Source organism: Rana temporaria, chromosome 2 (assembly GCF_905171775.1).
Source record: "Rana temporaria chromosome 2, aRanTem1.1, whole genome shotgun sequence".
NCBI lineage: Eukaryota > Metazoa > Chordata > Amphibia > Anura > Ranidae > Rana > Rana temporaria.
In genome coordinates this window covers 78055701-78199879 of record NC_053490.1, presented here as the reverse complement: position 1 = coordinate 78199879, position 144179 = coordinate 78055701, and the positions used below count along the sequence as shown (strand labels likewise).

At 44.7% G+C, this 144179-nt stretch overlaps 1 protein-coding gene across 1 annotated transcript; it reads left to right on the top strand.

Annotated features, from left to right (window-relative positions):
• The first annotated feature begins 44102 nt into the window (after positions 1 to 44102).
• Positions 44103 to 138523, top strand: KL (klotho). Its single transcript, XM_040340425.1, has 5 exons — positions 44103 to 44917; positions 106372 to 106888; positions 125134 to 125402; positions 128588 to 129698; positions 137691 to 138523. Exons 1-5 carry the CDS (start codon positions 44201 to 44203, stop codon positions 138026 to 138028), a joined length of 2952 nt encoding a protein of 983 aa, XP_040196359.1. The 5' UTR covers positions 44103 to 44200; the 3' UTR covers positions 138029 to 138523.
• Positions 138524 to 144179: the final 5656 nt, after the last annotated feature.

The window sequence follows — 144179 nt, the reverse complement described above, 5'->3', positions numbered from 1 at the left end:
ATCCAATCAAAGCCGGGACTCCGTGGAGAGAAGGACTGTGGGGACGTGCCTACGGAAATTCGGGCTTCAGGTAAGTAAAACGGGGGGGGGGGGAGCGGGCTGGGGGGCTGGACACTGCAAGCTGTTTTTTTACCTCAATGAATAGGATGCATTAAGGTGAAAAAACACGTATGTTTACAACCCCTTTAAGTCTTAACATGCAGAATGACCAGTTATGCAGATACCGACTTTAGTGAAGTCAACAGAATGGCCCGCCCTCTGTTGTCCTCTACTTCTTGCCATTGGTCCATTATTGTGATAGGCAACCTAACTGACCAATAGCAAGGTGATGGAAGTGACAGGCCAGGGATTCATTTCAGAAGTTGAGGGAATGCATGAAAGTATATTAAAGTATGTGCCTCTTTTTATAAGTATATAAATAGAACTTCCTTTTCATACATTTTGTGGAATGAATAATAAAAAAAACATGAATGCAGGTTTCCTAACCACCTGAATTGATAAATGCATTATTATTAGGAAAAAAATGCATAAATGGATGGAAAATAGACCTACCATAGTCAGCAATGTCACAGAATCCACAGCAGTTCAAAGTTTCAAAACCTAATTCATGTAGAGCTTACATGACTTAATTGTTTTTTTATATCACATAAACTATATTACCAGAATGGAAAAAAGTAATAAACATTAACCATTAACTAAAATTGCTCACTTTATATGCAAAAAAGAAATACATTTATGTAATAATTTTACAGTTTCTGGCAAAGATCCTGAAGGAAAGAAATGTAGGAGATAACTATTACTGTTTGATCTAATGGATGATGTGTGTGGTAATTAGTCTCTGTAGGGCCTAATTTTGTATGTATTAAAGTGTATGTTGTTCACCCCAACCTTATTTTTTTTTTTTAGTTTTCGATACAGTAGGAAAGGATTAGAACCTCGGTCAAATTTTTCATGCCAGACAGGGCTTCAATAAAGAGATCTTTTGCCAAGGTGACTACAGTGTGACCAGACAAATGTTGAGGAAAAATCTCCATGAGTAACACACATTTTATTTTTAAATAGGGGAAGGCTAGAACCCCTGTCAGATTTATTAATTTTTTTATTTAATTTCTGTCTGTGCCTTGTACAAGATTTTGGGCCAGATCCACGAAGCGATGCGCTTCTTTCCGTCTGGCGTAGTGTATCTCTGATACACTACGCCGCCGTAACTTACAGCGTACTTTCTGTATCCTGAAAGAATTTGCGCCGTAAGTTACGGCAGCGTAGTGAAACTTTGGCAGCGTAAGGGCGCGCAACTCAAATGTATGAGATGGGGGCGTGTTTTATGTTAATACATCTTGACCTGATGTAAATGACATCAGGGCATGCGCCGTCCGTGGGGGTATCCCAGTGCGCATGCTTGAAATTAACCCGCAACAAGCCAATGCTTACGACGTGAACGTCATTCTACTCAAAGCCCTATTCGCGAACGACTTACGCAAACAACGTAAACTTTTCAAATTTCGACGCGGGAACGACGGCCATACTTAACATAGGATACGCCTCATATAGCAGGGGTAACTATACGGGTACGTCCGACACGGAAGTCGGATCTAGCCCAGCTTCAGGCGTATCTCGTTTTGTGGATACAAAACAAAGATATGCCGGAGCAAAATAGAAGTTACGCGGCGTATCAATAGATACGCCGTCGTAACTTCTTTGTGTATCTGCCCCCCAGAATTGTTTACTTTTCCTGCTCTATCCAAAACGAAAAAAAAAACAAACAAAAAAACAATCGTAGCTGGACATTTACCTTAGACTCTGTTTCAGGTCATGGGCTTAGTCAGGAAGTCTACAGCGGGAGAAGTGCTGTTGGATAGAGTTGTCTGCTTGGTTAGTTTACAGACAGATTAGGCAACGTAAATCCCTTCACACCGACAGTACGCAAATATGCGTTCATGGCTTGAATGGATTATACCGGGGTGATGCCTGCTACACACAGTGACAAAATTTACTGAAAAAAAGCTTTTTATAACTGGTGCGATAAACCAGTGCCCCCCCCCAAAACGACAGATTGAAGCGGGGTGTTATATAAAAATATACTTTCATAATAGTGTATTTGGGTACTGCCTGTAATGGGCGGCACTTGTACCACCAGCCACAGAATACAAAGTTGTTTGCTGTCGGGTGAAAGCCTGTCGGCTAATTTTTGGGGCAGGTGATGTAACTTAATACTTCTGGTAGGTCAGTGTCCATGTTGTGGGACTATTTGTGCACAGCTAGTAAGTATTTTGTGCCTGCAAATATGACCTGCAGGTTTTTAATGTTCGCCTGCCATTAAATCAATGGGGCCCGCCAAGAACTTGCGGTTCGCAAACATTTGAGAAAGTTTGCGGTTAACGTTCGCGAACCGCCCCGTCAGATGTTCATCCATCACTACTTGTGACAGCAATCAAATTGATCAGATTTTTTTTTTTCTTTAAAGGGACAATGTCAAAAAAGAAATAAGAATTTTATTTATTTTTTTAAAAGCACCCCATCCCTGCAAACTCGCGCAGCAAAGAAAATGCATACGTAAGTCGAGCCCGCAAATGTAAACGGTGTTAAAATCACACATGTGAGGTATCGTCACAATCGTCAGAGTGAGAGCAATAGTTGTAGCAAAAGACCTCCTCTGAAACTCTAACCTGGTAACCGTTAAAAAAAATTTAAAACGTTGCCTATGGAGATATGTTTGATGATGATGAGCAAAACCATAAATCATCAAAGGAAACAATTAAGTTGTGATGTGAATCAAATCAATCACTATAATAAGACCTACCATAAACCATAATGGTGTCCCTGAATGGTAGTTTGGAAATGTGGTCACCCTAGTGCCATGGCCCCCCCCCCAAGCATGTGAAATCACAGTGCGGGTGTGCAACTTGAAGGGAAATCGCATTGGCCAAAAAGACCATGCAATTTCCCTGCGGGTCCAGTCCTGTGCTTTTACATGCATGTGGGTTCCATTCAGAATGCATAGCACTCCCATGCATGTGAAATCGCAATGCGGTTGGCCAAAAAGACCATGCGATTTCACTGCAGGTCCAGACCCATGCTTTTACATGCATATGGGTGCCTGCATGGCACCCCCCACTCATGTGAAATCGCAGTGCGGTTGTGCAACCTGCAGGGAAATGGCATGGCCTAAAAAAAAAATGTCACTGTGGGTCTAGACCTACGCTTTTAAATGCATGTGGGTGCCATTCAGAATGCATGGCACCCCTGCCATGCATTATTCTATGGAATGGCGCAGATTAAGGATTCTATTAGCAATTAATATGAGAGCTTGTGATCGTTTCTGGAGTCAGGGTGGCACATGCACTCCCTGCCCAGTCATGCCCATAAGACTTTAGCCAGCATTGTATGTATTTGTATTCATTGTATGTATTTCTATTCATTGTATTGTATTGTGGTGTTGTTGTATTATTTTGTTATTGTTATATTACTGTATTGAATCCCTGTTGGAAGGGTTTCCGTATATGGGCATCTGCTGGGTGGAGCTCACACCCTGTGAGCTCACTTCCTATGGAGGAGGTCACATGTTGTGACATCACTTCCTGCTGGGTCTTTAATAAAACTGCCTGTGAGGGCGTCGGCAGACCAATCATGACTGGGAGCTAGACTGAGAACAATTGGTAAGGTCTCTTGACTTGAATGGATGGGCAGAGAATGGATGGTGAGTGAACTTATTTAGCTTTAAGATGGCTTATTTCATTAAGACGAATTCTGTGCTTTTTAGCACAGGGCAGAATGGCGGTATGCTCTGCATACAGCCCATTTTGCCACCACACCCCCCACACATGTGAAATTGCAGAACGGGTGTGCGACCTGCGGGGAAATCACATGGTTAAAAAGACTGACCTAAAAAAAAAATACTAAGCTGACATAAAAAGCACATAACATAGAAGACAATGCAAAAACTTTCTTATGCACAACAATACAGGAAATAGTATTGGAAGTCCTTATTTTCAAATGTAATTGAAATTGGCATATTATACATTTTCAATGGCTTCCATTTGTCCCAGAACCTGTCCAGTTGTCATGAAAAATGTGGCAAGCTCATGCCAGATATGGGTGCCAATTGTACTCCCATGGCTCCCGCTCTATTGAGCCCTCTGAATAGGGTGCATTAAGGCATCTTTAAAGCAAACACTATTCCGCTACCTTACAAAATTGTGCAAGGTGCACGCTGCTTTCACTGCAAATATAACGTTCTGCATATTAAGATTGATGGCCCTGTGCAAAAAACAACATTTTTTTAAAAGCAAACCAAAGGCAAGTGAGAGTGGTGCGCCATTCATTGGCCAGGCCTGCTCAAGGCAGGGGGCAGGACAGATTATATTGGCTGGTTGACTTAATGGATGACTTCTCCAAAAGAATTGAGGATAGCCCAAGCATTTTATTTCTGAAAAGCTTGAACGAGCTTGTAATGCAAGTCCCCCAATCTAGCCAAGTGGAAAGGCTTAGAGCAATGCTGATCACTGTTTCATCATTCATTCCCAAAATCACACCCTCCCAACCCCAACCCGTCCCATCAATGAGTCATTACAGTACAAGTCCTCCTTTTGCTAAACCTCATCGCTATGCTCCATCATCGTCATACACATTCACACCACCACCTGCTCCCTACACTAATTACACACATTACCCACCCAACTCTTATCCCCCTCCTCCATCCTCATATTGCTTACCTCAGTGTGATGATGAGCCTTTCCATCGCAGGAATACTGTTCCGAAAATAGGTGTCTTCAAGTTGGATGGTTTGCGCTTGTGGACAGCAATCTTTAAGTCTGACTGCAGATTTTCTATTGGATTGAGGTCTGGGTTATGACGAGGCCATTCCAACACATTTACATGTTTCCCCTTAAACCACTCAAGTGTTGCTTTAGCAGTGTGTTTGGGGTCATTGTCCTGCTGGAAGGTGAACCTCTATCATAACCTCAAATCACACACAGGGTGGTACAGGAATATCCCTGTATTTAGCACCATCCATCTTTCCCTCAACTCTGACCAGTTTCCCAGTCCCGACTGCTTAAAAACATCCCCACAGCATGATGTGCCACCACCATGTTTCACTGTGGGGGATGGTGTTCTTTGTGTGATGTGATGTGTTGGGTTTGCGCCAGACATAGCGTTTTCTTTGATGGCCAAAAGTTACATTTTAGTCTCATCAGAACAGAGCACCTTCCTCCATACATTTTGGGAGTCTCCCACATTCCTTTTCGCAAACTCAAAATGTGACATTTTTTTTTTTTGCTGAAAGTAATGGCTTTCTTCTGGCCACTCTGCCATAAAGCCCATTTCTATGGAGCATACGGCTTATTGTTGTCCTATGTACAGATACTCCAGTCTCTGCTGTGGAACTCTGCAGCTCCTCCAGGGTTACCGTAGGTCTCTATGCTGCCTCTCTGATTAATGCCCTCCTTGCCTGGTCTGAGTTTTGGTGCGCGGCCATCTCTTGCCAGGTTTGCTGTTGTGCCATGTTCTTCTCATTTGGTTATGATAGATTTGATGGTGCTCCTAGGGATCATCAAAGATTTGGATTTTTTTTATAACCTAACCCTGACTTGTACTTCTCAACAATATTGCCCCTTACTTGTTTGGAGAGTTCCTTGGTCTTCATGGCAGTGTTTGGTTCGAGTGGTGCCTCTTGCTTAGGTGTTGCAGCCTCTGGGGCCTTTCAAAAAGGCCCCAGAGGTGTGTGTGTGTGTGTGTGTATATGTAATGACAGATCATGTGACACTTAAATTGCACACAGGTGGACATCATTTAACTAATTATGTGACTTCTGAAGGTAATTGGTTGCACCAGAGCTTTTTATGGGCTTCATAACACACATACATACACACATGCCAATTATCATTTTTTTATTTCTGAAAAATAGTTTTATGTATATATTTTTCTAATTTTACTTCACCAACTTAGACTATTGTGTTCTGATCCATTACATAATTTAGATTAAAAAACATTTAACTAAAGGCTGTAATAGGTAAGAAACCAAGGGGGGGGGGGGATACTTTTGCAAGGCACTGTATATATAAATTTACAGAAACAAAGCACAACAAAGAACTGCTGTTGAGCAGGTTCTCTTGTCCTCAAAGATATAGCCATCCCTCTCCCTCACATAGTTCTGGAGAACACAGGTTGCCTTTATGATATGTGGTGTTCTCTGGAGTCATCTTCATGGATATCTGCAATTCATGCCATTTGTTTACAAAGATCCCAGAGATTAGCTCAACTATTCTACATGCACAGCAGAGCCTAGAGTTCATTAATATTTTTAACTGGCTGAGTCCCTGTTGCAAAAAAGGCTGCATTAAATGTTTGTCTAGGCCGAAAATCCTCATTCACCACAAAAGCAAACGGGTATGCTGGCTCCTGTGGGCCTGTGGGCAGGGCCGGCGCTACCACTAGGCAGATTAGGCAGTCGCCTAGAGCGCACTGCCGCCTAGAGCGCAGCCACGGCCGCTGGCTTAACTACACTCTACTGGGAGGAGAGGTTGCCTGGAGCATGTCAATGTGCCTCATCCTCTACCCGGCTGTCAAGCACTATGTGTGTGGCTGCGCGGCAATCAGCAGCACCCTTGGGGAGGCGTGGGCGGCTGGGCATCCATCGCTATAATGGCAGTGAACAGCGAGGGGCCAGCCGACTCGAGCGCAGATAAGCCCGGGATTCGGGAGAAGAGCGCCACCGTGGCACCGCCTCCTCCTTGACCTCGTCCCCTGACCCCGCCTCCCCAGGAGACAAGCGGGCACAGCGTACCCCATGCTGCCTTCCAGAGCATGGACTGCTCCAAGTTCCTCTACATGCTCTGATGTGAGGACTGGAGCTGACAGGCTCGCCGCTCACTGGGGGCACAGAGGACGGGCAGGACTCAGGCTGCTGAGCCTGCTGGAGCCACTGGAATTGGACGGATCGTGCAGGAGACTGACATCATTGCATGGAAGGTACTGTCTGTCGTCAAACACACCTGCAGACAGAGACTGGGACAGAGGTGTCTCAAGCCCCCTCCCCTCTTTCTAAGCCCCCCTCTCAGTCCTCCCCTCTCAATCAGCCCCCTCCCTATACCCTCAGCCATCCCTATACTCTCAGCCTCCCTATACCCTCAGCCCTCCCTATACTCTCAGCCCTCCCTATACTCTCAGCCTCCCTATACCCTCAGCCATCCCTATACCCTCAGCCATCCCTATACCCTCAGCCATCCCTATACCCTCAGCCATCCCTATACCCTCAGCCATCCCTATACCCTCAGCTCTCCCTATACCCTCAGCCCTCCCTATACTCTCAGCCCTCCCTATACTCTCAGCCTCCCTATACCCTCAGCCATCCTTATACTCTCAGCCCTCCCTATACCCTCAGCCCTCCCTATACTCTCAGCCCTCCCTATACCCTCAGCCATCCCTATACCCTCAGCCCTCCCTATACCCTCAGCCATCCCTATACTCTCAGCCTCCCTATACCCTCAGCCATCCCTATACTCTCAGCCTCCCTATACCCTCAGCCATCCCTATACTCTCAGCCCTCCCTATACCCTCAGCCCTCCCTATACTCTCAGCCTCCCTATACCCTCAGCCATCCCTATACTCTCAGCCTCCCTATACCCTCAGCCATCCCTATACTCTCAGCCCTCCCTATACCCTCAGCCCTCCCTATACCCTCATCCCTCCCTATACCCTCAGCCATCCCTATACCCTCAGCCCTCCCTATACCCTCAGCCCTCCCTATACCCTCAGCCCTCCCTATACCCTCAGCCCTCCCTATACCCTCAGCCATCCCTATAACATCAGCCCTCCCTATACCCTCAGCCATCCCTATACCCTCAGCCCACCCTATACCCTCAGCCATCCCTATACTCTCAGCCCTCCCTATACTCTCAGCCCTCCCTATACCCTCAGCCCTCCCTATACCCTCAGCCCTCCCTATACCCTCAGCCATCCGTATACCCTCAGCCATCCGTATACCCTCAGCAATCCCTATACTCTCAGCCGCCCCCTGTCTTTTAGCCATCCCCCTCTCTCAGCCCTCCCTATTTTCTCAACCCCCCTCTCTCTCTCTAAGCCTCTCCCTTTTCTCCTAGCCCTCCCTATTCTCTCAGCCCCCTCCCTATTCTCTCAGCCCCCCATTAGCCCACCTGTCTATCAACCCACCCATCTCTATCAGCCCCCCTCTCTTAGCCCTCCCTCCATTTTTAGCACTCCCTCTCTCAGCCCCCACTCTCCTAACACTCCCTCTCTCTCAGCCCCCCTCTTCCTCTCTCTCAGCCCCCCTCTCCCTCAGCTCCCCTCTCCCTCTATCTCAGCCCCCTCTCCCTCCTACCTCTCTCTCAGCCCTCCCTCCTACCTCTCAGCCCTCTCTCCTACCTACCTCTCTCTCAGCCCTCCCTCCCTCCTACCTCTCTCTCTCAGCCCTCCCTCCTACCTCCCCCTACCTACCTCTCTCTCTCTCTCAGCCCTCCCTCCTCTCTCAGCCCTCCCTCCTACCTACCTCTCTCATGCCCCCATCTCTCTCAGCCCCCTCTCTTAGCTCTCCCTCCTCTCTTAGCCTTCCCTTCATTCTTAGCCAGCCCTCCCTCTCTCAGCCCCCACTCTCTCAACCCCTCTTCTCTCAAAGCCTCCCTCTCTTACAGCCGCCCTCTCAGTCCCCCTCTCTCTTAGCCCCCCTCTCCCCTCCTCCCCAATTAGCTGGTCGTGCCTAGGGCACAAAATTGGCTAGCACTGGCCCTTTTTAGGTAGGTCAGTGTATGTGTCAAGTCACATGTGTTACAAGGGCAAAGGGGGTGGAGTCAGGGGCAGAGCCAAAGTGGGGGCGGCAAAATTAGGTTTCGCCTAGGGTGTCAAAAATCCTTGCACCAGCCCTGCCTGTGGGCTAAACAAAAAAATCTAACCAGTTCTTCCCTCCATGCTATATAGTGTAAATGGACAAATATCTTGCTGCAGACAGTTATTTTGTTCTGACAGCTGGCCCCACTGGCTGTCAAAATACCTCAGCATCTGTTTTTCAGTCGAAGGAGGTTGGGTGGGAAATGGCTGTAGGGGCAATCTTTAAGCGCATTTAAAATGTCAGCAGGAACTGGCCAAAACTCACATGTGTATGGCCAGCATTAGTGCACTATACAGGACAGAGAGAATTAAAACTGTCAGCTGTGTTGTAATGAATGATTGTGGCTGGAGAAGACCGCTTTCTTTCACAAAAACACAAGCTGACAACCGCACAAGCCGACTACTACACTTGTTTAAGAGAGATTAGTGCAGTAGCTTGGGTGTGCTGTTGTCAGCTTGCGCTTTTGTGAATTAACACATTTTTCTCCAGCCACAATCATTCATAACAAGACAGGCTGATACTTACCACTCTCCATTGGCGGCAGCAGGTCTGGGTCTGCACTAAGAAGCAATGAGAGATGACTAGGCAGAGGGCTTCACAGGAGAGCTGATTGTCCCATCTGGCAACTTAGGAGGCGGGGTGGGGGACGGTAGTTGTGAAGGCTTGGTTTGCCCTGTCTGTCATGCCCCCTGTCCTCCTTTGCTGATAGCCAAGCCAGAACTCCGTCTTCGTTGCTTAGTGTTGTCAGATAGTAGTGGCAAGAGGCAGGGACAAGTGCTATGTAAACAGGGTGAGGATTTACAAACCTGTTTAGTCTGCTAGTGAGACTTCTTCAAGAAAAAATGGTTAAAAAGGCTGAAAAGGAGAAACTACTGATGTTTGTGTAGAGACAGATCTTTCATCCTATGTTGAAATAAAGCCAGCAACCATTCCAACAATAAAGCAGTGACTCATGAAGTCCACTGTGAATTGTTAACCAACATAATGTTATGGAAAGTACATTTGCATTATTCTGATTTATATCATTTTCATCATCCATGGGGGCATGAGGTTTTGTGCCAATGACTAATTGTTTGCCCTTGATGTAACTGTGCAGAATAAAAGCATTGTGCTGTTCTAATAATGCCTACAAAGTTATAAACAAATCACTTTACTCTGTGACTCACTTTTATGTCAGTTCTGTTTTGTTAAGATGTGGCTTTCATTTTGCTCTCTGTCCCCTGTGCAGTATTCAGTAGACTGGAGGAGTGAAATTGATATTGTGGTGGAGGCGCTAAAACAAAGCAAACTGAATTTTTACAAGCATCAGCTGTATGTAATCTATGTGAGCTTAAAGGCTTTTTAAACCTTACTACCTGCACCTTGTGTTCTTCACCTGCATAATATCGTATATATATATATATTGATCATGTAGTTTCATGGTGTCATTTGTTGCCCAGTACGTACATTCTATAGTATAGTAAATCTTCACATCCCGGTGTCAGAAGTTTCTGTTTGTGTTCAAACCCTATCTCGATCCACCGATGTTGCATGAGAGCCTCGGCTGTCCAGGACTCTCCTTTCTCATTGGCTGAAACAGCAGCGGGTGCGGTTGGTCCCGCTGCTGTCAATCAAAGTCAGTGAGCCAATAAAAAAAGAGGGGGCAGGGCTGAGCCGCGGCTCTGTGTCTGAGAAACGACTCCATGTCTGATAAAGGGGTCCTAGGTGGCTCAGAAACACTGCAATCTGCTGTAACGATGTGATAGCAGATTAAAGCTTCGGACCCACTCTGGAGATCGTTGGTGTGCTGGTGACATTCTTTTGCTCCATGTCTGAATGGACACAGGGCAGCGGCTCATCTCAGGTGCCCCCGAAGCAAGCTGCTTGCTTTGAGGGCACTTGGCAGGAGGGAGTGGCCAGGAGCGCCAGAGGGACCTGAGAAGAGGAGGATCTGGGCTGCTCTGTGAAAAAACACTGCACAGAGCAGGTAACTAACATGTTTGCTATTTTTAAACAAGACTTTAATATCGATTTAAAGTGGAGCTCCACCAAAGAGGGGAAGCTCTGCTTGTTTGCATCCTCTGTCACATTGGGCACATTTTTGGGGGAGGGGGAAGCGGGTACCCGGTTTTGACACTTCTGGGTAAGATTCCGAATCCGATCTATAACATTTCTGGCCCCTCCTCCCCCCTCCCGCTGCTTTCTGGGACAAACACAGGTCTCAGAAGACGGTGAGACCATTCAGAAAGCGCAATTCGTGCATGTGCAGTAGGAAAAAGGCTGTTTCCCTTACTATAGATGCCGGCGCTTGCACCCAAAGCTGAATGAAGATTCGGCATGGGGTGCCGACAGTGCGGGATTCCTGAACAGGTAAGTGTCCTTATGTTAAACGTCAGTAGCTACAGTATTTACTATATACTGTAGCTGCTGACTTTAATTTTTTTCTGAAGGAGCCTGGAGATGTGCTTTATCAGATTAGCTTGGATGCTGCATGACCCAGAACAAGAAGATGCTTGTCCCTTTAGCGAATAGGGACAATCTAGAGAAATTAATTCATGGATAGAGGGAATTGCGATCAACCATGTGATCCCACCATTACAAGGTAGGGAAAACAAATGACATTGGGAATATAACTAAACCAATACTTGGTTAAACAACAAAAACATTTGAAAGTGCGTTTACTCCAGTACATCCTGTCCACATAGTGGGCTTGGGTCATTGCTAAGAGTAGAAATTTAATGCCCCGTACACACGATCCGAATATCGTACGACTTTTTCGCTTAATAGTCGCAGGTAGAAATTAAATAGGTTATTAAAGTCACGAAGATACTCGTACGACAGAAAAAAATAAAAATTAATTTAGAAGTGATGTCTTGAGTTGTAATGTATTTGTATTGTATTTTCAGACGACAACTGTACTGACTAAACGAAAATCGTAGGATCTGGTACCGTACGAGAATTTTTTTCGTGCATGTCCGATAAAATAATATCGGATGAACTGTTATGATCGGCTCTCGAAAGCTCTGTTCTAACAATCCGATTATCGTAGGATTCTTCCTCTAATGACATTTTTCATACGATATGCAAAATAGTGATGAGCGCAACCTCTAAATACTTACTAAAATATAAGGGTCACTGCTAAATACAACAGTGTGTGTACCAATTAAAGTGCAAATGTGCAACTAAACCATGATGGATTCCATGGAATAATGTGTAACAAACTCCAAATATCAAAGAAAGATAATGGAGTATAGGTAAACAAACCAATAATAACTAAAGAAACAATAGTGGACAACAAATATGAATATATATATGTATATATATATATATATATATATATATATATATATATATATATATATATATAAATAATAAATAAGTACAAAGTGCTAGTGCTGATGAGAAATCAAATAATAACTTCATGTGCTCCAGATATTCAGCATACTCCAAATGATGGTCCTCTTAATGAGTGGACTCACAGAGCGCTTACCTCAATACCAGAGATCATGTGCCTTGTATAGCTACAGAACGGCTTGCTGCAGAAATGTTGTCCTTAGTGTGCAGCTTCCTGATGCTCTTACTATTATCAGTCACCAGAGAGAGGGAAAAAGAAAAGCTCTCATTGTGAAGTAGTAAAAACAAGAAGATTTAATGAATAAAACAAATGGGTGCTTACAAGCAGGATAAAAAACCAAGCAGGGATAAAAACCGTGATACCAACGGACTCCACGTCACTTCCGGTCACATGCAGTATTCCTGATGCGTTGCGTCACCTCACGTGACTTCATCAGAGGAATCTGATTGGATGTGTGAGTTTTCTTTTTATCTACTCAAATCGGAAGTGAATCGGTGGCCATTTTGGAAGAAAATTTGTCTCCAACAGTAGCGGCGGCCATTTTAATTGTGGGATATACCTAAATGGAACAGCCATGTTTATGGAGCCAATGTCTCCACTATACACGGCGGACATTTTCTAGGTGGAAATTAAATTGACTACATTCGTCATAATAATGACGAGTTACAGGCATTCATGCAACAGCTTGAATAAATGTGAACATTGCAGACAACTTGACGGGTCCAAACTGTCATATTGTCCAGGGCGGGCAAATGATAATGTATGGATGAATATGTATAGAGACTGTGGACCGAAAATGGCATGTGTCTGGAATAGAATGACAATATATAGCTCAGCCATAAGCAAGGTCACGCAGACATAGGACAAGCTATCCTAAAAAGTGAATACAATAATAAAATAAAATGAATAAAATATATAATAAGAAACTGATTAGATAAAAAATTACTCAAAAAACAGTTCAGATCAAACTCTACATTTAAACCATCCGGCACAAGGGTATGGAGGTAATGGATCCAGTGGGATTCTTTCTGGCTGATGGATCTAACCAGATGAGCCCCCCTCCATGGTTTATTATGTTTATCAATCCCCCAAAAAGATTAATGTTTAGGGTCTTTATTATGGACTTCTGCAAAATGCCTACTAACATTATGTTTGGGGAAACCATTAATGATGTTTTTAACATGTTCCTTGATGCGAACCATCAAAGGTATTTTGGTTCTCCCCACATATTGTAGATTGCAGGTACATTGTAAAACATACACAACACCTGCAGTGTGGCAAGAGTTACTCCCTTTTACTATAATTGTTCATACGATATTCGGATCGTGTGTACGGGCCATAGGGATGGAGAAGATCAAAAACATTTTAGTTTCCCCTCTTTCTGTTAATTAAATATCAGAATAGAGTAGGAGGACCAGCAGGACAAAATCAGCAAGCTTCCCACAGTTCTCTTCTAGCATAGGTTTCACATGGGCTTTCCAATCGAGTGCACCTGTTTGTTTTTCAGGTGGACCTGATCGGAAGCTTCATACAAGTCAATAGGCAGGCGGATGTACAATAAATGGACATGCTTCATTTTTATATCTGTCAACCTCTGAGTCCGTCCTGGTCCAGAAACAAAAGTAGAAAAAAAAACGACATTCTTTTCTACTTTTCTGCACCTAAATGTCACAGGGCAGGGGTAACCTGATGTAAATGGATGCAAGACCATTTACATTGGACCACCCATAGAGCCATAACTGTTTCGCCAAAGTCTGATGTTAAAATACAGGAAATAAATTAACAGGTATGGATTCAACAACAAAACAACCTCTCTTATTATGGACTTTACTGGTACCAAAATTAGACGGTCACATCCAGTGTGAAAAATCAACATTTTTTATGACAAAATATCAATAACAATGTTTAAAAACATTAGAAATTATACTCAATTCTGATATAGGCCATCTTTTTGAACTACAATAACAGTCTCTGCTCTATGATCCCAGAGGTCAGCACATTTTGCAACAACCAGCTTCTTTAGGACCTCTTTACTTTGGTAGCAAAGAAATGAAGTACGGTACTCAAAAGATAAAATATACATAAGCAATACAGTATTTCAAACATAGAGTTTTATAAACAAATTTACTGAGCATGTCTATTGCTGCACCTACGCATCACAGTAGGAGTATAGCCGTATAGCTTCCAGATGGAGACAGGATTTCAGCATACAATTATAACATGGGTATATAGGAAGTTCAAATTGGGTTTGCCGTCACCAAGGACATGTAAACAATTGGGCCATCCGACCGGATGGCATAAAGAATTGACATCTGTCCTGGTCAGCTTGGATTAAGCAAGGGATCTGTTCACAGCCATGTGAAAATAGCCTATAGGTAACTTTGTGTTTGGTATTAGTTATATTTGAGGCTGCTTGGATCTTATCTTTTTAATGGGTAAATTATATACCAATTTACAATGGTTGACTAATAAAATGTACAACCATTATTATTCAAGTTAATTGCCTTTGACGCTTTATATACGTATGTACAGTATGTTGGTTATTTATGGTTTGGTGTTATGTTTGCAATCCCATGCATCTAACTCTATATGTACTTTATCCTAAATTAGCTAAACCCTATTGGTTTTACAACATCTCTACCTGTCTTGATATGATGATAGGATAAGCCACTGTGTTACCACTGTCAGTGGTATACTTGGCCTGTACCGCTGCTTGAAAGGGTAGTAAAAGGAATTAATTTTTTTTTCACTGTAAAATACTATGCTATGTTAAATTTAGAGGGGGTCAGAGAGTTAGTTAACTCTGACTATGTTGATTTGTCCAAAATTGGGTCTCTGTCTCAGCGTTGGCTGTGCTGCGGGTCCATTCTGTTGTTTCTGGGGTGATGATCTCACCCCAGGTCGACAGGTGGCAGCAGTGGAGTCAGTGGAGTCAATGATTGGGTGCTCTTGCCCAGTAGCCTATCAGGAGGGTTTGGTCTGGCTGTGCATGCTGGGAGAGAGTATTTATGAGGCAGACATCATCTTCCTGGGTCTCTCCTCGTGTGGCTCCCACCTTTAGGGTAGCCACTTCACGCCGCCCCTGCAAATGGCCTTCCAGGCCGGGGTACGCGTGCAATGCAAGGATCCTGGCTTCGGGACCACGTTGGCCGGGAGCAATTGATCTGCCGCTTAGGGACTCAGTAATCGACTGGGTCCCACCTAAGGAGGTCCGGGGCCATTTGTCCGATTGGAGGAGGCTGTACGGTGGAGAGTCTGCCTGAGGAGTACCAAGAGAGGCTGGTGTTCCGATAGGGGCCTGACCATCCATCGGGGACCAGGGGAACCAGACACTGAAAGGCTGGATGTTGGCCACCTGTCAGTCGGTACCCTAATTCAAAACTACCTGAAGGAGATCCAGGTGCCAAGTCTGCACGTGGGAGTGCGACACGGATACATCACCCCCTCTTTGCTCCCTACGGGTCCATATCTGATGCTCCCTGTTGGACACTAAGCCTATAAGCTATCCAACAATTGGAGCTACAACAGATTCCGGGACTCGCTTTAGAGACTCTAGATGGAGTACCCGCTGTCCATCCTTAATTATCGTCTCTCAACAAATCGTGCATGAGCCAAAAGTTTTATTACCTTCATATATAACAGTGTTTTAAAGTGCCTACCACATGCCTAATTGGCTGTTTAGGTAACACAATTTATTACTAACGGTCTGATCCACACATTGCGGCGGAGACCTGTTTAACCTTTTTTTTTGCTCCTGATGAAGCGGCCTGTATGCGAAACATGTCGAGTTAAAGCAAGATCTACCATTCCGCATATCAAATCCAGTCCTAAGGATTAAAAAGTCTATGTATACCCTTTGGTGCTATATGTTCTCATTGATGAGCATATGTGCATAAGTATAAGCTTTTATGTAATATTTCCTATAATGTGTACTGAGATAATATGCTGATATTGTATTGTTTTGTTCACAAAGTTCTGTATACCATTTTCTTCGTATACCCCTTTTTTATAAATAAATATTTATAGATTTTCTACAGTATTTACTTGTACCGTCAAAAGTCCATTCTATTAGCCCAGATTAATTTCCAGTTTCATATTATCGGGACGTTGGTACACTTTAACAGTTGCATTCACAGTATTTGGTTGCCCTGTGTTTTATGCATTTTTCTTTGGCAAGGTCCACTTAAATAACAACTAGATGTATTGTCATACTTTCATCATGCTTGGTCTCAGCTACATCAAACTAAAATAGCGAACAAGAATAATCGGGAAGCAGCAAGACAGAAGCAAAGCGGTTAGCTGAATCCATCACGCAAAATGGCATGCCTAACTAATACTAGGTGTAACTAAATACACAATAGATGGGGAACCTTGGCATCAAAATAGCTAGGCACCCTCCCCTAGGTACAAAGAATATAATAAATAATAAACTCCCACTGTTGGGGATTTATATGCAGCAAAAAAATAAACAAAAAGTACCAATAAAAATACCTGTTTATTAATACATTAAATTATTACATTATAAAAAACAAATTTTTATCAGCCACCATCCAATCAAGAGGGCTACATTTACTTTATATCTGGATTTCTGAAAAAAGATAGGTGGATTGACGTGTTTCACTTGAAAGGAGCTTCTTCAGGATCCACTTTCTTGTCTTCAATGTCAAGTATAGTATCTGACAAAACTTATGCAAAGTATGAATAATTAACACTCCCCTAAAGAGAATAACATAGAAAGCAAAACCTTTCTAAAATCTATATAGCAGCGGGTAGGAGCAGGCATGCTGTATGTTTGTGTCCTGTAGCTCTGAATGGCCATTTAAAAGATACACATTAATGACGCTAACTCGGATCAGCTTCTGTGCTTTGTGTGGAAGGCGTCAGGATCAGCTAGGTACTTAAGAAGCACTAACTACATGAAAATGATAGAGACTTTAAATTATTAAATACACACATTCGAAAACACACATAGAAAAAAATATTTAGGGTACTATACACTTTAATCTTTGGGTTAAGAAATGAAGGAGTCAACAAATATCAATCTTTACATTGTGGATAGAGTTTATAGAGAAGGAATAGCAGCCAGCTGGGAGAAGAGGGGGTGACAGAGGTTCTGGTAGTGAGGGGGCAACTTAATACTTCACACACCTCACTTACTGGTCTCCATGTTGGAGCCCGCAGCAGTAAAGAACCCTCTTAGGGACCAGGTCTGGGAGTTATGGTTTGCAAGACCTTGTGAAGTGAAGTATGGTGGTGGCTTCCCTCTTTGCCTGTGTGCGGAACACAGTAATGGTATTGTAAAGTGAGTCAAGACAAGCAGGTGGAGGAGGTGACTATTTGATGCCACTTTCTCAAAATAACTTTTGGTCATGTGTCGGGACAGGTAGGCACAGAGTATTTCACCAGCTGAAGAGAGACACAGTCATTCTGAAGACATGTGTGGGGCTCTGAAGTGTAATATGGCCTATGGTCTGTCTAGTCTCACACCCCCACCCAATGATATTCACCTTGCCAGCTCCTCCTCTACTCATTTTTTCACTGCAGCTGACAATATCCAGTGCATCTTTGTTTAGGGAATTATGGGAAAATGCTGTGACAGAGGAAGTGATGTCACTGCTCATTCCAGCATCCAACATCAGCTGACCTTGGGGATATCAATACTGGTTGTGATGGGAAAAGGTATGGAGCAGGAGTGCTGTCAAGATGAGTATCAATGGTTCCTGAAAAAGGGCCTATTTGTAAGCCAATGTGACTTTGCTGCTAATGTGGGAAATTAGGGAACATTTTTGTAAATTGGTAATTAAATTGCAGCTTGTAAATAAGTAAGGAGCCATCAGTACAGTTCACTTGTGGTGAAAAGTTATAGCATTAGTTTCCTATACCTAGTGTTTCTCCTGAGGCCGGCATTATTTCACAAACAGAAACTATTTTATGACTAGTAAAGTACAAGGTAAAATTAAGTAAAAGGAAAGCTACATTTACTTCTCATTTTCCATCTCCTTGCCATTCAGGTATTTGCACGTGATCATTAAATTTGAACTCGTTAACCTACAGTAAATAAAGCCACCATTTGTTCCAGACATCTAAAAATAAAATGATTATCTCATGAGAAAATCTAAAGTTGGAGGTTTAGTACTTTTAAGCAAAAGAAAGAGGTGAAACGGTTCACATTTGTGGACACTGAGAGCCTTTATGTTTGACCTATAGGAAAAGGTAGGTGGATCAGGTCACGTTATACAGAACTTGGTACATTTGTAAGTAGCTATTTCAAATAATATCACACTGATGGGTAAAGACACTGATAAATAACATATATTATTACAATGAACTTGTAGTATTTTCCATTGAAACAGCATTTAGTAATTTCAGCTGGTTCCAAAAAAGATCTTATAGTTGGGTATGTTTGTAGGAATGTAATTTATAGGTTTGCATGTAATGAACCAACAATGGGCTTTATTTAAAAAAATATCTGAAGGCATACAGAGGGCCAGATCCACGTACAGCGGCGCATCTCTCCGCCGGGCGCAGCGTATCTAAGATACACTACGCCGCCGTAACTTTTTTTTTCGAATCCTCAAAGAATTTGCGCCGTAAGTTACGGCAGCGTAGTGTATCTTTGGCGGCGTAAAGGCGCGGCATTCAAATCTCTGTGATGGGGGCGTGTTTTATGTAAATACGTTGTGACCTGACGTAAACAACATTTTTTTTGACTGCGCATGCGCCGTCCGTAGGGGTATCCCAGTGCGCATGCTCGAAATTAACCCGGAACAAGACAATGCTCACGACGGTGACGGTGACGAATCCCTATTCGCGAACAACTTACGCAAACAACGTAAAAAATTCAAAATGCGAGGCGGGAACGACGGCCATACTTAACATTGAGTACGCCACCATATAGTAACTTTAACTATACCCCGGAAAAAGCCGAACGCAAACGACGTAAAAAAATGCGCCGGCCGGACGTACGTTCGTGGATCGCCGTAACTAGCTAATTTGCATACTCGGAAATTCGCGGAATTCGATGGAAACGCCACCTAGCGGCCGCCAAAAAATTGCATGTAAGATCCGACGGCGTACTAAGACGTACGCCTGTCGGATCGATCCGAGATGCCGTCGTATCTTGTTTTGTAGATACAAAACAAAGATACGACGCGCAAAATTTGAAATTACGCGGCGTATCAGGAGATACGCCGGCGTAATTCTTTTGTGGATCTGCCCCAGAGTCTGTGTTGGCAAATCCAGATTCAGATTCAGCTGTAGTTGCTATTTACATTTTGGAACTCAGGATCATTATTATCTAGATTTAGCAATACCATGGTAAATGATATATAATCCAGTGGTTGCCACTGCATACATATCAGAGAGAAAAATGGGCCCAGGTGCACAGCAAAACCTGTATTACATATAATCCAAAAGAGAGAGTGCCACTCTGGTCTTGAGAGGTGAACGCACAGTGAAGATCTTATTTCCATGGTAAAAGATATTTGGAGAGTGAAAGTATAATTTTGATTGGTTATGGTGGGTCAATGCAGACAGTTTCAATTTGAGACACAATGACAAATAAGGCTGAAGACGGGTTCATGTTATACATAGGAAGGTCCCTTTCTCAGGATACCACACCAATCTTTTGCAGGACCTTGTTGGAACACGAACATCACTTAAGGACATAATGAGCCATCTATATCACTATCTACCATTTAATTATGCAGTGTTTGGACCCTTGTTTCCGAGCTCTCAGGAATTCTCCAGTCAAATGTTTTGCTGCCAAGCTATCATGCCGATCCAGTGTCTTCAGTAATTTCAGATTTTCTAACTGGGATCAGGTATGCAGATATGACTTGCCAGGTTGGTGAATTAGGAAGCATTTAAAGAAAAAAAATATCCAATCAACCTGCATTTTCAGAAGAAAGTCCCAATGGGCAATGGCAGGTTTAATTTTTCAGTGAACCCAGATTACCTTTACATGCTCATCTTTGCTCCTTAGCATGTGAACATTTCCAAAGAAGTCTGAACAAAGGCTCAACTTCCATGATGCAATGGGAGTTTTCACGGGTTTGTAAGAGTTCTTCTTTATTATAGTAGGGATGTGGTTAAAGAAAATTACAGATTTTGACAACACAGATGTAGCTACTCTCCTTGGGCTTTCATTCGTTTTTAGCATAGGGACCAAGCAAATGTTAATGTATGTAGCGCTGCCCTTTTGAGGGTCGCAAGATAAATCAATACCCCTCTGGTTGCCCTGACTCTGTGAGTCCTCTGACACCCTGGGTTTAAACAATTTTCCTTTAAATTTACCGCAGCAATAAGGAAATGCACCAAAATTAGTTAAATCAGGAATAGTTTACTCAATGAGATGAATGGGGAAAGAATCAAAGAACAAACTTAAATTTAACCCCCAAAAAGTTGTCTTACAAAGGATATTATTGGTAGAAAAATAACTATCACCTTTTATAATTCAAACATTCAACAGTGAACATTATATTTCCTATACCCAAATAAGTGCATATAATGTCTATGTGAGTGGGCTACAGGAGAGCAGAGGAATGACTCTTATGAGTGTCAGACCCCTCTCTACTGCTCCTTCACATAAAAATAGGAATATGATAGATAAACAAATACAACTTCAGCAAACAGTAATGCCACGTACACACGATCGGTTCATCTGATGAAAACGGACCGATGGATTTTTTCATCAGATATCCGATGAAGCTGACTTTCATCAGTCTTGCCTACACACCATCAGTTAAAAATCCGATCGTGTCCAACGCGGTGACGTAAAACACAACGACGTGCAGAGAAAAATGAAGTTCAATGCTTCGATGGATTTCCCCACAGACGATCGTTTTTTTAACCATCAGAAAATTTTAAAACAGGTTCTATTTTTTTTCACCGATGGGAAAAAAAACATGGGGCCCACACACGATCGGTTCGTCCGATGAAAACGGTCCATCGCACCGGTTTCATCAGACGAACCAATCGTGTGTACAGGGCATAACTGTAGCACAATTCAACTCTTGCAGAGAGTTCTTGGTGAAATGCAACTTTAACAGCTTCAGCCAACAATTCCCCCGAAGTGGGGAGGGAAGTAAAAGTAGTCTAGTGTTGCTGTATGGCAATCCGGTTAATCTTCAGCTAGCTCTCAGGTGTTTAATTGCATGCCAAGAATATTGTTTGATAAAGCAGAATAGCTGCTCCAATCGATAATGAATAACCAGTAGACAATATTCATATCCAAATCAGCACTGTGATCACAGTGATCACTGACTTAAAGATGTAAAACTCTGTGGAACTACAAGCAACAGCAGAACAATTGATGGCACAGATGCTTGTGTATAGTGTCTATGATATGCTGGAGGGCAGAAAACAATTATGTCTATACACAGTGTCTATCAGACTGGGCTTTTGCCCGCTCACCACACTGGAACAGAGGAGATTGATGATGATGATAAGAATGATGATGACGATGATCTCTCAGGAATGTGGCTTAAGGGATGACCTCCGGCCTCCGACGCACCGCGGCTCACACGAATCCAATATCCCTGCTGGGTAAATGGAACAGGAGCGGCCTCCAGGCCGCTGCCGGACAGTGAAGGGGAACTGTCCGCAGGTGTCCTTCCAGATATTTGCTGGGTAAATCCACCAGAGCAGGCTACAAAACAGCTTCATCTCACCCTGTAACAGATTCTCTGCATGCAGATCCACGCCGGTCCCAAGAGAGCGTGCCAGGCCCCAAGCCTGTTCTCGTATAGTCCCTCCCAGCGCTCTGCTCTTCTCCATCAGCCAGCTGGTAGTTTTAGTTATAGTTTCACATAATTGAGCCAGAGATGAATCCTATCTGTATGGACTACAAGTCCCAAGATGATTTGCTCTGTCTTGTCTCTGATTTAGAAAGTAACAGGACATACCACACTGGAACACTAGAGGGAAACGGCTTCATCTGAAACAATACTACACAGCATCTTCTGATTGCAGGAATAAACAGATATCCATCTCCTGGCTACATCTATACATAGCAATAATAGTACAGTAATTTACAGACTGCTTTGTAGTAAACTGACCTGGACACAGATACCCATTCACATACCTCCCAACTTTCTAAAATGAGAATAAGGGACACCTAATACCTAATTGTGTGTAGGCAAAAGACACACTCATGCCGCGCCCTAATTACGCTAATTGGGAAGAATTATTATGTGAAAAAGGACTGGTCAAATCTACAAGTGTTTTTTCTCACCACTACGTTTCCTTTATTCTGGCCTTTTAAAATACCAAATGCAAACATTTACTGTAGAACTAGGATAAAAAGTTTAGCATAGTATAACAATTTTGGTAGGTAAATAATGCTTTATTTTAATAAGAAGGTCTATATATCAGATCAAAAAGAGGGACAACTGAGAATGAAAGAAGGACAGAAGGATATGAATAAGGGGCAGTTGGACGCTATGAACTAATTTAGCTTCTGAAATGTTTCTATCAATGATATCAAGATTCTAAATAATAAAACACAGTAGAATAACTGTATTAGGTAATGTGTATTAGTTCATAAGAGATGAGTAGTTATTGATATTTTTAGCAGATTTATTGGACAATGTTTCAGATTTATGGCTTTCTGAAATATTGTAAAAGTTATTCTCTTAGTTAGTTAGCATCACTGATAGGTCTGTAATAAAAGCCATATGACCATCAATTCTGGTGTCTACGACCATGGGCACCAGAACAATAATACTTTTCTCTAAAAAGAGCAGAAATAACAGCCTCTAATCGCTTCCTATAGCCTGTAATGAGTGCCTGGATTCTGGATGAATGTATTTTGGATCATTCCTCCTTACAAAACATCTCCAGTTCAGTAGATTTGATGGTTGCCGAGCATGGACAGCCCGCTTCAAATCACCTCCCAGATGTTCAATGATATTCAGGTCTGGGGCCTCAGATGGCCATTCCAGAACATTGTACTTGTTCCTCTGCATAAATGCCCGACTAGATTTTGAGCAGTGTTTTGGGTCGTTGTCTTGTTGAAATATCCAGCCCCGGCATAACTTCAACTTTGTGATTGATTCCTCAATATTATTCCCAAGAATCTGCTGATATTGAGTGAAATCCATGCGACCCTTAACTTTAACCAGATTCCCTGTACCGGCACTGGCCACACAGCCCCACAGCATGATGGAACCTCCACCAAATTTTACTGTGGGTAGCAATGTTTTTCTTGGAATGCTGTGTTCTTTTGCCGCCATTCATAACGCCCCTTGTTATAACCAAATAACTCAATCTTTGTTTCATCAGTCCACAGCACCTTAATCCAAAATGAAGCTGGCTTGTCCAAATGTGCGTTTGCATACCTCAAGCGACTCAGTTTGTGGCATGTGTGCAGAAAAAACGTATTTCGCATCACTCTCCCATACAGCTTCTCCCTGTGCAAAGTGCGCTGAATTGTTGAAGGTTGCACAGTGACACCATCTGCAGCAAGTTGATGTTGTAGGTCTTTGGAGGTGGTCCGTGGGCTGTTTTTGACCGTTCTCACCGTCCTTCGCCTTCGCCTCTCCAATATTTTATGTGCCTACCACTTCTGGCCTTAACAAGAACTGTGCCTGTGGTCTTCCATTTCCTCACTGTGTTCCTCACAGTGGACACTGACCCCTTATATTTCTGCGATAACTTTTTGTAGCCTTCCCCTAAACCAGAGATATGCAATTAGCGGACCTCCAACTGTTGCAGAACTACAAGTCACATGAGGCATAGCAAGAATCTGACAGCCACAAGCATGACACCCAGAGGCAGAGGCACAATGGGACTTGTAGTTTTGCAACAGCTGGAGGTTAATTACATATCCCTGCCCTAAACCATAATGTAGAACGATCTTTTTTTTTAGGTCATTTGAGAGTTGTTTTGAGGCCCCCATTTTGCCACTCTTCAAAGGAGAGTCACAGAGAACAATAACTTGCAATTGGTCACCTTAAATACCTTTTTTTCATGATTGGATGCACCTGTCTATGAAGTTCAAGGCTTAATGAGCTCACCAAACCAATTGTGTGTTCCAATTAAAAAGTGCTAAGTAGTTACAGGTATTCAAATCAACAAAATTACAAGGGTGCCCAAATTTATGCACCTGTCTAATTTCGTTTTGATGCATATTGCGCATTTTCTGTTAATCCAATAAACCTCATTTCACTACTGAAAAATTACTGTGTCCTTAAGTTATTCGATGGATCAAAATGAAATTGCTGATCCAAACACCCAAATATTTATAAATGATAATCTTGGAAATTGTCAGGGGTTCCTAAACTTTTGCATACGACTGTATATCTTTGCTTTTCGTATAATCTGTTTTAACCCTTCATTGTAGTTTCAGTGCTTGAGGAGTCTTCATGCCAGGCAGATATTTAACCACTTAAGCCCCAGACCGTTTGGCTGGTTAAAGACCGGGCCACTTTTTGCGATTCGACACTGCGTCGATTTAACTGACAATTGCGCGGTCGTGCGATGTGGCTCCCAAGCAAAATTGACGTCTTTTTTTCCCACAATTAGAGCTTTCTTTTGGTGGTATTTGATCACCTCTGCGGTTTTTATTTTTTGCGCTATAAACAAAAATAGAGCAACAATTTTGAAAAAAATTCTATATTTTTAACTTTTTGCTATAATAAATATCCCCCAAAAATATATAAAAAAACATTTTTTTCCCTCAGTTTAGGCCGATACGTATGCTTCTACATATTTTTGGTAAAAAAAATCGCAATAAGCTTTTATTGATTGGTTTGTGCAAAAGTAATAGCGTCTACAAAATTGGGGATAGTTTTATGGCATTTTTATCAATAATCTTTTTTTTACTAGTAATGGCGGCGATTATCGATTTTTATCGTGACTGTGACATTATGGCGGACACATCAGACACTTTTGACACCATTTTGGGACCATTGTCATTTTTACAGCTATCAGTGCTATAAAAATGCACTGATTACTGTAAAAATAACAATGGCAGGGGTTAACCTGTAGGGGGCGCTGAAGCAGTTAAGTGTGTCCTCGGGAGTGCTTGTAACTTTTAGGGGGCGTGGCTTGCTGTGACACATCACTGATCGTTGTTCCCGATGACAGGGAACACGATCAGTGACAGTGCCACCTAGGCAGAACGGGGAGATGTTGTGTTTACACTAACATCTCCCCATTCTTCAGCTCTGTGACCCGATCGCGGGACACCGGCGGCGATCGTGTCTGCGGGGCCCAGCGGGAGCGGTCACGGCAGGGTTACGAGTGCGACCACACGGCTTGCAAATTAAAGGGGACAAACCTGTACGCCCATTTGCGCAGCCGTGCCATTCTGTCGCCGTACATCGTCATGCGCCGGTCGGGAAGTGGTTAATCAACCCATACTTTAGCTTAAGGTCTCTACAAGTGTTATTTTCTCTTCTATATCATTGGTACATTCAAATTTGCAGAATCTCGGCATACCACAATTTGTTTTAAGCTACACGACATCATACATCAGTTTCATAATCACAATATGAACACATACCATACAAATCCTCACCAGTTGCGTTTGATTTATGTGGGTTCTTGTATGAACTAATAAAAATATTTACCTGCCTTTCCTTACATTTGTCTGCATTCAAAAAGCCATGTTAAGGGAAGCATTTTCACATCTTTCATTTATAAATTACTTTCTACTTTATTTAATAAAAGTAAATAAATGCTTGTTGCTGTTTGCCTTGTTCTCAATAGCAGCCTCATCTATTATCTGCAGTGCTTCACTGAGACAGGCTACTAATGTAATTTCTGTTGGAGAGGCGTGATTGATTTTCAATTGGTTTTACCATTTACAAACTGTTACTTGCATGTTGCTTGATATCTATGGAGTTACATGGATTATGTGGATGGGGGAAGAATCAGAAGCTCAGACAATTTTAATTTTTTTCTTGCATTTACACAAAGGAGAGCCATTCACTCTGTTCTGGCCGTTGTCATTGAAATGAAGGTAAGGGAAAATCTAAATTGTTACCAGAACAAGAATAGGAGGAGAAATCTCCCACTGGAGGCACTTCTTCCATGACAAATGTCTAAAAGGGGATTTTTTCACGTTGTAGAGCTTTCCTCTTATTTCCTGTTGTGCTTACAAGACAGGAAGTAAAGCAAATCTTCCAATGGAGGCACACCATAGATCAGAATAAAAACGAATCTAACCATGTAAACACACAACTACATTTTACAATCTATTAAAGAACTGTATAGAAATCTTAACGTATATTTCCACATTTGAAGTTGCATTTGGGAAAACCCCTCTATATTTTTGTCATGTGTTTCTGTTCACACAGCATACCAAAAAAAAAACAATTCTTACCATTTACATTTTTCTGTGAAGAAGGTGTCTTGGCTGACTATGAATGTTGTTCAGCTAGCTCAGTGTGATCTGTCGAAATAGCTGGGCTGGGGAAAGTCAACTTCTCATTAACATACAATAGAAAAGCTCAGCTCGCAAACATTCAGGCCCAGATTCTCAAAGAAGATACAACGGCGTATCTCCAGATACGCCATCGTATCTCTGAGTCTAAGCCGTCGTATCTATGCGCCTGATTCTTAGAATCAGTTACACATAGATTTGTATTAGATCCGACCAGCGTAAGTCTCTTACACCGTCGGATCTTAACTGCATATTTACGCTGGCCTCTAGGGGCGTGTACGCTGATTTACGCCTAGAAATATGTAAATCAGCTAGATACGCAAATTCACGAACGTACGCCCGGCCGACGCAGTACAGATACGCCGTTTGCGTTAGGCTTTTCCCGGCATAAAGTTACCCCTGCTATATGAGGCGTACATGCGGCGTACCAATGTTAAGTATGGACGTCGTTCCCGCGTCGAATTTTGAAAATGTTATGTCGTTTGCGTAAGTCGTTCGCGAATGGGGCTGGGCGCCATTTACATTCACGTCGAAAGCATTGGCTTCTTGCGGGTTAATTCGGAGCATGCGCACTGGGATACTTTCACGGACGGCGCATGCGCTGTTCGTAAAAAGCGTAATTTACGTGGGGTCACATAAAATTAACATAACACACGCCCACATCTACCACATTTGAATTAGGCGGGCTTACGCCGGCCTATTTACGCTACGCCGCCGCAACTTTCTTTTGAGAATACGACACTTGCCTGTAAAAGTTGCGGAGGCGTAACGTAAATAGGATACGTTACGCCCGCACAAATATACGCCGCTGTACGTGAATCTGGGCCTCAGTCTTTTGTTAAGACTTAAGCCTGGTACATACTAATAGTATTTTTGTTCGGCCCAGCGGGTTAAACGAAAAAAACTGACAGCTTTAGATGTTAGTACAATGATCTCCCCTGGTGAACTATTGTTTTTCTCACAAGGGCACGGCCCCTCGCCAGAACCCTCAGGTCAGCTCTCTCAGCCATTGGCTGAGAGTTAGATCAGGAGCCGGTTATCAGACCTTTTTTTGGCCATGACCCTTTGACAGAAGCCGGCCGAATGGCTGCTGTATACACGGGCCGAATGTCTCCTGGTTTCTATTGAACTGGCCAATGTCGCCCGACATTCGGCCTGTGTGTGTACTAGGCAATACAGTGTTCAAATCTGGTACAATGGATGAGATATCTGCCCCCACTCAGGATTAATTATGGTAAACACACCTTTCCAGCCCCTTTCATAACAAAGAGAACTAAGCAGAATTTTGCCTTGCTGGAAGTTGCCTTGATGTAAGCTTTACATTTTTTAAATATTTTTTTTTGCAGTGTGAAGGGGACATATAACAAATATAAAGCAGGTAAGATCCCAATTTGACGGCAAAAGTGGAAATACCCTTTACGGCTTGCTTCGCACTATTTGCAGTATTATGAGCACAGATATCTGAATTGTGTTTAAGTGATCTGCTTAAACTTTGCATTACTTGTGACAAATGTGTGAGGATCAGGCCATGTTGGGCTTCCCTAGGAGGTTGTAACGTTTTCTAATTATCAGAAGAAATAGAACAGAAAGTTTCCGTGGAGGAAATGGAGTATGCATGTAGCTGTGTATGTATTAATAACAAAAAACATTTTGGAGAGAAGATTATAGTGGGTTGTCATAGGATGGAGATACAGTATGTTTGGACAGGCAGTTATTTCACCTGTTGCTCTTGGTGATACCCCTGTTTAATCTGTGTCCAGGTACCCTTAACTACTCTGTTGGGTAGAATTATACCAAGTCAGTACAATAAAAAATAGTTGATTTCAGCAAATCCATTCTGCTCATAATTAGGGGGAGTTGAAACTGAGATTTACTTTGCAGGCCAGATATTTACAATGCAACTGACATACAGGAACTAGTCTATTAAACTCTTTATTCGCTCACTAGGAGAGCATGGACGCCTTTTCAGAGCATATTTTCTCTTCTCCTTGCTCAAAGATAGTCCAAAGATGTCACATGCTGAGTAGAAAAAAATAAATGACCACTTAACCAAACAGAAGTCTGTTCATTCTCTCCTTTTCCCGTGTGCCGAAATCAAATCAGTGACATTGGCAGCTTTTAAAACTAATCACATATGGCATTAATTGCACTGCTTGTTCTGCACAAAAAGGAAACTGTTTACTTAAATGGATCTATGATAAAGAAGGCATGTACAAACAATTTTTTCACCAAACATCTTAACTTTGTATAAATAGATAAATAAATAAATAATTAGTGCTGGTAGTAAGGGGGTTTCAGATGGATTAGATAGACTTTGTGCTGGTGGTAGGTGAATCTAGGGTAGATGTTATAACAGAGGCCTGCAAATAGGCATTAATAGCTGTCAAAGTTAGCACAGGAGAATAAGGGTGAAGATTTGGGATATTTATGCTATTTAAGGTAGGGTGACCAGACATCCCCAGTTTCAGGGGACAGTCCCCTGATTGAGGACACTGTCCCCGGACCAAGTCTGTCCCTGGTTTTGTCTCCAGATTGGATTTAATAGGGGGCGGGGCAATTTCAAAGACAGTCAGTGCAAAATTAAAATAAAAAAAATGTAATTACACACCCCCGCTCCGCCGTGCCTACTAGCATAGGGGGGTTGTATTTTCCCATTAGCTGTGCCCCTTTCTGATGATCATGTGCTGGTCGGAGCGGAGGGAATATTTCTTCAGTTTCGGGTGCATGCCTATTCAGCTTCGCTCGCATGTTCTTCTACCTTGGCTCAAATCAAAAATGGTCCAAAATTGCACCCCGGCCCTTTTAGCCCAAAAATGTTCCAAAATTGTCCACTAGTCCTTTTAGCTCAAAAATGGTCCAAAATCGCACTACCGGCCCTTTTAGCCCAAAAATGGTCCAAAATTACAACCCGCTTCTTTTTGCTCACCTGCCGATCTCCTTGCCTTCCCTGGCGGAGTGATCTTCCTCCGCTCCCCATCCAGTAGTAGCCGGAGCCCAAAGAATAAGACTTGAGAGGCTGTGAGGCGGGCGGTGACGGGCAGAGAGTCGCTGATTGTTGCCATTACTAGTAAAGAAAAAATATGTCCCCGGATTTCATTTTAAAAATCTGGTCACCTTAATTTAAGGATACCCCAACAGAAATCAGCATTTTTCAAATATATAGTAGGAAGTTGCAGACTAATGGGGATAGAATGTGTACTGGTAGTAAGGGAGCTGTCGGTGGATGGCATAGACTTTGTCCTGATAGTAAGGAAGCTGCAAGAATATGGGATATTATTTGCACTGATGGTAAGGGTGATGCAGGTAGATGGGATGGACTGTGTGCTGGTAGAAAGGAAGTTGCATGTAGGCAGGTCGAGTTAAATAGTTAAGATGATGTTGCTGTGGGGGCATGGCTGGGATGTGAATCGAAGCAACTGCTTGGTTAGGAAGCGCCTTTGCCATTTTACTTTAAAGCACTGTTTACAGCTCACCCTGTGGCTAGTCCAAGGTCAAGGTAAGTGGAGCCATTGCAGGGAGTGCTCCAGATGCAGAACATGTCAGCCAGGGGAGTCAGAAGAAGCCTCAAAGACCAGTGAGAGGCTGGCCCATGTGCTCCACCCCGCCATCTTGCCTTTCCTGGGCAGCACTCCAGGCAGCACCCTTACCTAATCCACTAAGAGAGAGCTCATCGCCTGGCTCACTAGAAGCAGCACCTTCCTATCCTAATGACCAAGGCACAGAGGCAATCACAAAGCCCATCTTTGATGCTATTGTGGACTGCCAGGTTGTACTGATGGTGAAAATAGATCACCTTGCCACTGAATGTAATCTCATCAGACATGACCTGGATAAAATCCGTGGCCAGTTGACATGTTTTCTTTTAAGATTACCCTGCATTTGGCTCCATCCATCTTCCCATCAACTCTAAACAGCTTCCCTGTCCCTGCTGAAGATCGTATGGGGATGGTTGAAGATAGCTCGGTCTCGCATTCTACACAGCTTCATGACCTCCAGACCATTGTTCCTGCCCTGCAGAGAAGAGTTGATAACACAGAAAACCAGAACAACTTCAGTCATTGGGCTGCCTGAAGGGGCTGAAGATCCCTGCTCGGCTGTGTTCATGGAACAGCTCTTTAAGCAACTCCTGTCTTTGCCTAACATATCTATCACATATGTTATTGAGTGGGCCTATAATGTCCCTATGGGGCTCTGACCTTCAGGGGCCCCACCAAGACAATGTTTTTCTTTGCTTTATGAATCTCCGGGATCGGGATTTTATACTGGCAGAGGCAAGGAAAGATCCAGAGATGGAATATGAGATTGCAAGGATTTTGCTTCACAGAGGTCCTGTGCAGTCTGAGGGAACAGGACCTGCAATATAGCATGCTGTACCCCGGTAGGTTTACGAGCACTTCAGGGTTCTGCAAAAAAAATGTATACTCCTCAGCAAGTAAGTGGCTTGATTTTATTTGATGGGGAGATGAGGCCATATGCACTCCTCTGCTGCTGACACTTAAAGTGATTGTAAAGGTTCGAAAACATGTTATAATTACCTCCGTTGTGCAGCTCGTTTTGCACAGAGTGGCATCGAACCTCGTCTTCTGGGGTCCCTCGGCGGCTGTCTCGGCTCTTCCCCGCATCAGAAAACCCCTCTGGGAAGCACTTTCCCAAGGGGGTTACCTTGTGGGCACGCTACGCTCCAGAGTTCAGCATTTGCATTCATAGACACGAATGCCAGAATCGGCCCTGCCCTCAGGCGCCTGTGTCATTGGATTTGATTGACAGCAGCGGGAACCAATGGCTGCACTGCTATCAAACTATACAATGAAGAGCTGAGAAGCCCGGGCCGAGAAGCCAGCGAGTTCTCGACGTGGGACTTTTGAAGGCTCAGGAAAGTAAACCGGGGGGCTGAGGGGCCAGTAAGTATTGGATGTTTTTTCACCTCAATGCATAGGATGCATTGAGGTGAAAAAACAGGAAGCTCTTACATTTTGTACACTCCTGTTCTTGTTCCTGATCTATTGACCTTTAATGGATGATTTTTATTCCATGCCCTTGGCCCATACCTTATGATTTAACAGCAGACTGCTCCTGTCTCTGCACATGTTAGGATTTAAGAGCTTCCCTTTGAGTTTTCTCTTTGGATAACTACTTCAAGTCTTGTTTCTTATTGCTGTTTACTGGATACAATAAGTGTAGCGCTGAAAATAAATCATATGTTACCAAATGATTCAAAAATAAATAAATGTGAAAAAAGTATAAAAAAATATTCTGAAAGTTCATAAGAAAAAGATCCCATGAGGAAAGCGGGATACGGTGTGTTTCTGTAATTCTTCAGTGTTATAATCCAAACTGTGAAGAAACCCACCACCACCAGTGGAAGAAATGGAGGCTTACCGACTAGCCTGTGACCGCCCTTCTCAGGGGGGTCAAGTCAGGCTCAGCAGAGATGCAGATGATCCTCAATAACGCCTTATGGGAACCCTCCAGGAATGAACCTTCACAATTGCCACTCCTCCCTTCCTCTGGCCAGCCTTTACTGGTGCAGATTTTTTTTGGATGGGATCAGAAGTTTTGGGACCAAGCTGCGTAGCTGGACATTTCTGAGTTACAACAGCAGGCAGTTTACTATTAGGTATGTTATTTTTTTTCTGTTTTAAACCTTCCTCTGTGCAGGATGTGGGCCTAAGTAGTTATTGTAAATGGTGTATACATAGTGCTATGATCTGCCCTTTTTAGATCTAACGCCTCACCAGTGCCCTTTTCTCCCCATATATTTACCCCACAGACATGAATAATAGGCTACAATTGGTTTCTTGGAATGTGAGAGGCCTTAATTAATGATTCAGGTATGGTATTGGTCTTTCAGTACTTCAAACCTATTAAGCTCCATATAATTTTTACACAAGTGATCTACCCGGATGGCAATAAGACTCTGCACTGCCCATTGATTCAGAGTGGGTTGCATGCTACCTATTCCTCCTATACCTGAGTGTCTCCATTCTATCAGTAAGCCAGTGCCCTGCACTATTCATGAGGTAATTTCTGATCCAGGGGGCAGACAGCAGATATCTAACAGTGGTGATCAATATATGGTATATGCATGTAAAATGGTTTTGGTCAATGTTTATATTCCACCCTCTCTTCAGTCTACTTTACCGTAAGAGATTATAAACGGGTTAATATCCTATGCTCACTTCTTCCTTATCCTCACGGGAACTTTAATGGCATAGCGTACTTGTAACGGTCACCACCGTTTATGACCTTCCACCAACCACGACAGCTTATCTGACACTCCAACCAATAGGACCCGATCCATCCCATTTCCCAGAATAACCGAGACACACAGCTCTGGGTTCTGGTTTCGAATGTATGAACACTTTTAATGGTAGCTTTTCAGTCTTATATACAGTTACAAGGCATGTTTCTGTAATCACAGGGACACAGAACTCTCCACCCACACATCACACCATGGGGGGCTTCAATCACATTCTTTTATCAATAGAATTCAAACAAAACACCATCTCACAATGAGTTCCCCTCAATCCACATCTTTAGACAGACGGTCTGTCTCCGACAGAAAGGTATTCACACCTGATCATCAATAGGCTTTAAACAGTGTTATTACACAATGAAAGGTCTTTCAGGAGCCAGCCTCATTTAACAACTCAAAAGCCTGGGCTAAGCATTGAAAGAGCCATTCTATTGACCGGTAGGGTCAGAATAAACCAACACTTTGCAATATCTCAAGATCCTGCAATATGAGCTATTAGTAATGTCCCATCTCATGTAATTTCTAATTAATATTTCTCAGTCACCCTATGCCCAAAAGGGACACAGGGTGACCCTAGACACAAGAGTTATTAGTGACGCTGGCACAGGAGTACACCTCATCCTTCCAAAGTCTCTGTTTGTCACGGGTCATTCCGTTACAGTACTCTTTCTTAGACTCATCCAATGTCCACAAACCCTAAATACAGTAAAACCGTGGTTTGAGAAGGTTTTGTAAGACAAGTGTAGCACTACCCCCGAAGGAGCTTCTGGATATTTTCGTGCGGCATGTTAACTCAATTTCCTCGCTGTCCAGAGTAATGGATTAGAGTAGAGAAAGTTCAATGTCCACACTGTACACTTCCTTTTTAAAGATTTATTTGCTGAAAAATAATAAAATAAGTGATTGAAGGAGGTGGAAGGGTAACAGGTAAATAGGTTCAGATGTATTAATTCAATCGGGAAACACTCCTGCTTTCAGCAACACAGCTTTCGTCGCCACTCTAGCCAGAGTGGGTATTGCACACCCAGATAGGTTTCTCTCACTAACCTAGCAGCCAGAATGTCGCACGGAACATAGTACAGTGTCTGCCAAAGACCTTCCCACAGATGGAGACACTTTTGGTCCAGAATCCTCGTAGCACAGGATTCAGCACCCGGATCTCTCCAGATTAACCTCTTGCAGAACTTGAAACCGACAGGCGATCACCATCAAGCCTTTCAGTAAACGGTGCATCCTTCAATGAAATTCAGGGCCTCACACTGGGTGGAGGGACGACAGACCAGGATCGACGACCCTTGTCCAATGATGTCTGTTCCTTAAGTACCCCTCCCCAGCATGCACAGCGGGATGACCAACCCCCACTGATTGGCTGCCGACGGGAAATACTCAAATCACCTTGACCTAGCTGCTGCCACCCTTGGCCTGGAGTATGAACGACACCCCAGGTGAAGAATAGTGGTCACTCACAGCACAGCCATGGCTGGAACAGAAGTCAAATTTGCTCAAAATCACACATGTCTGAGTCAATTAACTCCCAGACTTCCCCCTAAATTTAAAGCAGTGCCAGCCCAACAGGAGCAGGCCGCTACACAAGCAAAATGTTTTAATAAATTTTGCCTTGATATACAAGCGATGTCTTGATATAAGAGTAGCATCATGTCACAACTGAGTATAAAAAAGAAGAGAGGAGGCTCTTAGTGTAGCAATATGGTTAAATTTGATGAAGGTAAAACATTTAGCAACTTACTGCTACACTTGGAGGTGCTTCTTTCTTCTTGTATACCCTGTAAAAAAATGCTTTGCTATACAAATGCTTTGGATTACAAGCATGTTTCTGGAACAAATTATGCCTCGCAAACCTAGGTTTTACTGTAAAGCCCTGTACACACAGCTCGTATTCTCGTCAGGAAAAAAAATTAGTTTTTCCTGACGAGATTCCTGGTAAGATTCTGTTACCGGCCGATTGTACACACACCATTCAAAAGAACCGCCGGTAATTCTTAGGAATAACTCACTTAAATCTGTCCAAACAAGAGTCTAGTAGGCATCCCGGGTATGACTTTTTTTTTTAAAACAAAATTATAATATAATAAATAATTATAACAAATAATAATATAATTATAATAAAAATTATTCAATAATGAAATCAACTCAAAATCACTGAAATTTGCTCAGTTGCAGAATTGTCGCTGTCATTACTTTTTTTTTTTATGACAAATTTTCCCACAAATCGCTATCGCACAATTCTGCAAGTGATTATAATTTATTATCGCTGTTTTCTAGCTGCTCTAAAACCATTTTTTACATAATGGGAAACTTTTGGCTGCTATGGACAATCTACAGTTTGCAGGCAGAAAGAACAGTTCATATTATATAAAAGAACATGTAGGGCACTGGGCAGACCACTAGGGACAAGGGGGGTGTTTATTTTTTACATACAGTACTGTAATCTGTAAGATTACAGTATACTGTATGTAAGGTGTTTGTTTACCTTTTTGAATTTGGCGCCGTTCTCCGCCCCTGTGCGCCCTAACGTCGCAGGGAACAGAGATCGGCGGCACACAGAGGCACTGTGTGAATCGAGCGAGCACCCGCTCGCTCACACAGCGCGGTGGCATCGCTGGATCCAGGGACAAGGTAAGTAAACACTGCCTGTGGATTCAGCAAGGCGAGCCCGAGTCTGACTCGGGGTTACCGATTGCAGCACGAAAATGTAACCCCGAGTCAGACTCGGGAATACCGCCAGGGGGGTTAAAGAGGAGGTCCGCCAATTATTATTTTTTTTTAAAGTCAGCAGCTACAAGTACTGCAGCTGCTGACTTTTAAAATAAGGACACTTACCAGTTTTCTTATATTTTCTGGGGCATGTACCAATCTGGGTCCCTCGTTAACTTTTCTGGAACATTAATGAATTTATTAGTTCTTTCCTCCTGCCATCATCTCACCCACAAATTGGAATTAGTACAAGGGACTGCCTGATTGTTTACAAATTGACAGTGTCTAGGTTTGACCTTATACCACATGGTTTTGGTAAATCTAAAGGAAAATTGTACAGGAGCATTGTATAATGTATGAGTGCTGACCCTTCCTATTATCCCAGAGTGCTGACCCTTTTTATTGGCCCAGAGTGCTAGCCCTTCCTACTGGCGCAGAGCACTGACCCTTCCTACTGGCGCAAAATGCTGACACTTCCTACTAGTGTATGGCGCTGACCCTTCCTACTGACACAGAGTGCTGACTTTCGTACTGTCCAAGAGTGCTAACCCTTTCAATGGCGCAGAGCACTGATCCTTCCTACTGGCGCAGAGCACTGACCCTTCCTACTGGCGCAGAATGCTCACACTTTCTACTAGTGTATGGCGCTGACCCTTCCTACTGGCACAGAGTGCTGAACTTTCGTACTGTCCAAGAGTGCTAACCCTTTCAATGGCGCAGAGCACTGATCCTTCCTACTGGCGCAGAGCGCTAATCCTTCCTACTGGCGCAGAACGCTGCTCCTTCCTATTGGCGCAGAACGAGAAGGCTCCAAAATGTTTTCAGTTAGATGCTTTTTTATACACACATCCTTGGAGAGTGTGATTGCGTAGTATATACTTCAGTTTATTGTGATGTGATTCATGCTGTTACTATGGAACTTGATCTCACCTGAATACTTCTCTGCTTGTTCTTATACATTTTCTGAGTGATTGCTCAACCAAGTGAATTTCATGAACAGGTAATTGTAGTGTAGAACCCGGCACAAAGTGTGTCCACTGAGCAATGCAGTCACCTGACCCGCACGTTACAGTATGACTATGTCTTAACTCTAGGTCGCAATCTTGAAACTGCTGGATAAGGAGGGCGAAAATGGGACCACTAAGGTTCCTTTTATTGAGACATGGTGCCATGGTTAATTTTAGGTATGACATTGGTGCCAAACATACTTGAAAATGGATTTTGGCTTTACATGCATTTTAAGTAATAACTTTTTTAAATAAAATAATAAAGGCTATTCAAATGATGTAGCAATACATGTGTTGAGTTGTTTACATTGTCAATTTGTCATCAAAAATGTACTAACACCATCATGGCTACAGCCTAACCTTGTAATCGGATGACGGATTTCTATGCCCACATGGGGAAGTTTATTGACATTTACAATACATGTGTTTGTGACCCAGCAGGTCTGAACTGAAGTCCAGTCCATGGGAAATTGATTGATATGTTCACTCATAATCAGTGGTGGCACAAATGTTTTTGGAGTTGCAGTCCTAAGGTGCTTCTGGTATTTCTTTGAGACCCCAAATATAAAAATTGAGAGTAGGACAGCAAAATCAGTGGTTCGCAGTCAAGAGTGCCTCAACAAAGTGTGAGGGTCTTTAGTACATGAGAATGTTGCACCTAAATAGGTTTATTCTGGATGGGTGGAGCTTCGGTGTTTGCTATTTTTTTTTCTACAGTGCTAGGTGCTAGACAGTTAATATATTACGCCAGCCCTGATATCGTCAAATGAAAAAAAGTAACCTACCAGACTCTCCAGCCTGTAATTGTACAGTGCCAACCTCAGATAGTTAAAGAAAAACGAAAAAAAAACTGAATGTCTACGTTTGGTGTTGTTAAATATATTCTTGAGCCAAGGGTACACATCACAATAATCCCCACTGCTCTTTGGCACTCACAACAGGTCATCAGTGATAGTTAAAAATACAAGCTTGATTTGTTGACTTTGTGTCCGAAACAGGACTATTTTGTTTCAAATGCCGATATATGCAATGCCATATCTCCTACCAGGGATATGCAATTAGCGGACCTCCAGCTGTTGCAAAACTACAAGTCCCATCATGCCTCTGCCTCTGGGTGTCATGCTTGTGGCTGTCAGAGTCTTGCTATGCCTCATGGGACTCGTAGTTCTGCAACAGCTGGAGGTCCGCTAATTGCTTATCCCTGTCCTAGACCATGGGTGCTCAACCTGTGGCCCTCCAGCTGTTGCAGAACTACAAGTCCCATTATGCCTCTGCCTTTGGGAGTCATACTTATATCTTATATCTGTCAGTCTTGCAATGCCTCATGGGACTTGTAGCTCGGCAACAGCTGGAGACCACAGCTTGAGCATCCATGTCTTAGACACAGTCTGGGCAGGCAGTATGGCCATTTGCTGACTTGACAGAATTCACAAGCAGTTTAACTCCTTAGACCTCATGTGCACAGAACATTTTGCTATCTCTCCTAGATGCCTTTCCTCCTGGCAGCAGAGTTTTGTCAGAAGAAACACTTGATGCTTATAAAGGTCTGTAAATGCATTTAGGCATGTCAAGTGCTCGGTCTTTAATTCATTTCATTGGCCAGAATAATAATTTATTAATTGAAGTGAATTAATGGTTAAGAGCTAAACGCACCTTTAGGCCTGGTTCACACTGGTGCGTTTTGACATGCGATTTGGCATGTCAAATCGCATGTCAAAACGGCGGTATTTGCCGCAAATTGCCGTCAATGGCACCGTCCTAATCGGTGCGGCGCTGCACCAATTTCAAAAAGTCGTTTCTGTTCTACTTTTTGCGATTTCGGCCCGCGATTTACATTGACATCTCTGCAGAAACCTGCACAGATGTTTCTATAATCACGGCCGAAATCGGGACTGCCAGCGGGAGTGAAATCGTGCGAGTTCAGCTGAACTCGCACTGCTGATCACATGACGTGCCCCCCTGCTCGTGGAGCTGTCAGCTGGGACGCCAGGCTATGCTACGGCGGTAGCATTTGAACCGAACGACCCGCACACCCATCGTACCGCAAGGTAGCGGGGACACGCTTGCAGCCCCAGTGCCGGGTAGGCACCCCTACAGTAAGAGGCCATTTTGGCTGTTTGTTTGTTTTTTCTACTTTGTATTTTAATACATTTTTATCAGTATTACACTATTGGCACCTCCATTGCCTTTTTTTGCATATCCTAACTGGAACTTCCTGGGATGAGGCTAAGATCTGTTTCCTGTCCGATGTGTATGCAGGCACAATCCTGCATAGGCTCAATTGACTAGCGTTTTAACTAAAGTAGTCTATTTCCTCTGGTAAGCGCATCCTTTTCTCATCAGCACAGATATTGGGTGGTTAAGAAGATTGGAATGTGGTGGTGGTATTTTCCTTTTCTCACTAAAAAGCAAGATTGAACCAACTAAGAAGAATTCCTTTCACTTTTTGTGACACTTTGTTGTGACACACCATTTGACACAAGATTGGGACTTAATGTCATGTGCTCATGACATAGAGACATTTATGATGTTTTGCAATTTATTTTAGATTTTGTATTTATATATGATGCAATTTTCTTTCACAGGATCACTTTATTTATTTTTCATTAATTTATCACTGAGTGGTCTAGCGCCCTCTATCCAAATTTCTAAACTCTTGGGGCTGCTTTTGCTAATTTCATGAGTTTGCATGTTAAATAAAAGTTTGGTAAGAGACGATTTGCACTTTTCAGTCTGTTACAGCTTTAAAAATGTGTTATCTCCATTACAAATGCTACTTTTACTCCCGTCTCATACTTTATTCTGAGCAAGCGCGGGTTTCTTAGCATACAGACGTCCGAGTTTCTCGTTGAAAACCAGCCCGTCGAGGATCTCGACGAGCCAAATCAGACTCCCGTCGAGGAAATAGAGAATTTGCTCTCTTTTTAGCTCGACGAGGTTCTCGACAGTTTCCTCGACGAAAATGTACACACGACCGGTTTCCTCGGCAAAAAAATATCTCCCAGCAAGTTTCTTGCTGGTTTTTGCCGAGAAACTCGGTCGTGTGTACGAGGCCTCAGAAGCAGGGCGTATCAAGCTGTATTAACTAGAGTTGAAATAGAGATGAAATTATAAAAAAGAAGGGACTTTCGAGGGGTCAGGTAAGTAAAGGGGGGGTTCGGGGGGCCTTTAATCGGCAGATGTTTTTTCACCTTAATGCATAGAATACATTAAGGTGAAATTTTTTTACCTTTACAACCCCTTTAAACAAATTGCAGGTAAAAACACAGAACAAGTTGGTATTTTCAATGCATACTTGCAACTTTTTCTTTTCATAATTTTTTTTTTATTCTCTTACAGCATGCCTTTGATTTTCTTTGGAATTTTAACCACTCCAGGAAAAGTTGATTCAATAGCTCATCCGCAGTTACCCCTCCCTCTTGCCAAATCAAAGCTCACTCCTCTTCTGGGAGTGTCCAGTTACTGTGTGTGCTGGTCCAACTCCTCTGCTCTTTAGCTCCCCACAGGTCCAAAGGGGAATAAGTAGTGTCAAGCCTCGTACACACGACCAGGGAATTCGACGGGCAAAACACATTGTTTTCCTCATCGAGTTCCTTGTTAGGCTGTCAAGGAACTCGACAAGGCACGTTTCTCCATTCCCGTCGAGAAAAAAGAAGACATGCTCTCTTTTTGGCTCAACGGGATCCTCGACAGTTTCCTCGTCGAAAAATGTACACACGACCGGTTTCCTTGGCAAAAAAAAAATCCCAGCAAGTTTCTTGCTGGTTTTTGCCGAGAAACTCGGTCGTGTGTACGAGGCCTTACTTGAGAGAGACAATGGATTACAAGGAGGCAATGGGTCTCTGAAGCCAGGGTGCATTTTGACAAAGAAAACTAAGCAGTACCTTCTATAGTGGATACCTTGGAGCTGCTGGAACCATTATACCCACTATAACTGCTGACTGGTTATCCTCTCTGGTAAGACCAGCCAGCAGCAGAAAACATGCAGTCAAATTTTCAACATTCTCTCTGAAGGTTGAAAACTTCATCAAAGAGGACCTGTTCTCATTAATGTTCATTGTAATTTAATCTAGGCTCACTGATTTTTTGACTCTGGTCCAGACTCGTTGGTTATCAAAATCTTAACTGGAATGCAAATAGTTACAGTGACTGGCCATTGTAGACTTAATTTTTCCAAGAGGAATCATCTCTGCCACATTGCTTCTGTATTGTTCCATGTCACACCCTCTACTTCCCTTTTGTGACTAATTATTAATAGTATGCAAAAAATGCAACACGTATAGAAGTCTATGTATTACAGTTTTTCTTCATGTTGCTTATGCTTGCATGGATCTCTTTACATAACTTGGTCCTTCCAAAACCTGCAACTCACCTGTATTAAATACCAACCAATAAAGTCACTTCACTGTTCATTTTTAAAAGGCAAGAAACACTGCATCTGCCAAAGGACTGGGGTGTAAGAATAGGGCCCCGTACACACGACCGGATCTGTCCGCTGATATTTGTCCGACGGACAGTTACAGCGGACAGATCCGGTCGTGTGTACAGCCGACCGGACCGGATTCCCGGCCGAGCGGACTTTTTCCAGCGGACAAAAATTTCTTAGCATGCTAAGAAATCTGTCCGCTGGAAACCTGTCCATCGTACGTGTTCGGTCGTCTGTACAGACTCACCGGACACGTCCGATCGGCCGCCACCGGACACGTCCGATCGGGACAGTTTTAAAAAAAGAAGAGAATATATATATATATATATATATATATATATATATATATATATATATATATATTTAGGAGTTAACCACTAGGGGGCTCTGTAGGGCTTAAGTGTGACCTCATATGTGTTTCTAACTGTAGGGGGGCGGGGCTGGACGTGTGATGTCAGTGATCGTCTTTCCCTATATCAGGGAACAGACGATCAGTGACACTGCCACAATGAATAACGGGGAAGGTGTGTTTACCCACACCTATCCCCGTTCTTCAGCTCCTGTGACTGATCGCGGGACACCGGCGGTGATCGGGGTCCGCGGATCCCACGGCCACGGAGCTTTGGACCGGGTCGCGAGCGCACGCCGGTGGCACGTGCGCGACCCACGGCTGGGCACTTAAAGGGGAAGTACCCTTATGTGATTGTGCCCAGCCGTGCCATTCTGCCAACGTATATCGGCATTATGCGGTCCTTAAGTGGTTAATCCATATTGTGTGTATATATTAGAAAATTGTGCAAGTATGCAAACAGTAAGTATAACACATTGGGGGTTATTTACTAAAGGCAAATCCACTTTGCACTACAAGTGGAAAGTGCACTTGAAATTGCACTGAAAGTGCACTTGGAAGTGCAGTCGCTGTAGAACTGAGGGGGACATGCAAGGAAAATAAAAAACAGCATTTTAGCTTGCACATGATTGGATGATAAAATCAGCAGAGCTTCCCCTCAGATTTACAGCAACTGCACTTCCAAGTGCACTTACAATGCAATTTCAAGTGCGCTTGTAGTTTGCTCTTGAAGTGAAAAGTTGATTTGCCTTTCGTAAATAACCCCCAGTGTGTTCATTTGCTGCCTATGTTATGGCTTATCAGTGTGTGTGTATATATATATATATATATATATCTGCACTGTCATATACAGTATACACTGCATTCCATATATTGCTTTGAGTGGGCTGAGATTGTGTCTAGAGAAGAACACCAAATGTGTACAAGTGATGGGTCTGTGATAAAATATGCGGACTCTTCCTTAGGTGTTTCTTCTTGGTCTCCCTTCAATCCAGACACCCCAGATGACCTATGAGGTACAATTCTCAAATGTTTAAACCCCCCCTTTTTTTTCTTCTTTTCACTCCTATGTATCATGTACAGACCTGATTATGTGTAAAATGCAGTGGCGGTGCGTCCATAGTGGGCGCAGGAGCGCTGCCCCCTCTCTCCCCTGCACCCATCAATCAATACATACATAGAGATGGCCGGCCCCCTGGCGAGCACCGGCCATCTGAATTACAGCAGTGGCCGGCAGTGGGTGTGTTTTGGAAGTGCCTATCAGAGCCAATAGTTAACCATAGGGCGCACAGCCACACGCCTCTCAGCCAATCAGGTTCACCGGGTCTGGTTACCGGTAACCTGATTGGCTGAAGCGACATTGAGGGCGGGAGAAGACATCGAGGGAGCGTGGACGTCTGGAGGAGGATGGCTGAGACCTGAGAAAGGTAAGTATCGGGTGGGGGGGCAAACTGGCGGTTTTTGTGGGGACAAATTGGCGGGAATTAATGGCATGGCACAGTGGTGACAATTGATGGCATGGCACAGTGGCGACAATTGATAGAATGGCACAGTGGCGACAATTAATGGCATGGCACAGTGGTGACAATTGATGGCACGGTGGCTGCATTTGATGGCACAGTGGTGACAATTGATGGCATGGCACAGTGGCGTCAATTGATGGCATGGCACAGTGGTGACAATTGATGGTATGGCACAGTGGTGACAATTGATGGCATGGCACAGTGGTGACAATTGATGACACAGTGGCTGCATTTGATGGCACAATGGTGACAATTGATGGTATGACACAGTGGTGAAAATTGATGGCATGGCACAGTGGTGACAATTGATAGCATGGCACAGTGGTGACAATTGATTGCACAGTGGCTGCATTTGATTGCACAGTGGTGACAATTGATGGCATGGCACAGTGGTGACAATTGATGGCACAGTGGCTGCGTTTAATGGCAGAGTGGTGACAATTGATGGCATGGCACAGTGGCGACAATTAATGGCATGGCACAGTGGTGACAATTGATGGCATGGCACGGTGGTGACAATTGATGACACAGTGGCTGCATTTGATGGCACAGTTGTGACAATTGATAGTATGGCACAGTGGTGACAATTGATGGCATGGCACAGTGGCAACAATTGATGGCATGGCACAGTGGCGACAATTGATGGGCACAGTGGCTGCGTTTGATGGGCACAGTGGCTGCAATTGATTGTTTGTTTGTTTTTCGTTTATTTGCGCCCCCCCAAAAATCTTGAGCACCAGCTGCCACTGGTAAAATGTTTTATATATATATATATAATGTATTATAATATAAAAGCTGTACAGTCTGTACTATGATATATACATTGCAATCCAACTCCAACATAAATACTATGGCTGATCAGTGTGTGTGTATAAACTATATATATATATATATATATATATATATATATATATATATATATATATATATATATATATATATATATATATATATATATATATATATATATATATATATATATATATATATATAATGTATTTTATAAGCTGTACTATGATATATACATTGCAATCCAACTCAGAAGGAAAACTATGAAAAGCCTTATTGCTGGACTGGGACAGTGTCTGGGAATGATTTGATATGATACAATTATGTGTACCTGTCCTCTGCCAGTCCCTGCCCACTCCTGGGTGCCCCTGTATGCCATTGAGGAGGAGGTGGAGGAGGAGGGAGAAGTGATTCTCAGCACACTGATCAGCAGCACAATCTGCACTTGCTGAGCTCCTGGCTAATTATTAATGCTCAGTCCCTCCCTGCTATACGGGACTGATCGCAGCTTATGGTTGGCAGCTGACAAATCCATCTGGATCGTGGCAGCAGCATAGGCAGTCCTGGAAGATGACAGGTGTCAGGGCACTAGTCTTGTGGCTGGCATGCTGCTGTGGGCTCTGTGTCTGGCATGGGAATGCAGAGAATGTATGGGAAAGGTTTGCCAATCTCCCTTACCCTAAGGATAACCTGTTCCTCTATGACACCTTCCCCCCGGGCTTTATGTGGTCTGTGGGCACAGCTGCTTACCAGGTAGAGGGTGGCTGGCAGCAGGATGGTAGGGCACCATCCATCTGGGACACCTACTGCCACAAAGAAGGACGAGCCACTGGAGATGTGGCCAGTGACAGCTACAACAACCTGTTCAGGGACACGGCGGCACTCCAGATCCTGGGGGTGTCCCATTACAGGTTCTCCATCTCCTGGTCCCGGCTATTCCCGAATGGGACAGAAGATGGGCACAGCCAGGCAGGGCACTCCTATTACCGGGCACTCATTGACAGGCTGAAGGAGATGGGCATAGAGCCAGTTGTCACCCTCCACCACTGGGACTTACCTCAGAGGCTGCAGGACCTCTATGGTGGATGGCTTAATGAGTCCATGGTGGACATCTTCCAAGCCTATGCCAGGGCATGCTTCAAGCTCTTTGGGAAGGATGTCAAGTACTGGATTACCATTGACAACCCTTATGTGGTGGCATGGCACGGGTATTCCACTGGTAAATTACCCCCTGGCATCAAAGGAGAAAAGCTGCTTGGCTACAGAGCTGGACACAATCTCATTAAGGTAAGAAGGTGTCAGAGGTGTGTATTTCTCTGCCTATTTATATATAAAAATAATGTTACCTTTTACATTAAATATGTTACATTGTTGCATGTTTTATCTCTCCTGTCCATGTACTGGATATGATCTGATCACCTGTTGAATAGATAGTTCCCATTTCCAGATAAAATAGACACTTACCTTTCCTTTTCTTATTATTTTATGTATGTACCAATTTACCAATTGTCTTATTTATTTATATATACACTTACCGGTACTTAGTCATTCTCAAACTATTCATTACAGAGGACCACATAACATCATTTTCAGTTCTTGGGGAACCCTTACTAAAATCAATTCATTGGGGATCAATTGGAAAAATATCCCTTAACATTACTGGTCAGTAGGAAAAATGCAACCCTTATGCCGCGTACACACCATCACTTTATGTGATGAAAAAAAACGACGTTTTTAAAAACAACACTTTAAATGACCGTGTGTGGGGGAAAACGTCGTTTTATGTCTTGTGAAAAACGGAAAAAAAAATTTAAGCATGCTTCAATTTTATGTGTCGTTTTTCAAAACGTTGTTTTTTACTTCACAGAAATTGACCGTGTGTAGCAAAAAACGTCGTTTAAAATGACGTTTTTACACCCGCGCATGCCCAGAAGCTACTTATGAAGCGAGCTTCAATGGAAAAACATGGTGAACGTAACCTCGCTTTGCTAGAGCATTGTGAAAAAACGATGGTGTGTAGGCAACGTCGTTTTTGAAAATTGAAGTTTCAAAAACGTCATTTTTTACTTCACAGAAAATTTCATTTTTTTTCATCACATAAAGTGATGGTGTGTACGCGGCATCACAGTGGTGCTTAAAATGCCACCCTCGACCTAAGTTTAGGAAGGAATTAAAAAAAAATGCTGCAAAGTCAGCCATAGGAGGTTGTATACTTGCCATGGTCAAGAAATATGTTTTGCTTTGCAGAGCAGCAAGAATTATACACCCTGAAAAGCAATCTGGATCACTCTTCAGAGGGCAACACTTCTTATAGATAGATAAGAAGATGACTGGTATCATTCGGTCAGCTCTGCCAAGTGGCATTGGCCCTGGAATTATGAAGACACCATAAAATTGGAGGTTAATTAAACAAAAGCCAAGGAATCCCATAGCAACCTCTGGTGAACATAATGCCGCGTACAGACGGTCGTTTTTTGTGATGAAAAAAAACGACATTTTTGAAAACGTCATTTAAAATGACTGTGTGTGGGGAAAACGTCGTTTTATGTCTTCTGAAAAACAAAAAAAAAAATTCGAACATGCTCGAATTTTTTGTGTCGTTTTTCAAAACGTCGATTTTTGTGTCAATTAAAATGATAGTGTGTGGGCAAAACGACGTTGAAAACGACGTTTTTAAACCCACGCATGCTCAGAAGCAAGTTATGAAGCGAGCTTCAATGGAACAGAGTGCCGTTGTACGTGCTGAACGTAACCGCGCTTTGCTAGAGCATTTTGAAAAACGATGGTGTGTAGGCAACGTCGTTTTTGAAAATGAAGTTTCAAAAACTTCGTTTTTTTCATCACATAAAACGTCGTTTTGTTTCATCACAAAAAATGACCGTCTGTACGCGGCATTAGGCAGCCACTGAGAATTAATGAATTTACCTATCTTATTTAGGCATTTTATTTTTGAGGGCATAGTACATGTAATATTTTTAGCTTTTAAAATCAGACTGAGGTGGCATATGTTAGAATCTGACATTAACCACTAGCCGACCAGCTGCCGCAGTTATACAGCGGCAGGTCGGCTCAGCTAAGCAAAATCACGTAGGTATACGCGCCATTAGGGGCGCATGCACGCGGCCGGAGGCGTGCGCGGGCCCCCTGCTCGCCCATGGTGCCGACACGTGTGCCCAGCGGGCGCAATCACCGCCGGGCACCCGCGATCGCTCGTTACAGAGCAAAAACCGGGAGCTGTGTGTGTAAACACACAGCTCCCGGTCCTGTCAGGGGGAGACATTACTGTTCGTCTGTTCATACAATGTATGAACAGCGATCTGTCATTTCCCCATGTCAGTCCCACCCCCCTTCAGTTAGAACACACACAGGGAACATAATTAACCCCTTCCTCGCCCCCTAGTGTTAACCCCTTCCCTGACAGTGACATTTTTACAGTAATCAATGCATTTTTTTTAGCACTGATCGCTATAAAAATGCCAATGGTCCCAAAAATGTGTCAAAAGTGTCCGAAGTGTCCGCCATAAGGACGCAGTACCGATAAAAATCGCTGATCGCCGCCATTACTAGTTAAAAAAAAATATTAATAAAAATGCCATAAAACTATCCCTTATTTTGTAGACGCTATAACTTTTGCGCAAACCAATCAATAAATGCTTATTGCGATTTTTTTTATGAAAAATATGTAGAAGAATACGTATCGGCCTAAACTGAGGAAAAAAATAGTTTTTTTTATATATTTTTGGGGGATATTTATTACAGCAAAAAGTAAAAAAATATTCATTTTTAAATAGTCGCTTTATTTTTGTTTATAGCGCAAAAAATAAAAACCGCAGAGGTGATCAAATACCACCAAAAGAAAGCTCTATTTGTGGGGGAAAAAAGACGCCAATTTTGTTTGGGAGCCACGTTACACAACTGCGCAATTGTCAGTTAAAGAGACGCAGTGGCGAATCGCAAAAAGTGGCCCGGTCATTGACCAGCAAAATGGTCCGGGGCTGAAGTGATTAAAGCGGAACTTATCCTCTCCCTTTCCTCTACCACATTTGGCACATTAAATTGTTTTGGGGGGAGTGGGTACCAAGTATTTATAGGTACCCATTGCATTTTGCCTAGGCGATCCAAGTGGTAGTTTGCCCCCCCCCCCCCCGCACAGCCTCCTGGGACATGTCACAGGTACCAGAAGGCAGGGGGACTATTCACACAGTGCAGTGCGGTTCGTGCATGTACAGCGGGAAGCTGGCTGTGAAGCTGTATAGGGTCACAGCTGTCGGATCCCTGGGTACGTAAAGGCTCATACTCACTTTAAGAAAATCAGATGAACATTTTCGTCCAAGGAACGATTTTCTGATAGTGTATACACAGCTTTCGACAGCTGATTCCGACTTTCCGAATTACATTTTCAGAAAGAAACTTCAAAACTATTCTCGTATGGGAACAGAACGAGCGATTTTCATTTTAATGTGTACCGTTTTTGTACGATTTTCGGATGAAAAAAATCTGAAAAGAAAGACTGCGCATGATCAGAAGCAATAACCAACAAAAAAAAGGCTTTGTCGTATGAGAATTATTTGACATTATTTCCTTCCTTGGTTCCGACTTGAAGTAAAGCAATGAGGGAAATTGGACGATCGTTCGTCAGATTATCTTTTTTTTTTTTTTTTTTAAGTGTATTTTTGTGCGTGTACTCGAGAGAGGAGCCGGACTGCAGGAGTTGGGAGTAGGCAGGCCTCCCCAGAGGCAATCTGCCACCTTTCTCCATGCCCCGGGTGGCAATGGCGGGTGTGTGAGGGGGTCCTCCCACACAGCCCCCCCTACCTGCTCCGCTTTGAAGCCCAACGAGGCAGAGGGACTCCCTATAAGGGAGTGAGAGGATTTGCCCACTCAACCAGCCCCGTTAGTCCTTCGCATCTCTTTTTTTAAAGACGGCGTGGTCAAAGTGCGTGCATGTTAACCCAATTTCGAGTGGTTTATTATTCAGTGTGAGTGCACTTGTTATTTATTATTTTTGTAGCCGGGGGGCTGGCGCAAAAATCCCCCCCTTTGAGGAAGGTGGCCAGACACAAACTTTTCTAAGTTATTAAAATAGGGCAACGCGTCCCAGCTAAACTCCATTGACTTTTGTTACCAGGGGTCAAGTCCTGGGGAAAAAAGTGTGGGAACTCCCACCCAAGATCCACTCCCCCACCAAAAATAAATAAATTATACGCTCATATGCATAATTACTAAACCGCATGTTTGTTTTTTTTCGATCTACTGTACCTTAGTAATCCTTTATGTTACTGGCCGCTTCCTGTATATGGATTCATCGGCTAGTGTGCGGGTATTCCGTCACTTTCTCGATGCCGCAATGTCTCCTGGGAGCTTTTGTCATTGTTCCCAGGAGACATTGTGGAGGTCTGCTGCAAGTTATCGCAGGATTTAGAAAGAAGCAAGTTCTTTCTAAATCCCGTGATAACTCACGGCAGACCTCCGCAATGTCTCCTGGGAACAATGACAAAAGCTCCCAGGAGACATTGCGGCATCGAGGAAGTGACGGAATACCCGCACACTACCCGATGAATCCATATACAGGAAGCGGCCAGTAACATAAAGGATTACTAAGGTTCGCCTGCCCCTGACAGTGACTCGAGCTGGGCATCGCCGCTTAGTGAAGGATTGACTCGGGCGGCTCGGCTGCTCTAGTCCTGCAAAGGGAACTGCGTTCCTGCTGTGAAAATAGTGCAGGAACTCCGTTCCCACGCGTTCCCGCAGGACTTGAGCCCTGTTTGTTACTCACTCCAGATTGGCTGGTTTCAGACTGAGGGAGGCAGAGTTGTTCAGCTAAGGATTGTGGGAGGCCCCCCTGGAGCTAGACGACTTAATGAGGAGGAGTGGAGGGAAATTCAGCAGGCTGCTCTAGGGGAATAGGGGTCTTTTGGCCAGGGAGGAAACAGACGTTCAGGTGAGGGTGCTGAGCCACTGGGCACTCACCCACCAGACCAACCTCCTTACTACCCCTACAGCCTTACCAAGCGGGATAACCGGTCATCATCAGCACTTGTAATCTCATCGAGTGGAACAGCCAGTCACCATCTGCATCTTCAGCCCTACTTAGCAGGTTCTCCAGTCATCATCTGCAGCAGCAGTCATCTAAAATGGGTTCACAGGAGCGCACGCCATGAGTGTCCCCTCCATTCCCCCATCATTAAACCTTACTATTCCAGCACAGGCCTTTTGAGAGAGTTGTTAACCCACTGAGCACCAAATATTCTACAGTGAGATCCCAGTTACTCAGTTTCCCATTAGGCTCCTCAGACACTACTACGCTGATGCCATGCACTGTTAGGAGGTGCCACGTTGCCTGTTCTGAATTATTCTGCTAACCAGTATCTAATCTAGTCCACCTTGCAATTGTTAATGAATCTTCTGTTACTGTTAAACCTTATTTAAGTTCCATCTACTAGAACTCCTTAACTCCTCTCTAAACTGAGGGCACCAGGAGCTACTTAGCCACATCATTAGTGCACCACCGCATGGGCCCCACCCACGCCGGCAGAGAGTTTTTTTGCTGGGGGTTATTCCTCCCTACATACAATATTTTCATAGACTTTAACCATACCTTCCCATCCTCGTATCTTTAGGTCCTGCAAGCAGACTTGGATATAGCAGATTTAACCCCAGGGAATAAGGCAGCCTAGCTCCTGGGGGTTTGTACTGTCTGTTCCTAGCTGTTCTTACATTGCTCTAAAGGCAACCTTGTTACAATCTAAGCTGGTTGGTAAAAATCTGGGCCCAGTTGCTTGTTGTTCCTGGAACTGTGATTTAGTGCTCCGTGTAAGAATTTTGTTATTTTTTCTTGCTTATGGTTTGTACTGTTCTGCCCTATTTGACCAGATCTCTGTCAATACAGTGTTTGCTCAATCTGGTGTGGTTTATTCAACATAAGGAGTGTGTCAGAGTGGTACTGGGGGAGGTCCGCTCTATAGAAAACAAGGGACTAAGGCCAGCCATACACCGTTCGAACCTTGGCTGGGGGGGGGTGCACTACATTTTATTTTTTATTTTTTTTGCAATAGGTGGAATTTGCCATTAAGTTTAAGTCTTTTCTTGCGAATCATTGTAAATTTCTGATAACTGTCAATAAAATCTGAGAACCGTAGACCCATAGTAACAATAGTTCACAAAACGTCTAATGATTCACCATATACTGTATGCTGTATATGGAACATGTGTTGTTTAAATATGACTAATACCGCGTACACACGGTCGTTTTTCAGCATGAAAAAAATGACATTTTCAGCATGTCCAAAAAACGAAGTTTTTCCAACTTCATCATTAGAAACAATGGGCCAAATTCTCAAAAGAGATACGCGGACTTAACTAAAGTTTTCTAAATTTACACAGCGCGTATCTTTGCGCCCGATCTTCAGAACGAGTTAAGCCTAGATTTCCGGATTTTCCGTCCTACCTAAAAAAAATACACCTGCGCATCCCCGGGCGCAAATTACGCTAGTCACGCCGCTGTTTTTGATAGGCAAAGATGCAAATGAGGGAGATAGGGCGATCCACAAAATTAAGTGTGTCCGGCGTAGTTTCCGCCCTGTGCGCACCTGTTAGTTTCCCTGCGCAAATTTACACTTTATAAAAGCAGACCTAATTTTACACATGCCGTGTAAGGGTCTGCTCAAGCTACTGACTAGAGCTAGAGTTGTCAAGAATCTGTCAGCAAAAATGCCCGGGCCATCAATGGTTCTTACGGCAGTTGCCACTTTACAGGCACAAAGAAGGAGGAGGGCACAGAGGAGGAGGATGCGGGCACAGGAGAGGGTTTACCGCCCACGGCGCGATCTGTTTGCTATGCCTGATTATGAGGTGTATGGCAACTTCAGATTTGACAGGGAAGCCATCCTGGAGCTCACCCAAATACTTCAGGAGGATCTCACCACCCCAACCAAACGATCCCATGCCCTGCCACCTCTACAAAAAGTTATGGCAACCCTTCATTTTTTGGCCACTGGGTCTTTCCAGCGTGCATCTGGAGGTCTGGCTGGGAAGGTGCAGTCGACAATGAGCCGATGTGTCCATCAGGTGGTCCCTGCCATACTGCGGCGCATGGGCAACCAGTTTGAAAAGCCCACCCAGGAGGAGCAGCGTCTGCAAGCCATGACTGACTTCTACAACATTGGTGGCTTCCCACGGACCATCGGGGCGATAGACTGCACCCATGTGGCACTACAGCCCCCCCATGAAACTGAGCACCTGTTCAGGAACAGAAAAGGCTGGCATTCGATCAACGTCCAAGCTATTGTAGATGCTCATGGCCTCATCTGGCACGTTTGTGCAAAATTTCCAGGCTCGTGCCACGACAGTTTCAATCTCCGGCAGACCAAGATCTACCAAGACTTGGAGCAGAATGTGTATGGAGACAGCTGGATGATTGGTGAGTGACATTGGTGTCAGGTATGCCCCCCCCCATGATGCAGACATCACAAGGGGCACATGCATGACTAATATCCTCCTGTCTTTTCCCTTACAGGTGACTCTGGATATGCCTTGGGACCCCACCTAATGACACCATTTAGGAACCCCCAAACACCAGGAGAACACAAATATAATGAGGTGCACATTCGCACCCGGTCAATTGTAGAGCGGACATTCGGGCTTCTCAAGTCCCGCTTCAGATGCCTTCACAAGACTGGGGGTACACTCTTGTATTCCCCAGACTTTGTCTGTCAAATAATTGGGGCATGTTGCATACTACACAATTTTGCAATGAGAAGGAGCCTGCATATTGAGTTATGTCCTGACCTGACCCCCCACCCAGGCAATCCCCCCCCCCCCCCCAACCACCTCTACCCGGTCTGCTGAGGGCACAGCAATAATGAGACGACTTGCTGAAGGCATCTTTTCCCAGTAAATGGACCTTCATTATCTCACTTTATTGTTTGGTTTTACACCATAAACGCACAGATATTATGTGACATTTAAAATGTTTCTTTGCACAGTAAATGCACATTAATTATATGACAATGAGAATGTCTTTTTTCACAGAAAACGCACATTAATTATCTCACAATGAGAATGCATGAATGCACACCACTGTGGTCCCTAGCACAGACACATCACATGCACATCGAATTGGATTAGATCCAAGTACCCCCCCCCCCCCCCTTTGGTACTTGGGAGCAGTAACGCCCCGCCACGGCTCCAATTATGTCACTGTGCATTCATACACCATTCAGGAACCTGGGAACACTTCTCCCTGGTCCTGGGGATCCCTACTCCACCAAAACTGAGGGTGACACCCTTATGTTATCAGGAATGCCACCCCCCACATTCACACATCATTCACACACATAAACCAAATCATAAGTACAGTATAATAAAAAAAAAAAAAAAAAAAGTACCCCTGCAACTTATTGATGTTGCCGAGTGCTCCTTCTGGGCTGACCACGGGCACGGCCAACTGGAGGATCTTCACGGGGGGGGCTGTGCAGGGGAGGGAGTATCTTCACGGGGGGGGTCTGTGCAGGGGAGGGAGTATCTTCACGGGGGGGGGGGGCTGTGCAGGGGAAGAAGGAGCCTCCCCTGGTGTCTGTCCTCCTGCTGGCCTGCCCTCCAAGGCCACGGCTATCCTTGTCAGACAGGCAGTGATGTCAGCCGTATTAGCCTGGCCAGCCCGGGTATTGTCCTGCACAGCCTGGGTATTGGCCTGCACAGCCTGGGTCAGGGCAGTCACCTCCTGGGCCACGCCTGTTGTGGCGTTCTTCAGGTCCCACAAACAGGTGATGACCCCCACTGAGTTGGTGGCCACATCACCCAGTGAATCCCTCATTAAACCCAGGCTGTGCTCCACCTTGGTCATTGTTTTTTTAATTTCACCCAGACTGCGGGTCTGCCGGGCATTGTCCCTCAGCAGACTGACCAGCAGACGCTCAAACCCCCCCTGGTTTCCGGGGTCGGCCTCCTACTTGCCCCTGAGGCTTGTGGCCTTGGAGGAGGGGTTGGAGTGACCCATGGGGGTTGCTGCATGTTGGAGGAGGGTTGGGAGGGGCCACCCCTGATGGTGGCCTGACTGCTGGGAGCCTCTGGGGTACCCTCAGGGGATGACTCAAAGGTCCTATCTTGGCCCATCATGATTTGCCGGCCAATCACAATATTTTCATCCTCCTCCCCCTCATCCTCCTCCCACTCAACATCCAAATTAGGGGAGTTGTGGGCACTCCCCTCCCATGGCGAATCCTGCCCTTCTTGGGACTCAGCATCAGCCTGTCTTGGGGGTGGTGCAGCAGCCTGCCCTGATGGGCCAGCAACCTCCTGCCCTGATGGGGCAGCAACCTCCTGCCCTGATGGGGCTGCCACCTCCTGGGCTGATGACCCAGCAACCTCCTGGGCTGATGGGGCTGCCACCTCCTGGGCTGATGGGGCTGCCACCTCCTGGGCTGATGACCCAGCAACCTCCTGGGCTGATGGGGCTGCCACCTCCTGGGCTGATGGGGCTGCAACCTCCTGGCCATCTGGGGAGGACACAAAACAATCACAGGTTGGTGGATCCACACACTTGGCACATCTTCCCTTCCCCCACCCACACATGCTAATCACCAGATAGAAAAAATAAAAAACTTACCTGTCCTCACAGGAGCATCAGAGTCAAAGCCAGGCAGGCCCACCACCTGCTGTGGGTGGAAACACTGGGCCACTGCCCATTCCTCCTCACTCATCCTGACTGGGCAGGGTCCCCCTCCTGGGCATGGGCATGCAGCGTTGCCAGCTTGTTCCGGGACACGCTCTTTAAATCGTTAATTTTTTTTGGATGCCAGCGATGGTCCTGGTCTCCCCCCCGACGCATTGATCCGATCCATGATTTTTTGCAGGATCTCCTTCCTCCTGGCCGGGGGGGTGTTCTGGCTCTCAGGGCCATGGAGAAAGCGCCCATATTTGATGATGCCCTGAGCAAGAATATGCTTCTCTGCCACTGAAAAATTTAGCTGCCTGCGCTTGGGGGCCATCACAGACACCACCCAGCAACAGGAAACTCACCCAAAAAACAATCAACAATACACACACAACAAAGAAAAAAAATCACTGCAAAAAAAAAACACAAACAGACAGCTACTATAAATTCAAAAACAAACAGGCAAAAAAGGGAAACAAAAAACAATCACACACCAAAAAACAAACACTTATCAAAAACAAACAGGCAAAAAATCAAAACAAATAACAAATTATCAAAAACAAACACCAACTATACTCTACAACTCCTCAACAACTTTTCTCACAAACAAATCTTACCAACAAACACTGACAAACGTTCAAAGCAGAAGCAACTTGCTTTAGGAAGGGAACACAGGGAAATACTTTTGCAAGGGAAGTGTGTTTGACTGGGGCTATTTAGACACAGGGCGATCCTCAAACTAAGTACACTTGGCCTTTTACCTATCTCACTGATTGCGCTGAGCAAAGTTCTGCACATGCCCAGTGAGGTCCAGATTTGTGCGCGCATGCGCAGTACAGCCGGCCCTTCATTTGCATGGGGTCACGGCTCATTACAATGAAGCACGCCCACTTCCTTCCCACTTTTAGGTTACGGATGGCACAATTTTGTGCGCAAATGCGCTGTGGATACGGCACTTACGACACCAACTTAGGGCGCCGTAACTTAAATGACATAAGTTAGGTAATACTAAATTTGCACAGCTTTTTGAGAATTCGGCCCAATGTTTCCCACACACCATCGTTTTTGAAAAAATGATGAACAAAGCGCGGTGATGTACGACAGCACTCTGAAGGGGAAGTTCTATTCGCCTTTGGGCTGCTTTAGCTGATTCAGTGTTAGTAAAAGACGATTTGCGCTTTTCTGTCTGTTACAGCATGATGAATCTGCTTACTCCATTATGAATGGTAGTTTTACCAGAACGAGCGCTCCCGTCTCATAACTCGCTTCTGGGCATGCGCGGATTTAAAACGTCGTTTTAGCCCACACACGATCATTTACAACCCGAAAACGACATTTTAAAAAACTACATTAAAAAATGCAGCATGTTCGAATTTTTTTTTGTCGTTTTTCAGAAGCCGAAAAAAATGTGAAGCTTTTAAATGACGTTTTTAAAAATGTCATTTTTTTTAATGCCGAAAAACGTCCGTGTGTACGCGGCATAAGATCACTTTAGTTATCATTGTTCTATTCTAGACTGATGGGATATTTTCACATTATTATATCACTGTATTCTTGTCTTGTTTTTACAGTTTTGTGAAGGAAGACAGAGAATCTTTAATATGAACTTTGTAATTCAGAACTAGTCAAGCATTTTTAATGTGGACAAAGTTCCTATGGTTTTGGATGAATATCTTCAGGTTTAGATTGGGGAATGATTGGGGAATGTACTGATAATAAGGAGACTCAATAGTTGTCAGCAAAAACTTAACTAGTGTTTACTGCAGAACTTTGTGTACCTCTTTCCTTGGCAAAGTGCATTGATGATTTCCTGAAAAATAGGCCTTTGTGCTTGCTATTATTGTGACACTAGTTAGACATTATTTCATTACATATACATACAGGTTTGTTGTTTTCTGTCATAACATTGCTTGCAATTGAACATTATTTATCTGTTTTATCTTATATAGTTTAATTTGGAAATATGTCTTTTTGTTTATTACAACTTATTTAAAGGAGAAGTATGGCCTTAATGTAGCACTACCCCCGTAGGAGCTGCTGGTTTGAATTTGGGCATGTTACCTCAATATTCGTCGTCTAGGGGAACAAAGTCTGTAAAGAATTCCAATGTCCACACGAGACGTAAAACCTTAAGCTGTTAGGTTTTATATTTCTCTTAAATTGCAGGAAAGTAGAAGGCTGAAGGGGAGAAGGGGATGGTTCAGGTGCACAGTACAGATCACTGGGGGGGGGGAATCTTCTAAGTCCCAATAGTCATTCACCACTTCCTCTCAAGTGGGTATTGCTCACCCGGATAGGCCCCTCTCATCTGGCCTAGCAGCCAGAATGATGCATGGACAATAATCAGCAACAGTCTCTGCCACAGACTGGTTATGAGCAAAACGAACAGTCCGGAATCCTCTTCCACAGGATTTTAACACCCAAACTTCCAGCCATACAGTTAAAGAGCCTTTAAGCCGACCGGCGAAACTGTAGGGTAACTTTAGCTGTATATCCCCCTTAATAGGGTGACCAGGCCTATCCCGAGACATTAGCCTTCCGCTTGGTCTCCTCCTGGGCAGGTCCTCCCCTGGTTTCCTCCATTAAGTTGTTTCCTCTAGTAGACAGACAGCTTGGGATCTCTTTGCAGTTGTAGGCCCCAGCCAGGGTAGCTGGGCCTACTTGATAGAAAGGCAGCCCCTGGAAGAAGTCATTGTTGTGACGAAACGGCGTAGGGAGGAGCGGCGTGCTGACGTCACCACGAGTTGTACCACGCTATCTATCCGGAAGGACGAGCGGATAGCAGAGCCGGCCAGATACAGCAGAGAATTACACGCACTTTTTATCTGCATTCATGTGAGTGTATCTATTTTTAAACATTAAACTTTTTAGACGTTATTACGCTATGTCAGTGTTTTCCTTCTGGGTCATGCATATGGAGGAATGACGATCTGACTATTAAGGATATGGAGACACAGACAGAGTGACAGGATTCCTGGATTTCTTGGGCTGGCTTGTTTGATTATATGCGTTGTTGATCTCGTCAGAGGTCCAATCATTTCGGTAAGCAGTTAGAACATAAGTGGTGGAGGCTACTCTCATCAGTCTTACTGATTCACAAGATCTCTTCTGGACCTCTCAACACCCATTCGGACAGTCTTTTGTTATCTCTGTCACATCCCTTTTTGAACTTTGGGATTTATCTATCCATATGAACTTTTTACTAATCCACTTGTGTATAAGATATTGATTTTGCACTGGTGTTTTTTATGCACTATATACAGCATATTGTTTATTTAAGTTCACATTATTATATATGCAGCGCAGCTTTTCCTTTTTTCTAGGAACCTGAGGCCCCTTGTAAGTGTAGCAACAGTGTCCAGCTTGTATCACCCCTGTTGCTACTGATCCCAGCACCACCTCCTTCAGGTACTGCCAACCCACCTAGCTGCAGCAGCCCCTTTCACTAGCCCTCTAGGCGTACTTCTCCCCACAGTCCTTCAGACTGACACTCACCAGAAGATCTCCCAGTAGTGCTGACCTGCTCCTGCTGTCCTCTCTCCTTGCTCCAGGAAGGGATTCCTCTGTGTGTTATGGCAGGATCCTTCCAGAACCAGAGCCCCGGTCTGTGGTCAACTCCACCCTCCAGACTAGGGGGCACCCTCAAGAGCCACCAACAGCTTCCTCTGCACTTTATCACTAGTGTTGCTCACGAATATTCGCATTGCGAATATTCGACTCGAATATAGCATATTCGAGAAATCGCGCTATATTTCGAATTTCGCGGTGAATATTCGCAATTCCGAATATTCGCATTTTTTCAATTTGATTTTTAAAACAGATCACATCCTATCGACGTCTAAAAGCATTGCTGGTATGATTAGAGACCCTGGGCCGAGTAGCTAAGCTGAGGCGATCCTATTATGTTGCCAAATTGAAAAAAAAAAAATTGCGATTTTTCGCTATTGCGAATGCGAAAATGATTGCGAATTTTCGATAACTGTGGTAGGAGAACTCTGATTGTCTCTGATGCAAAAGGGGGGGGCTTTGTGTATGTGTATGTTATGAATATTTGTATGTTTGATATTATTATTTTTTGTAAGAAGGAAAAAATTGCGCATACCTTAAAAAAGGGGAGAATACAGCAGCAACTCAAAAATGTTATACAACATAAATTAATACAAGACAGAAAATGGAGTCGCTCTACAAGAATAAAAAATATGTCTAGTGACAAGACATGTGGGCAAATTATAAAATAAGCAAGCGCAAATAACTTGTGAAATACACAGTGAAACAAATATATAAAGAAATATAGTCCCAATAATAGAAAAATAATCTTTCATAAAAATGTCTTTGATATGTGAAGTGAAAAAAAGTCCAAAGCATGCAGCATGAACGTGTTCAATCTTTAAGGTGTTTGATTGACAAACGGCTGTGACAGATGGATAGAGTAAAGAATCACCACCAATGCAAAACACTTTTTATTTTCTATTGTAAAATATCAAGAATATTCTGAGCCAATCAGAGTGCTCCTTCCGCATTTGCCGAATATTCGCAATTATTTTGTATTGTAAAATATCAAGAATATTCTGAGCCAATCAGAGTGCTCCTTCTGCATTTGCCGAATATTCGCAATTATTTTGTATTGTAAAATATCAAGAATATTCTGAGCCAATCAGAGTGCTCCTTCCGCATTTGCCGAATATTCGCAATTATTTTGTATTGTAAAATATCACGAATATTCTGAGCCAATCAGAGTGCTCCTACAGCATTTCTCGAAATTGCGCAATAAATATCGCATTCGCATGTTGCGATATTTCGATAAAATATCACGAATATTCTGAGCCAATCAGAGCGCTCCTCCAGCATTTCTCGAAATTGCGCAATAAATATCGCATTCGCATGTTGCGATATTTCGATAAAATATCACGAATATTCTGAGCCAATCAGAGTGCTCCTACCGCAGTTATCAAAAAATCGCAATTATTTTCGCATTCGCAATAGCGAAAAATCGCAATCATTTACTTTCGATAAAATATCACGAATATTCGAATTTAGCGAATATATCTCGAATATTCGAATATATATTCGAGATATATCGCGAAATCGAATATGGCATATTCTGCTCAACACTATTTATCACCATCTTCCACCGACTCCCCCTGCTGTCATGACTCATGCCTATTTATGAGGTGGCCTGCCCCCTGCCAGCCCTTAACTGGGGATTGGCTGATTGGGGATTTTTATTGGTCCTCATAAATATTACAAGCAGCTCATCCTAACCTCCACCAACTATGTCTAGAACATTCTCCAATGTCCCAGAAAACAGTGTGAGGCACCAGAAAGTCTGCTAGGATGAGTCATCCAGCCCTGACTCACCAAACCCTGATGAATTCCTAGCTCAGGCTTATCTCTGAGCTACAATAAGTTTTCCTACACTAACCATTCTACACAAAGAAACCTACACTAACAACCCTAGCACACTAGAGAGTGCTACACTCACAAACAAGTTAATTAAAATTGCTCATCAAGCTACTCATTGTATTTTGTTAAGCGTTGAACTTTTATTAAAGCATAATTATTTTTTATTCGATGGCTTATATTATGTCCAGCGCTGTGGGGCGTCGATGGGTGCTAGATTTTCTCCGTCCAATGGCAAATCTCTATATGGGTTGGTGGGAGGAACACGTTTTGTTCACTCCCAGGAACCCTTTTGCCAGGCATATTGTATGGTATGGTCGTTATATCAATGACCTTGTGATGGTGTGGGATAGTGACACTATGAGATTGCATGATTTTTGGAAATCCCTGAATGACAATCAGTTAAATTTACACTTTTCGATTGAGCATGGTGTTTACAGTATCAACTTTTTAGACTTCACCCTGAAGGGTGATGCAAATACGGGTAATGTCTCAACATGCACCTATAGGAAACCATGCTCTGGTAATACCACACTTTTTGCAGCTAGTTGTCATCCATCCCACACCATCAATGCCATCCTTTATGGGGAGTTTATTCAAGCTAAATGCAACTGCTCAACAAACTCAACCTTTGAACTAGAATGTGAGGTCATTCATCAGCGCTTACTGGCCCGAGGTTATAATAAATGTGTTATACACTAAGGACTGGAAATGGTTTGAATAATGGATAGAGAGGAATTACTGTCAGATAAGCCTAAAATTAAGAAAGAGCTTAAAAATAAGAGTCAACCTTGCAACTCTAAAAATAGAAAAATGGGCAAAACTATTACATTTGTAACCACATTTTCCCAAGAATACAATCGAATAGTCAGAATAATAAAACATTATCTACCAATATTGTATACAGACAAAGATTTAAATGGGATTTTGCAAGCAGGTTGCCTTTTTTCTAGCCGACGTGCACCCACACTGGGGGCTGCACTATCACCTAGTCTTTTCTCATCCAAACAATGCCAACCCACCTGGCTTTCCTATCCTGGAAGTTACCCATGCAATACAAAAACCTGTAGGTACTGTAATTTGTGTGATCTGGGTAAAACATTTGTTGCCACAGCTACAGATGAAGAGCTCACTATACAGCAATACATCAACTGTGGCACAAACTATGTAGTCTACCTGATCACCTGTACTTCATGCAGCCTTCAATAAGTAGGCTGTACCACACGTCCTTTGAGAACCGTATAGGGGAACATTATTGTGACACAAATAATCCAAACGCTAGAAACATTTTGAATGCAACACATCACTTTAGGGAATGTCATCAGGGCGATCTTTCATCCTTCCGTTTTAAAGGAATAGAATGGTTGTCTCACTCACCCAGAGGAGGTGACAGGGAGAGAAGACTATTGGGGAGAGAAGCATGGTGGATTTTTAGATTAAAAACTAGATCGCCTCAGGGGTTAAACCTGAGGTGGGATCTGGACTTGCACTTACATTAAGTATGCCTCTTCCCATAGCCTTCTCTCTCTCTTTCTTTTCATCTTCTGTTTTTTTTGTTTTTCATATACCTGGATTATCATTTTTATCTTTTGTATTTCATGATGTGTTTTAATCATGTATATGTGTATGGATGCATGCACGACTGTGTGCACACATGTACATATCACTACAAGGTGTGTGAACAATAGTGGCATACATATGGATCATCCAATATGCATTGCAGCTGATGTCCTTCTTTGGATTATTGCCTGCGGTAAATTTAGACAATTGATGGGTGGAGTCAGTGATCCTTGGAGCTACTATTTATTTCACAAGTTTTATGTCTGTAATGTAGTTATGACTAAGGCCTTATAGGCTGAAACGTCTCAACCTTTCCTATTGCGTTTGTCTACTGTGGCTTGTCAATAAATACGTCAATTGTTTAAGAGCAATGACCGGAGTGCGGATCATCTTTTCTTCATTATTCTACACAGCCAGCGACTGTGGATCGAGCACCCGGGAGCTCTGCTTTTCATGTGATGTATGGGTAGTAGCACTGACTTTTTTGTTTATATTCTACTCATTTGTAGCCCTGTAGTCCACTACACAGTTCACTCCAAAGTCCCCATCAGTCCTAGGGGTGGTGCTCAGTGTTCTCATGATGTGTGCATAGTTTATATATTTACCTGAAGAAACTTGTATAGTTTGGCTCTGAGGAAGAAGGTGTATCCTTCCAAAATGTGCCAGCTAATAAGGACCCTGCTGAGGTGCCCTTGGACATTGGAGTGAACTGTGTTATGGACTACAGAGCTACAAATGAGTAGCTTGATGAGAGATTTTAATTCACTTATTTGGGAGTATAATTTTAAATGACTGATTTTTAATAAATGTGAGATAATGCGCTAGGCTGGTGCGCCCTCTTTTGTTAATATTTTGCATAGGCTTCAGTACATCTCCAGTCCCGAGAATGCAGCAAGACTTGTGGCTACATCCCTCTGACGTGGAGCTATTATCAATCCCTTTACTGGAACACTACGTTTTTGCGCAGAAGGTGTATTTTTGTTATTTGATATCTCCCACCTGCTCCTAAAAGAAGCTTCCAGAATATAGGGCAGGGAGAGTCAAAAGGTCAGCATGAATATGGATCATGCCCCAGCCAATCCCTTGAAGCAGGAATCCAGAAGATGGCTAGGAAGGTGATAAAGGTTTGGGAGGCCTTTCCAAGGTGTTCTTTCCTCTCCAGGGAGGGTTCCAGTTCTCATGTGGCTGCTGTCATGACCTGGAGTCAGACTGCAGTTAAATCCATCCCCACCACTAGGAGCCTCTGGTAAACACCCGCTGGCTCTTAGATTCTGCTCCCTGTGAAATCTCATGCTCTAGCTCCCAGTGTCATCCCTGTTGGTACAACAGTGTACCTGCTCAACTTTATGACCCAGAGCTCCATCCGCAGCAATCAGCTGTAGGGTCTACTACCTTGCGGTGTACTCCAGATCCCAATGGGGTGCATTTGTCACCTGGACTCAGGTGACCTGACTGTTTGATCAGCCATGGGCCCTGCTGACGTGCCGCTACCCACAGATGATCCATTGCAAGGCATAGTCTGCAGACTTGAAACCCAGGAATCTAATCAGACTCAGGTGATGCAATTCCTCCAGGATCTGGCTTCCCGATTCGAGCAGCTTCAGGCCTCCTTGGGAACCCTGATTCAGTAACCTCAAGAACAATCGGCTGCATCTATTCCAGGTCGCAGCCACACATTCACTACAACTGCCAGCTCTGTTCCGTTTCTCTGGGGACTCCAAGGCCTGCAGTGGGTTTCTCAGCCAACACACCATTCATTTTGAGCTCCAGCCTCAAAAATTCCTGTCTGATCGGGCAAAGGTAGCCTATATTATTTCCATTCTCTCCGGTGAAGCTTTAGCCTGGGCTGCTCCACTGTGGGAGAAGAATGATCCTTTGGTTTCTAGCCTGTCCGACTTCTTGAAGCTCTTTTAAAACAACTTCGAGGAGCCGGCTAGGGTTTCTTCAGCGACCAGTGCCCTTTTACTTCGTCGCCAAGAATTCTCTTCAGTGGGACAATATGCTCTTCAGTTTCGTATCCTCACAGCTGAGTTGAGCTGGAACAATGAGGCCCTGGTTGCAACCTTTTTAGATGGCCTCTCTGACCGAGTGAAAGACGAATTAGCGGGAAGAGCCACCCCCGCCGGTCTGGATGATGTAATTTCCTTGTGTAACCAGATTGAAATTTGTTTTCAGGAGAGGTCCCTAGAAAAAAGATGCCAGTTCCCCTGGGTCCTAGTCAGTCTGAGCACCCCCCCCCCCCCTTAGTCCCGTTGAGCATCTTCTGCCTGCTGAGGAACCTATGCAGCTGGGCCGGACCAGGATAACTCCCGAAGAACGTGCTAGGATCAGAACTCTGGGCTTGTGTCTCTATTGTGGGGGGAAAGGGTCATTTTCGTGACTCCTGTTCGCTTCGTCCGGGAAACGCTCGGGTCTAATCTGAATGGTGGAGTATTGGACCCAGAAACATCACCTTCCCATCTTCTTCTTCTGGTGTTCCTTCAGGTAGGTGCTTCTCCTTAATCGATCTTTGCATATCTGGATGCTGGGGCTGCTGAAAATTTTATGGACTGGAGAACTGCTTCTTCCATGAAACTTACCCTTTCGCCCCTCACTACGCCGCTGGTAGTCTCGGCAATTGATGGCACTGTTTTCCTAGGGGGCTCTATCTACTTCCAGACTCTACCTATTAAGATGTCTGTAGGGATACTCTACCAGGAGTGGCTATCCTTCCTCAATCTACCCCAGGTCTCTACCCCCATTGTATTGGGCCTTCCTTGGCTACAGCTCCACTCTCTGCATGTGGACTGGGTCTCAGGGCAGATCCTGGCTTGGGGTCCCTCATGTTTCTCGTCCCCTCACTCCATAATGATTTTTACTGATCACAAGAATCTACAGTACCTACAGAATGCTAAACGTCTAAATCCCAGACAGGCCAGGTGGAGTCTTTTCAGGTTTTAATTTCACGATTAAGTACAAGCCGTGTCCCTGCAATGGTTGGGCTGATGCACTCTCCAGGTCATTTGACATTTTGGACGAGGAGTCCACCCCTGAACCTCAGCCGATCATTCCAACCTCATGCATTGTTGTCCATTCTACCACCCTGGAGTAAAAAAATTCTCCTGGCAAGATCTATGTCCCCACTGAGCTAAGTGCTAAGATCCTTCGTTGGGGACATGATTCCAAGGTGGCAGGTCATGGTGGCAGGTCATCTCCGCTCTAATGTCAAAGACTATGTTAAGGCTTGTCATGTCTGTGCTCAAGCCTCCACACAAGCCCCTGCTGGTCTTCTCGTGCCCTTGCCAGTGATGTATTATGGCCTATGGCCTAGGCCTAGCCCCCCTGTGCTCATCCCACCCTGCCCCCCTGTCCTCATCCCACCCTGCCCCCCTGTCCTCATCCCACCCTGCCCGCATCCCACCCTGCCCCCCTTGTCCTCATCCCATGAAAATGACAGGGCGGGTCTTAAAAACGAAGGGGTGCGTCATATATAAAGTAGGTGGTGCGCGAGTTTCACCAGGCCTAGGGCGGCATAAGACCTAAATACACCCCTGGCCCTTGCCCATTCCTACGGAGCCCTGGTCTCACATGCCATGGATTTTATCACTGATATCCCACTGTCAGAGAATAATACGGTCATTGGTTCTCCAAGAGGGCTAAAGGCCTTGATTTGCATTTTTGTTAGATACATTTTCCGCCTCCATTGGGTTCTTTCTCATATTGTTTCCGACAGGGGCGTTCAATTTACATCTTGTTTTTGGAGAGCCTTTTGCAAATCCCTCAATATTGTCTTGGATTTTGCCTCTTCTTACCACCCTCAATCCAATGGAAAGACTGAGAGCGTTAATCAGTAGTTAGAGGTCTTTCTTTGCACCTTAGTCTCTGCTCATCATGACAATTGTTTCTCTCTACTCCCGTGGGCAGAATTCTCTCACAACAATCATGTAAATACCAGTTCTCAGAAGACACCCTTTTTCACAGTTTATGGAAAACACTTTTTCACAGTTTATGGAAAACACTCTCCCTCTCTGTGAAGCATGGGTTTGTTGGTTTACCTAGTTGGTCTACCTACCTGTTTGACTGGTAAATGATGTCAGCTGATCTTGACAATGCTACAAAATGTAAAGTATAGAGCCACTACAAAATCTCTGCTTAGCTGCCCAATACCTGATTGGTAGTCACACAGGGGAGGGAACACATCGTTTTTTAATTAGACCACCGGTTCATTGACTTGCATTGTGTGAAAGGGCAGTAAAGCACAACTACCATATGGCACTGCATAGCAGGAAACAGATCTTGGGTCTGTAATCTGCGCATATGACTGTACACATGTACATGTTTGAAGTGATTGTAAAGTCACTGTGTGACTTAACATGTATCCCCTCTGGATATTCTGGCATTAAAAAATTAAAAGGCTAAATACCTGAGCTGGCCAGCCCCGATCTATGGAGAGAGAAAATCCCCTGTGTAGTCAGCCGGCCAGCACAGTGGGATCTCGGCCCCTCCCACTTCTCTCCATAGATCAGGGCTGGCCAGCACAGGTGTGGGAAAAGGTATTTAGCCTTTTCATAAAAAAACAAACAAACACAGATGGCAGGATAATTAGGAGAGGATACTTAAAGATTTGCTGCATTATGCAGCTGAATAGCGATGGGAGGGGCAGGGAGGAGAGCCGCTCTCTTGCTGACAGGGAGGGAGGGGGGAGAAACCGTCAGAGCACAGCAGTGGATGTCGGAGGCACATAAACTGACCACAGTAATCATGGATCAGCAGGCATGATTACCGTGGTCAGTACAGACATGGGGATACAGGAACTGTCAGGAATAAAGGGGTGTTCCAGCCTTTTTTTAAGTTTATTAAAAGTCAGCAGCTACAAAAAGTGTAGCTGCTGGCTTTTAATAAACAGACACTTACCTGCTCCACGGTTCCAGCGACGCGCCGGCTGGGGCTCCGCTACTCGCCCCCCCTCTTCATTCCTAGCGTGGGCACCCGGCAGTGACAGCTTTCGGCTTCACGGCCGGACACCCACCGCGCATGCGCGAGCGGCACTGCGCATGCGCGAGCAGTGCAGCGCCGTCCGATTGGACAGGCGCTCGCCTACAGGGAGGGGCTGCAATAAGGCGATTAAGCTATTCGCCTTACCAGCCCCTCGGCGGAAGGAGGAAGTGGGACAGGACTCCCCCCCCCCAAAAAAATGACATGCCAAATGTGGCATGTTAGGGGGCAAGGAATGGATTAAGCGGAAGTTCCATTTTTAGGTGGAACTCCGCTTTAACAAGGTATGTTACAAGATAGGAAGGGAAAAATTACATAGCACGAGCACTGTGCCATACAGCATGCCTTGAAGGAACAGGATTTGTCAGCTAGAATTAAAGTGGTTCTAAAGGCTCAAGCTGTTTTACCTTCATGCATTCCAGTGGCGTCACTAGGGTTGGTGTCACCCGGTGCGGTAAAACATGGTGTCACCCCCCCTCCGTCTAGGCTGCCCAGCACCAAGCAGGCAGCGCACGGGCACGGGGCGCACCCCAAACCAGCCCCTGTAAATGATAGTATAGGGCAGTATAGTGGCAGGTTAGGGTAGTATAGAGTAGTATAGTGGCAGGTTGGTGTAGTGGGGTGGTATAGGACAGGTTAAGGTGGTATAGGGCATGTTGGGGTGATATAGGATAGTTTGGGGTGGTATAGGGCAAGTTAGGGTTGCATAGGGCAGGTAGAGGTGGTATAGGGCAAGTTAGGGTGGTACAGGGCAGGTTGGGGTGGTATAGTGCAAGTTAGGGTGGCATAGGGCAAGTTGGGGTGGCATGGGAAAGGTTGGGGTGGTACAGGGCAAGTTAGGGTGGCATTGGGCAGGTTGGGGTGGTATAGGGCAAGTTATGGTGGCATAGGGCAGATTAGGGTGGTACAGGGAAAGTTAGGGTGGCACAGGGCAAGTTGGGGTGGCATGGGAAAGTTTGGGGTGGTACAGGGCAGGCTGGGGTGGTACAGGGCAGGCTGTGGTGGCACAGGGCAGGCTGGGTGGTACAGGGCAGGCTGGGGTGGTACAGGGCTGTTTGGGGGGGGTACAGGGCAGGCTGGGGTGGTATAGGGCTGTTTGGGGTGGTACAGGGCAGGCTGGGGTGGTACAGGGCAGGCTGGGGTGGTACAGGGCAGGCTGGGATGGCACAGAGCAGTCTGGGGTGGTACAGGGCAGGCTAGGATTGCACAGGGCAGGCTGGGCATGTCAGCTAAAAAAATAAAATAAAAAAATTAATTAAAAAAACGGGATGGTGTCACCCCTCTAGCGGGTGTCACCCGGTGCGGACCGCATCCCCCGCACCCCCCTAGCAACGCCTCTGATGCATTCTATACATGAAAGCGCCCCCCAGCCCTCCTAATACATACCTAAACCCCATTGTGATCCAGTCATGTGCACGAGAGCCTCGGCTCTCTGGAGGCTCTCCCTCCTCATTGGCTGAGACAGCAGCGGGAGCCATTGGCTCCCGCTGCTGTCAATTACAGCCAGTGGGCCAATGAGGAGAGAGAGGAGGGAGGGCCCAGTCATGCCTCTGTGTGTGTAAATGGACACGAGCCTTCTCAGTTGCCCCCAATGAAAGCTACTTGCTCTGGGGGCACATGATTGGAGTGAGGGGCCTGGAATGCCGACGGGGAACCCCAGAAGAGGAGGATCAGGGCTGCTGTGTGCAAAACCATTACAGAGCAGATATGACATGTTTGTTATTTTTTTCCCCTTAAATATTACTTCAAGCAACACAGCTTGGTCACCTCCCCAGTCTGTGATTAGACAGTAAAGGTGCAGCAACACAAAAATAAGGTGATATTCATGGTCCTCCTGCCAGCACATTCCCTGTGCATGCGTTAATAAATATTCACAAATTTTTCGTTATTCGGAGATTTGCATATATCCGAATACCTGAATTACAAAATAAACAAATTTTACCAAATGCTCCTAATAATGTAATGAAATTAATCAGAATTCCAGAAATCAAAATTTACATTGAACTCCAGTCGAATTCTCACTACACATATTGCTGAAATCAAAGACAATGGTCCCAAAAATGTGTCAAAAGTGTCCGATGTGTCCACTATAATGTTGCAGTCACGATAAAAATCGCTGATCGCCGCCATTAGTAGTAAAAAAAAAATATTAATAAAAATGCCCAAAACTATCCCCTATTTTGTAGACGCTATAACTTTTGTGCAAACCAATCAATAAACGCTTATTGCGATTTTTTTTTACCAAAAATATGTAGAAGAATACGTATCGGCCTAAACTGAGGAAAATAATTAATTTTTTTATATATTTTTTGGGGATATTTATTATAGCAAAAAGTACTATTTTTGTTTATAGCGCAAAAAATAAAAACCACAGAGGTGATCAAATACCACCAAAAGAAAGCTCTATTCTTGAGAAAAAAAGGACGTCAATTTTGTTTTGGAGTCACGTCGCACGACCGCGCAATTGTCAGTTAAAGCGATGCAAGGTGCCGAATCGCAAAAACTGGCCAGGTCCTTTACCTGCATAATGGTCCGGGGCTTAAGTGGTTAAGGAAGATTTTTCTTTTGTTAGTTCACTTTGCTGCATTCAAAACAAAAACAATATAACATTTTCGTTTCAATTGATTCAATAATGTATCAATTTGATTGTTTTGAATCGAAAAAATCGTAAATTCTAAGAAAATTCTAAAATTCCGAATACGAATTCCGAAAACGAATTGAACGAATCAACCGAATTTAATTAAACAAAATAATTAAAATAACGAATCAAAATGTAACAAAACTATTTTTTTCGTCATGCACATGTCTACCTGATTGGTTTCAAGTGTTGTTCCACCTTCTCCCAGTCTTAGTGGGACTGTACAAGGGATTACACAAAAGCATATACTGTCAAATTCAGTTATTATACCAGTTGAATTTACAGTACTTTATATTTGTGTTTTTAAAGCAGAGTTCCATCCAAAATTGAAAACTTCCGCTTTAACCACTTAAGACCCGGACCAATATGCAGCTAAAGGACCTTGCCCCTTTTTACGATTCGGCACTGCGTCGCTTTAACTGACGATTGTGCGGTCGTGCGACGTGACTCCCAAACAAAATTGGCGTCCTTTTTTTCCCACAAACAGAGCTTTCTTTTGGTGGCATTTGATCACCTCTGCGGTTTTTATTTTTTGCGCTATAAACAAAAATAGAGCAACATTTTTGAAAAAGAAACAATATTTTTTACTTTTTGCTATAATAAATATCCCCCCAAAAAAAATAAAAAATATATTTTTTCCTCAGTTTAGGCTGATACGTATTCTTCTCCCTATTTTTGGTAAAAAAAATCGCAATAAGCGTTTAACGATTGGTTTGCACAAACTTTATAGCGTTTACAAAATAGGGGATAGTTTTATGGCATTTTTATTAATAATTTTTTTTTACTACTAATGGCGGCGATCAGCGATTTTTTTCGTGACTGAAAGATTATGGCGGACACTTCGCACAATTTTGACACATTTTTGGGACCATTGTCATTTTCACAGGAAAAAGTGCATTGATTACTGTGAAAATGACAATTGCAGTTTAGGAGTTAACCACTAGGGGGCGCTGTAGGGGTTAAGTGTGACCTCATATGTGTTTCTAACTGTAGGGGGGCGGGGCTGGACTTGTGACGTCATTGATCGTCTCTCCCTATATCAGGGAACAGGCGATCAGTTACACTGCCACTGTGAAGAACGGGGAAGGTTTGTTTACACACACCTCTCCCCATTCTTGAGATCCTGTGACCGATCGCGGGGCACCGGTGGCCATCGGGTCCGCAGGTCCCATGGCTGGGCACTTAAAGGGGACGTACCCTTACATGATTGTGCCCAGCTGTGCCATTCTGCTGACGTATATCAGCGTTAGGCGGTCCTTAAGTGGTTAGGCACTCCTCACCCCCTTACATGCCACATTTGGCACGTAATTTTTTTTTGGGGGGGGGGGAGTGGGGGCTACGGTAGGAGTGGGACTTCATGTCCCACTTCCTCCTTCCGCCCAGTGGCCACTTAGGCGACTCCTCCTCTCGCCTTAGGCGGCCCCTCTATTTAGGCTATCTCCTGGGACACGTGACAGGTCCCAGGAGATCACTCATAGAGTGCAGCGCGACCTGCGCATGGGGAGTGAGTGCCCGGCCGTGTGCCCACAATGTGAATGGAGGCACCGGCGGAGATGGGGGAGAGGAGCGACGCTTCGCTGGACCATGGAGCAGGTAAGTGTCTGTTTATTAAAAGTCAGCAGCTACACTTTTTGTAGCTGCTGACTTTTAATAAACATAGTGGGCCAGATTCACGTAGATCAGCGGATCTTTAGATCCGCTCGATCTACCTGATTTAAGATCCGCTCCCGCAAGTTTGGGAGGCAAGTGGGTAATTCACAAACCACTTACCTCCAAACTTGCGGCGGCGGATCGTAAATCCCCCGGCGGAATTCAAATTCCGCGGCTAGGGGGAGTGTACTATTTAAATCAGGCGCGTTCCCACGCCGATTTAAATGAGCATGCGCCGTCCGCGGAATTTCCCGGCGTGCATTGCTCCCACTGACGTCACTAGGACGTCAGTGGTTTCGACGTGAGCGTAACTTGCGACGCGCGTGTTCCTGAATCGGCGTACGCAAACGACGTAAGAAAATTTAAAAGCGACGCGGGAACGACGGCTATACTTAACATTGGCTGCGCCTCATAGAAGCAGGGGTAAGTATACGCCGGGAAAGCCGCTCCGGAAACGTCGTAACAACACTGCGTCGGGTCCGCGTACGTTCGTGAATTTGCGTATCTCGCTGATTTACATATTATTCAACGTAAATCAGCAGGGACGCCCCCGGCGCCATTTTCAATCTGAAAATAAGATCCGACAGTGTAACACATTGTAACACTGTCGGATCTAAGCCATATCTATGCATAACTGATTCTATGAATCAGGCGCATAGATAGGACCAGTGTAAGTCAGAGATACGACGGTGTATCTAGAGATACACCGTCGTATCTCTTTGTGAATCTGGCCCAAAAACACTGGAACTCCGCTTTAATATCTGCCTGTTGTTCAGCTTTAAAAGAAAAGTGGATGAGTAGCACAGAAAGACAGATCTTGCTGTTTGAGTTGTAAACTAGCTATGGTATAGTGGTATAAACAGCTTTTATTACATATGTTCGAGGTCATTTGGACAAATAAAATAATTTAATTACCCTGTTTTCAGGCAGTAAACTGCAGATGGACCTTGTTATGGGACCTGTCACTAGTGCAATCGCTTGCTGTTAGAACTACTGTAATTTCCTGTTGCTTTTCCCACTACAGACAGCCATAAACTTCTGCCTTAAAGCTATTTTCCAGGGTGTATCTCTGTGAAAACATAAAGAATAACTAGGAGTAACTACAACATAACATGGCATTCCATATACAATAACAGGAAGCTTGCATAATAAACATGAAGAAATATATATACTGTGTATATATATACATTTAGATATCTATCTATCTATCTATCTATCTATCTATCTATATATATATATATATTGACAGATCTATATATCTATCTATCCATCTATCTATCTATCTATCTATCTATCTATCTATCTATCTATCTATCTATCTATCTATCTATCTTTCTATATATAAATATCTATCTATCTATCTATCTATCTATCTATCTATATATATATATATATATATATATATATATATATATAAAGAAAGATAGATAGATAGATAGATAGATAGATAGATAGATAGATAGATAGATAGATAGATAGATAGATAGATAGATAGATTGCCAGTAAAAGGGAATAGTAGTGGTAACAAAAAAACACTGGTGGGTTTAACAGTTTTTTTTATATAGAATTCTTCTTTAAAGGGGCATTGCAGGTGGTGTATCCTATGCCTACATATTTTTGCTAATGTTCCCATCTCAAAAAGTTGGGAGGTATGTTTATATAGAGTAGACATGTGCACACTGAAAAATTTTGTTTCAGGATTTCATTTTCGTCCGAAAAATAAATGTATTTAGTTACTCCCGAAATTTGTTTTTATTTATTTTGTTTTACGTTAGAAATTGCATTCGCCCGAAAATCTGAACGAAGCAAGGTTGAATCTGCCATTGAATACTTATGGTGTCTGTCGAATGTTCAAAGAGCAGTGAAACTGTTCGTCGAATCGTACATTTCCGGTCGAATGTTCCACCTACAAGCTATAGAAGAATTTTAATGTTGTATGACACTAGTAATAATTATATTTATTAATTATTATTACTAGTCAACCAACATTAGAATTTTTCTATAGCCTATGGGCCGAGCATTTGACCAGAAATGTACGATTGCAGCGTCGTACAGTTTAGCTGCTTGTCGAATCTTCTTTGAACCATCAACAGACACCATAAGCCTTCAATGACAGATTCAACGTTTGTATATTTGTATGTTTTTCGATGCTTTGTCGAATCTTCGTCGTTCATGTTGAATTGTCAAGTTATTTCTAGCTATTTTACTGCTCCTCCTTTTTGGTTACAATCAGCCAATAACATTCATCATCATCATTATTTTTATTTTACTTCCCCCACCCAATTCCAGTAGCGATCTTTTCTCTCTATGTCGAATCTTTTCTCTCTATAATGTTGAATCTTTTCTCTTTATAATGTCGAATCTTTTCTCTCTATGTAGAATAATCTTGGACTAATAGAGTTAAAGCGGAGCTCCACCCGATTTTTAAACATTTGTTTAATCAAATAGTATACTCTAATGCAGTACAAAACTGAAGTTTTTTTTTTTTTTTCTGTGACAGTACCTTTGATTACAGCATCTGTCACTTGGCTTCCTGTCCCCTCTTCTGCTGGTATTCTGCGGGTAGTGCGTCATATCCTTCACCCGCACTATGTCCTGGGAGCTTTTCTCATTGCTCCCATGAGTCATTGCGGAGCCTCGCCGCCATCTTGCTACACCCCGCACTCATGCACAGTAATGATAGAGTGAGAAGGGGCAAGCGGACATCTTGTTACACCCACCGGAGTTTTAGATTTCACAGTTATTTTCAACACAAAACAGAGCTTATAATACAGTATCCATTTTGTGTTTAAAATAACTGAAGTCTAAGGCTGCATTCACACCTGAGCGTCGGTCGTTCGGTCGTTTTTTTCGGCTTTTTTTCCCGGCGTTTTGTCGCGCGTATTCATGCTTATTTGCGTGTTTGCATACAGCGTTGTCCACCGTTTTTGTACTTCGACGTTTTTTATTTTAGCCAATAGGAAAAATTATCATATTTTCATCACTTGTTGCTATGTTGGTATTATTTTTTTAATCTTCTGCATGGGCGACAAGTTCTATTGATTAAAGCGACGAAACGCCCGTAGCAAACGCCCGTTGTCGCGCAAGTCGCTTGAATCGAGCGTTTCCATTACTTTCTATGGGAAATGGAAACGCTCAAATACGCCCAAACCGCCCGATACGCGCGACAAAAAAGGGTCCGGGACTTGTTTGAGCTTCAGGCGATCGTCGTTTCAGCGTTCAGCGTTGAGATGTGAACAGTCTCCATAGAGAATAATGTAATTTCGACCCTCCGGCGTATTGTAGCGTCGCGCTTCAGGCGTTAAAACGCCTAGGTGTGAATGGAGCCTAAAACTCCGGTGGGTGCAACAATATGTCCGCTTGCCCCCTTCTCACTATCATTACTGTGCAGGAGTACGGGGTATAGCAAGATGGCGGCGACGGAACTGAGCATGTGCGGGAACGAGAGGCGGTGAATGCTGGGAGTTCAGCATTCACCAAAACAAGGAAGTAAGTGCTTGTGGGCTTCTCATGCCCACAAGCAAAATGGAAACAGCTTTCCTGACAAGATAAAAGTTATGATTCCAGACGAAATCGCTGTGCGGATGATTAGAAATGGCAGAGAAGTGAGTACTAATTTGATATGCTTTCAATAATATAATGCCAAAAAAAATAAAAAAGTAATAATAATAATAAAAAAGTGTCCGGTGAGTGTACATACAAATATATTTATATATATATATATATATATATATATATATATATAGATATATATATAGATATATATATATATATATATATATAGAGAGAGAGAGTTTTTTTTTACACAAGTGAGTATTAGAAGGAATTGTACTAATCTATCAGATTTCCATCAGCAGGCCCAAACTCTTAAATCCAGATTTGTCAAAAAGGGTTTTCATCCGACAACTATAGATGAGGTGATCACTAGGGTATCTTTAGTGGATAGGTGAACACTGACCACAGAACAACGTGTACCCGATATTACGTTTAAATGGTCCTTTATAACCAAATTCTCTATACAGCATAAACAAATTAAAAATATTTTTAATCGTCACTGGAAGGTACTCAAAAATGATCATCTGTTGGGCCCTGTTCTCCCGTACCAAGCTGGTGTCGTGTATAGGGGAGCTCCATCTTTAAGAAGTCAGATTGCCCTGAATGTGATAGACCCCCCAACCAGACCTTCCTTTTTTTCATAATCTTAAGAGATATTACCCTTGCTGCAAATGTAAAGTTTGTGTACATAATATATATGGGAGGAGGAAGTCGTCCCACATGTATTACTTTTGAGTCCACCACAACCTCTGTAACATATCAGATGAAACAATTCACCACCTGTGCCACCCGCTACATTGTTTATCTTATTACTTGCCCATGCAAAAAGCAATATGTAGGACGGACCATCAGGTCTTTTTCAGTCATGGTAAATGTGCACATCGTCAGTATTAAAAATGGTTGTATTAAACACAGTGAACCCAGACATTATCTTCACCATCATAATAAAAATCCACTAGGCACTAAATTCCAGATCAATGATAAATTCGTCCCTCATTGGAGAGGAGAATCTTGTCTGAGAGGTGTTTCACAATTAGAGACCTTCTGAATACACCAGCTCAGATCTTCTTCTCCCCATGGGATGAATATTGACTGGGATATTAATACTTTTATCAATAAAGCATAGTGCTTGTTTTTATTTATTTTCTGGTTGTTTCCTTTTCCTGGTCCATGCTATATATTGTTATACTTTAGACGTCTGTTCATCATTTATCTCTATTTCAGCATGACACAACATTTGTATATCATAAATGATTGTGTTGACATTTTCTCAGAGATTATGGTAATTTTGTATGCCATGCAATCTGATTGATTATTAATATCCATTCTTAACAATAATTATGTTACGAATTATGTTACACGCTATGTTTGTATTTTATAATATAGATTGACATTTGAGGGGGCTAGGTAATGTTTATGTGTTTTTCACACTCATCTAAGTATCATTAGTGATTTATAATCGGGCTGGCTGATCTATGCTATTAGACACGGCAGTGGTTAATTGCGCTGTATGCCCCCTCCATGTCATTCTTTTTATCTCCAGATGTCATCAAGATATGAAGGCTCTGTTAAGTAATGACGCTTGTCATGTGACTTTGTATCAATAGTTGTGTGGCTGGATGTGGCAGTGCTAGCCGTTTTAGCCTAGTTAAATCGAGGCTTGACACACACACAGCATGTTACGTTCACGTGACGTCACCGAACTCCCTTGATTGGTGAGTGTAAGCGAGTCGAGAAGCACAAGCCGGCCCATGGTGATTTTTTAGCCTAGACATATGCACGCTAGTGGGCTGACGCTTATGAAGCTTGGAACGCATGCTGCGTGCAGTGATGATGCTGCATGGCGGAAGCGCAATGATGCGATGCGACTCTGATGCTGGACTCCCATGATTGTTTAGACTGACTGGAGGGAGATACAGTGAACAGCTGTTTGGTTTTAGGTTGTAATTAGACATGTGGGGGCCAGATTCAAGTAGATGGGCGTGTTTTTGGGCGGGCGTAACGTATTTGATTTAAGTTACACAGCCGCAAGTTTTTCAGGCAAGTGCTTTATTCACAAAGCACTTGCCTGTAAAGTTGCGGCGGCGTAGCGTAAATCACCCGGCAGAATTCAAATTCGGCGGGTAGGGGGCGTGTTTCATTTAAATGAAGCGCGTCCCCACGCCGAACGAACTGCGCATGCGCCGTCCCTAAAAAATCCCGGCGTGCATTGCTCCAAATGACGTCGCAAGGACGTCATTGGTTTCGTCGTGAGCGTAACTTACGTCCAGCTGTTTTCTGAATCGACATACGCAAACAACGTAAAATTTCAAAATTCGACGCGGGAACGGCGGCCATACTTAACATTGGCTGCGCCTCATAGACCCTGGGGGGGTCACCCCTGTTTAGATAGCCCGCGGCCGCGAGACTCTTCAACACCTTCTCGCTTTTCCAGGGGGGGTCAATTGCCCCCCCCTTGCCCTATGGAGCGGACACCCATGAACATAACAACCCCAAATACACCTCCAAGACAACCACTGCCTACAGAAGCTGAGGGTAAAGGTGATGAACTGCATCTCTGTTAACGAAAAAAAAAAAAAAAATAGGTGATTAACTGGCCAATGCATTCTATGCATTAAGGTGAAAAACCTTCTGTGGTGCTGCAGCCCCCCCGAGCCCCCGTTTTACTTACCTGACCCCAATCTTTCTCTGGCCAGGAACGAGCACACCAGCACTAGCTGGTGTCTCGTGTCCTGATTGGACAGATTGATAGCAGCACAGCCATTGGCTCCCGCTGCTGTCAATAAAATCCCTGGGGGTTAGGGCTGAGTCCTGCATTCTGTGTGTATGGACACAGATGCTTGACTCGGGAGCACGCCCACGCGGGTGTCCATCAAGGAGAGCACTTCTCCAACGTGGACACTCGATACAGGGAGGAGCACCAGCACCTCTGATGGACCCCAGAAGAGGGGGGCTGGGGCCACTCTGTGCAAAACAAACTGCACAGTGGAGGTAAGTATGACATGTTTGTTTAACCACTTAAGGACCACCCACTGTATATATACGTCCTCTTTTTAAACATGGATATCTCAGTAACGGCAGCAGCTGCTGCCACAACTGAGATATCCATGTTTTCAGCTGGCGGCCGTGTAAACGATAACGGCGGTCTCCGCGGCGGATTCGCCGCAAGATCGCCGTTATCGGTGGCGGGAGAGGGCCCCCCCCCCTCCCGCCGCTTTTCCGCGCCCTCCGCCGCTTACCGGAGCCGTCGGTAGCGGCGGAGGAGATCCGATGCTGCCGCCTTGTGTGTGAGGACTTGAGTGAGGGCAAGATGGCCCCCACCCGTCCTCATAGCTCTGCTGGGCGGAAGTGACGTCAAAACGTCAGTCCCGCCCAGCCTCTTAAAGAGACAATTTTTTTTCTGTCATTTTTTTAAATGACAAATTTTCCTTTTTTTTTTTTTTTTTTTGCATTTAAGCCTAAATATGAGATCTGAGGTCTTTTTGACCCCAGATCTCATATTTAAGAGGACCTGTCATGCTTTTTTCTATTACAAGGGATGTTTACATTCCTTGTAATAGGAATAAAAGTGATCATTTTTTTTTTTTTTTATATTTTAGTGTAAAAAATAATAAAATCAATAAAATTAAATAAGAAAACAAAAAAAAAAATTTTTTAAAGCGCCCCGTCCTGACGAGCTCGCGCGCAGAAGCGAACGCATACGCAAGTAGCGCCCGCATATGAAAACGGTGTTCAAATCACACAAGTGAGGTATCGCCGCGATCGTTAGAGCGAGAGCAATAATTATAGCCCTAGAGCTACTCTGTAGCTCAAAAAATGCAACTTATAGAATTTTTTAAACGTCGCCTATCTAGATTTTTAAGGGTAAAAGTTTGACGCCATGCCACGAGCGGGCGCAATTTTAAAGCGTGACATGTTGGGTATCATTTTACTCGGCGTAACATTATCTTTCACAATATATAAAAAAATTGGGCCAAATTTATTGTTGTCTTATTTTTTAATTCAAAAAAGTGAATTTTTTCCAAAAAAAGTGCGCTTGTAAGACTGCTGCGCAAATACGGTGTGACAAAAAGTATTGCAATGACCGCCATTTTATTCTCTAGGGTGTTAGAAAAAAAAAATATATAATGTTTGGGGGTTTTAAGTAATTTTCTAGCAGAAAAAAATGTTTTAGTCTTGCAAACACCAAATCTGAAAAACACCTGTGGTCTTTAAGTGGTTAAAAAAAATTAAAATAAAACAAGGGTTTACAACTCTTTTAAGGTAGTGCTGGAAAATAATGGTGGCCACATAAAATATTGACACTTTGGGCTCAATTTGGACATTTTCACTTAGGGGTGTACTCACTTGTGTTACCAGTGGTTTAGACATTAATGGCTGTGTGTTGAGTTATTTTGAGGGGACATCAAATTTACACTGTTATACAAACTGTACACTCACTACTTTACATTGTAGCAAAGTGTCATTTCTTTAGTGTTGTCACATGAAAAGATAGAATAAAATATTTACAAAAATGTGAGGGGTGTACTCACTTTTGTGAGATACTGTGTGTATATATATATATATATATATATATATATATATATATATATATATAGGGAATGTGGTTTCAGCTGGTCACGTGAAGGAGGGGGAGTACACAGACTAGGGGAGAGATAGTTTTACAGATGACCGAATGTTTTTTTTTTTTTTTTTTTAGTCATTAGGTTGAAAGTAGAATGAGTACTCTGAGAAGACACGAAGGTCGGATGACTTGAGGTAGGGAAGTGTCTGGGATGCTCTTTTCCACAGAGATTTTAGAGAAAATAATGCTGGAAAGCTTTATGCTTGCCTTCAGGGGGAGGGATCGAAAATGAGAAAACCGTAAGACTAATGCCGCGTACACACAATCATTTTTCGGCATAAAAAAAACACGTTGTTTTAAAAAAATGTCATTTAAAATAATCGTGTGCGGGCTTCACATCATTTTCCGGCTTTTGAAAAACTACCAAATATTTTTTCGAGCATGCTGCATTTTTTAACGATGTTTTAAACAATGTCGTTTTTCGGGGTGGAAAAAATTATCGTGTGTGGGCTAAAACGACGTTAAAAACCCGCGCATGCTCAGAAGCAAGTTATGGGATGGGAGCGCTCGTTCTAGTAAAACTACCGTTCATAATGGAGTAAGCACATTCATCACGCTGTAACAGACAGAAAAGCGTGAATCGTCTTTTACTAACACGGAATCAGCTAAAGCAGCCCCAAGGGTGGCGTCATCCGCATGGAACTTCCCCTTTATAGTGGCGGCGTACATGTTGTACCTCACTGCGCTTTGCTAGAGCATTTTTTTAAAACAATGGAGTGTGGGCAATGTCGTTTTAATGATTAAGTTGGAAAAACTTTGTTTTTTCTACATGCTGAAAAACATTTTTTTTTTCATGCCGAAAAATGATCGTGTGTATGCGGCATAAGTCTTGCATTCCTTGCCGGCATCTCCCAACCACTGTTTCACCATGTGGCAAGATAGAGGGCACTGTTCTGATTTTTCCAGGAGTCGATCTTCTCAATCTTTTTCATGAAGATGCTCTAGATCCTCCAGGCATACTTTCCTGAGGTCAGCTGTAAGCACCTGCTATGCATATGGTTCTCCCTTCATGCCAGAAAAATTTTGCCTTTGAAGGGTACTTTAAAGAGGCAGCCCGTGACACACTGGCAGAATTGCTGCAGGTCAAAGTTTGCATACTCCAGGCAGTGTCTAAAAGCTTAAAGGACATCTCAGCAAAATCAGAATGTTCAAAAAGAAATAGTTCAGCTGAGTTGCAGGATTTTTCTTCTTCTCCAGACCCTGCCCAGAGGGAGTTGAAGAGGTCTTCTTCAGATACGGGTCTGATTTTTCTTTAGTGCCATCTTTTATAACATCAGTGAAACAGATAATTTCCTGGGAGTAGGATCCATCTAAGCCTCAAAAAAGTAAGAAAACGCTTCCCTAATTTGAAAAATGTTCTGCCTACCTTCCCTGTGATGTTTATAATGAAGGAAATTATGGAGGAAGAGTAGTCAAGGCAGAAAAGGAAAGCAAGTCTCTAAAACATGGTTTTCAAGCTCTGTCCTCCCCCTTTTAAAGATTCCTGGACATGGGAGTGGATGTGCCTGCTCAGAGACTGGAGCTGCACGTCACTTTACCCCTTGATGATTCAGTGTCATTTCGTGATGTAATGGATAGAAGGTTAGATGCAGAGTTGAAGAATATACAACTCACAGCTGGGGCAGCTTGTAAGCCAGTGATGGCTTTAGCATTGATAGCCAGGGCAACGAGGGCCTGTCTGCTACTATGTGAATCAGTGGAGATGGAGGGTTGGCAGAAGTTTTTCCTTTTTGCAATGGGGAAGCTCAAGTCAGTGGCAGACTTTGTAGTTGAGGCAGCAGTGGACCTCGTCCAATTGTCAGCCAGGGCATGGCTCATTTATTGGTGGCCAAGAGGACTTTATGACTCAAGTATTGCACAGCAGACAGTGCATCAAAGCAGGGTCTGAGCTTAATCCACACCAGACCTGAAGGGCCTGGTATGGATATTTGCGGGGAACCCTACGTAATTTTTTTTTTTTACGGCGGGGTTCCCCTTAATATCCATTCCAGACCTGAAGGGCCTGGTAATTTAATTTGGGGGAACCCTCACACATTTTTTTTTTCTTTATGAATGAATCATCTCTGTAATTGAAAGAGCCGACAATTCATTAGAGCCGCAAAGCCGGTTTTAAATGGCTTTTTTTCTATCAGAAATTACAGGGACTGTGCAGGGACAGTTCTATGTACGGGAAACATGCGCTTTTTCACATGCTGACTTTACACCCCCCCTAGGTACGAAATTTAAAGTAATATTACACTTTTATTGTTTCACTCTTAGCATTATTAAATTCACTGCTCCTGAAAAAATGTCAGTTTTTAAAAAAAAAATTTGCATTGATACATGTTTCCTGGGACAGGACCCAGGTCCCCAAACACTTTTTAGGACAATAACTTGCATATTAGCCTTTAAAATTAACAATTTAGATTTCAAATGTTCGAGTCCCATAGACTTTAACGGGGTTCTAAAGTTCACAAGAACATTTGGTGTGTTCGCAAGTTCTGATGCGAACCGAACAGGGGGGTGTTCGGCTCATTCTTACTAAAGAACAACCCAAAATACATTCTCCTGCTCCTGGTGATCGCAGTGATATCACATATACTATTGTCAAATGTTTTAGGCAGGTGTGAAAAAGTGATATAAATTAAGAATGCTTTAGGAAATACTGTAGAAGTGTTTATTTTTTATCAATTAATACAATGGAAAGTAAATGAACAGAAGAGAAATCCAAATGAATTCAATATTTGGTGTGACCACCATTTACCTTTAAAACAGCATCTTCTAGGTACACTTGCACACAGTTTTTGAAAAACCCAGCAGGTAGGTTGTTCCAGACATTTTGGAGAACTAACCAGGGATCTTCTGAGTATGTAGGCTGCCTCACATTCTTCTGTCTCTTCATGTATTCCAAGACAGACGACACAATGTTAAGATCAGGGCTCTGTGGGGGCAAACCCTAATGACATTGGCTGCATTTTTGGGGTAGTTGTCCTGCTGCAGAATAATTTTGGGGCCAATCACACACCTCAATGATGATATGGCACGATATCTGCCTGTATTTCACAGCATTGAAGACACCATTGATCCTGACCAAAACTCAAACTATATTTGCAGAAATGCAGCCCCAAATTTGCAAGGAACCTCCACCATCCACTCATTATTGTACTGTTCTTCAGCACCAAAGTGTACAAAGCCAAAACAAAATGCCTCCTGCTACAGCCAGTTCAAACTTTGACACATCAGTCCAAAACAATGTTTCTCAACTCCAGTCCACAAGTACCCCCAACAGGTCATGTTTTCAGGATTTCCCTCAGATAAAACGGCTGTGGTAATTACTAAGGCAGTTGATCAAATCACCTGTGCAAAATAATGGAAAGCCTGAAAACATGACCTGTTAGAGGTACTTGAGGACTGGAGTTCAGAAACATTGGTCCAGAGCACCTGCTGCCATTTTCCTGCAACCCCAGTTCCTTCAGCCCCCGCATCCAATCACTTTCTAAATGCTGCTGCCTTAACCTCCGCAAAATCTCCAGAATTCGACCCTTCCTGACTAATGACACCACAAAGCAACTTATTCACTCCTTGATTATTTCCCGCCTTTACTACTGCAACTCTCTCCTTAATGGCCTACCCTTACGCAGGCTATCACCCTTCAGTCTTATATGAATTCTGCTGCTAAACTAATACACCTCACTAACCGTTCCATGATTGCTGCTCCTCTCTGCCAATCCCTTCACTGGCTTTCCCTACTCCCCTGTATAAAATTCAAAATGCTAACCATAACATACAAGGTCATTCCATCGCCCCATCTACATCACAAACCTCATCTGCAGATATTGCCCAAATCGTCCCCTCTGCTCCTCCCAGGACTTCCTGCTCTCTAGCTCTCTTGTTACCTCCTCCCATGCTCGCCTTCAGGACTTCCCCAGAGCCTCTCCCTTCCTCTGGAACTCCCTGACCCGGTATGTCCAATCAGCCCCTACCCTGTCCACCTTTATGAGATCCCTGAAAACTCATTTATTCAGGGAAGCCTATCCCACACCCACCTAACAACTGTCCAAAAGCCACCCCCATCAAATCATTCTCTGTGGCTATTACCTTTTATACCACCCCCCCTTTAGAATGCAAGCTCTACGAGCAGGGCCCTCCTGTACCTTTTGTATTGTACTGTACTGTAATTGTGCTGTCCCCCTCTACTTTGTAAAGCACTGCATAAACTGTTGGCGCTATATAAATTGTGTATAATAATAATAATAATTGCCTGCTGTGGGTTTTCTGTATAGACTGCTGCAGAGAGTTCCATTCTCCCCTCTGTATATTTAATGTCCAAAAAAGCAATACTATTTTTGTCGTGGGACATAGTAAATCTGTGGTTGAAATCATTTTTGTTCAATCTAATGAGAATTTGTTCAAGTGTCTCAATGGGTCCATTCCAGATGACAAAGATGTCGTTGATGTACCGGTACCACGCCGTACACATCGACATGAAGAGCATTTTCTCCCACTTCCCCAGATACAGGTTGGCAATGGCATATAATGGGGCACAACAATTCCCCATCGCTACCCCCTGTATCTGGAGGTAGTGGGACCCATTGAATGTGAAGACATTGGCCCAGATTCACATAGAATCGCCTATCTTTAGGCGGGTGTATCGCATCTCAGATACACTACGCCGCCGTAACTTAGAGCGGCAGGTCCCGTATTCTCAAATAACTTGCACTTTAAGTTACGCCGGCCTAGTGTAACTGGGCCGGCGTAAGCCCGCCTAATTCAAATGTGGAAGTAGTGGGCGTGTTTTATGGAAATTAATCGTGACCCCACGTATTCAACGCTTTTAACGAACGGCGCATGCGCCGTCCGTGGACGTATCCCAGTGCGCATGCTCCAAATTATGCCGCAAAGACTCAATGCTTTTGACGTGAACGCAACTTACGCACAGCCCCATTCACGGACGACTTACGCAAACGACGTAAAACGTGAAAAATTCGACGCTGTTCCGACGTCCATACCTAACATTGGTACGCCTCATCTACGCCTATTACAGCAGGGGTAACTTTACGCCCAAAAAAGCCTTACGTGAACGACGTAAAAAAATGTGCCGGGTCGCACGTACGTTTGAGAATCGGCATATCTAGCTCATTACCATATTCGATGCGTAAATCGACGGAAGCGCCACCTAGCGGCCAGCGTAAATATGCAACTTAGAAACGACGGCGTAAGAGACTTACGCCGGTCGGATCTAAGACAAATCTATGCGTAACTGATTCTAAGAATCAGGCGCATAGATACGACGCCTCACACTCAGAGTTACGACATCGCATCTGGAGATACGCCGGCGTAACTCCTTTGAGAATCTGGGCCATTGTGTTCAAGGACAAAATTCTAAGGCCCCGTACACACGACCGAGTTTCTCGGCAGAATTCAGCCAGAAACTCGATCGGAGCTGAATTCTGCCGAGAAACCCGGCGTGTGTACACTTTCGGCCGAGGAAGCCGACGAGTTCCTCGTCGAGCCAAATAGAGAACATGTTCTCTATTTCCTCGTTGTTCTATGAGGAAAGTTGGCTCGCCGAGATCCTCGGTGGCTTCACACAGAACTCGACGAGCAAAACGATGAGTTTTGCTGGTCAAGTTCCTCGGACGTGTGTACGGGGCCTAACAGACAGATGATAAATTCACTGTAAGCTTGCTTATGTGTAGCCCCTTTATATAAAATGTGTTTAATTGCCGCTAGGCCTTTATCATGGGGAATCAAACTATACAGTGCTTCCACATCTATAGCTATTTGATCCATTTTCCAACACAGAGGAGACAAACCTCTGAGGGGTCATAGCGATTTCTCTGTGAGACACAGCTACTTCATTTTCTTCTCCTTGTTTTAAAAAAAAGATGGATTAATGTAATGTTCATCTGTGACACCATCACAGCATATGTAAGGCTGCATTCACACCTGAGCGTAGGGCGTTCGGTCGTTTTTTCGGGCGTTTTTTTTCACGCGTATTCATGCTTATTTGCGCGTTTGCATACAGCGTCGTGCGACGTTTTTGTACTTCGGCGTTTCTTATTTTAGCCAATAGGAAAAATTATCATCTTTTCATCACTTGTTGCTATGTTGGTAGATTTTTTTTAATCTTCTGCATGGGCGACAAGTTCTATTGATTAAAGCGACGAAACGCCCATAGCAAACGCCCGTTGTCGCGCGATACGCTCAATACGCGCGTTTCCCATTACTTTCTATGGGGAAAAAAAACGCTCAAACGCCTCTGTCGCGCGATTCGCGCGACAAAAAAAGGTCCGGGACTTGTTTGAGCTTCGCGCGACAGGCGTTTGGGCGTTTAGGCGTTCAGGTGTGAACAGTCACCATAGGGAATAATGTTAATTCTCCCCTCTGGCGTTTGTGAGCAGTGCGCTTCAGGCGTAAAAACGCCTAGGTGTGAATGGGGCCTAAGTGTACTATATCCATCACAAACATATATACTCTGTGAAAAAATATTGTTTATTGACATTTAATGTTTTTCACAATGTTATAGATGTACAAGTCTTTCCTAATGAACACCCCTGAAGAAAGAATTAAATTGAAATGCGTCGGGTGAAGAATCACATTCGACTTTGTGCTTTGTCCTTGGTGTCCCCATATACAGATTTGTACACATTCCATCATTTTTGCTTTATATGACTATGTTTTTAATTTATTATGTTAAATAAATACTTTTGTTATACTTTGGAATACTTCTCAATACTTTTTGTATAGATATTAATGCCTTTAAAGTCAACTTAGGGGTATTGTCTTTGTTCTTAACCACTTCATTACTGGGCACTTAAACCCCCTTCATGCTCAGACCAATTTTCAGCTTTCAGAGCTGACACATTTTGAATGACAATTGCGCGGTCATACAACACTGTACCCAAATTATATTTTTATAATTTTTTTTCCCACAAATAGAACTTTCTTTTGGTGGTATTTGATCATCTCTGCGATTTTTATTTTTTGCGCTATAAACAAAAAAATACAGAACATTTTGAAAAAAAACACAATATTTTTTACTTTTTGTTTTAATAATATCCCAATTTTTTTTTTAGAAAAAATTTTTTTTTCCTCGGTTTAGGCCGATACGTATTCTTCTACATATTTTTGTTAAAAAAAATCGCAATAAGCGTATATTGATTGGTTTGCGCAAAAGTTATATCGCCTACAAAATAGGGGATAGATTTATGATTTTGTTTTTTATTTTTTACTAGTAATGGCGGCGATCTGCGTTTTTTTTGTCAGGCCTGCGATATTGCGGCGGACATATCGGACACTTTTGACACCATTTTTGGACCATTCACATTTATACAGCGATCAGTGCTATAAAAATGCACAAATTACTGTATAAATGTGACTGGCAGGGAAGGGGTTAACACTAGGGGGTGAGGAAGGGGTTAAATGTATTCCCTGGGTGTGTTCTAACTGTGTGGGGGGAGGGGACTGACTGGGGGAGGTGACCGATGCTGTGTCCCTAAGTACAAGGGACACAGCATCAGTCTCCTCTCTCCCTGACAGGACGTTTACACACAGAGCTCCACGTCCCTGCTGTCACCGCCGATCGCGGGTACCTGGCGGACATCGTGGCCACCAGGCACGCGCATCGGCTTCCCAGCGATGCGCCAGGCACAATGTTTCCCCGCTGCGCGCCCCCAGCGGCGCACGTGGGGAATGTAAATAACAGGACGTCCAAGGACGTCCACCCGGCACTTGAGAGCCGCGCTGTGGACGTCTTTCGTCTATAGCGCGGCCCTCTAGTGGTTAATATATATTTTGGATGTGGCATTATATCTATGAGAACACACTCACCGACCTTCTTTTATAGATGTACAAGTCTTTCCTAATGAACACCCCTGAAGAAAGAATTAAATTGAAATGCGTCGGGTGAAGGATCACATTCGACTTTGTGCTTTGTCCTTGGTGTCCCCATATACAGATTTGTACACATTCCATCATTTTTGCTTTATATGACTATGTTTTTAATTTATTATGTTAAATAAATACTTGTGTTATACTTTGGAATACTTCTCAATACTTTTTGTTTCCAAGCTGCGCGCCCCCAGCGGCGCATGTGGGGAATGTAAATAACAGGACGTCCAGGGACGTCCACCCGGCACTTGAGAGCCGCGCTGTGGATGTCTTTCGTCTATAGCGCGACCCTCTAGTGGTTAATATATATTTTGGATGTGGCATTATATCTATGAGAACACACTCACCGACCTTCTTTTTCCTAGACCATAGCGTGACCTTACCAGGATCCCAGCTGGCTTACGCGCTTCAAAGGATTCTCTTTCTTCCTCAAAACCTCAAGAAGAGAATCCATCGAAATGTGTCAGAAAGCAGGGATCCCGGTAAAGCCCCCCTATGGTCTAGAGACTGCTGAGTCCAAGACTCTTCAGCTACGGACCGGTGGCTTGTTAAGTGACCTTTTCTTCTCATGCTTATGAGTAGTTCTTATGATTCTATATTTGAATAAATGTTTTTTCTGATAATGCACTAGACTGGTGTGTTAATTTTTATAGAGGCTCAAGGACATCCCCAGTCTTGGAGTGCAGCAAGACTTCAAGCAAATGCCCTTGTGATGTAGAGTACCACTTTTATCTTTTTCTTTGCTAGGCTATCACACTTGTGCGCTAGAGCCAGAAATGGCACCCCAGACTCTGATTATGCTGGACCTAGCAGTGGCCAATTAATGTTGTTACAATTGTATCCATTGCAGTACCTGTTCGCTCTAGTACCTGCAGTACCTTCAAGGATTTCTCACAGGATCCCTACATGGCCTTCCGGGATTCCTCACAGGATCCTTGCTGGGTCTTTCAGGGTTCCTCAGAGGATCTCCACTACCTCCAGGGCTTCCAGAGTTTTTAACGGTGACACTGGTCTTGTCCCCTGACTAGAAAGGTATTAAACTTTGAAGTGGCTGGTTCTGTGTCTTATTTCAAGCTACCTGAGAGCTAAAGAGCTATAAAATGTACTTGCCAGTTGCCTGTAAGTTTCTACATCCTAAGCCTTCTGTCCCAGCAAACCCTTGATTGAGCGAACCCGAGGGCCACAACCTGGGAACCACTAGGATGTATGGCCCATCTCATCTCGGGATGAGATCAAGGTTTGGCTACTATAATTGATAATTTTCTTCCTGTCAAATGTTGTTAAGGAAGCTGTGGTTGCTGGCACCCACTTCATCCTTAGCAACCGCTGATGTCAGCTGGCCCTATTTTTTTTTTTTACCTTTTTTAAAGGACTAGTCAAAAAGCAGGGTGTCAGTTTTCACTGTTTGAATTTTTTTTTCTGAAAGTGTAAAGGGAGCTATTCAGAAAATAGTTTGCTGTTAGAGCTTAGTGGGTTTGTTTTAAGAGTTTGTTACGGCCTGTGACACTAATGCTGTAGCTTGTTCTACTCCCAGAATATAAGTGATGCCCATTTTATTCGCTATGTCCTCCATCTTTCTTTCTACTAACTATGCATGCATGTCTTGGCGCCACTTGAAATCAGTTTTTTTTGTCTTTATACCTTGAATGTTTGCCTCTTGTTCCAAAAGTTTGTGATACTTTTTTTTAGGGAATTTAAAAATGGCAGCATAATTTTTGTAGTGGTGACTACATTTGGGGTGTGATTTTCTGTGGGTTTAATTAAAATTGGGCATGGTCAATAAGGCGTCCCAGGATTTAATTTTGAAAATCTAGTAAATTTGGTGCTTACTCCAACAACACCTGAACATCTCACTTGACTATTATGTGCGAGTGTACTGTGCATTGGCACCACTGCTTGTGGTTCAAGTAAAATGTGACAACACTGCAGCTCAAATTAGTAAGTGTTGTCACCTTATGATAAGAAGTGTCTTTGCATGCACCTTGTTGTTATGAATAATTAAAAAACAGGACATATAAACACAGCGGATGAAACACTTTAATATTACTTTATGAAGACAACATGTTCAATTTAAGTGTTTGGGTTTAGATACACTTCTAGAAGCAGTAATTGAGCTTAAAAACAAGCCATCACAGACCTCTGTAGCTGCAGGCACTGTGGAGTAATTCATCATTAAATTTCACAGCTAAAGCACTGAAGTTGATTTAACTCTTCTCTCTCTGCAGCTCAGCTCCCCTTTCTCCCTTCTGCCAGTGGTGACTCAACAGCCTACTAATCGCTAAAGCAGGGGTCTCAAACTGGCAGCCCTCCAGCTGTTGCGAAATTACAAGCCACATAAGTCATTGCAAGGCTGACAGTTACAAGCGTGACTCCCTCAGGCAGAGGCATGATGGGACTTGTAGTTCCGCAACAGCTTGAAGGCCACCAGTTTGAGACCCCTGCTCCAAAGTATACACAGAACACAGTGATTTTACAGTGGGGATCGAAAGTTTGGGCACCCCAGATAAAAATGTGTATTAATGTGCATAACCAAGCCAAGGAAAGATAGAAAAATCTCCAAAAGGCATCAAATTACAGATTAGACATTCTTATATAATATGTCAACAAAAGTTAGATTTTATTTCCATCATTTACACTTTCAAAATTACAGAAAACAAAAAAATGGCGTTTGCAAAAGTTTGGGCACCCTGCAGAATTTATAGCATGCACTGCCCCCTTTGCAAAGCTGAGACCTGCCAGTGTCATGGATTGTTCTCAATCATCGTCTGGGAAGACCAGGTGATGTCAATCTCAAAGATTTTAAATGCCCAGACTCATCTGACCTTGCCCCAACAATCAGCACCATGGGTTCTTCTAAGCAGTTGTCTAGAAAACTGAAACTGAAAATAGTTGACGCTCACAAAGCTGGAGAAGGCTATAAGAACATAGAAAAGCGTTTTCAGATGTCAATATCTTCTGTTCGGAATGTAATTAAGAAATGGCAGTCATCAGGAACAGTGGAAGTTAAAGCAAGATCTGGAAGACCAGGAGAAAAGCAATTCAAAACCCACGTTTGACTGCACGATCCCTCCAGAAAGATCTGGCAGACACTGGAGTGGGAGGTACACTATTCCACTATAAAGAGATACTTGTACAAATATGGTCTTCATGGAAGAGTCATCAGAAGAAAACCTCTTCTACGTCCTCACCACAAAAATCAGCGTTTGAACTTTGCAAAAGAAAATATAGACAAGCCTGATGCATTTTGGAAACAAGTTCTGTGGACCGATGAGGTTAAAATAGAACTTTTTGGCCGGAATGAGCAAAGGTACGTTTGGAGAAGAAAGGGCACAGAATTTAATGACAAGAACCTCTGTCCAACTGTTAAGCATGGGGGTGGGTCAATCATGCTTTGGGGTTGTATTGCAGCCAGTGGCACAGGGAACATTTCACGAGTAGAAGGAAAAATGGATTCAATAAAATTTCAGCAAATTTTGGATGGTAACTTGATGCCATCTGTGAAAAAGTTGAAGTTAAAGAGAGGATGGCTTCTACAAATGGATAATGATCCTAAACACACCTCAAAATCCACGGGGGATTACACCAAGAGGTGTAAACTGAAGGTTTTGCCACGGCCTTCACAATCTCCTGACCTCAACATAATTGAAAATCTATGGATAGACCTTAAAAGAGCAGTGCGTGACAGACAGCCCAGAAATCTCAAAGAACAGGAAGACTTTTGTAAGGAAGAATGGGCAAATATACCTCAAACAAGAATTGAAAGACTCTTGGCTGGCTACAAAAAGCGTTTACAAGCTGTGATACTTGCCAAAGGGGGCAGTACAAGATATTAACTCTGCAGGGTGCCCAAACTTTTGCAGACGCCATTTTTTTGTTTTCTGTAATTTTGAAAGTGTAAATGATGGAAATAAAATCTAACTTTTTTTGACATATTATAAGAATGTCTAATCTGTAATTTGATGCCTTTTGGATATTTTTTCATCTTTCCTTGGCTTCGTTATGCACATTAATACAAATTTTTACCTGGGGTGCCCAAACTTTCCATCCCCACTGTAATGCTTCTGTGTGACCTTGGATGAATTGAACCTCAGTGCCTGCAGCTTCAGGGGTCAGCGAGGGCTTGTTTTAAAGCCAATTTACTGCATGTAATGGATATGTAATTAGTTGAATTTCCTTAGGCCTGCCAGAATTCACTTTAAAGCTTTAAACAGTTGGAAAACCCTTTATTTTGTTCTCTTTGTGTAATTTTAAATAACAACACTTGTGCTCGGCTGATTTGATCATTTACTTAGCTAGTTAATCTGAAAAGGCAACCTTGCACAGTGCAATAATGCAAGAGTTTTAACACATTCCATCATAAGTATGCTAATGCGATTAATAAAAACGTTATTATTTTCCATGAACACAATCAATAGACAAGTTGAGTCTGGTTACAATGTTTTACATACCTTTATGATGTGCCAAGATCACCTTATGGGCATGTATATTTTGGCATTAATCGGTTAATAAAACTAACAGGAAATCTCCACCTAAGAAAAAAGGCAAGGTACTGTAAAAAGGAAGTTTTAGAATATGTAGTTGAGCAGGCCCCTGCCCAGCTCGCTACATGTTGTTTGAGTTACTATTGAATATAATTCCTCTCCTTTAGAAATCATAATTACCTAGGCAGATGCAGCATTGGTCCAACACTGCATCTGTCTCCCGTTGCCTCTAGGACTAAGAGCTGAGCGATCAAACATCGCTGATCACTTGGTTCTCCGAGCTCTGTGGCTCTCATACACCGCTTTCTGCTCGGCCCCCCTCGCTCGCTCACTGGAGTGCTGAGCTTTGGATGGGGGGTACAGCATGTGTCTCCGCTTTTATATTCCCCACAGCACTGGAGATAGACCACAGGAGGAATAACATTTCTGTCCTCCCGAGACTGGCATGGATGATCTTTCCCCAGCCTGGACCGGCTGTCTGACCAGTAATGGCTGGTGCTAAATTTTCTTGGGGGAGTGGCACGCGGCCTCCCCAGCCAGCCAGCAGCCCCCTACCCCCAGCCAGCCAGCCAGCCAACCAACCACCCCCTGCTGCTGTTCAATCGCCACTTCCCCCATCACTCAATTGCTGCAATGCCGGCCCGTCGTCCGTCAGGTCCGTCGCCAGCCCCTGCACTTACCCCATCCAGATCACGGCTCCCCCTCCTGAGTCTTCTACAACTGGCTGCCCATAGAGCAGGGCAGCCAGTGTCTATGTCCGTTCTGCATAAACTGAGCAGACACGGACCTGTCACCCCCCTCTGCTCTGTTCAGCAGGAAATCAGCTGACAGATCACCTGCTGATCAAAACTGAGTCCACCCCATGTGAAAGGAGTCTAAGACTTATCAAAAGCTGTTTTTCCAAAACATTTTGGATAAAGAAGAGAATTGGTTAAAATCATGCCAGCTTTTATTTAATTTTTTTTTGCCAGCTGTGTCAGAGAAAGATAGAGCAGGCATTTGCAAAATGATCCTGCCACTTTCCTGAATGTTTTTTCTAATCCCAAGTGGGATTTTGTATTGAATTACCAAGCAGCTGGCTTGCCTCTTGGTCCCATTGACCTCCAAGGGCGAATTTGACAAGCGATGCCACCTGTCAAACTCTGCATGCGTAGCTAAATCTTCTGCAGCTGTAAAGCCAAGAGTTACATGTGTACTACACTATCTGGCTGTGATGTTAGGATTTCATTAGGTGGTCGGGATGGAGGGGGTGGGATTGGGTAGAAACACTAATCAAGCACCTATTTTTACCATCCTTATGCCACCCATTTGAAATGGTCCTAAGAGCAAATCTCTTCAAATCATGGAAATGCCATCTTACACAGTTGTCACCAAAACAATGTCCTCATTTGAAAGATTTTCCCCTGTTCATGTTCTGTTTTGGTGATCCTCTCGACATTTTGGACATTTCTTCACTTACAGTCACAATGACAATGGTCACCAAGACAAATAGAAAATGTGAATTTCCCTAGCAGAGACAAAGGCAGAAATATATACCTGCTGGGGTTCTACCCCCATTTCTCTATCCATAACTAAAAAAACGATCCGTCAGTGAAAAAAAATAGAACCTGTTTTACATTTTTCTTATGGTTAAAAAAACGTTAGAAAAAAAAACGATCGTCTGTGGGGAAATCCATCGGTCAAAAATGCACGCATGCTCACAAGTCGACGCATGCTCGGAAACATTGAACTTCATTGTTCTCAGCACTTAATTTTTCTCAGCACGTCGTAGTGTTTTACGTCACCGCGTTGGACACGATCGGATTTTTTTTAAACATCCAAAGTTTATTAAAACATCAGTATAGCCGTACAGACAGTGCAGTTGACAGAAATCAGCATATCAAACAGGTATTGCAACCAAATTGGATTGGTTAGACATCATCCAGCTATAACATTTTATAGAATAATACTTGTATAAAAGTAAGTAATGGTCAATTGGTGAGAGTGACACATTTCAAATAACCAACAAAAAAACAATAAAGAAGATCGATATATGTCTTCAAAATCTCGTCAACTGGGTTATCCGTTTACAAGTATCTAAAACTATTTAAACAGAGCAGAGACAGAATAAGTGAAGAGAAAGATGTAAGAAAGAAGGAAAAGAAGAGAAACAAGGGAGAAAGGGAAGGGACGATCCGATTTTTAACCGATGGTGTGTAGGCAAGACTGAAAGTCAGCTTCATCGGATATCCGATGAAAAAATCCATCGGATTAGATTCCATCAGATATCCGATTGTGTGTACAGGGCTTAAAGCGGGGGTGCCGCTCTTACCTTAGATAATATGGTAGTCACGTGTCCTAATACTATAGCTGCCGGCATTCTGTTTCAGCCGCAAAAGATTTATAAAATTCTTGGATGGACTCTTCCATCTTGCTTGTGGGCACTCTGAAGCCCACAAGCAAATCCTATCGGGATGCGGTGAATGCTGATGTCCCAGCATTCACAGCTCTATCCCGCGCATGTGCAGTGTTGACGGCGAGCGGCGCCGTCAACACTACACAGTTGCCATCACAACGGTCGGCATCCTGAGAAGTTCACGCCCCGTTGTGACGACACACACACAGCATCTTTTCTCACTCCCAGGAGACATCGCTCTCAGCCGGGGAATTTTAAAGGCACGCCCACTCCTGCGGGAAAAGGAACACGGAAGCAACAATAAATGCTGCCGAATCAAGGTAAAGAATGCGGTAAAACAAAACAAAAAAAACCGATGGATTATACATAAACGATGGCTGGTGGTATAAGTCACACAAAGTTGTCTTTTAGGGTGAACCTCTGCTTTAAGTCCATCAACAACTGGTATTTTTATTTTGGTTGATCACCAGCTGGCTTCCTATTTATCTTGAGTTTTACAACTCTATGTGAGTGATTTCCTGGCTCTGCTTCAGCATAGTCACTGCAAACTACAGTGGGGAGTTGTGGAAGAGATCAGACACCCCTGAAAGAGTGTATGCTGGAATAGATGGTATCAGATCTTACTGTAGAAATCTCTAATATATAGATAAAGCATGACACCTAATTTATATGATCGTCACCTACACAATGTGGGAATGCCACTTTGACAGAGCCAGCTCACTGGCAAGGTCAAAATCTAAGCTCTATTGTACCAATAGCATTGGGATAACTATTCATCAAAAGAACCATGGAGCTGGGTCCATTGGTAGTGTTACATCAGATGTAGTGTTGCTCCCAGAATGCAGGGTTTAGGGGTGCATTTTATGCTCAGAATGCAGGGATCGGGAGTGCGTTTTACACTCAGAATGCCGGGTTCAGGAGTGCGTTTAACACTCAGAATGTAGGGATCAGGAGTGCGCTGCGCTCATAATGCAGGGATCAGGAGTGCATTGCGCTCAGAATGCAGGGTTAAGGAGTTTAATAGGCTCAGAATTCAGGGTTAAGGAGTGTGTTGCACTCAGAATGCAGGGTTAATGAGTGTGTTGCGCTCAGAATGCAGGGTTAAGGACTGCATTGCACTCAGAATGCAGGGTTAAGAAGCGGGTTGCTCTTAGAATGTAGGGTTAAGGATTGCTTTGCACTCAGAATGCAGGGATCAGAAGTGTGTTTTACGATTAGAATACACGGATCGGGAGTGCGTTTTACGCACAAAATGCAGGGTTCAGGTTCACATTTTCGTTTGTTAGCGGATTTGATTTTCGTCATAGTTCTCGTCAGTGGACGAAAATGTGCTGTACTTTTCTTTTAGTTTTCATCACTGTAAAAATGCCGCTTATGAAAACTTTGACGATAACGTTTTCGTTTACAAAATTAACACTGCTCAGCTCTGGGAGATTTCAGCCTCAACTTTTTCTTCAATGTTTCTGACACTGTCTAGACAATTACAAAAGTTTGAAGACATAATGCCATACCGTTTGTAACAGATACAAACACATTTGGCTTTGTGTCAAAGACATGTTGTACATGATGCACTTTGAACAGCAACCTTGTAGAAAAACTACCGTATATCAAAATGTGTTCTGGGCTCACTTCCATTTATCAGGTTAATGTTATACTGAGCTCTACTGAAATTTCCTTTTGTGAGACATACAGTGCATCAAGATTTAGGCATCCAGTTGCGCAATACAAATTGTGTATTTTTGTAAACATTTGTTTTAGTGTTCTTGGAGTACAATCTTTGGAAACTAGTTTTAATTATCATGTTAATACCATACCATTTAATGCTACATCATAACCCCCACCCTTTCCCATCTCAGGACTAAAATTTATGCCACATCTGAAACCAAAACCGATTTACATTCTAAAGCTTATAATGCTACAAAACACAGGCAATTGAAATTGGGCATAGGATGACAGGATGCAAAAGCTGAGTTTATCTTCAAATGACATTAAAGGGGTTGTAAAGGTAAAAAATGTTTTCCCTAAATAGCTTCCTTTACCTTAGTGCAGTCCTCCTTCACTTACCTCATCCTTCGATTTTGCTTTTAAATGTCCTTATTTCCTCTGAGAAATCCTCACTTCCTGTTCTCCTGTCTGTAACTCCACACAGTAATCCGAGGCTTTCTCCATGGTGTGGAGTGTCGTGTTCGCCCCCTCCCTTGAGGGGGAGGGGCCGAGCAGAAGAGTAACACACAGCTCCTTTCTCTATCTGCAATATAGAAAGTGTCCTGACTCTCCTGCTCGCCCCCTCCCCCTCAAGGGAGGGGGCGAGCACGACACTCCACACCAGGGAGAAAGCCTTGCATTACTGTGTGGAGTTACAGACAGAAGAACAGAAAGTGAGGATTTCTCAGAAGAAATAAGGACATTTAAAAGAAAAATCAAAGGAAGAGGTAAGTGAAGGAGGACTGCACTAAGGAAGCTATTTAGGGATTTTTTTTTTACCTTTACAATCCCTTTAAGCCCCCGTTCACAATTTTCATGCGATTTGACAAGTCCAAATCGCATGACAAGTCGCACCCTATTTTCAGCAATGGAGCTGTTCAACTTGGTGTGACGCTGACTTTGTGGTGCTGCGGCGATTTGAAAAAGTAGTTCCTGCACTACTTTTGGCAAATTCAGGTGCGACTTGAATAGGTATCTGCATGAAGTAGCACAAGCCGCACCTGAAGTCGCACTAACACGCGGCTTTGAAATCATGCAATTTCAAGTGATGTTGCGTGATTTAAAAGCCGCATTAAATGTGAACAAAGGCTAAAGGATATCCTTATTCTCCAAAAACAATCCATGCACATCAACTTCTTAAAAGGATTGTAAAGTTTTTTTAGTTAGATATAACAAACATGTTATACTTACGTGCTCTGTGTAGTGGTTTTGCACAAAGCAGCCCAGATCCTATTCTTCTCGGGTCCCTCTTCGGTGATAATGGCCCCTTCCTCCTGTTGAGTGCCCCCACAGCAAGCGGCTTGCTATGGGTTAAGGGGGGTTGCTAGGTGGGAAAAAGGCCAGGGGCTTCTGCCCAAAGGTAAATTTGATCCCCCTGACTCCCCCTTCTGACATCAGAAGGGTGCGTGAAGATCAACTCCAAGGAGCTTTACACCATTTATAGCATTTTGATGGGGCGACAACTCTGGACCCCTTTAAATTACATAGCCCCCCCCCCCCCCCAACCAGTGGCAAAGCTAGACATTGTTTCACCAGGGGGAAAGGCTCATGCCAGAGAGAAGTTCTCCATCCATACACTCCCAGCTCCCTGCCCAGAGAGGGAAGCGTAAAAAATACAGTAGATAAGCCATAGGATGGTAATAATACTAAATGTTTTGGTAATAGTGATTTTAAGCCTCACTTCTGCAGTGGATTAGGATCCGCTGTGGGGTTGAGGCTTGAAATCTCCACATAAAGTGCTGCTGCTTTCTTCCAATGTGGCGGCTAGGGTTGACAATCTCCAACACTTTAGTGGCACACGCCAATTTGTATTTTTGTAGTATACACTATAGGATTGTAAAAGACCTGGGACACCTTTGGGTGCCCCAAGGAGAGCAGCAATGTAGTGTGCGTAATGTACCAAATTGAGGTGGACTCCTTTACATTACACAGCGCCCCCCACACTTCTAATCCCCTTTACATTACACAGTACTGCACCTCTGGTTCCCTTTACATTACACAGACCCCCCCCTACACCTCTGGACCCCTTTACATTACACAGGCCCCCCCACACCTCTGGACCCCTTTACATTACACAGCGCCCCCCCACACCTCTGGACCCATTTTGCATTACACAGCCCCCTCCTGCCCCTCTGCCCTATAAGTGACAGCGACATCAAACTTGGGGAGCACTGAGAGGGGACCAAGGACTACAACATATCCGTCTTTGGGGTCAGCCAGCTTGCCTAGGTAATCTACCTGTACATAGTCCTGGGTCCCCTTAACATGCTCCCCAAGTTTGTTGTCCCTGTCACTGGTTTGGTAGCAGTGCCATGTCAAGCTGACCAAGATTTACCATAGACGCCAATATGAAATGTTAAAAACCGGGAGCAGTGCCATGTCAAACTGACCAAGATTTCCCATAGACGCCATTGTTAAAAGCCAGGAGCAGTGCCATGTCAGGCTGACCAAGGTTTCCCATAAAAGCTTGTGTATTTACGTGCACATGCACTGTATCTTCGGGACAGGGAAGAAGGTGGCAGGGGGCAGGACCAATTGTAACTACTGCATGTGCAACCTACAGCGGTGTATGATAAACCTGAATTATAATATACCTGACTTATACATGCTGTGGGTGCACATACAGTAGTTACAATTGGTCCTGTCCCCTGCCACCTTCCTTCCTGACCAGTAATGTATACATGTCAGCTGTTTGTCTTTGCACAAGCTTTCTAAAATGTGACGGAGTCCCACATATCAGCTCCGCCCATCCCCAACATCAGAGCTTCAGTTTGACAGCTCCACTCACTCTCACTCTCATTGCGGGCCGTACACCCCGACTTGCAACACCAATCAATGCATAGAGTGTATTAAGATAAAAAAAACTTCTGCCTTTACAACCACCTTAAAGGCCCTGTAATCCTTTATTCAATAAATAATTTCCTACTGTGCTTTTCTGCTTTCACTTTCTTCACCTTCTTTCCTTCATTTCTGTTTGTTTGGAATTGGCAGTGCACTGCTCTATGCACACTCCAAATCCCAGAGTCTCAATTTTAAAAGCAAACAAAAAAGGGTGGCTACCATCCTAAATACAGTGGGACCATGGAGAATGGACTTAGCCGTTCTCTAACAGGAAGTCAAATCACAGCAGCAACAAAAAGGAAGTTGGAAATTTGGAGGAAGTTGAGAGTTTAAGGTAAAGGTACCTTTTCAAGTCGAGAATACCTTCTTGAATAGATTTTTTTTAAACAGATTTTAGTTATGACTCTCAGTAAAAATGGCATGTCAGAATAATCCGTTTATTCAGATATATAGGCAGCAGAAGTAATGTGAAAATCTGGACATTAACTGAAAATTGAGCTAAACTCTGCTGCCATCAAAGTCCCTGTTGCTCGGTGAAGTCACCCAGTGACTTTAGCTCAGTGTGTAAAAGTCCGAAGACTAACTGCCACATCCCTAACTGCTAAATGTGAAACGAGAAAAAAAAACATTGGGACTTTAAAGGCATTTCAAAACTCGGCGCGGGAACGACGGCCATACTTAACATTAGCTACCCCTCATATAGCAGGGGTAACTATACACCGGAAAAAGCCGAACGCAAACGACGTAAAAAAAAAGCGGAGGGCGGTCGATCGTTTCTGAATCGGCGTAACTCCTCATTTGCATATTAGTTGCGTAATAATACGGAAGCGCCACCTACCGGCTGGCCTTGGAATTGCAGCCTAAGATCTGACGGTGTAAGACACTTACACCTGTCGGATCTTAGGGATATCTATGCGTAACCTGATTCTATGAATCAGGCGCATAGATACGACCGTCGGAAACTCAGAGATACGACGGCGTATCAGGAGATACACCGTCGTATCTCTTTCTGAATCCGGCCCCTTATATTCAAGTGTAATAAAATAGTGATAAAAATCACGGGCCAAATTCTCAAAAACATGTGTAAATTTAGGATTATCTAACTTATGTCATTTAAGTTACGGCGCCCTAAGTTGGTGTCGTAAGTACCGTATTCTCAGTGCATTTGCGCACAAAACTGCGCCATCCTTAACTTAAGTTTCAATGCGTAAGGCGTGGTTATGGCAAGTGGGAATGAAGTGGGCGTGCTTCATTGTAATGAGCCGTGACCCCATGCAAATGAAGTGCCGGCCGTACTGCGCATGCGCGCACGAATCTGGACCTCAATGCGCATGTGCAGAACTTTGGTCAGCGCAATCAGTGAGATAGGTAAAAGGCCATGCGTACTTAGTTTGAAGATCGCCCTGTGTCTAAATAGCCCCAGTCAAACACACTTCAATTGCAAAAGTATTTCCCTGTGTTCCCTTCCTAAAGCAAGTTGCTTCTGCTTTGAACGTTTGTCAGTGTTTGTTGGTAAGATTGGTTTGTGAGAAAAGTGTTTGTGGAGTTGGAGGGTATAGTTGGTGTTTGTTTTTGATAATTTGTTCTTTGTTTTGATTGTTTGCGTGTTTGTTTTTGATAAGTGTTTTTTTTGGTTGTGTTTATATTTTTTGTTTTCCTTTTTTGCCTGTTTGTTGTCGAATTAATAGTAGCTGTCTGTATATTTTTTATTTTGGCTTGTTTGTATTTTCTTTGTTGTGTGTGTGTATTGTTGTTTGTTTTTTGGGTGAGTTCCCTGTTGCTGGGTGTTGTCTGTCATGGCTCCCAAGCGCAGGAAGCTTAATTTTACCCTGGCAGAGAAGCATATACTTGCTCAGGGCGTCATTAAATTTGGGCGATTTCTCCATGGCCCTGAGAGCCACACCACCACCCCGGCCAGGAGGAAGGAGATCCTTCAAAAGATCACCGATCGGATCAATGCGGCGGGGGGGGGGGGGGAGACCAGGACCATCGCTGGAGTTCAAAAAAAATTAATGACTTGAGGAGCGTGTCCCGGAACAAGCTGGCAACGCTGCATGCCCATACCAGGGGCACTGGAGGAGGGGGACCCTGCCCAGTCAGGATGAGTGAGGAGGAATGGGCAGTGGCCCAGTGTTTCCACCCACAGCAGGTGGTGGGCCTGCCTGGCTTTGACAATGATCCTCTTATGAGGACAGGTAATTTTTTTGAATTTCTATCTGGTGATTAGCATGTGTGGGTGGGGGAAGGGAAGATGTGCCAAGTGTATGGATCCAACAACCTGTGATTGTTTTGTGTCCTCCCCAGATGGCCAGGAGGTTGCAGCCCCATCAGCCCAGGAGGTTGCAGCCCCATCAGCCCAGGAGGTGGCAGCCCCATCAGCCCAGGAGGTGGCAGCCCCATCAGCCCAGGAGGTGGCTGGCCCATCAGGTCAGGAGGTTGCAGCCCCATCAGCCCAGGAGGTGGCTGGCCCATCAGGTCAGGAGGTTGCAGGCCCATCAGGGCAGGCTGCTGCACCACCCCCAAGACAGGCTCATGCAGAGTCCCAAGAAGGGCAGGATTCGCCATGGGAGGGGAGTGCCCACAACTCCCCTAATTTGGATGTTGAGTGGGAGGAGGATGAGGGGGAGGAAGATGACAATATTCTTATTGGGCAGGAAATAATGATGGGCCAAGATATGACCTTTGAATCATCCCCTGAGGGAACCCCACAGGCGCCCAGAAGTCAGGCCACCATCATGGGTCGCCCCTTCCAACCCTCCTCCAACATGCAGCAGCACCCATGGCTCACTCCAACTCCTCCTCCAAGGCCACAAGCCTCAGGGGCAAGTAGGATGCCGACCCCTGAAAACAGGGGGGGGTTGGTGCGTCTGCCGGTCAGTCTGTTGAGGGACAATGTCCGGCAGACCCGCAGTCTGTCTGCAATACAAAAAACAATGAGCAAGGTGGAGCGCAGCCTGGGTGCAATGAGGGAGTCACTGGGTGACGTGGCCACCAACTCCGTGGGGGTCATCACCTGTTTGTGGGACCTGAGGAACGCCACAACAGGTGTGGCCCAGGAGGTGACTGCCCTCACCCAGGCTGTGCAGGCCAATACCCGGGCTGTGCAGGCCAATACGGCTGACATTACTTCCTGTCTGACAAGGATAGCCGTTGCCTTGGAGGGAAGGCCAGCAGGAGGACAGACACCAGGGGAGGCTGCTTCCTCCCCTGTACAGTCCCCCCCCCCTGAAAATACTCCCTCCCCTGCACAGTCCCCCCCCCTGAAAATACTCCCTCCCCTGCACAGTCCCCCCCCCTGAAAATACTCCCTCCCCTGCACAGTCCCCCCCCCTGAAAATACTCCCTCCCCTGCACAGACCCCCCCCGTGAAGATCCCCCAGTCGGCCGTGGCCGTCCCCGTGGCCGTCCCCGTGCCCATGCCCGTGCCCGTGCCCGTGGGCAGCCCAGAAGGAGCACTCGGCAACATCCCTAATTTGCAGGGGTACTTTTTTTTTTTTTTTTTTTACACTGTACTTATGATTTGGTTTATGTGTGTGAATGATGTGTGAATGTGGGGGGGTGGCATTCCTGAAAACATAAGGGTGTCACCCTCAGTTTTGGTGGAGTAGGGATCCCCAGGACCAGGGAGAAGTCATCCTAGGTTCCTGAATGGTGTATGAATGCACAGTGACATAATTGGAGCCGTGGCGGGGCGTTACTGCTCCCAAGTACCAAAGGGGGGGGGTACTTGGATCTAATCCAATTCGATGTGCATGTGATGTGTCTGTGCTAGGGACCACAGTGACGTGCATTCATGCATTCTCATTGTGAGATAATTAATGTGCGTTTTGTAAATAAAAATAAACATTCTCTTTGGCATATAAGTAATGTGCATTTATTTTGCAAAATAAAGATTTAAAGGTCACATAATCTCTGTGATTTGTTCTGGGCAAATCAAAAACACAAATATAATTAGGATCCATTTACTGGGCAAAGATGCCTTCAGACAGTTGTCTCCTGATTGCCTGGCCCTCAGCAGACCGGGTAGAGGGGTTTGGGGGGGGGGGATTGCCTGGGTGGGGGGTTAGGTCAGGACATATCTCCACATGCATGCCCCTTCTTAATGCAAAATTGTGCAGTATGCAACATGCCCCAATAATTTTGCATACAAAGTCTGGGGAATACAATAGTGTACCCCCAGTCTTGTCAAGGCATCTGAATCTTGACTTTAGCATCCCAAAAGTCCGCTCTACTATAGCCCGGGTCTGGACGTGCACCTCATTGAATTTTCGTTCTCCGGGTGTTTGGGGGTTCCTAAAGGGGGTCATCAGGTGGGGTCCCAAGGCATATCCTGAGTCACCTGTAAGGGAAAAGACAGGAGGATATTAGTCATGCATGTGCCCCTTGTGATGTCTGCATCATGGGGGGGGCATACCTGACACCAATGTCACTCACCAATCAGCCAGCTGTCTCCATACACGTTCATCTCAAAGTCTCTGTAGATCTTGGTCTGCCTTAGGATGAAACTATCATGGCACGAGCCGGGAAACTTGGCACAAACGTGCCAGATGAGGCCATGTGCATCTACGATCATCTGGACATTGATCGAATGCCAGCCTTTCCTGTTTCTGAACAGGTGTTCAGTATCATGGGGGGGCTGGAGTGCCACATGGGTGCAGTCAATCGCCCCGATGGTCTTAGGAAAGCCAGCAATATTGTAAAAGTCTGTCATTGCTTGCACACGCTGGTCCTCCTGGGTGGGCATGACAAACTGGTTGCTCATGCGCCGCAGTATGGCAGGGACCACCTGATGTAGACATTTACTCATGGTTGACTGCACCATCCCAGCCACACCTCCAGATGCTCGCTGGAATGAGCCACTCGATAAAAAATGGAGGGTTGCCATAACTTTGTCAAGAGGTGTCAGGGCATGGGAACGTAGGGTTGGGGCGATTAGATCCTCATGAAGGAGTTGGGTGATCTCCAGGATGGCCTCCCTATCAAATCGGTAGTTGCCAATCACCTCATAAGCTGGCATTTGCCAAATATCACGGCGTGGCCGATAAACACGCGCCTGTGCCCTCATCCTCCTCCTCTGTGCCCTCCTCCTCCTTTGTGCCTGTAAGGCAGCAAGTGCCGTCAAAATCATTGCTGGTCCTGGCATTTTTAAACAAAAAACTTCACAACTAGAGCTCTAACCTCTAGTCACTACCTTCAGCAAACCCTTCCACAGCATGTGTAAAATTAGGGCTGGTTTTATAATGTGGAAATTTAGTCAGAAAAACGAACAGGTGCGCACAGGGCGGAAAATACGGCACACACACTTAATTCTGAGAATCGCCCTAACTCCCTCATTTGCATCTTTGCCTATCAAAAACAGCGGCGAGCCTAGCGTAATTTGCGCCCGGGAATGCGCAGGTGTAACTAATTTAAGTACGGCTGAAAATACGGAAATCTTTGCTTAAGTCGTTTTGACGATCGTGCGCAAATATACGCGCCGTGTACATTTAGAAAAATGGAGTTAAGTCTGCGTATCTCTTTTGAGAATTTGGCCCCACAGGTACAAATTTAAGAACAATTGAAACTCACCATACAGTAATAGAGGTCCAGTACCCTAAGCTCATGTTTGGAACCTGAGGTTGGTCTTGTATATGTGGAGACCATACCAAAGCAGGAGTTCACAAGAAATTCCCAACATGTTTCGGAATATAGATGAATTCCTTCAGGAGAAGATGAGAGCAAAGTACAATGGTGATGTGTGGCTTTGTCAAAAAGAATAGTGGTTGTCCCACAAGAACGTGCCCCATTGCATTATGTCCACAGCTGAAATATCAAATGACAAGGAAGAATGCCCATACACAGGTGGAATACGTGGTTCTCACAGGGATTGCATAAAAAAGGAAGGCCAATCATTATATGGATGGCCTTGCTGGATAAACGGGTATGGGAAAATCTAGGCCACGTATGGCCGCCAATCCATTTTTGTATGTTTCACATAGTATTCAAGATCAACAACAGAGCTTGGAGATGGGTAGGAAAACAATCACTTATATAGAAGGAGTTATGATTTGCATATAAAGTCAGCTGCTAATACCTCTGGATCTACTGATCCCTTGACATTGACATTTCACTGTTTTCTCAGTGAAGGTCATGCTCACACTGGTTTGTTTAGAATTAGCAAATTCTATTCCTGCCCCCTGACCCCAGCTGTGGGAGGTAGTTAGTAATACAGAAAACCACACCAACATTATGATTGCCAGAGGCAATAGGATGATGTGGCCGCAGGGGGCATGTTTATGACTCCCTAGGCCCACAGGAAGTTCCATTCACCTCGAAGAGGACCACAAAGCAGTGAGTCTTCAAAGGGCCAACTTCAGAAAAGACGTGAACAAAAGCTGCATGTTTTTATTTATTTTTTAACCAGTACTTGGCTGTGTATTTAAAAATATAATAATAATAATTAACTGGAACTGGGATTTAAGCATTCCTGGCAGGATAAAGCTGCGTTTGCTAAAGGAAGGTTTTCATTTCTAGCCAAGAGTACAATTGTTTACTGTTATTCACGTTAAGATAAGAATGTTACTACAGTCACTCCTTCATGCATGCAAGGGCATTCTTATGGAATAAATACATGTGTATATAAATGGGGGTATTCAGCAATTAAAGACTAACTCCATTTTCTTGGGGAAAAAACTAGCAAATAAAAAAAATAATAATATAGCGTATACAATTTTGACTCAAGTCATATTGTTTTATTGAATCTTATTAAAAAGCAGCTTTCTTTTTAAATCTGCAGTGCTGTAATTTTCTGTTAAATGAAATGCAATATGGCTACTTGGAGGTGTTCTCTACACCAGTGGTCCTGAAATACCCCCAACGGCTATGTTTTCAGGTTTTCATTTACTTTGCACAGCTGATGTAGATCAATATCAATGACATAGGCCCAGAATCACAGACAGCAGGCGCACATTACGCCGCCGCAGCGCATCCCCCTGTGCGCTACGCCGACGCAGCGCAGAGAAACAAGCATGGAATTCACAAAGCCACTGCTCCCAAAACTGTGCTGGGTTTCGAAGGCGTAAGTCGGCGTAGGTGGAATTGGGCGTGAGCCATGCAAATGAGGTGTGACCCCATACAAATGATGGTCCGAGTGCCAGACAGATACATATCACGAATTGCACATGCGCCGGGACGTGGACGCATCCCTCTGCGCATGCTCACAACCACATCGGAACAACTGCCTAAGATACGCCGGATCACTGCGTACGCCATGAACGTAATCTTCGCCCAGCCAGACACACGTCCAACGTAAACAACGTAAAATATGCCGGCTTGAGTTCCCTGGTGCAGACCTTTGCATGTTTGCTGCTGGGTTACACCTGCTTTATGGGGCATAACTTTACGCCGTACGTAAAACTTACGCGCACATCGCGTAGCCTGCGTCGGGCGCACGTACATTCTTGAATCGCCGTATTTCCTTCATTTGCATATTAAAATGGATAAACAATGGGAGCGTCCAGCCTAAATGTGCGCCCACGCTACGCCGAGGTAGGCAAGTTACGTCGGCGGGTTGAAGCCTGTTTTTAGGCGTATCTTAGTTTGTGGATCCGGTGCACAGATACGACGGCACATATTTGCACTTACGTGGCGTATCTTGAGATACGTCGGCGCAAGGGCTTTGTGAATCCGGGCTATAGTATTGATAAGAGCTATTTTATCTAAGGGCAGTTCCCAAAACATGGCTCGTTGATGGTACTTGAGGACTGAGATTGGGAAACACTGCTTTACACAGATAGTGTATGGGACACCACCTGAAAATGTAATTTCCTGCTTGTGTGATTGGCTTACTGATTTTCCCAGAATTCTGCACTCAGATTCAAGTCAGATTTTTGCCATTCCATGCAACAAAATGCAACACAAATGTAATTTTTAGTGGGATGCTCCCAAAGAGAATTCATGTCTAAAGGGACACAGCCCCTGCCACTTTCCTTGTTAGAGCCCTGCAGTTGAGGCAGCTGATTGATAATTATAAAGTCTCTCCCATTAGATTCACTCTGCACTTGGACACAAACAGACATTTCTTCAGAATAACAAAAGGTAGGAATTTGTAACAACGTTTGTTAAAATCCCTGCAATGTACATAGAACACCCAGAGGGGAATGTTTTTTTCTCAACAAAAGTGGAGTTACTCTTTAAATTTAACAATGCATTGACGAAGTATGGGAGAAAAACATCCATTATATCATTATTGTTTTCATTTCAACTTTAAAGATGCGTTTCCTTTAAACCTTATACTGTGCATGATTATGATAAACCACTATCATTTCTATGGCGGGTTGTTGCCTTTTTCCTTTACCACTAATAGAATAGCAATTGCGGAATCTAATTCTAAAATATATCTCTTTATATAACAGGCTCATGCCCGTGTGTGGCATCTCTACAACAAAGAATTCCGCTCCACGCAAAAAGGTCTGGTGTCAATTGCGCTTTCTTCTCATTGGATAGACCCAGACAAAGACAACATAACAGAAGATAATGTCCGCCAATGTCGAAAATCCCTAGATTTTGTACTGGGATGGTTTGCAAAACCAATATTTCTCGATGGGGATTATCCTCTGTCAATGAAGAGCAACCTTTCCTCTTTACTGCCCGAGTTCACTGAGAAGGAGAAGAAGTTCAATAAAGGGACGGCCGATTTCTTCGCCCTTTCCTTTGGGCCAGCCTTAAGTTTCCAGCTTTTGGATGTGGACATAAAGTTCAGACAAGCAGAATCTCTCAACCTTCGGAGGCTCTTATATTGGATAAATATGGAATACAACAAACCGCCAATATTTATTGTGGAGAATGGCTGGCTCCTTGCTGAAATCACAAAGCGAGAGGATGCAAAGTTTATGTATTATCTCAAGATGTTTGTCATGGAAACGTTAAAGGGTAAAGTTAAATAAAGTCATACATTTTTTTTTTTACAAACAGATAATTTTAGTAGAGATTTTCTGGAGTTTTAACTTATTTAAGAGTTATTGGATGCCTATTACTTAATTTTTAAGGTGAGAAATAAAAAAAGAAAACAAACATTGACAATTAATCAACATAGAGTATACTGTTACTATTTCCCGTGCTTTCCAGGTAGCAACGCTGTGGCTGGTTGATGGGTTGCTGAGACAGTGGAAATTGTACTGTGGGATTCAGCCACAGAGTATACTTATTGTAGGGCGCTGGGATGCACTGCACTGACAGATCATAAAAAAGAAAGATATGCAATCACATTCTGGTGAAGGCATTTGGTGTGTCCTCTGTTAGATACCGCACCTCATCCCAATAATGGTAACAAAGTGAGGGGATTAAGGGGATTATTACAGTGCCTTACAAAGAGTATAAAAAAGACAGTTATTTAAAAGAAGACAATATTTTATTACAGTCGATAAATTAATTAACAGACAGTATTCATGTGGGATATACATTGATATATTATACAATGTAATCTAAAAAATAAATAACATAATTAATAATCAATATAGAGCTGGAAAATCAACAACGATGACCGAGAAATAAAGCTCCCAAAAAGATTGGCATCACAGATACTCCAGGCGCATAGATCAATCACAATAACTGTCTTTATTATACTCTTTGTAAGGCAGTGGTGGAATTATCATGGTCGCAGCAGTCGCGATTGCGACTAGGCCCCGCAGTTCCGCTACTTTAGGGGGGCCCGCAGACCCCCCATTCATCTGTCTGCCAGTGTGAGGTGCCGCGGAACCCCGCCCGTCCATCTGCCAGTGTGAACGGCCTGCCAGTTAGCTCCGCCGCGGGAGGAGGGGGGTTCGTCCGTTTATACTGTTGAGGATGAGGGGAGAGAAGGCAGAGCCAGTGGACGTGGACCGCCCTGCCCCGCCCCGCCCCTATCCAGAGAGAATGTGGGGAGTCAAGGGAGGTCACTGAAAAAGAAAGTCACCTGACCAGCTGACACCAATCACCTGAAGAGGGAGGAGCTGGCAATCCATGAGGAAAAGGCATCCCTAGGCTCACGTGTGACAAAGTTCTGAGTAGGAATCAATTGCCTGAACTAAGTAAGTGACAAATTGCCAGTGCAATCGATTCCAACCTCCACCACCTCTGCCTCTTACTGATCATCCCATCCCCCACCACCGCTGCCACCCCCCAAAACACCACCGCTGCCACCCCCATAACACCACTGCTGCCACCCCCCATAACACCACCGCTGCCACCCCCTATAACACCACCGCTGCCACCCCTCCTCAACACTATCACCTCTGACACCTCCCCTCAATACCACCACCACTGTCACCCCCTCTCAACACTACCACTGCCACCCCCTCTCAACACTACCACTGCCACCCCCTTTCAACACCACCACTGCCATCCCCTTTCAACACTATCACAACCACCCCCCATCAACACAGCCGCTGCCACACACCCCCAACACCACCGCTGCCACCCCCTTCAACACCACCACCACTGATGCCACCCCCCCCAACACCCCTCAAAAAAAGTATAAAAATTATGCTTTTTCATTACGCCTCTGTTGTAAGGCACCGTAAAAATCCCCTCACTTTATATGCAATCACACTTTATGCTGTCTGCTGTTAGCTGAGTGCTGCATATGATAGTTTGATACTTTATTGCTAAGGGAACACTCCAGCTCCCTATTAGAGGAGTGTATCATCACAAACACAAAGGCGTCCTATGGCCCAGAGTCAGCTGTGGGTTATATGGTAGCCTGAACTTTAATTTTTAGATGGTCTCCTCACCACAATAATAAGCAGATTTATTTTGGCAGAAAAGGCAGAAAAGGCCCATTCATGTGTAGCACTACCCCCGAAGGAGCGGTTGGTTTGTTTTGGGTCTAGGCTCTGGTCAGGCCCGGACTGGGACAAAAAATAGGCCCGGGCATTTTGGATTAAGCAGCCCATGACATGCTAACCGACACCTCCGGCAGAGAACATGGGGGAGGTGGAGAGCATGCAGGGAGGTGGAGAGCACAGGGAGGGTGGTGGAGAGCACTGGGGGGTGGCAGAGACCATGGGGAGAGGTGGAGAGCACTGGGGGGTGGCAGAGAGCACTGGGGGGTGGCAGAGAGCACTGGGGGGGGGGTGACGTGGCAGAGAGCACTGGGGGGAAGGTTGAGAGCACTGGGGGGATGGCGTGGCAGAGAGCACTGGGGGAGGTGGAGAGCACTGGTGAAAAGGTTGAGAGCACTGGGGGGTGGCAGAGAGCACTGGGGTGGTGGCAGAGAGCACTGGGGTGGTGGCAGAGAGCCCTGGGGGTGGCAGAGAGCCCTGGGGGTGGCAGAGAGCACTGCAGGGATTGGCAGAGAGCACTGCAGGGATTGGCAGAGAGCACTGCAGGGGTGGAGGAGAGCACTGCGGGGGTGGAGGAGAGCCCTGGTTGGAAGTTGAGAGCACTGAGGGGTGGCAGAGAGCATGGAGGGAGGTGGAGAGCACTGGGGGGTGACAGAGAACCCTGAGGGGAGGTTGAGAGCACTGGGGGGTGGTAAAGAGCACTGGGGGTGGCAGAGAGTACTGGGAGGTGGCGGAGAGCACTGGGAGGTGGCAGAGAGCACTGGAGGGGGTGGCAGAGAGCACTGGAGGGGGTGGCAGAGAGCACTGGAGGGGGTGGCAGAGAGAACTTGGGGGGTGGCAGAGAGAACTTGGGGGGTGGCAGAGAGAACTTGGGGGTGGCAGAGAGCACTGGGGGGAGGTTGAGAGCACTGGAGGGTGGCAGAGAGCACTGGAGGGTGGCAGAGAGTACTGGGAGGTGGCAGAGAGCACTGGGAGGTGGCGGAGAGCACTGGGAGGTGGCAGAGAGCACTGGGAGGGGGTGGCAGAAATCACTGAGGGGGGGGGGTGGCAGAGAGCACTGGGAGGGGGTGGCAAAAATCACTGGGAAGGGGTGGCAGAAATCACTGGGGGGGGTGGCAGAGAGCACTGGGAGGGGGTGGCAGAGAGCACTGGGATGGGGGTGGCAGAAATCACTGGGGGGGGGTGGCAGAGAGCACTGGGAGGGGGTGGCAGAGAGCACTGGGAGGGGGTGGCAGAAATCACTGGGGGGGTGGCAGAAATCACTGGGGGGGGGGTGGCAGAGAGCACTGGGAGGGGGTGGCAGAAATCACTGGGGGGGGTGGCAGAGAGCACTGGGAGGGGGTGGCAGAGAGCACTGGGAGGGGGTGGCAGAAATCACTGGGGGGGTGGCAGAGAGCACTGGGAGGGGGTGGCAGAGAGCACTGGGAAGGGGTGGCAGAAATCACTGGGGGGGGGGGGGTGGCAGAGAGCACTGGGAGGGGGTGGCAGAAATAACTGAGGGGGGGGGTGGCAGAGAGCACTGGGAGGGGGTGGCAGAAATCACTGGGGGGGGGGTGGCAGAGAGCACTGGGAGGGGGTGGCAGAGAGCACTGGGAGGGGGTGGCAGAAATCACGGGGGGGGGGGCATAAATCACTGGGGGGGGTGGCAGAGAGCACTGGGAGGGGGTGGCAGAGAGCACTGGGGGGGGGTGGCAGAAATCACTGGGGGGGGGGTGGCAGAGAGCACTGGGAGGGGGTGGCAGAAATCACTGGGGGGGGTGGCAGAGAGCACTGGGAGGGGGTGGCAGAAATCACTGGGGGGGTGGCAGAGAGCACTGGGAGGGGGTGGCAGAGAGCACTGGGAGGGGGTGGCAGAGAGCACTGGGAGGGGGTGGCAGAAATCACTGGGGGGGTGGCAGAGAGCACTGGGAGGGGGTGGCAGAAATCACTGGGGGGGGTGGCAGAGAGCACTGGGAGGGGGTGGCAGAGAGCACTGGGGGGTGGTGGCAGAGAGCACTGGGAGGGGCTGGCAGAAATCACTGGGGGGGTGGCAGAGAGCACTGGGAGGGGGTGGCAGAAATCACTGGGGGGGGGTGGCAGAGAGCACTGGGGGGTGGCAGAGAGCACTGGGAGGGGGTGGCAGAAATCACTGGGGGGTGGCATAAATCACTGGGGGGGGTGGCAGAGAGCACTGGGAGGGGGTGGCAGAGAGCACTGGGAGGGGGTGGCAGAAATCACTGGGGGGGGGGGTGGCAGAGAGCACTGGGAGGGGGTGGCAGAAATCACTGGGGGGGGGTGGCAGAGAGCACTGGGAGGGGGTGGCAGAGAGCACTGGGAGGGGGTGGCAGAAATCACTGGGGGGGTGGCAGAGAGCACTGGGAGGGGGTGGCAGAAATCACTGGGGGGGGGTGGCAGAGAGCACTGGGAGGGGGTGGCAGAGAGCACTGGGGGGGGGGGGTGGCAGAGAGCACTGGGAGGGGGTGGCAGAGAGCACTGGGAGGGGGTGGCAGAAATCACTGGGGGGGGTGGCAGAGAGCACTGGGAGGGGGTGGCAGAGAGCACTGGGGGGTGGTGGCAGAGAGCACTGGGAGGGGCTGGCAGAAATCACTGGGGGGGGGTGGCAGAGAGCACTGGGAGGGGGGTGGCAGAAATCACTGGGGGGGGTGGCAGAGAGCACTGGGGGGTGGCAGAGAGCACTGGGAGGGGGTGGCAGAAATCACTGGGGGGGGTGGCATAAATCACTGGGGGGGGTGGCAGAGAGCACTGGGAGGGGGTGGCAGAGAGCACTGGGAGGGGGTGGCAGAAATCACTGGGGGGGGGGTGGCAGAGAGCACTGGGAGGGGGTGGCAGAAATCACTGGGAGGGGGTGGCAGAAATCACTGGGGGGGGTGGCAGAGAGCACTGGGAGGGGGTGGCAGAGAGCACTGGGAGGGGGGTGGCAGAAATCACTGGGGGGGTGGCAGAGAGCACTGGGAGGGGGTGGCAGAAATCACTGGGGGGGTGGCAGAGAGCACTGGGAGGGGGTGGCAGAGAGCACTGGGGGGGGGGGGTGGCAGAGAGCACTGGGAGGGGGTGGCAGAGAGCACTGGGGGGGGGTGGCAGAGAGCACTGGGAGGGGGTGGCAGAAATCACTGGGGGGGGGGGTGGCAGAGAGCACTGGGAGGGGGTGGCAGAAATCACTGGGAGGGGGTGGCAGAGAGCACTGGGGGGGGTGGCAGAGAGCACTGGGAGGGGGTGGCAGAAATCACTGGGGGGGGGTGGCAGAGAGCACTGGGGGGGGGTGGCAGAGAGCACTGGGAGGGGGTGGCAGAAATCACTGGGGGGGGGGTGGCAGAGAGCACTGGGAGGGGGTGGCAGAGAGCACTGGGGGGGGGGGGGGGGAGAGAGCACTGGGAGGGGGTGGCAGAAATCACTGGGGGGGGTGGCAGAGAGCACTGGGGTGACGTGGCAGAGAGCACTGGGAGGGGGTGGTTGAGAGCACTGGGGGGGTGGCGTGGCAGAGAGCACTGGGGGAGGTGGAGAGCACTAAGGGAGGTGGAGAGCACTGGTGAAAAGGTTGAGAGCACTGGGGGGTGGCAGAGAGCACTGGGGTGGTGGCAGAGAGCACTGGGGTGGTGGCAGAGAGCCCTGGGGGTGGCAGAGAGCACTGGGGGTGGCAGAGAGCACTGCAGGGATTGGCAGAGAGCACTGCAGGGGTGGAGGAGAGCACTGCGGGGGTGGAGGAGAGCACTGCGGGGGTGGAGGAGAGCCCTGGTTGGAAGTTGAGAGCACTGGGGGTGGCAGAGAGCACTGCAGGGATTGGCAGAGAGCACTGCAGGGGTGGAGGAGAGCACTGCGGGGGTGGAGGAGAGCACTGCGGGGGTGGAGGAGAGCCCTGGTTGGAAGTTGAGAGCACTGAGGGGTGGCAGAGAGCATGGAGGGAGGTGGAGAGCACTGGGGGGTGACAGAGAACCCTGAGGGGAGGTTGAGAGCACTGGGGGGTGGTAAAGAGCACTGGGGGTGGCAGAGAGTACTGGGAGGTAGCGGAGAGCACTGGGAGGTGGCAGAGAGCACTGGAGGGGGTGGCAGAGAGCACTGGAGGGGGTGGCAGAGAGCACTGGAGGGGGTGGCAGAGAGAACTTGGGGGGTGGCAGAGAGAACTTGGGGGTGGCAGAGAGCACTGGGGGAGGTTGAGAGCACTGGAGGGTGGCAGAGAGCACTGGAGGGTGGCAGAGAGTACTGGGAGGTGGCGGAGAGCACTGGGAGGTGGCGGAGAGCACTGGGAGGTGGCAGAGAGCACTGGGAGGGGGTGGCAGAAATCACTGAGGGGGGGGTGGCAGAGAGCACTGGGAGGGGGTGGCAAAAATCACTGGGAAGGGGTGGCAGAAATCACTGGGGGGGGGGGGGTGGCAGAGAGCACTGGGAGGGGGTGGCAGAGAGCACTGGGAGGGGGTGGCAGAAATCACTGGGGGGGGGTGGCAGAGAGCACTGGGAGGGGGTGGCAGAGAGCACTGGGAGGGGGTGGCAGAAATCACTGGGGGGGTGGCAGAAATCACTGGGGGGGGGTGGCAGAGAGCACTGGGAGGGGGTGGCAGAAATCACTGGGGGGGGTGGCAGAGAGCACTGGGAGGGGGTGGCAGAGAGCACTGGGAGGGGGTGGCAGAAATCACTGGGGGGGGGTGGCAGAGAGCACTGGGAGGGGGTGGCAGAGAGCACTGGGAGGGGGTGGCAGAAATCACTGGGGGGGTGGCAGAGAGCACTGGGAGGGGGTGGCAGAGAGCACTGGGAAGGGGTGGCAGAAATCACTGGGGGGGGGGTGGCAGAGAGCACTGGGAGGGGGTGGCAGAAATCACTGAGGGGGGGTGGCAGAGAGCACTGGGAGGGGGTGGCAGAAATCACTGGGGGGGGGGGGGTGGCAGAGAGCACTGGGAGGGGGTGGCAGAGAGCACTGGGAGGGGGTGGCAGAAATCACTGGGGGGGGTGGCATAAATCACTGGGGGGGGGTGGCAGAGATCACTGGGAGGGGGTGGCAGAGAGCACTGGGAGGGGGTGGCAGAAATCACTGGGGGGGGGGGTGGCAGAGAGCACTGGGAGGGGGTGGCAGAAATCACTGGGGGGGGGTGGCAGAGAGCACTGGGAGGGGGTAGCAGAAATCACTGGGGGGGGTGGCAGAGAGCACTGGGAGGGGGTGGCAGAGAGCACTGGGAGGGGGTGGCAGAGAGCACTGGGAGGGGGTGGCAGAAATCACTGGGGGGGTGGCAGAGAGCACTGGGAGGGGGTGGCAGAAATCACTGGGGGGGTGGCAGAGAGCACTGGGAGGGGGTGGCAGAGAGCACTGGGGGGTGGTGGCAGAGAGCACTGGGAGGGGCTGGCAGAAATCACTGGGGGGGTGGCAGAGAGCACTGGGAGGGGGTGGCAGAAATCACTGGGGGGGGGTGGCAGAGAGCACTGGGGGGGTGGCAGAGAGCACTGGGAGGGGGTGGCAGAAATCACTGGGGGGGTGGCATAAATCACTGGGGGGGGGGGCAGAGAGCACTGGGAGGGGGGTGGCAGAGAGCACTGGGAGGGGGTGGCAGAAATCACTGGGGGGGTGGCAGAGAGCACTGGGAGGGGGTGGCAGAGAGCACTGGGAGGGGGTGGCAGAAATCACTGGGGGGGGTGGCAGAGAGCACTGGGAGGGGGTGGCAGAGAGCACTGGGAAGGGGTGGCAGAAATCACTGGGGGGGTGGCAGAGAGCACTGGGAGGGGGTGGCAGAAATCACTGAGGGGGGGTGGCAGAGAGCACTGGGAGGGGGTGGCAGAAATCACTGGGGGGGGGTGGCAGAGAGCACTGGGAGGGGGTGGCAGAGAGCACTGGGAGGGGGTGGCAGAAAATCACTGGGGGGGGGTGGCATAAATCACTGGGGGGGGTGGCAGAGAGCACTGGGAGGGGGTGGCAGAGAGCACTGGGAGGGGGTGGCAGAAATCACTGGGGGGGGGGTGGCAGAGAGCACTGGGAGGGGGTGGCAGAAATCACTGGGGGGGGGGTGGCAGAGAGCACTGGGAGGGGGTGGCAGAAATCACTGGGGGGGGTGGCAGAGAGCACTGGGAGGGGGTGGCAGAGAGCACTGGGAGGGGGTGGCAGAAATCACTGGGGGGGTGGCAGAGAGCACTGGGAGGGGGTGGCAGAAATCACTGGGGGGGGGGTGGCAGAGAGCACTGGGAGGGGGTGGCAGAGAGCACTGGGAGGGGGTGGCAGAAATCACTGGGGGGGTGGCAGAAATCACTGGGGGGGGTGGCAGAGAGCACTGGGAGGGGGTGGCAGAAATCACTGGGGGGGGTGGCAGAGAGCACTGGGAGGGGGTGGCAGAGAGCACTGGGAGGGGGTGGCAGAAATCACTGGGGGGGTGGCAGAGAGCACTGGGAGGGGGTGGCAGAGAGCACTGGGAGGGGGTGGCAGAAATCACTGGGGGGGTGGCAGAGAGCACTGGGAGGGGGTGGCAGAGAGCACTGGGAAGGGGTGGCAGAAATCACTGGGGGGGGGTGGCAGAGAGCACTGGGAGGGGGTGGCAGAAATCACTGAGGGGGGGGGGGGGTGGCAGAGAGCACTGGGAGGGGGTGGCAGAAATCACTGGGGGGGGGGGGTGGCAGAGAGCACTGGGAGGGGGGTGGCAGAGAGCACTGGGAGGGGGTGGCAGAAATCACTGGGGGGGTGGCATAAATCACTGGGGGGGGGGGTGGCAGAGAGCACTGGGAGGGGGTGGCAGAGAGCACTGGGAGGGGGTGGCAGAAATCACTGGGGGGGGGGTGGCAGAGAGCACTGGGAGGGGGTGGCAGAAATCACTGGGGGGGGTGGCAGAGAGCACTGGGAGGGGGTGGCAGAAATCACTGGGGGGGGGGTGGCAGAGAGCACTGGGAGGGGGTGGCAGAGAGCACTGGGAGGGGGTGGCAGAGAGCACTGGGAGGGGGTGGCAGAAATCACTGGGGGGGTGGCAGAGAGCACTGGGAGGGGCTGGCAGAAATCACTGGGGGGGGTGGCAGAGAGCACTGGGAGGGGGTGGCAGAGAGCACTGGGGGGTGGTGGCAGAGAGCACTGGGAGGGGCTGGCAGAAATCACTGGGGGGGGGGTGGCAGAGAGCACTGGGAGGGGGTGGCAGAAATCACTGGGGGGGGTGGCAGAGAGCACTGGGAGGGGGTGGCAGAAATCACTGGGGGGGGGGTGGCATAAATCACTGGGGGGGGTGGCAGAGAGCACTGGGAGGGGGTGGCAGAGAGCACTGGGAGGGGGTGGCAGAAATCACTGGGGGGGGGGTGGCAGAGAGCACTGGGAGGGGGTGGCAGAAATCACTGGGGGGGTGGCAGAGAGCACTGGGAGGGGGTGGCAGAGAGCACTGGGAGGGGGTGGCAGAAATCACTGGGGGGGTGGCAGAGAGCACTGGGAGGGGGGTGGCAGAAATCACTGGGGGGGTGGCAGAGAGCACTGGGAGGGGGTGGCAGAGAGCACTGGGGGGGGGTGGCAGAGAGCACTGGGAGGGGGTGGCAGAGAGCACTGGGGGGGGGGTGGCAGAGAGCACTGGGAGGGGGTGGCAGAAATCACTGGGGGGGTGGCAGAGAGCACTGGGAGGGGGTGGCAGAAATCACTGGGGGGGGGGGTGGCAGAGAGCACTGGGAGGGGGTGGCAGAGAGCACTGGGGGGGGTGGCAGAGAGCACTGGGAGGGGGTGGCAGAAATCACTGGGGGGGTGGCAGAGAGCACTGGGAGGGGGTGGCAGAGAGCACTGGGAGGGGGTGGCAGAAATCACTGGGCGGGGTGGCAGAGAGCACTGGGAGGGGGTGGCAGAGAGCACTGAGAGGGGGTGGCAGAAATCACTGGGGGGGGGGGGTGGCGGCAGAAATCACTGGGGGGGGTGGCAGAAATCACTGGGGGGGGGGGTGGCAGAGAGCACTGGGGAGATCACGAGGAGGCAAAGTGTATGAGAGGTGTAGAAGGAGCAGTGGGGGCGGCTGCATATAAAAATTCATTTTCTCAATCTCCCTTCTGCTGTATTGGAATGCCTGCTTCTCCTCTACCTCCCGCAGCCTCAGGCATTCCAATACAGCAGAAGGGAGACAGAGAAAAAGATTTTTTATATTCAGCCGCCCCCACTGCTCCTCCTATCCAGGTTACAGGAGGGGGGGGCTGCACTCACGTTTTCTGCTATATCCGGGCCGGTGTAAGGAGCAACAGGTGTCCGCTCTGGCTCCTCCCCCTCGCAGTCACGCCCCCCGGCCGTGGAGAGGCCGAAGGCTTCTCATCTAGCTCCTCCCCCCTGTGTTTACGTCCACCCGGGAGGCCGCGGAGAGGCTTGATGAGCGGCGCGGGTTTAAAGAGAATTGTGCCCCGCGACTTGCAGCCTGACGGCCTCTCGGTAGCCGCGGCCCACCGGGCGAATGCCCGGTTTGCCCGATGGCCAGTCCGGGCCTGGCTCTGGTTATCAACTCCCTTGGCACGACTGGTATAGTGGGAATCGTAGACCCCAATAACTTGTTGAAAGGCACAAAATCCTGGCACACCACAGTAAATTATGTAAATTAATGATTGCCTTGAGTTGTATGGATCCCGCAGGTTGACAGAGAGACTGTACACAAATCTCAGCTTAACCAATGTAACTCTTTACTTGATAGGATAAAGCAAAAGAAACAAAGGTAAAACAGTAAAGGACGGCCTGCAGAGCCCTGCAAGAGTCAGAAACAGTAATAACCAATAAATATACGTTAAGTTATAAAGGCTATGCAGACCTGTGTAAGCACTCAGAAAGGGGATTCCCTCAATAAGGCATCCACACTGAAGCACCTCTTTGCCAAGCCTCACCCAGCTCTCACTACTAACAATACTACACAGTATAATAGAACAGATTACTCAATCAAAGAGCATAACGATGAACATCAACAGTCTGCAATGACTAAATAGGCAGTCTTTAAATAGTATTCCTAACTAGTGTGGTTTGTTTGATCAGACCAAACCTCAGTTCAAATTATCCCAAAAGTCCGTGCACTGATGCGTTGGCATGCGGTGGTAGCGCGCAAGGGGTAATTTGTAATCCAATAGGGTAACAAATAAAACTTGTGGAGAAGGGCCCAAATAGTCAAACCACAATGGCTAATGTGGACGATCCACCCTCCAACAACACAGTCAGTAGGTTCTGGGCAGGTGCCCGTCTCACCCAGCCAGTTCAGGCCTTGTCCTTCCAAAACACTCCGTCTGTGATCTCAGATCACAGTCCTCTAAGATGACAGACTCGGGTCCTCAGACAAGTCACTGGGGTAATGGGAACCCGTCCGATCACTCCGTCAGGGGTTCTGTCTCTCTCTATCAGTGGCGCTCCGCCTGGGTGTAGGTAGGCCTCAACACCGGCCTAGACGTCCATTGGACCCTTCCACGGGCCATTTCCATAGGTGTCCTCCTGGGTTAAAGAGGCGGTGCAGAGAGAGCGTACCAAAAACGCCCCCTCCCTTAAATTACCTCCCCCAGCAGGCAGTGCAGGAAGCAAAGTAGTCTGGGATTGTACAGTTGCTCTCTGGGTAACGTAGTTCATTATAAGCCATTGTACTCAATTTCCCAACATCCTCTGCGGTACCAGGACAAGGAGTAAACAGCCGGTGGCTATATCACAACTCGGCCACAGGAGGGAGCTGAGTTCCTTCTTGATCAGCAGATGGTAGTCTTTTATACCACATAAAAGGGTGATATCCTGCTACACATGTTTAAGTGTTCCATTCCAGTATGATAATGCAGGTTGTTACTGCAGATTATAGCATGCATTATTATGTGTTGTGTCAAGGCAGCCCATTCATTATAAATGGGCTGCTGTTGTACCACAATGGATGAAAAAATCTACATGACGTTTTTTTGCTTTTGTTTAAATATACAGCATACCACATCACATGGTATATGCATTATAGTGTGGTATATGATGTGTTTAGGTGTATTTAGGATAGTTTAGTTTGTTTAACTACTTAAGGACCAGAAGAATTTTCCCCCGTAATGACCAGGCCATTTTTTGCGATACGGCACTGCGTCTCTTTAACTGACAATTACGCGGCCTCACAAATAGAGCTTTCTGTTAGTGGTATTTGTTCACCTCTACGGTTTTTATTTTTTGCGCTTTATACAAAAAAAGAGTGACAATTTTGAAAAAATATATACTTTTTACATATCCCCCAAAAAATGTCTTCATCAGTTTAGGCCAATATGTATTCATCTACATGTTTTTGGTAAAAAAATAAATCGCAATAAGCGTATACTGCGTAAAGGTTACAGTGTCTACAAAATAGGGGATATATTTATGGCATTTTTATTATTTTTTTATTTTTTTACTAGTAATGGTGGCGATCTACGATTTTTAGCGGGGCTGCAACATTGCGGCGGACAGATCGGACACTTTTGACACTTTTTTGGGACCAGTGACATTTATACAGTGATCAGAGCTAAAAATAGCCACTGATTACTGTGTAAATGTCACTGGAAGGGAAGGAGTTAACACTAGGGGGCGATCAAGGGGTTAAGCGTCCCTTAGGGAGGTGTTTCTAACTGTGGGGAGAGAGAGATCACTGTTCCTGATAATTAGGAACAGCAGATCTCTCTCTCCTACCCTGTCAGAACAGGGATCTGTGTGTTTGGACATCGAAGCCACCGGCCACACGCATCGGCTCCGCTGTCACGCCTGTACCCCCTATCGCTCTTAACCTCCCTGGCGGTATGATTCTGTCTGGAATTACGTACCAAAAGCGGTACAATTATTTTGCAAGGAAATTTGGCATTTTATACTGTAGGCCTGTAATTTTTAGAAATAACTCACTTAAATCTGACCAAGCAAGAGTCTTGTAGGCATCCCGGGTATGATTTTTTTTTTAAAACAAAATTATAAATTATAATATAATAAATAATTATAAATAATTATAACAAATAATAATATAATTATAATAAAAATTATTCAATAATGTAATCAACTCAAAATCACTGAAATGTGCTCAGTTGCAGAATTGTCGCTGTCATTATTTATTTATTTTTATGACGAATTTCCCCACAAATCGCTATCGCACAATTCTGCAAGTGATTATAATTTATTATCACTGTTTTCTAGCTGATCTAAAACCATTTTTGACATAAAGGGACACTTTTGGACAATCTACAGTTTTTAGGCAGAAATTACATTTTTTATTCTTATAAAAGTACATGTAGGGCACTGGGCAGACCACTAGGGACAAGGGGGGTGTGTATTTTTTACATACAGTACTGTAATCTATAAGATTACAGTATACTGTATGTAAAGTGTTTGTTTACTTTTTTGAATTTGGCGGCATTCTCCGCTCCCGTGCGTCGTAACGTCGCAGGGAACGGAGATCGGCGGCACACGGGGAGACTGTGAATCGAGCGAGGAGGTCCCGCTTGCTCACACAGCAGGGTGTCATCGCTGGATCCAGGGACAAGGTGAGTAACTTGCCTGTGGATCCAGCGAAAGGTAAGCCGCGCCGCTGCACGTCCACCCCGAGCGTGACTCGGGGATACCGATCTTAGCATTGAAAACCAACCCCGAGTCACGCTCGGGTTTACCGCCAAGGGGGGTAAAGGATCACTAAAGGAATTTTTTTTTTTTTTTAGCTAAATAGCTTCCTTTACCTTACTGCAGTACTGGTTTCATGTCCTCATTGTTCGTTTTTGCTTTGAAGTTGCTGTATTTCTGCTCTGATCTCCACACTTCCTGCTTGTCTGGCTCCTTTTGAAAAATCTCATGGCAGCTTTTCACTGTGGTCCAAACTGTGTGTTCAGATTCATTTTAAAAACAAAACACTGCCCTGGATTTGTTTGTTTTTGTTCTGTGGGTCTCTTTACTTCACAGAAACATGAAACCAGTTTAAAACCGAAAGTGAAACTAGAGGCACATTATATGATTGAATTGAATCTATTTTTAATCATTTTTTAAAAGGAATCAGTTAACTTTTATGTCTCTATACCCTGTAAACAGTCATTTCAGCAAAACATTTTTTTTCCTTTAGTGACCCTTTAAAGAGGCCAATGTACACCGACGGTGATTCAACCCAGGAGAGTCAACCTGCCGCAGTATAGTGACGGCGGCTGGTCCTTAAGCCGTTATTGTAGTTTGTTTTTGTTTTAGTCCTTTTTATATGTGTATTTGATAGGATTTGTGCACTGTCATTTTATCTTTTTTTAATTCTACTCATTTTCTCACTGTCTGTTTGTCCTTTCTGTGAAAAGTAAAATAAGGCTAATGAGGGATAATTTTTGTTACCAGAACCAGGGGCGGATCCAGAGTCTAGTCGCGGGAGGGGCACTGCCAGAAAATATGTTTTTTTTTGTCGGCAATTTATTTGGGAAATGACTGGTGTTAACGCTTCAATCATCACGGCAACATGGTTGTTATGATGTCAGGATGATTGTAGCGCATTATTTCTATTATTACATTTTTATAGAAAATTAAATAGTTCAACTCACCATAATGCAGAATCAGTGGGAGCCCCGAGTGTGTCACTTGCCACCGTCGCCTGCCACCAGATGCAGATTGTCACCTGCCACAAGTTGCGGATTGCCACTTGCCACGTCACCTGCCACACGTTGCGCATTGTCCACTTGCCACAAGTTGCAGATTGTCACTTGCCACGTCACCTGCCACAGATTGTGGATTGTCCACTTGCCACGTCACCTGCCACAGATTGCGGATTGTCCACTTGCCACGTCACCTGCCACAGATTGCGGATTGTCCACTTGCCATGTCACCTGCCACACGTTGCGCATTGTCCACTTGCCACAAGTTGCAGATTGTCACTTGCCACTTCACCTGCCACAGATTGCGGATTGTCCACTTGCCACGTCACCTGCCACAGATTGCGGATTGTCCACTTGCCATGTCACCTGCCACACGTTGCGCATTGTCCACTTGCCACAAGTTGCAGATTGTCACTTGCCACTTCACCTGCCACACATTGCGCATTGTCCACTTCCACGTCACCTGCCACACATTGTGGATTGTCCACTTGCCACGTCACCTGCCACAAGTTGCGGATTGTCCACTTGCCATGTCACCTGCCACAAGTTGCGGATTGTCCACTTGCCATGTCACCTGCCACACTTTGCGGATTGTCCACTTGCCACAAGTTTCAGATTGTCACTTGCCACGTCATCTGCCACACATTGCGGATTGTCCATTTGCCACGTCACCTGCCACAGATTGCGGATTGTCCACTTGCCACGTCACTTGCTACACCTTGCGGATTTTCACTTTCCTGCTTAGGTGGAGAATGGGGATTGTCACTTCCTGTGTCCCGTAGTCAGGCAGCAGAGAGATGATGTAATCTCTCTGCTGCCTGCACAGTGAGTGAGGGAGGAACTGCTGGGATGCAGGGCGGGCACTGGGCGGTGAGAGATGTCATCTCTCTGCTCCGCCACCCGCTGATTGGCCAGTCTACCCATCAAGCCTCCCAGCTTCATGTCTCTCACTCGCCCGCCAAGCCGCCTAGCTGCATCCACTCGCACAGTCAGTGTGAGCGCCAACCGGACAAGCAGCTCGATGGCTTATCCACCGCGCCGCCCACACAGTCACTTGCACACCGGCTCACCCGCCGGCACACTCACGGCGACCCACCGCAACAAATTTCTAGGGGGGGGCGGCGATTGCCCTGAGCCCGACGTGACTCACTGGCCGTCTGTGACGTCACTCGTTGCAAGACGCCATGCGGCCCAGGCGTTAGCAACGAGTGCAGGGAAGGGAAGAGGCTCCACCCACCTCCTCCTCCGCTCCTGGTATTTCCGTTCAAAAGCACACATCGGACCGTGTGTACGGGGCATTAGATGAGAATCTCCCTCACTTAAGGGTGATGTCTTGTAGTGAAAGGAAAAATCTCCAGTGGTACACAGATCACAAAATTTTTTACCTGATAGGGGGTTTAACCCTTTCCTTTGCTATCCAAAACAAAACAAAAAACTGTGGGCCAGATTCACAAAGACTTACGCTGACATATCTACTGATACGCCGCGTAAGTCCATGGATGCGCCGTCGTATCTATGCGCCGTATTCTTGTACTAAGATACGCCTGAATTTTGGCTTCCTATGACCGACGTAAGTCTCCTACGGCGTCGTATCTTGGGTGCATATTTACGCTGGGCGCTAGGGGCGCTTCCATTGATTTACGCGTTGAATATGTAAATGGGCGAGATACGCCGATTCACGAACGTACTTGCGCCCGTCGCAGTAAGCTACGCCGTTTACGTAAGGCGTACGTCCGGCGTAAAGATAAACCACCAAAAAGCTGGTCTAAGTCATGTTAGGGTATGGACGTCGGAAATGCTGTCGCATTTTACGTTGTCTACGTAAGTCGTACGTGAATGGGGCTGGGCGTAGGTTATGTTCACGTCGAACGCATTGAGCCGTCGCATCTTAGGGAGTATATGCGACGTGATTCTGAGCATGCGCGCACATGCGCCATTCATTCGGGAATTCATTTACATGGGGTCACTGCTAATTTTAATACAACATGCCCACTACCTTCCTAATTTAAATTAGGCGGGCTTACGCCGGCCCATTTACGCTACGCCGACGTGACTTAGGGAGCAAGTGCTTTGTGAATACTTTACTTGCCTCTCTATGTTACGTCGGTGTAGCGCATTTGAGCTGCGCTATGCCCGCTTAAACATACGCCGCTCTACGTGAATCTGGCCCTGTATGTTTATATATACACTTTGACAAGCTTTCATGTCTGGCAGGTAACTTTTATAGAACAGAGTTAAAGTGGTTGTAAACCTAGTTACACCACTTGTACCTACAGGTAAGCCTATAATAAGGCCTACCTGTAGTTACTGTAAATATCTCCTAAACCTACTGGAGATATTTACCATAAACGCTTGTGCCAACGTCATCGGCACATGCACTGTGAAGAAGCAGCCCTCCGCGCCGTTTCTTCACTAGTAAGTGCCTGACTGGCTCCCACGCACATGCACAGGAGTGATGTCTCTGTGACTGGCAGGAGGAAGAGGGGCGAAGATGGATGTGGCCACCAGCCGGCACATTGGGGGCTTTGTTTGAAGGTAAGTGGCACATGATGGGCTAGTATGCGATGCATACCAGCCAATAATGCTTTTACTTTGCCGGGGAAAGCAGGGGGAAAAAAGGAAATAAAACCCATCAGGGTTTACTTCCTCTTTAAAGAGAAATATTTTTCTGCATATATTGGGGTCGATTTACTAAATGCAACTAGACCATGCACTTTTCTCCAGAGCTTAGTAAATGGGGAAAGCTTTTTTGAAGTCCAACATCCAAAAATGCTGTTTCCTTGCATGTTATTAGTTATTCTGTGCAAAGTGAAGTTTCACCTCATTTTATAAGCTCTGGAGTCAATGCCCTCACAGGTTGCAACTGCACATGCAAAGTGCACAGTCTATTTGTCTTTAGTAAATGAACCCCACTGTATGCTATATTGAATATAACACAATGGGGTTGATTTACTAAAGGCAAAGAAACTTTGGGCCAAATCCACAGACATGCAGCCTAACTTAACTTTTCAAAGTTAAGTTACACTGCCGCAATTTTCCGAAGTTAAGTACCGATCCTCAAAGCACTTACCCGGAAAATTGCGGCATCGCAACTTAACTCCGTCCATCGTAAGGCGTTCCTAGTTTAAATGGGCGATTCCCATTTAAATTAGGCGCGCTCCCGCGCCGGACGTACTGCACATGCGTGTGACGTGATTTTTCCCGACGTGCAGCGCGCGAACATAATTTACGCCGGGCTTTGTGGATTGCGACGGGACAATAAAGTTGCGACGGGTGAAAAAAAATGTACGCGCCGGGAAAAAAAAATTCAAATTAAAAAAAAAATCGCGGCGATCGAAAAAAAGGTCTGGTTTTACATGGTGTACTAACTTTACACATTGTAAAACCAGCCCTAATTTTACGCGTGCAAATCGTAACTTACGCAGAAAACACAAAGCTTAAAAGCTTTGTGGATCTGCTTAAGTACTCATTTGCATACGCTAGGCGGCATTTCGACTCGAAATGCCCCCAGCGGCGGATGCGGTACTGCATCTTAAGATCTGACAGTGTAAGTGTCTTACAGATGTCAGATCTTCTGCCTAACTTTGGAAAAATCCTTTTAAGGATCGTTTCCAAAGTTAGGCACAGACTGAACAGCAGTTCCGCCTGCGTATCTCTTTTGTGGATTTGGCCCCTTGTATTTTTCAAAGTGCAGTTGCACTCTGCAGGAGCAGTTGCTCCAGAGGTTAGTAAATGATCGGGAGCTCTGCTGACTTTCATCATCCAAATGTGTGTCTTCTAAAAAATAAAATGGACAGTATTTATTATTATGGGAAGAGAAAGCTCTATTGTTGAAATTAATATGGATTGTTTTTCCTTTCTGTATTTTTTTTTCAGCCATCAGGACAGATGGAGTGAATGTCATTGGCTACACAGCCTGGGCTCTGATGGATGGATTTGAATGGTACAGAGGGTACATGATTCGACGTGGATTGTTCTATGTGGACTTTAGAAGTCATAACAAAAAGCTGCTACCTAAATCCTCTGCCTTGTTTTATCAGCAGCTGATTAGGAAAAATGGATTTCCTTCACAACCAGAATATCAGCCAATCCAAGGAACCTTTCCCTGCAATTTTGCATGGGGAATTACCGCATGCAGAATAAATGTAAGTCATTTCTTTTGACATCAAACAAAATAGTCACACGTGAATTATTAGAATTGCACAGATTTGTTATCAATTTATATTTGTCTTTTATTTTGCTTTGTTTAAATTACAGTGGAACCTTGGATTATGAGCATAATCCGTTCCAGGAGAAAACCGTGTTTCCCCATAGAAATCAATGGAAATGAAAATAATTTGTTCCGCATTGACTTCTATGGCACGCAATACTGCATGTGGCCAGAGGTGAGGGGCGCCAAAGAGCCTTGGAAATACTGGGAAAGGCTTAGAGACAGCTCGGCTGAACTTGAAAAACCTTGGAAAGGCTCAGGAACTGAGTATTTCCGAGTGGCTCTAAACGGCTCTGATCGCCCCCCCCAAACTCAGGCCAAATGCGATATTGCACACCGCCGTGGCTTTAATCTTCCCTGCTCATTTTGCGAAACAACTTTCGCAAACCGAACCAGGATTTAAAAAAAAAAAACAGTGCTTGTATTGTTAAACGCTCATTAACCACGTTACTCGCAATCCGAGGTTTCACTGTATAACAAAATCAAATTTTTTTTTATGTTTTTGTTTTGGATGGAGTGGAGATGGATTAGAACACCTGTCAGGTTTTTATTGTCGTCTGCATCCCGCTAGGGAGATTCACCCTCTCTGTTTGTCCTATTTACAGTTATCGAAAGTGAAAGAAAATCCCAAATTTCTGTCGCCAAAACAGTAATTGAGGAGAAATGGGGACACTAGTTCTGGTGACTCTGGTGACAACCTCACTTTGGAGGGATTTCCTCTCATTCTAGTTTTGGCTATTGGACAGGAAGTGAAGAGAAATCTCCCTGGAGGGACATTGATGACAAAAAGCCTGATATGGGTCATATCCCTCCCGTACTTTATACAAAATGAAACAAGTTTTGACTTTATTAGTTTGTGCGTGACTGGGGGGATCTGGGGTTGGAGGTCATCTGGTGTCTTGATACCTTGTCAAATGCCTGTTCTTTTAGACTGGTTCTCTTTATAATAATAATTAGTACTATTTTTTTTTTTATCAAAGTGCTCACACAGTTCAAAAAATGCCACTCTTTACGCTGGAATGCTGTTTGCTTAGCTACATACTGTATGTTGTATTTTGTATTATGGGAGACGACTAAACCATGGAAATGCTATAAATACATTTAACCACTTAAGACCCGGACCATTATGCAGGTAAAGAACCAGGCCCTTTTTTGCAATTCGGGACTGCGTCGTTTTAACTGACAATTGCGCGGTCCTGTGACGTGTCTTCCAAACAAAATTGGCGTCCTTTTTCCCCACAAATAGAGCTTTCTTTTGGTGGTATTTGATCACCTCTGCAGTTTTAATTTTTTTTGCGCTGTAAACAAAAAATTTTTTTCCCCATACCAGTTAATATATAAAAAAGCATTTTCAAATTAGTAAATAAATAAAATAGTAATTGTAAGGTATTAATATATTCGATTATTAAGACAAAAGATGTTTAAAAATGGTGGTGTAGCGGGTTTACATCTTCAAAAATGGTACTGATTAGGAATTGTAACATCATCAGGTCTGCTAATTGCACAGAGATACAGATTCTGCTTCTAAGTCAATTCAATCATTTTAAAAGATTTTAAGGTATATGCATAGAGCACTCAAATGGACAAAGGGAAATCCTGTTCTTAAAAGTAATGTATAGAGGTTTTAGGCCTAATTTCTTTATTTTTATTTAAAAAAAAATGTATTATATAAATGACATTGCAGTAGAGTGATGGAGCATATCTGCAATGGATGACTAATTTCTTTATTTAATATAGTTGGGGCCGAAATATAATGCTCAGTATAAAATATTTTCTATAATAAGTTTCTTTTTTTGAGTCAACAGGTGGAGCTTTAGGCTTATTTTGTGTATCTTACCGCACAGTTCAGTCCAAAGCTTCATTAACATAAAACCAAACTACTGATGTGCTGTCTCTTAAATTAATTCATTGTGTTCTGGGAAGCTTTGTCAGCCATTAAACTATGGACCAGTTTTTTCATTTCTGCTATGGGCCTGTTTATTTGGCAATAGCTTTGTCATTACTTAAGATAACAATGAAATAGATATATAATTTAAGGACAAATAAGGCTTTCATTTTAAAAAATAATTTATTTCTTTTAGCAACCCATAGTAAAAATTGTAACAAAATGAAAAAAAAAAAAAACTTTTTTCAACTTTAATCAGTGTTAAAGAAAATGTCTTATGGTGGATACAAAGTAAACATTTTATTTTATAATTTGTTTGTAAATTGACACTAAAATATGATCCTTGTATGAAGCATTGCAAATTTATTTACAAATAAAATAACATTTATTTTTACATTTTGTGCTTTTTTGAACTAAAAAAGTAACAAACAAAGCAATAAAAACATAAAAGGATATATATATATATATATATAAATATGTATTTATATTTTAAATTGAATACAGCCACCGCACAATACAGAATAATAACATAATAACAAAGATAATCAATGGTCCCATATAGCTAGGCCCCAAGAAGTGACCAGTGAAACCAAAATAAAACCCAAAGTACAAGTATACAATAAAAAAATAAGCCAATCAGAGGGTAATATAAAAAAAATTGTTAATATTATTAATAATAATAGGAATATAAAATTAAACAAAAAAATAATCATCATTAAAATAATAGCTTTGGGGAGAAGGAGAGGAAGGAGTTACTTTGAGCTCATTATTAGGGTAAGCTTAAAGATCAATACATGGTTAAATAGGAGCTAACCTTTTTTAGTTTGTCAATTTGTTTAACTGACATTATGCGCAGATCTATAAAATTCTTTCGCTGTTCAATCTCACTCTTACTACTTATGAGTACAGCCAAGTGTAGCAGGAAAAAAATTATGAATTTTGACAATGCTTTCCAACCTTTTCAGATATTTGCAGGCAATGCAGACACTCACCTTCCAACATTAGCAATAATGCCACGTACACACGATCGGAAATTCCGACTTTTTTCACATCGAACTTTTCTTGTCGGAAATTCCGATTGTGTGTACGTGGCATAAGGCATCAGACAGTGAAAGATACTGTATATTATATGTTTCAGTGTATCTAAACCTCTAATCTAAAGCAACTGTAGGCAGGATTTTGTAATGAGGATTCACTAAATTTTAACAATGCTTTTTATTTCTCTCCATTGCTAGATTGACACATTGCCATCCCAGTTTAATGACCCAAGTGTCTACATATGGGACATGTATAGGACAAAGGGTCTCACAAAAGTGGAAGGCCTCAAACTTCCTAAAAGGAAAATCCATTGTGCTGATTATGCATCTATTAGGCTTCAGATATCCATGCTACGCTCAACACACATCTCCCACTTCTATTTTGCCCTGGAATGGACCTCAGTAGTTTCTAAAGAGAATGTTTCTCAAGTTAACCACACCGTTCTACACTACTACCGCTGTTTCCTCAGTGAGCTTGTCCGGGTCAATATTACACCAGTAGTTGCTTTATGGCAGTCTATGGCTGAACACCAAGGAATTCCTTTTGCGCTATATAAAATAGGAGGGTGGGAGAATTTAACCACTATTCAGGCATTCCTTGAGTATGCCAGACTCTGTTTCAAAGAACTTGGAAAATTTGTAAACATGTGGATAACCATGCATGAGCCCCCCGTGAGAAATCTCACCTCAAGGGCTGGACACAACCTCCTGAAGGCCCATGCATTGGTGTGGCATTTATATGACCGAGAATTCAGAAAATCACAGAAAGGGATCATTTCAATCGCTCTTCACGCAGACTGGGTGGAACCAGCATCTCCATTTTCGAAGAATGATAACAACACCAGTGAGAGGTTTTTAGAGTTTGAGATTGGTCGACTAGCAGAGCCAATATTTCTCAGTGGGGATTACCCCAAAGTCATGCGTGAATGGTACAGCCGGAGGAACAATCATAATGTCTTCGATTTTCACTTGCCCACTTTTACAAAAGAAGAAAAACATATGATCCGAGGGACATATGACTTCTTTGCTTTGACTCATTATACAACGGAGCTCGTGCATTGGGAGGTGGAGGACCTAGCGAGATATGACCATGGTCTGGAAGTGCAATTTATTATGGATAGAACCTTCCTGCAGTCGGCACACAATAATGCTGTGGTTCCATGGGGATTGAGGAAAACCTTAAACTGGGTAAAATCCAAATATGGAGATGTTCCAATATATATTCTAGCAAATGGGATTGACGATGGTCACCTAGAAGATAAGTTACGAGTCTACTACATGCAGCACTATATTAATGAGGCCTTAAAAGGTAAAACCAAAATCTCAATTTTCTGTATTGTTTTGCTGTGTGCAAAGTAAAAGTAAATGTAAATGGTTTCCAAGTAAAGTTTGCATTCACACAGTTGCTGGAAATGGCAACTGCCTCGCTGTCATCTTGACCTTCCTGCCTAAAATGTTGAGCAAGTGTCTCAGAGCAATAATTCAGGTAATAATAAGTAACTTTTCTCTACCTTTCCTGATACTTGTTCTAGTCAGTGACTTACAATGCATTGAAAATGAAGGGTCAGCACAACAGTCACTCAACTAGAATTTTGAGAAGAAGGTCGACAGTGGCAGCCCCTGTAGTTCTTTCCTGTGACTAATGTAAGAGATATTCTCTTTGGAAAGTTCTAGAATTGGTTAGAAGCAGTAGAAGCAATTTTTATTAACCACTTTCTTACTGGGCACATATACCCCTTCCTGACCAGGTGAAATTTCAGCTTGTGGCACTACGTCACTTTAACTGACAATTGCGTGGTCGTGCGACGTGGCTCCCAAACAAAATTGACGTCCTTTTTTCCCCACAAATAGAGCTTTCTTTTGGTGGTATTTGATCGCCTCTGCAGTTTTTATTTTTTGCGCTATAAACAAAAATAGAGTGACAATTTTTTTTAAAAAAAACAATATTTTTTACTTGTTGCTGTAATAAATAGCCCAATTTTTTTAAAAAAAACATTTTTTTTCTCAGTCTAGGCGATACGTATTCTACATATTTTTGGTAAAAAATAAAAAAAAATCGCAAGAAGCGTCTGGTTTGCGCAAAAGTTATTGCGCTTACAAAATAGGGGACAGAATTATTATTATTTTTTATTATTTTTTTTACTACTAATGGCGGCGATCAGCATTTTTTTCGTGACTGCGGCATTATGGTGGAGACATCGGACACTTTTGACACATTTTTGGCGCCATTCACATTTATTCAGCGATCAGTGCTATAAATATGCACTAATTACTGTATAAATGTGACTGGCATTGAAGGGGTTAACACTAGGGGGTGAGGAAGGGGTTAAATGTGTTTCCCTGAATTGTGTTCTAACTGTGTGTGGAGGGGGGTGACTGGGGGAGGTGACCGATCTGTGTCCCTATGTACAAGGGACACAGATCGGTCTCCTCTCTCCCCTGACAGGACATGGATCTCTGTGTTTACACACAGAGCTCCACGTCTTGTCCCTGTAGCCGCCGATCCCGAGTGCCTGGCGGACATCACGACCGCCAGGCACGCGCATCGGCATCTCAGCGCACAGGCCGTAAAAACACGGCCAGTCAGAGAAGTAGAACCACCCTGCGGCCGTATAAAGTCGTACGGCCGTCGGGTAGTGGTTAAAGACAATGTGATCCAAACTGCACAAGACCGCTTCTCGCCCGACATTTCATCACGTCTTGGACAGTATCATTTTGTACTTACTAAAACATAAGTTATCTCCTCGTGGCTACTCATTCGATTTGGACTTTCAGGGAAGGTGTGATGCTAATTGGTGGCTGAGTAACTCCAGGTCTTGGTAAGAACACTCTGATACTCATAGGTGTGTACAGCCTATTGCATTAGGGTGTGCCCCCCAAAGCTCAAACACACATGACATTCTCTGCGGCCTCAGCTGCACGGAGCAGTAAATGAATGGGAAGTGCTCTGCGCTGAGTGGCTTCCTGTTCGTTCACAAACTGAAGCATAGTAAACCGAGTTTGCTGTGCTTCAGTTATGGATGTACACAGTGAGCGAGTGTGTTCACTGTGTTTTTTGAGAAAAGTATCTATTTACTAGCCTTTTCCCCCGCACTCAATGAAACATCCCCCCCGCAGCAACTATGGGTAGAGGACAGGAGAGGATTGAAGACAGCAGCACTGCAGGGCGGGAGGGGGGGGGGCAGCAAGGGGGGAGCCTGGAAAGTAGGGGAAATTGGCAAAGCACATAGTGATTAGGGTGTGCCCGGGCACACCTGGCACACCCCCTGCATACGCCTATTCTGGTACTTAAGACCTTTTGTCATTAACCTTTTAACCTCCCTGGAGGTACAATTATTTCAGAAAAAAGGTGCTGAAAGCGGTACCATTATTTGCAAGGAAATTTGGCGTTTTATACTGTAGGCCTGTAATTCTTAGGAATAACTCACTTAAATCTGACCAAACAAGAATCTAATCGGCATCCCGGGTATGAATTTTTTTTAAAAACAAAATTATAAATTATAATATAATAAATAATTATAAATAATTATAACAAATAATAATATAATTATAATAAAAATTATTGAATAATGTAATCAACTCAAAATAACTGAAATGTTCTCAGTTGCAGAATTGTCGCTGTCATTACTTTAATTTTTTTATGATGAATTTCCCCACAAATCGCTGTCGCACAATTCTGCAAGTGATTATAATTTATTATCGCTGTTTTCTAGCTGCTCTAAAACCATTTTTGACATAAAGGGACACTTTTGGTTGCTATGGACAATCTACAGTTTGCAGGCAGAAAGAAACGTTTTTATTATATAAAAGAACATGAACATGGTGTGTGTATTTTTTACATACAGTACTGTAATCTATAAGATTACAGTATACTGTATGTAAGGTGTTTGTTTACCTTTTTGAATTTGGCGCCGTTCTCTGCTCCCGTGCATCGTAACGTCACAGGGAACGGAGATCGGCGGCACACAGGGGCACTGTGTGAATCGAGTGAGGTCCCGCTCGCTCACACAGCGCGGTGGCATCGCTGGATCCAGGGACAAGGTAAGTAACTTTGTCTGTGGCTGCAGTGAGGCGAGCCCGAGTCTGACTCGGGGTTACCGATCGTAGCCAAAAAATCTCACCCCGAGTCAGACTCGGGAATACCGCTAGGAGGGTTAATACAGACTCATGGTCTCAACCACACTCTGAGTTCTCATTGCCCTCCATGACCTTGATACTGTTTCAAAAGACCCTAGACACTATTGCCGGGACTACACTTGTAAAGCTTTCTATATGTGTTACATACATCTGTACTATCCTGTATTTACTAAAAAACAAAAGGTGTATCCCTTATTTCTGGATAGTGGGAAAAGACAAAGGGGGTTATTTACGAAAGACAAATCCACTTTGCACTACAAGTGCACAATTGTACTGCAAGTACACTTGTAAGTGCAGTCACTGTAGATTGCTGTAGATCTGACGGGAAGCTCTGAAAATAGGGGAAGCGCTGCTGATTTTATCATCCAATCATGTGCAAGCAAAAATGCTGTTTTTTATTTTCTTTGTATGTTCCCCTCAGATCTACAGCTACTGCACTTGAAAGTGCGCTTTCAGTGCACTTTCAAGTGTAGTAGCTGTACTGCACCATAACTTTGGGTCAGATATGAGTAATCGTATAGTGGAGGATTTTCCCAATACTATGATGCCGGTGGTCTGCCAAGCTGGTTTCTCCTATCGATATGGTTCCCTCCGGAGTGCGCAGGAGCAATCCGAGCCGACGGAAAACTCTGAGCGGGAACAGCTGTTCGTCAGCTTTAGACGCGCTCGCTCCCGATGGCTGATTATACACTCTATAGTACACGCCGCTCTACACAACAAGGGAAAGCAAGGGGCGGAAGTGATATTGACCAGTGCTTTTTTGATTGGTTATCCACGTCGCTCTTTACAGCAAGGGGTGGATGTGATATTAAGCAGTCCTTTTTTGGGGGATGCTTTTTCTCAATAAAATAGACGTCTCACATCCGCCCCTTGCTGTATAGAACGGCGTGGATAACCAATCAAAAAAGCGCTGCTCAAGATCACATCCGCCCCTTGCTGTGTAGAGCGGCATGTACTATAGAGCGCCGTGTATAAGCAGGCATCGGGAGCGAGCTCGTCTAAGCTGACAATCAGCTGTTGAGGTTCGGAGACTTCCGTGGCCTCCTACTGCGCATGCGCCGTGCCTGGCCACGCCTGCGCAGTCGAGGCAGGAACCTATCCGATGGAGGAACTAGCTCGACAAGACACTGGTATTGGAACACTTCCCCACCAAATCCCACACACACACACACCACCACAACAGAGCAACAAATACAATGCAAATAGTCACATCAGGCATTAAAAGTTCATGTGGCTAAAGGGCTCCCTCTAGTGGACAGTTTGGCCTGATACGCCTCTCTATTTGGTAAACTTTGAAAATAGTAAAGTGATAGCTGTTCCTTTAGGCTCAATCCGTCTTCAGCTAGCTCTGTTGGTGCACTTATTTGTAATCCAAACAATAGGTAAAGAAAAAGTAATCACAGTGAAGATGTAATGTAGTTGCAAAATGACTGCTGTACACCTCTTAAGTGTAAGGCCTCGTACACACGATCAGTCCAAACCGATGAAAACGGACTGAAGTTCAGTTTCATCAGTTCACCAATGAAGCAGACTGATGGTCTGATGTGCTTACACACCATCAGTTTAAAAACCGATCCAACGTGGTGACGTAAAACACAACGACGTGCTGAAAAAAATGAAGTTCAATGCTTCCAAGCATGCGTCGACTTGATTCTGAGCATGCCCGGGTTTGGAACCGATGCTTTTGCGTACTAACCATCGGTTTTGACCTATCGGTCAGGCGTCCATCGGTCCAATTTTAAATCAAGTTCTCTGTTTCTGGATTGAAGGACTACAGACCGATGGGGCGTACACACGGTCGGTTTGGAACGATGAAACTGAACTTCAGTCCGTTTTCATCGGTTTGGACTGATCGTGTGTACGAGGCCTAATGGATTCCTATCTGTAGAACTGCAAGTATCAGCGAGCACAGTTTGGATTAGAGGAACCACTCATCAGCCACTCAGTTAAATACCTGGTAGGCAAGTGCCTTCTCACCCCTGAGAGTCCTCAGTTCCTGGTATGCTCAGTCCGGAACTCCTTTTCAGGAGATGTCGCCGGTGCACCGCTCACAAAGTGCAGGTGGGTGGGTGTCTTCCAGTACTGTGAAGCATGGGCTGGTCCCTCCCCCGCTCGATCAGCGAGGCTGTCCACAAGGATCCCTCCGCCATGTGATCTGCTCTTCACTCTAGGCCCAGGCTCTAGCAGTCCTAGGCACACTCACACATGCCTCTTGCTGATTGAAAGATGGCGTCCCGAGAGACCGAGACCCAGCCACGCTACCTCATTTACCTCCTTCCCCAGCAGGATGTGCGATTTGTCCATTGCATCCTGGTATCACAGTGGCATTGTGGGTTTTGTAGTCTCAAACCAACCCATCGCAATAAAGTCACTTCCTCCTTACTACAGTACCCACAATGCTTTGTTACATGGTTTAACAGAACCAAAGAATTTTTTTTATGGCATAACATAAAATGGACACCAGAGGGAGCCAACTCTTATTTAGGAACACAATGCAGTCTTTAAGGATACATTTGGTAGTGAACCCTTGCTACATAAAGAATAATGGATAATGCTATCTTATCTGCATTACATTGGACACAACTTTTATTTTGCTTTGTGTTCTGTCTTTTATTACTCCATAGTGGGCAATATTTGAAAATTATTAAGAGGTAAACATATTTCCAAAAAAACAAAAGAAGCAGTGTGAGCACACGGAGGGCATGGCAAACAAAGTGGTTGTGGCCAATAAAGTGAGAGTGGCTTTATGGCATTTGGTTTATTATTTTGCACACATCACCCTAGGTTGCCATGTTTAACATAAAATGCTCAGGGTACACTGAAGAGAAAGTGGGAAAAATTGTTAGCTCCAGTCAGAGCTGCTGTATTAACCATCCGAAGTGAGTTCAGCGATCTATCCCACTGTGCAGTTGTGTTCTGACAGGGGGGCACCCCCCTCCCCTGCCAGAACACTTCGGTCAGTGCTCTCTGCCATTGGCGGAGAGTGTTGATCGGGAGTTGGTCAGATGCTGGTTTCGGAGTCAGTCGGACAGACTGACATACAGACATGTGTACCCAGTTAAAGTGGAGTTTCCATCCCAAAATGTGTTTTTCATTATTGTGCTCATTAGACCTAAAAAAGTAAAAAAAATTAAAAAAATGTTTTTACTCATCTGGAAATGCCTGTTGCTATGCGGTCTCACAAAATCTGCCTTTGAAAGCACCTAGTATTCTGACATCATCATCATTTCCCAGGATGCAGTGCGCTGTCCAATTATCACTTCCAGGAAGTGCTTGTAGGCTTCACAATGCCCACAAGTAAAATGACAACGGTGTAGACATAGTTTTATAAACTATCTTTTTTGAATATCTATGCGGATCGGTGGCGGATTGTAAAATAGTAAGTGACCGGATTTATATGATAAAAACGCATGATGAAAGGACATACATTTAAAAAATGCTAATTGTGGTTGGAACTCCGCTTTAAATAATAGTACCATTGTTGGTGTCAGTGAGATAAAATAAACCCCATTATTCAAGACAACTTCATATGTCTGATACATTAGCGTTGAGATGCATCATGTTAGGCAGCCCATTTTTTTTGGAATGAACTAGTAAATGCACCTCAATGTACAGAGAATTTGCACCTGTCGAGTTCCATATCATTTGTTCTACTAATATACTGCAGATTTAAAAAACAATGTAGCTCCTGGTGTTTACTTCTCTGCCCGGCTTGTGTTTTGGGACTTCTATTCAGTGAGGACTGGCTGCTGTAGTGCCTCTCTGGATTATTTATGGCACTTAAAGTGGAAGTAAACCCTCCTATCGTTTTTAGCCAAGGAAGCGGCCATCTTGACCTCTGTTTAATCTGTAACTGCCATAATGCTGTACATGTGACCTGTTATGAAACCAGCCATTGGACAGTTTGACAGTTTGGTTGAGAGCACAAGCAAATATGACAGCTAGCATTTCCGGCATGCCGGGAATGTTAACTGTTTTTTGCAACTATCAAATTGAAGGGTTTACTTCCACTTTAAGGATACATATGTATATATGCATCTACTGCTCAATGTCCGGGATCACGCAAGACACAGACACTGAGGCACTGTGTCAAAAATACCACGAAATTTGGCAACTATGCTACTCAACCATAAAATGCACGACGCAATGTGAAACTTAAATTGCTCCATGGGATATTCTCTGCATTTCGCTGCAAAGAGCACTCTTTGATTGGAGGAGAGGCTGGCCTCATGAATTCGACAGATCATGTGGCTGGAGTCTCCGCCTCCTGAATTAATTGAAGCAAGTGAATTGGAGGGAAGATTGGAAAAGCACTCTGCTATGCTTTATAAGTGTGCCATTTGTTCTTTTAAATACAGCAGTATGTTTGCGGTAAGGCCATATTGCTGTTTTGCAAATTGGCACCTCAGAGATCTTCCTATTATGCCTTTGTGGTAATTCTGCCACCAAAAAACGGTTATTAGAAGAGAAAAAAAGTGTATTATGAATGTTAAAACAAAGGGTTTTAACATTCATCACATACTTTGTTTCTCTTCTAATAACCGGTTTTCTGGTGGCAGAATTATAGCTGCATGTTACTGTATATTTGTGGATTTGTGACCTTTTACCCACCCCATCATACATACCTCCCAACATTTGAGATGGGAATGAGGGACACCTACTAGCGAACGTATGTAGGAATAGGACACACCTCCTGCCACACCCCCTTAAAGGAGAATTAACAAAAAAAAAGTTAATTAAATCCACAAGGGCTTTTTATTTACCACTACTATTCCTTTTAAAATTTACAAATGCAGCAATTTAGAATGTGGATGAAAGGTTTAGCACTGGGAAACACCTTTTGAAGGATAAAAAGTGCATTTTATATACAACAATATAGATCAGATCAAAATGAGGGACAAATGAGGGGGAAAGAGGGACAGGCAGTCCCTCCAAATCAGGGATAGTTGGGAGCTATGCATCATATCCTGTACTATTGTAAATTCCCATTATTAGGACATGAATCTATTGTTATAAAGATATACAAATCTGTGAAAGTTATGACCCATAAATGCTGTCAGTCTACATTGTTATGAAACCCAAATTTTATGTATATTGTACTACTTGTACTCAATACAGATGGACCAATTCTAATACATGGATATATTATTTTTTTCTCTTTCAGCAACTCTAATAGATGGAGTGAATCTCCGCGGATACTTTGCTTATGCTTTCACAGACAAGATGGACCCTCAGTTTGGCTTGTTCAAATATGTAGCAAATAAGTACGAGCCTAAAGATTCCAAGATCTTATACAGAAAAATCATAGACAATAATGGCTTTCCAGGAGTCGAAGCCACTCCTGTCCCCTGTATAGAAGAGATTTTTGAATGTTCAGACTGTCATTTTTTTCAGACCAGAAAATATTTGCTAGCTTTTGTGGCTTTTATATGTTTTATCTTCATAATCACAGTCTTCATGATCACTTATTATTCAAAAAAGGCGAAAAAACGATATAAATAAACAAGGAAATGCCTCAGATTAGAAACATGAAAGATGAATGAGGACTTTGTGGAAAGCAGCGTCACAGGGATTCTTTGTCATCTTTATCACCAATGGAGCCAACTGTCTTTGGCTCTGCTCTTTTCTTTATGAGTGCATCCTCGTGGGTGTGTACTTTATGGTTGCCAAAACGGATAGGAGGAACACTGATATAGAGGCTTTCCTACCACTAAAGCTGGAAATGATAATACCTGTAGATAGTACAGTGCTAAATTTCACTGTATATAACTGTGAAAATTTGTACGCACAGATTGGGACCCATCCTTGGTGCAGAGTTTGCTTTGTAGAGATCTATTTTCTGATATGCCTTTTAGATGTTTCTTAGATATTTTCTCAGAGTCACAATTAGAATAATTGATATCAAACACACACTCAGGTACTCAATATAAAGAATCTATTATTATTTATTGTATAGTAAATGTAATGCCGCGTACACACGATCAGTCCATCCGATGAGAACTGGCTCATGGATCGTTTTCATTGGTTAACCGATGAAGCTAACTGATGGTCCGTCGGGCCTACACACCATCGGTTAAAAAAACGATCGTGTCAGAACGCGGTGGCGTAAAACACAACGACGTGCTGAAAAAAACAAAGTTCAATGCTACCAAGCATGCATCGACTTGATTCTGAGCATGCGTGGATTTTTAACCGATGGTTGTGCCTACTAACGATCGGTTTTGACCTATTGGTTAGGAATCCATCGGTTACATTTAAAACAAGTTTGCTTTTTTTTAACCAATGGTTAAATATCCGATGGCGCCCACACACGATCGGTTTTGACCGATGAAAACGGTCCATCAGACCATTCTCATCGGTTTAACCCATCATGTGTATGCGGCATAAGTTAGATACTGTTTCTGGTTGCCGGCTGATTTTAGGCAGAATGACTTTGCATCTCTTGCAATACTCTTTATAATCATTTCATTACCAATATACACAAATGAGCATCTGTATATTATTGAAACTCTTGAATTCCCTCATGCTTGAAACCACTTGCCGTATTTATATGGAAAGTATTCAGATAAACAGCAGTCGTTATTGGCTTTGGTGGTTGGAATTATATGTTCTTCTTCAGATACCCACGAACATAAGTCGCCCATCCCATCTGCAGTTCTAGCAGGGCTGTGTAACATTAGCATGTCTATGGGGAAATGAAAACTGCCACCAAAATGATGATTATAATGTGCCTTCAGTGATGATTGCTGTGCCTGTTATATTTACTCTTCTGATTTTGAGAAGTAATGACAGGAAGGGAAGAGTTACAAATCTTTTTATACTGAGATTTCAGTTACAGAGAAATACAAAATGTCCGTGTAGTGCTTCTGTGCTGTTTTATGTCAGAGTTGATCTGATTAAGATATGTTGACAACAAATAAATCAAAAAAGTCATCTCAGGCAATGGCTGTAATTCAGCAGACCTGATTATGTATTATGTGACATGTCAGACCTTAGTAAACAATAGAATTACTGGTATTAATGATTGTGTGCTAAACTAAAGTTGACATATATTGAAGATTTAAATTACTAAGAGCCCTACTAAAAATATCAAAGGTTTACAATTGGAAGAATGATTGTATGCTATGCAGTACACATTTAAAGTAGAACTGAACATACAACTTAACAGTATATGAATGGGTACCTCATCCATAACTAGTACAGTGGAACCTTGGTTTAAGAGTAACTTGGTTTTAGAGCTTTTTTTTTAATTCTGACTTGGTTTGCGAGTGTTGACTCGCAAGACGAGCAGAATTCAAGCTAAATAGGCCTGCAGTACCTCATTTGGCCTGAGGTACGGGGGCGCAGAAGCCGAGCAGAGCCAAAAATAGGCCTGCAGTACCTCATTTGGCCTGAGGTACAGGGGTGCAGGAGCCGAGAAAAGCCAAACATTGGCCTGCAGTACCTTATTTGGCCTGGTACGGGGGGCAGAAAACGAGCCAAAGTGTCCTCAGGCCTTTTCGGACATTTTCAGCGCTCTCTGGCGCCCCCGCATTTGGTATTGCATCCCATTAAAGTCAATGCAGAACAAATTATTTTCGTTTCCATTGACTTCAATGGGAAAATTGGCTTTGATATGTGAGTACTTTGGATTACGAGCATACTCCTGGAACAGATTATGCTCGTAATCCGGGGTTCAACTGTATAGTCAAAAAATAGTGGTAGAACCTTGTGGACTTTACTGGTACCAAAAAAAGGATGGTAAAACAAAAATGTAGTAAAATTTATTTTTATTACAAACATGGTTTAGACTTTCATAACAACATGAAATGAGTGCCAAGTTGGATAATATATGCTATACACTCGGAGCTGCAGCAATATTGAATTACTATAAACTGCTAGAGGTCGACGCGTTTCACAAACACTGCTTCCTCGGGACCTAATTTTCTTGTCAGTAAAGAGCATTGGCCTATCCAAGAAAAAGAAGCACAACAATCAATAACATGTGGATAAAAGATATCATCAGCTATATAAACACAATGTACATATCAAGTCCACTTATATGCACTCTCTAGGACCCGATTGGAGATGTGCTGCATGGCGCAAGATATAAGGCAGCTATCAATTTTTTTTATTCAATTACCCTACATAAGAAGAGCAAAGATGATTAAACTGCTAACCTGCCACATGGCCAGCATTAAAAAGAAAAAACTAACAGTCTAGCACTTAGTAATTCTCAGGAAAAATCAACAAAAGAAAACAACAAATCCGGATATCCAATCCTCCCATAGATAGCACAACCTATAGTACCAAAAATATTCAGAGATTAGAACAATACAACATCTCAACATGACCAAGTAATATGGGGGTGGGGCATAATAATCAGTTGCCAATACCTGTACTTATTGTTTTATAGCACTAAAATATCCAGATAGATGATATCCATTTCTCTTGGATACTAATCTTTCAGATACAATAGGTTTAGATATCCACAATGGGGCTGACCAACATGGACAATTATCTGAAGAAGGTGACAAGATATTTGAGCATTGTACTACTCAATATAAAACAGCTTGTGTAAGACAATGATTTTAGATGAGGGAATTTATTATAAAAACCCGGCCAAACAACTTACCAGCAATTATTGTATGCCAGATAGTACATTAAAGCCTATCCATAGGTTAAACTGCAATAATAGGTACAGTATGTTGATATAGCTGATGATGCCTGTTATCTAAATGTTATTGATTGTTGTGGTTCTTTTTTTTAGTAAGCCAATGCTCTTTGCTGCCAAGACAATGAGGTCCTGCGCAGGGGCGGACTGACTATTCGGGCACTGCCCAAGGGCCCCATGCCACTAGGGTGCCCCATCAGGGTTGCCAGCCTCAATAAAACCAGTGACAGTATGTAAAAATCTGTGTTTTTTTAAAAATCCCAATATTATAGCTGCCCCGCCTCTCCAGTTCCTTTTCAGTGTGTGTATGGCCTCGTACACACGACCGAGTTTCTCGGCAAAAAACAGCAAGAAACTTGCTGGGAGATATTTTTTTGCAGAGGAAACCGGTCGTGTGTACATTTTCGTCTAGGAAACTGTCGAGAAACTCGACGAGCCAAAAAGAGAGCAAGTTCTCTATTTCCTCGACGGGAATGAAGAAACTTGCCTTGTCGAGTTCCTCGACAGCCTAACAAGGAACTCGACGAGGAAAACTATGTGTTTCGCCCGTCGAGTTCCTCGGTCGTATGTACGAGGCTTTAGTGTATTCTGTGTGTGTGTATACTGTGTGTGTATATTGTGTCTGTGTGTGTATACTGTGTATGTATACTGTATGTGTGTGTATACTGTGTGTGTGTATTGTGTATACTGTGTTTGTTTACTGTATGTGTGTGTGTATACTAGTCTGTGTGGCCCCATAATCTATTGCCTGGTGGCCCCATAATCTCCTATTGCCCGGGGGCCCCATGAGTTGTCAGTCTGCCCCTGGTCCAGAGGAAGCAGTGTTTGTGAAACACGTTGACCTCTAGAAGTATATTGTAACTTGATATTGCTGTAGCTCGGAGAGTATGGCCTGTATTATCCAACTTAGCACACATTTCATGTTTTATGGATGTCTTTTAAACCATTTTTGTAATAAAAATACTTTTTACTAGATTTTGTTTTACCGTCTTTTTCTGGTACCAGTAAAGTCCACAAGGCTCTAACTCTATTCTTTGACTAAAGTGGATCTGAACTCAATAAGGAATAGGAAACATCTAGAAATGTTAATTGTGCCTAAGCAGTACCTGAAAGGTTTGCATTTTGTCTTGAATTCCTTTTGAAAAATAATAATGACTTCCTGGTATGTAAGTGTGCCTAGGCACTTCTGTGCCAACAGACAGACATCTGTACATCTGCAGTATGAGATTTAAAGCAAAGTTCCAGCTTTTTATTTTTAAAACCGCATGTAATGGTCGCACCTAATCATATACATAGCGATATAATTATTTAATGTATATGTTATTATTCTTTTTCTTTTTAAAATACTTACTTAGCTCTCCCCAGGGAGCGTGCTCCCATGTTAATTGTTGGCATGTAGAGCCGACTTGTCTCTTCTTCCGGGATACAGCACTGCTGGCTACCCAGCATGCACCTTCCAATCTCGCGCATGCGCATATCTTCCAAATCGTGGCGCACGATCAAACAGAGGAGGCCCATTGACTCCTGGGATTAATGAAACTCTTATCCCAGGAGTCAATGAGCGGCTGGAAATTCCGTACCTCGCGGCGAGGTACAGCAGAAGTGCAGCATTCGCAATGCAAATAAGATCCTTAGACTACTTGAAAAATGACCAATGAGAGATTAGAAATCTGTCACGAAAATCTATCACGAGCAAAGTTTAACTTGTGGGTGGAACTTAGCTTTAAGGCACAGTTGCCTCCTACTGGTGTCAGCAGATCTGGAGGGAGAATTTTCTGAAGCCACTGCTGTGATGCTCACTGTTTTCATTTTTAGAGGCTCTGACATGAGGAAGAAAAGCCAAGTGCCTCTACCAAGATGGCGTCCTGTACACAAACACAGGCATGGTAATGGGGAAAGATTAGCTGTAGAGAGACCACAGGCAATACTGGCGACCAGTCCTTTTACCTCTGCAGGTTGGGATGAGAGAAAAGAAGCTGGGATAGCCGCACTCCAAAAAAACTCCTCCTTTAATTAAAAATCACAAAACACATCATGCCACAGCAAAATACAGCACAACAAAAGAAAACCTGACGTTTCGCACTATGCCTTAGTGCTTATTTATAAGCTATGTGAGATGTCATTCCCCCATCACCTCTCCATCCTTCTGGTGTAATACACAGGTGAGTCCATGCCATGTATATTACAATCCTAACCGTTGACATCTCACAGGATTGAGGCATGGTACCTGTGTATTACACCAGAAGGATGGAGAGGTGATGGGGAATGACATCTCACAGGAATTGTAATATACATGGCATGGTATCTGTGTATTACACCAGAAGGATGGAGAGGTGATGGGGAATGACATCTCACAGGATTGTAATATACATGGCATGGTATCTGTGTATTACACCAGAAGGATGGAGAGGTGATGGGGAATCACATCTCACAGGATTGTAATATACATGGCATGGTACCTGTGTATTACACCAGAAGGATGAAGAGGTGATGGGGAATGACATCTCACAGCGTCTCCTCCTATAGAGATTAGGAACTCTGCAATTTATCATGGCTCGTTTCAGACAGCCATGCAGACTTGCCCTGTTATTTTCTTTTTATGTTTATTTTCTCGGTTTTGTCTTGAAAAGTAGGAAGATGTTCATTGTATGATTATTGTTGCAAGCTTGCACATGGACTGCTCAGACTGATGAATAACATCCATTATTCTATCTATTTTCTGTGGTGTCTGTCCCTTGTCATGCTTTGTGCCCATTTTATCTTCTCTTTTTTTAGTTTCTGACATCATCAGCTGGTTTATGTAATTTTAGCAGAAAATGAACCAATATATTGCAAACCATAGCTGCTATGGTTTGCAATATATTGGTGCAGTTTCTGCTAAAATTACATAAACCAGCTGATGATGTCAGAAACTAAAAAAAGAGAAGATAAAATGGGCACTAAGCATGACAAGGGACAGACACCACAGAAAATAGATAGGAGAAGTATAGAATATACATA

Coding starts and splice junctions, on each gene's coding strand:
- KL (XM_040340425.1), top strand. CDS start 44,201: ATGACAGGTGTCAGGGCACTAGTCTTGTGGCTGGCATGCTGCTGTGGG. Junction 106,889..125,133: donor TGTCATGGAAACGTTAAAGG/GTAAAGTTAAAT, acceptor TTTTTTTTTCAG/CCATCAGGACAGATGGAGTG. Junction 129,699..137,690: donor TATTAATGAGGCCTTAAAAG/GTAAAACCAAAA, acceptor TTTCTCTTTCAG/CAACTCTAATAGATGGAGTG.